The sequence below is a fragment of the Hirundo rustica genome, chromosome 6 (assembly GCF_015227805.2).
Source record: "Hirundo rustica isolate bHirRus1 chromosome 6, bHirRus1.pri.v3, whole genome shotgun sequence".
Lineage (NCBI taxonomy): Eukaryota > Metazoa > Chordata > Aves > Passeriformes > Hirundinidae > Hirundo > Hirundo rustica.
In genome coordinates this window covers 46,806,352-46,933,400 of record NC_053455.1, presented here as the reverse complement: position 1 = coordinate 46,933,400, position 127,049 = coordinate 46,806,352, and the positions used below count along the sequence as shown (strand labels likewise).

At 40.7% G+C, this 127,049-nt stretch overlaps 1 protein-coding gene across 1 annotated transcript; it reads right to left on the bottom strand.

Moving 5' to 3' along the window:
- Positions 1-66,431: 66,431 nt before the first annotated feature.
- Positions 66,432-114,169, bottom strand: LOC120754219 (mucin-5AC-like). Its single transcript, XM_058421056.1, is given in 52 exon segments — positions 66,432-67,260; positions 67,780-67,885; positions 68,482-68,539; positions 69,183-69,311; positions 69,963-70,061; positions 70,173-70,289; positions 70,652-70,686; positions 70,916-71,020; positions 71,699-71,876; positions 72,618-72,649; positions 73,011-73,108; positions 73,386-73,455; positions 73,733-73,911; positions 74,814-75,012; positions 75,378-75,561; positions 76,845-77,095; positions 77,275-77,449; positions 78,299-78,522; positions 78,680-79,178; positions 79,180-82,323; positions 82,325-86,636; positions 86,719-90,664; positions 91,517-91,723; positions 91,818-91,861; positions 93,073-93,214; positions 93,544-93,672; positions 94,296-94,452; positions 95,007-95,246; positions 95,744-95,923; positions 96,205-96,318; positions 96,413-96,551; positions 97,080-97,231; positions 97,359-97,459; positions 98,065-98,114; positions 98,736-98,991; positions 99,540-99,666; positions 100,661-100,755; positions 101,461-101,625; positions 101,710-101,847; positions 102,630-102,699; positions 103,098-103,208; positions 104,569-104,707; positions 105,467-105,584; positions 106,580-106,705; positions 107,055-107,271; positions 107,762-107,874; positions 108,260-108,350; positions 108,818-108,932; positions 109,913-110,174; positions 111,138-111,197; positions 112,105-112,176; positions 114,057-114,169. Coding segments are annotated over 52 exon segments (18,375 nt in total). The 5' UTR covers positions 114,130-114,169; the 3' UTR covers positions 66,432-67,028.
- Positions 114,170-127,049: the final 12,880 nt, after the last annotated feature.

Sequence of the window (127,049 nt, the reverse complement as noted above, 5' to 3'; positions counted from 1 at the left end):
GTGGCTGCTTAAGCATCTATTTAGCATTTTGTATTTTTATTAGCATTTTCATTTCAGTGTTAATCAGTGATGATGTGTGGGAGTATAAAGAGAAATCAGCGTATTTTGAATTATGGAAACACATCAGAACATCAGTATGAGCAAGGCCTCTAGGAGAAATGCAAATATGTGTTTTCTTAGAATAAGAAGGAAAAATGATAACCCAAATTAGCAATCTTCTCTGCAGCTTTGAGTTGTATCCTACTGAAGACAGGCTTTCTCTTCTAGATCCTCAGTAAGCTTAGTCAGAAACCCAAGTTAATCTGTTTTTATACAGCAGTATATTTTAGAAGTATTTGCTTTACTATCTTGCCAAAAAGCATAATTAATTTTGTAAGAACAAATAGACTATACTTGGGTTATACCATAACTTTTGAAGGAAAATTTGCATATAGACAGGAAAAGTGAATTTGTGAGAAGCAAGTAGATTGAAAATTATCTTAGCTACATATGTGTTTCCATGCGTGAGAGAACTACAAAAGTGCTACTGTATAAAGTACTCAGAGTTCACGTAGAACATGTTTTCAAAACATTTCAGTGTACAAAAAATGGTCAACTTTTATAAGTTTAATGCATTTACCATTGAAAGAGAATGAAGAATGTTGTGATTTATTTTAAAATTATCTCCAATTATAAAATAACCCCAGTGAATGAAAAACTACACTTTCCATGTCTCTGCTGTCCATGTTTCTTTATGGATTATCAGGAACTTAACACTCACAGGACAATGTTTTTCTGCTTTAAGTTTGTTACATCTGTTAATAGTTATTGGTTTAATGTGGAGTATTCAAGTTGATTTAAAATGCTTACAGCTATTTTAAAAATTATTCTTTAAGTAGTTACAGAAGAGTACATAATGGGAGAATGGTTACAAATTCCTGCCTGGTACAGCTGGGACACTCCTCTGTGACAACCTCAACTTCTCAGGTGCCCTTGTTTAATAGGTACAAGGCTCTGCAAGTGGAAAATGGACAATGAGGACAATGGTTCATCTATGTTGGAAGACTTACCAAGGTGAAGTTCCCCTATGCGCTGTGTTGAAACTTCTTCCAGAAAGAAAGAAAAATGAGGTATTGTCATAGGAGACCCCCCAGCGAGGGGAACAGAAGGTCCAATTTCCTGGCAAGCCCAGGTTCTAGCGAAGTCATCTGCTTCCCTGGGGGCTGGGTTAGAGATGTGATGAGGAAACTTTCAGCTCTGGTAGAGCCCTTGGATGATTACCCATTTTTGCTTTCTCATTAAGGCAATTATGAAGTTTGCAGTAGGAAGGCCAAGGATGATCAGAAGGGCTTTCAGGCCGTTGGGATGCCTGGTTATTATGGAATCAGGAGCATGAGTAGTGTTCTCTATCCTTCCAGTTGCAGGGGATGGTGAGGGAAGAAACAAGAAGAACCGGCAGATCCAATACTTGGTGGCAACAGCTGGGGTACACTTATCTCAAACAGAGAAAAGGATCTTTGCACAAGGGTGCAGTGCTTGAAAGAGCATTAAACTGGATTGAAGGGGAAAAGGGCTAAACCCAGGCTTGCTGGACATAAGCCTGGTGGCCACACATCAGTGTTGGACAGAGGGAGTGATAGCAAGATCCTTCACACTGCTCTGGATGTGTGAGTATGCTGGAGCACATTTGAAATACATGCAGTACATGCAGCATGAGGAACAACTAAAGGAGCTGGAAGTGCACGAGTAAGAGGAGTTTTTTTATCACAGTGAGAAGAGCTATTTGGACATGGGAAAGGGAATTTTGCCTAGTCCAGGAAGAGGGCTGTATTCCCAAAGACTGCTAGAGAATATACCCCTCTAAGTCAGAAGACTTCCTGATGCCATTCATTGGACTCTGTCATTAAGGTAATGAAGATGGGTATTGGACAGTCACCATAATTGAAAAGTACTGAAAGTTTTATTGATCAAATAAAACACCTTTGTCCCTGTTTTTGAGATGTGTTAGGACCTTTATGACTATAAAAAGAATATGCAATAATTCTTTCAATAAGATTAAGAAGTGCAATGTAGCTGCAATGTTTTCTTGTGGTTTTTTTTTAAGAGACCACTTAATTACCCCAAATATAGGTTTTGTGATAAAGTATGCGTTTGCGTATTTCTGTAAGTTACATGCGGTATTTTGCAGTCATCTGTTTTTACTCAGCAATACTGTAACATCAAAAAAAAAAACCAACCAAACACTACAATTTAATTGACTTTTTTATTATTATTATTTTTTACAAGTAAGACATGAAAAAAGAATGTTAAGGAAGAAGTACAAGTTATTTTGGGCAAGACATGTTCTAGTTTCCTAGGATGTCTGCTTTCTTTTTCCAATGATCATATTCTCAGCTGAGTTGCAGTTGGGAACCAAGTGATACAGCCTGTTGCAATTGGGAGCTGTATTTTGCGGATTGTTGGAATTGGGAATCACGTGCTGCAGTGGTTTGTGGAGAGCAAGCATTCACACACTGGCAGTTTTCCACGAAAAGATAGTTATAATTTATGGTGGTTCCATTTCGGCAAGTCAGAGTCACCTCTCTTGTTTGGGTGCTGAGTTCCTGGCAGCAACCACACTCGTGTTTCAACTGGCTTGCTTCAAGAGAGTACCTATATTCCACCAAGGGAAAAAAATGAATCTCATTAAAAACACACAGAAAACCCTCTCAGTGATTTTTGTTTTGTGACAGTTTGGTTTGCCTTTGGGTTTGTTTTTTTTTACATCCTCTTTTCCTCCTTCTCATGCACACTTACAAATGTGCTTTTTGTTACCTTTTTCTTCAGCAGTGAAACTGTTCTTGCTTCCGTCAAATCCTGTTCAATTCAGTACATATAATGATATCACATTTGTTCCTATTCTGTGATCATAGAATCGCATAGGTTGGAACAGATCATTGAGTCTGAGAATTAACCTAGCACTATCCAGTCCACCACTAAACCACTTAGTGGCACACCTGCATGTCTTTTAAATACTTGCAGGGATGGTGACTCAATGGCTTCCCTGGGCAGCCTCTTCCAGTGCTAGACAACTGTTTTAGTGAAGAAATATTTCCTAATATCCAATCTAGATCCCTCCTGGTGCAACTTGAAGCCATTTCCTCTCATCTTTTCACCTGTTACCTGGGAGAAGAGATCAACCCCCACCTCACTACACCCTCCTTTCAGGTGGTTGTAGAGAGTGTGAACATCTCCCCTGAGCCTCCTTTTCTCCAGGTTAAACACCTCCAACTCCCTCAGCTGCTCTTCAAGACTTGTGCTCCAGGCCCTTCCCCAGCTCTGTTGCCCTTCTGTGAACATGCTGCAGCATGTCTTTTCTCTGGACATGGTCCAATGTCTTTCTTTCAGTGAGAGCCCCAGAACTGGACACAGGACTCAAGGTGTCACCTTATTACAGCTGAGTACATTGTCCTGGTCCTGCTGGCCACACTATTGCTGATCCAGACCAGGATGTTTTTGGTCTTCTTGGCCACATGGGCACATTCTGGCTTATGTTCAGCTGCTGACACCAGCATCCCCAAGTCCTTTTCCACTGAGCAGCTTCCCAGCCCCTCTGCCCCAGCCTCTAGCACTGTCTGGGGTTGTTGTGAGCCAAGGGCAAGATGCAGCACTGAGCCTTATTGAACCTCACACAATTATTGATAAAGATACCAAACAGGACTGGCGACACTGAGTCCCAGGGAACACCACAGCTGCCCGTCCCCCAGCTGGAGGTAACTCCACTCAACACTACTCTCTGGGCCTGGCCATCCAGCCAGTTTTTTACGCAGTGAACAGTTCATCTGTCCCAACTGTGAGCTCCCAGCTTCTCCGGGAGAATGCTGTGGGAAATGCTGTCAAAAGCTTTACAAAAGTCTGGGTAGATAATATCTGCAGCCTTTTCCTCATCCCCTAAGTGGGTCACCCTGTCATAGAAGCAGATCAGGTTGGTCAAGCAACAGCTGCCTTTCCCAAACCCATCCTGGATGGGCCAGATCCCCTGTTCACCGTGTATGTACTCTGTGATCGCACTCAAGATACTCAAGATAATCTGCTCCATGTCCTTCCCTGGCACCAAGGTCAGGCTGATGGGCCTGTAGTTCCCTGTATCCTCTCTCCAAACTTTATTGTAGATGATCATCTAATTTGCTGACCTGCAGTTAACTAGGACCTCCATGGTTAACCAAACTGCTGACAAATGGTTGGAAGTGGCTTTGTGAGCACTTTATCCAACTCCTTCTGTACCCTTGGGTGATAAATTAACTTGACAGACCAGTATAAAGGAAGCCATAAAGATGTTAAATTAATTTTTAGAACTTACATTGAAGAGCTAGGACAAGTTCCTTCACAATATGACAGCTCAACAGGTTCGGAAGACTCGCAGTCAGCGTGGCGGATCACAGTTTCCTTGGTGTGAGGCCTGCACTTTTTAGCTTCATAAAAAGGGAGGAGAGAAAATATACTTCAGTTCTCTAGTTCTGAACTAAAGGAATTGCAAACAAGTTTCAAAGCACTTGATGTCTGATTACTGAGAATCTGCAGTATGTGATGGGGTGGATACTGTGTAATGTATATGGAGTTGTCAGATTATTCTTTGATTTCAGCTGTAAAGAGAATTTGGAAGATAATGCAGAGGCCTGAGCATTGCTGGTTTGATTTGTGGTATTCAGTATCGGGAAAAAAATACTGCATTTTTCTTTTAAATAAACAGTGAAACACAGGGCTATAAATAGGCTATGTGAAAATGGTGAGTGAAGAATCCTTCCATCCACCCAAAGACAGTTACAAGTTGAATTGAGTGCTCTTCAGGCAGAACACATAAACACAGCACTACTTACGTTTACATATTTTGCAGCACCCATCAGATGTAATCTCTGCTTCATCCTTTGTAAAAATAAAGAAGGACCGTTTGTGTTAGTGTACAGATGACAATCATGAGTAAGAATATGAGTTAGCACTACTAATACTGGGCAGAAGGCTTCTCTGTGATGAACCCTGAATGAAAAAATGGATGATTTACTGTCCTCACCATAGGAGTCTTGAATACTTGTAGCCTCATAAGAAAATACTATGCTTTTCTTATTATTAATCATAGAGCAAGCCTAGTTTCATTCTTAAGACATTCCTGCAACTTCAGTGGAAGTGATTTGTTGTATTTTTCATTGTCCCTCCCTCATTAAAACTGAAATCAGTCAATGAAAAATTGATTAAAACTTACAGGATCGCACTCTTCAGGGTCGTACTCAGGGCATACTTTTTTAGTTTGGACTGCAACAAACTGATCTTCAATTTTTTCACATTTGTAATGGCTGCATTGATCGAGTGGCAGGATCTCATTAACCTAAGATTTCATAAGAAAAGCAAAAGTTTTTTTAATTGAGATCAAGTATGTCTGAGCTAATTAAGTTCTCACTCCTCAAAGATTCTCAGATGGTTCTGAATGTCTTTCAAGTGGCAAAAATGAAATTCTGCAAACTGTAGCTAGCTTGAAAGTTTAAATCCTGGCTCTGAACACTTAGACCATAAATTATAAACCATTGCTCCATTAGCCACAAGATATCAAGAATTTGATTCCAGATCATGTTCAACTCAGAAACATGATACATTGTTTTTCGGAGTAATTTCAGTATTTTGTTTTTACCAGTACGGGACATGAGTTGACTCTTAGCTATTCTACCTTGTATGGGCTAACAGAGCGATCTGAAAATGAAAGGAATACTTACATTGAGCACATGTACAGTGTTGTTACTGAGTTTGACTTTGCAAGCTACTTCAATACACTTCCCACAGCACTCTCCTTCCTCAGTCATGTATTGGTAACCCTACTCAGAAAGAGATAAGGAGAAGTATGTTGAATAGATGATGTGGAGAATTCTAGTCTTGCAGTAGCTGAGTGGGCAGCCTAGAGAACCTGAACTCACCAGCGGGCAAGATGTTTCACACTGGACTGTTTCACAATGCATAATGTTTGCATTAGTCTCTGAATCTTTCTCAGAACTGCAGGTACACTTCTTACATGAATCAATTACTACTGACTTTCCAACCTACAAGACAGAAAAAAACCAAAAAACATTCAAATGCCAACAGTTTCTATATAATATAAAGGCAGAGTGGAAAACATTGCTGAGCACCATTAAGGCTGCTGAAGCGCAAGTACAACAGTTCTCAAGTTCTCCTTGAACACAGAATCTTTTTGCTTCATGCCTTGCAGGAAAGCTCATATTAAGAGGAAACTAAATGAAGCAATGTAAAAGCAGTAAATTAATGAAATTAAATTAAGACTAGTTTGTACTGTCTAATTATTTTATCAGCTTTTCAATGCTCCCTTTAAGAATATTTTTCTCTGTAAGTTATGTTCAGTGGTTGTAAAACAATTTTAATTTTTAAAAAGAGATTAAAATAAGCCTTTACATATGCAGATACATAAGCAGAGATCTAAATTTACATATGGATTTTAGTCTTTCTGAAATATATACCCAAAGACTACAGTGCTAATATTTAAATTATGAGTTAAAGTACCAATTTTAGTTGGGTATCAATTAAATCAAAAATGTTAGTGGGTGGTTGGTTTTTTTTTTTTTTTTTTTCCTAAGGTTCTCTGGGTTTATTTCAAAGAGTTACTGAGTTTGGGCTATTCATCAGATTGTCTGGCAAAGTCATTAATTACAGAAGTGGGAGGAAGCTTAAGAAGACGGTACATCATTAAAAATTGTACATTCTTGTTTTATACTATTCATTCTGTGACAAATTTGATTTTGACTTTACCCAAAAAACTTCCAATTAAGAGCTAGAGAGAAAAATCCCATGTACTGGGAAAAGAACTTTCCCAAAGACTTATTTTGGTAGAGAGAATGTACTTTCACTTCCAGCAGTATACTGCTACATCATTCTTACCGTGTACAATGTTCCATTAATCACACAGACATCAGGTATTGGTTCTGAAAAACAAAACAAAAATTGAATTCCAGAATAACTCAAATTGTGGGACTTCCTGAGAAGTCCAGATGTTATCAGGTTTTGTTAGTAACACAGAGACTACAGAAAAACTAGAATTCAATCCAACTATGTGCTTAGACTTCATACATAGTGTAGCTGAATGTTTAAGTAAAGTTTCATCATTAAAATTAGCTGGAAGAGTTGGAGAGGAAAGGCTTCAAACTTGAGCTATGCCTGAAAAATCCCTTTTTTGCCCTTTCAATATCTGTTTCAATTCAAATTAAATTAGTTGTTTCCTCTTTGAACCCTAAGAGTCCAGTGATATATAAAGATGCTTCAGCTATTGATTCTCTGTGACCTCTCAGAATATGGCTTCTATGGAAGACTGACTCTGGAAAAAGGTATTCCTACTGTGGTAATATAGGTTCTGCCATGTTGTCAGATTTATCTGTTTCACAGAACTGCTTCAAACTTGCCTGTTCCTTTGTTTTGACTTTCCTTTCTCAGGCTTAATTTATGGGTACTTTTAAAAATTTTTTGCACAAGTATATATACATAAAATACATGTATATAAAAGTGTATGTTTATAAATAAACTAATATAACTAGGATTTTTTTTATTTTCATGAGCATCTGGCCAAAGTGTAAGAATAATTACTACTTTTCATACACCATCAAATCAGTTACTGATTACAATTAACTTTGTACTATTGCTTCCTGTTACTTGGTCTTGTAGTTAACTGTTAAGTGTTTAGTGACTTATGTTTAGGCATCTTAGTTTAGTTGCATGTAGGCTAATGTTAATGTGCGCCAATGTTCCATTAGTAACATGAAAAAGATTCATTGATAACATTTATAATTACAGGTACAGAGATATTTGAGCTACATACACCAGTGAATTGTCAAAATATTATTCTGCTCTCCCACCCATTCTCTCATCAAAGTTAAATGAAAATAACATTATTTCTATAAAGCAAAGCTTTAATACATATTTATCCAAAAGTTGTTGTGTGTTCACTGTGACAGAACAATTTAAGAAAGATTTTGCTGCTATTTGATACATGAAGAACTTCCTTAAATGTTAATGGAAATGCAAATGTAATTTACTGGAGCATACATTGTGGTATTTATACATGTACTTTTAATACTTACGGCATTCAAATTCAGGACAACATGGGTCTTTTTGTGGTAGTACAGCCATGGAAACAAACCCTAGGTCACAAATTGCTTTCTGAGCTGTTTGGCATGGGAGCGGCTGGCATTGCACAGTAGAGGTGAGGGAGTCACAGACACACTTCTGGCATTCATTTATCCACTCCTCTCCAGGCTGAAAATATGTAAATCATTTATTGTTAAATGCTTCTTCATCCTACTTGTTCAGTTTTTACTTAAGATATACTCTCAAAATTAGTACGAAATTCAGATTGGAGTTGTCTTAGCTTATCATTTAAGAGCAGGTATGCTCAGAACAACCACAGAATTTTCTTTTGCATAAAGAGAATGGTATTTTACATTTCATGGCTGGTGTACTTTTATCTGTGAAATTTAAATTATTTCATTAAAACAAAAAATCTCTGCCATGGTCTTAGTGAGCTTTTCCCCCCTACACATTACTTAAAAGTCTGGTAATGCCAGGTTAAATAATTGTGTGCTATCAGGTCATTTGTTGCATGACAAACTTTGTTATTGAGGTACATAGAGGTTGATTTGAATTGGCTGTTAAAGGAGAGAAATTAGTCTGGTTTTGCAACAGTGGTGTATTAGAAAGTAGGGACAGGAACCACCTTTCGTGCAGGATTGACATCAGTACAGTTTCTTTCTACTGAAGTTGTGAAGGTTGTTGCTGTGGTTGGTGAGGCAGCTTGTGATGTAGTTGAGGAGGCAACTGACGGAACAGGAGTTGCTAGAGGACACGGCCCCTGGAAGGGCTCAATCTCACATTCCTTGCTGCAAAGTGCATAAAAATTACAGCCAGCTCTATCTGTTCTGTTGTATACCACTTCCCCTGTAGATGAAAATTGGAGGAGAAATTACAGGAATGAAAATACAAAGCAAGAAAATATTGTGAAAATATAAAATGTATTAATCTTTTAAAACTTCTATTTTTAGATGGTTTTGAGTGGTTATCTTTAATTGAATAGAGTCTTAAGGGGTTGTATTTTCATTGCTTATGAAGTGTTTTATGATCATAAAATAAGACACTTACCAGGAGAAAATAAAGTTTCAAACACATGACAAAAGCATGGAGTTATTTTGCTGGATGTAACGGACATGCTGGTGGATGAACTGAAGTTTGAAGGACTGCTTGTTGTAACATGACTCGATTGTGATGTACCAGCTGAAGTTACTGTTGAGCACAAGTAATAATTTAGTTAGAGGTACAGGATTTTGATCTAATAATTTTAACATATTCAAGAGGTCTATTCAACATTCTGGCAAACAAACCGAATTTTTGTTGCATTCAAATATTTGACTTATTCAAAAGTGGAGATTGGGAAAATTTTTTCATTATACATTAGTTAACATTTGGACTTTGGCAAATCATATGAGATTTACCTCTAAACTTTTCAAAAGTTTCAACTTTCTCAATTGAAGTAAGAATTAATACAATGAAATGAACCTAGCTGTCAAATATAGATACTTGTAAAAATGGGGCAGATTGATTAAAATTTTGTTTATGTTTTTAAAGGAATATAAATGATCATAGATTTGTACAATCAGAGACTGGTTTAGGAGAAGAAGCCACAGAACACAAAGATATGAATGTTGATGTAAAGAAAAAGCGGGTTGAAAAATTTTAAGATGTAAAAAATTACGTACTGGGGACGACAGTGGTGCCGGAGAAAACGCTTGTAGCAATATTTTCTACAGTAGGAGAAAAGAATGTTGTTAGAGTTTCTGTAACACCTCTGGTACCCCCAGATGGAGGAAGAGTGGTAGTGAGCACAGTTGAGGGGCTAGCAGTGGTTCTTAATTTTATTTCAGGTGAAGTGGGGGGAGTGCTGGTGGTGGTAGCAACGACTGTTGTGCCCTCTCTGGTTGTGGCCATGGTGCTGAGGACAGCCGTGGTGCCAATGGTGCTTCTAATTTTAACTTCAGAGATAGTAGTTGGAGATGTTGGAGCCTGGGTTGCCACAGTGGAGGTTTCTCCTGGAGCTGAGGTTCCTGAGGCTGTTGTGGTGCTTCCTGCAGTGGTTCTGGAGGTACTGGCAGTGCTGGTGGCTGGTGTGGGCACAGTTGTTGTTGGGATGATGGTGGTGGTTCCTTCAGTCTGAGGGGGAGAGGTGCTGGTGGTGGTAGCAACGACTGTTGTGCCCTCTCTGGTTGTGGCCATGGTGCTGGGGACAGCCGTGGTGCCAATGGTGCTTCTAATTTTAACTTCAGAGACGGTAGTTGGAGATGTTGAAGATGCTAAAGCCTGGGTTGTTGTAGTGGAGGTTTCTCCTGGAGCTGTGGTTCCTGAGGCTGTTGTGGGGCCTCCTGCAGTGGTTCTGGAGGTACTGGCAGTGCTGGTGGCTGGCGTGGGCACAGTTGTTGTTGGGGTGATGGTGGTGGTTCCTTCAGTCTGAGGGGGAGAGGTGCTGGTGGTGGTAGCAACGACTGTTGTGCCCTCTCTGGTTGTGGCAGTGGTACTGGGGACAGCCGTGGTGCTGGGGACAGCCGTGGTGCCAATGGTGCTTCTAATTTTAACTTCAGCGATGGTAGTTGGAGATGTTGGAGATGTTGGAGCCTGGGTTGCCGCAGTGGAGGTTTCTCCTGGAGCTGAGGTTCCTGAGGCTGTTGTGGTGCTTCCTGCAGTGGTTCTGGAGGTACTGGCAGTGCTGGTGGCTGGCGTTGGCACAGTTGTTGTTGGGGTGATGGTGGTGGTTCCTTCAGTCTGAGGGGGAGAGGTGCTGGTGGTGGTAGCAACGACTGTTGTGCCCTCTCTGGTTGTGGCCATGGTGCTGGGGACAGCCGTGGTGCTGGGGACAGCCGTGGTGCCAATGGTGCTTCTAATTTTAACTTCAGCGATGGTAGTTGGAGATGTTGGAGCCTGGGTTGCCGCAGTGGAGGTTTCTCCTGGAGCTGAGGTTCCTGAGGCTGTTGTGGTGCTTCCTGCAGTGGTTCTGGAGGTACTGGCAGTGCTGGTGGCTGGCGTGGGCACAGTTGTTGTTGGGATGATGGTGGTGGTTCCTTCAGTCTGAGGGGGTGAGGTGCTGGTGGTGGTAGCAATGACTGTTGTGCCCTCTCTGGTTGTGGCCATGGTGCTGGGGACAGCTGTGGTGCCAATGGTGCTTCTAATTTTAACTTCAGATATGGTAGTTGGAGATGTTGGAGCCTGGGTTGCCGCAGTGGAGGTTTCTGCTGGAGCTGAGGTTCCTGAGGCTGTTGTGGTGCTTCCTGCAGTGGTTCTGGAGGTACTGGCAGTGCTGGTGGCTGGCGTTGGCACAGTTGTTGTTGGGATGATGGTGGTGGTTCCTTCAGTCTGAGGGGGAGAGGTGCTGGTGGTGGTAGCAACGACTGTTGTGCCCTCTCTGGTTGTGGCCGTGGTACTGGGGACAGCCGTGGTGCCAATGGTGCTTCTAATTTTAACTTCAGCGATGGTAGTTGGAGATGTTGGAGATGTTGGAGCCTGGGTTGCCGCAGTGGAGGTTTCTCCTGGAGCTGAGGTTCCTGAGGCTGTTGTGGTGCTTCCTGCAGTGGTTCTGGAGGTACTGCCAGTGCTGGTGGCTGGCGTGGGCACAGTTGTTGTTGGGATGATGGTGGTGGTTCCTTCAGTCTGAGGGGGAGAGGTGCTGGTGGTGGTAGCAACGACTGTTGTGCCCTCTCTGGTTGTGGCCGTGGTGCTGGGGACAGCCGTGGTGCTGGGGACAGCCGTGGTGCCAATGGTGCTTCTAATTTTAACTTCAGCAATGGTAGTTGGAGATGTTGGAGCCTGGGTTGCTGCAGTGGAGGTTTCTCCTGGAGCTGAGGTTCCTGAGGCTGTTGTGGTGCTTCCTGCAGTGGTTCTGGAGGTACTGGCAGTGCTGGTGGCTGGCGTGGGCACAGTTGTTGTTGGGATGATGGTGGTGGTTCCTTCAGTCTGAGGGGGAGAGGTGCTGGTGGTGGTAGCAACGACTGTTGTGCCCTCTCTGGTTGTGGCCGTGGTGCTGGGGACAGCCGTGGTGCCAATGGTGCTTCTAATTTTAACTTCAGCGATGGTAGTTGGAGATGTTGGAGCCTGGGTTGCCGCAGTGGAGGTTTCTCCTGGAGCTGAGGTTCCTGAGGCTGTTGTGGTGCTTCCTGCAGTGGTTCTGGAGGTACTGGCAGTGCTGGTGGCTGGCGTGGGCACAGTTGTTGTTGGGATGATGGTGGTGGTTCCTTCAGTCTGAGGGGGTGAGGTGCTGGTGGTGGTAGCAATGACTGTTGTGCCCTCTCTGGTTGTGGCCATGGTGCTGGGGACAGCTGTGGTGCCAATGGTGCTTCTAATTTTAACTTCAGAGATGGTAGTTGGAGATGTTGGAGCCTGGGTTGCCGCAGTGGAGGTTTCTGCTGGAGCTGAGGTTCCTGAGGCTGTTGTGGTGCTTCCTGCAGTGGTTCTGGAGGTACTGGCAGTGCTGGTGGCTGGCGTTGGCACAGTTGTTGTTGGGATGATGGTGGTGGTTCCTTCAGTCTGAGGGGGAGAGGTGCTGGTGGTGGTAGCAACGACTGTTGTGCCCTCTCTGGTTGTGGCAGTGGTGCTGGGGACAGCCGTGGTGCCAATGGTGCTTCTAATTTTAACTTCAGCGATGGTAGTTGGAGATGTTGGAGCCTGGGTTGCCGCAGTGGAGGTTTCTCCTGGAGCTGAGGTTCCTGAGGCTGTTGTGGTGCTTCCTGCAGTGGTTCTGGAGGTACTGGCAGTGCTGGTGGCTGGTGTGGGTACAGTTGTTGTTGGGATGATGGTGGTGGTTCCTTCAGTCTGAGGGGGAGAGGTGCTGGTGGTGGTAGCAATGATTGTTGTGCCCTCTCTGGTTGTGGCAGTGGTGCTGGGGACAGCCGTGGTGCCAATGGTGCTTCTAATTTTAACTTCAGAGATGGTAGTTGGAGATGTTGGAGCCTGGGTTGCCGCAGTGGAGGTTTCTCCTGGAGCTGAGGTTCCTGAGGCTGTTGTGGTGCTTCCTGCAGTGGTTCTGGAGGTACTGGCAGTGCTGGTGGCTGGCGTGGGCACAGTTGTTGTTGGGATGATGGTGGTGGTTCCTTCAGTCTGAGGGGGAGAGGTGCTGGTGGTGGTAGCAACGACTGTTGTGCCCTCTCTGGTTGTGGCCGTGGTGCTGGGGACAGCCGTGGTGCTGGGGACAGCCGTGGTGCCAATGGTGCTTCTAATTTTAACTTCAGCAATGGTAGTTGGAGATGTTGGAGCCTGGGTTACCGCAGTGGAGGTTTCTCCTGGAGCTGTGGTTCCTGAGGCTGTTGTGGTGCTTCCTGCAGTGGTTCTGGAGGTACTGGCAGTGCTGGTGGCTGGCGTGGGCACAGTTGTTGTTGGGATGATGGTGGTGGTTCCTTCAGTCTGAGGGGGAGAGGTGCTGGTGGTGGTAGCAACGACTGTTGTGCCCTCTCTGGTTGTGGCCGTGGTGCTGGGGACAGCCGTGGTGCCAATGGTGCTTCTAATTTTAACTTCAGCAATGGTAGTTGGAGATGTTGGAGCCTGGGTTGCCGCAGTGGAGGTTTCTCCTGGAGCTGAGGTTCCTGAGGCTGTTGTGGTGCTTCCTGCAGTGGTTCTGGAGGTACTGGCAGTGCTGGTGGCTGGCGTGGGCACAGTTGTTGTTGGGATGATGGTGGTGGTTCCTTCAGTCTGAGGGGGAGAGGTGCTGGTGGTGGTAGCAACGACTGTTGTGCCCTCTCTGGTTGTGGCAGTGGTGCTGGGGACAGCCGTGGTGCCAATGGTGGTTCTAATTTTAACTTCAGCAATGGTAGTTGGAGATGTTGGAGCCTGGGTTGCTGCAGTGGAGGTTTCTCCTGGAGCTGAGGTTCCTGAGGCTGTTGTGGTGCTTCCTGCAGTGGTTCTGGAGGTACTGGCAGTGCTGGTGGCTGGCGTGGGCACAGTTGTTGTTGGGATGATGGTGGTGGTTCCTTCAGTCTGAGGGGGAGAGGTGCTGGTGGTGGTAGCAACGACTGTTGTGCCCTCTCTGGTTGTGGCCGTGGTGCTGGGGACAGCCGTGGTGCCAATGGTGCTTCTAATTTTAACTTCAGCGATGGTAGTTGGAGATGTTGGAGCCTGGGTTGCCGCAGTGGAGGTTTCTCCTGGAGCTGAGGTTCCTGAGGCTGTTGTGGTGCTTCCTGCAGTGGTTCTGGAGGTACTGGCAGTGCTGGTGGCTGGCGTGGGCACAGTTGTTGTTGGGATGATGGTGGTGGTTCCTTCAGTCTGAGGGGGAGAGGTGCTGGTGGTGGTAGCAACGACTGTTGTGCCCTCTCTGGTTGTGGCCATGGTGCTGGGGACAGCTGTGGTGCCAATGGTGCTTCTAATTTTAACTTCAGCGATGGTAGTTGGAGATGTTGGAGCCTGGGTTCCCGCAGTGGAGGTTTCTCCTGGAGCTGAGGTTCCTGAGGCTGTTGTGGTGCTTCCTGCAGCGGTTCTGGAGGTACTGGCAGTGCTGGTGACTGGCGTGGGCACTGTGTATCTTGCTGTGACCATCGTGGTTCCTTGTGTTGAGAGAGTAGTTGTTCCTACACTGGTGGTTTTTTCCTCCTGTGGAAGCGTGCGAACCGTAGTTGGTGTTGCTGCAGGTTGGGTTGCTATCGTGGTTTTTTCTTCTGGGGAGTATGTTGTGGAGGTGCTTACAGTGGTTCCTGTGGGTGACACTGTTGTCTGACATTGTTTTCGGTCACAGCACAGCACTGAGACCTCGTAGTCAAAGCACATGGGGTACTTCAGAGTCTGATCCTTATTTCTGCACACAAGCCCCCTCTCAAGGCTGCATTCAAATTTCTGTCCAATTACTTTAACAATTCTGTCAGGGTAATCTTTTGCTCGGCACTTGATGTCTTGTGGTTTGTCACACAACTCATACCCAGCAGCACGGATGTTTTCAAACGTCTCTAAATCTCCGTTTTCCTTGCCTGGATTAGGGGAGTCCACGTTAAACCACTGTGTCCAGGCACAGCGCTCTACCACGCAGTTGTCTGTGGTATTGGAGGTGCGGATTGTGGTGGTGGACACCATGGGCGCAGTTGTTGTTGTTGGGATGATGGTAGTTGTGCCTTCAGTCTGAGGGGGAGAGGTGCTGGTGGTGGTAGCAACGACTGTTGTGTCCTCTCTGGTTGTGGCAGTGGTGCTGGGGACAGCCGTGGTGCCAATGGTGCTTCTAATTTTAACTTCAGCAATGGTAGTTGGAGATGTTGGAGCCTGGGTTGCCGCAGTGGAGGTTTCTCCTGGAGCTGAGGTTCCTGAGGCTGTTGTGGTGCTTCCTGCAGTGGTTCTGGAGGTACTGGCAGTGCTGGTGGCTGGCGTGGGCACAGTTGTTGTTGGGATGATGGTGGTGGTTCCTTCAGTCTGAGGGGGAGAGGTGCTGGTGGTGGTAGCAACGACTGTTGTGCCCTCTCTGGTTGTGGCCATGGTGCTGGGGACAGCTGTGGTGCCAATGGTGCTTCTAATTTTAACTTCAGCGATGGTAGTTGGAGATGTTGGAGCCTGGGTTCCCGCAGTGGAGGTTTCTCCTGGAGCTGAGGTTCCTGAGGCTGTTGTGGTGCTTCCTGCAGTGGTTCTGGAGGTACTGGCAGTGCTGGTGGCAGGCGTTGGCACAGTTGTTGTTGGGATGATGGTGGTGGTTCCTTCAGTCTGAGGGGGAGAGGTGCTGGTGGTGGTAGCAACGACTGTTGTGCCCTCTCTGGTTGTGGCCGTGGTGCTGGGGACAGCTGTGGTTTCAAAAGTGGTTCTTATTTTGATTTCAGAAATTGTAGTTGGAGATGGTGGAGCCTGTGTTGTTGCTATGGAGGTTTCTCCTGGAGCTGAGGTTCCTGAGGCTTTTGTGGTGCTTCCTGCAGTGGTTCTGGAGGTACTGGCAGTGCTGGTGGCTGGCGTGGGCACAGTTGTTGTTGGGATGATGGCAGTGGTTCCTTCAGTCTGAGGGGGAGAGGTGCTGGTGGTGGTAGCAATGATTGTTGTGCCCTCTCTGGTTGTGGCAGTGGTGCTGGGGACAGCTGTGGTGCCAGTGGTGCTTCTAATTTTAACTTCAGCAATGGTAGTTGGAGATGTTGGAGCCTGGGTTGCCACAGTGGAGGTTTCTGCTGGAGCTGAGGTTCCTGAGGCTGTTGTGGTGCTTCCTGCAGTGGTTCTGGAGGTACTGGCAGTGCTGGTGGCTGGCGTGGGCACAGTTGTTGTTGGGATGATGGTGGTGGTTCCTTCAGTCTGAGGGGGTGAGGTGCTGGTGGTGATAGCAATGACTGTTGTGCCCTCTCTGGTTGTGGCCATGGTGCTGGGGACAGCTGTGGTGCCAATGGTAGTTTTTATTTCAGGGGTGGACGCCATAATTGGGGATGTTGTTTGAATAGCAGCAGTGGATAAGACAGTTGGAAGAGCTTCTTCTGTAGATGTAGTGGTGCTTTTCGTTGTTGTTGTGGAGATGCTGACAGTGGTGGTAGCTTGGGTAGGCACTCTTGGTCTGGTTGTAGTGATAGTCATGCCTTTCGTTGGCAGGGCAGTAGTACTGGAGATTATTGTGGTGCCAGGAGTGGTTTCTAGTGTTGATTCTGGCCGAGTGGAGATGGTATTGGGTGGTGATGGAGCTTGAGTTACCACAGAGGGGGTTTCTGCTGTAGTAGTTGTGATTTGGTATCGTGTTGTTGAGACTCGTGATGTTGTTGCTGTTACTGACGTTTCAGTCAGAGGAGTCGATCTTTCTTTGTCTCTCGGTGGTGTTGTAGTTACTTTACTTTCTTGTTTTTGTGTTGTTGGTATTACCGTTGTCTGTACTGTAAATGGTGTTGATTCTACAGCAGGAGTTGTGAATTCTCTTGTTGTTGCTGGTGTTGTAGTTTGTAGTTCTGAACATGGTATGTATCTGCAGCATGATACTCTGATTTCATAATTATAGCACTGCATAGATTTTTGGTCCTGGTTATTGCATATTAATCCTCTGCTTTGACTACACTCGATTGTTTGGTTAAGTTTGGTAATTTCAGTATCTGGGTATTCTTTGGCTCTGCACTGAACTTCGCTTGGGTTTGTACACACACTGTATCCTTTATCCTTGAGATTTTGAAATGTTTCATAATCTCCACTGTCCTCTTTGTTTTCAGGCTGAGTGGAATCATACCATTCTGACCACACACAGACATTTTTTACACATACAGTTGTCACTGGTGTTGCGGTTGTCATTTCTGTAATTTAAAGAAGAAAACATAAGTCTTGTCTGTTCTTACTAAAGAGAGTTCCAGGAAGAAATTATTAATCTTCCATACTTTTTGTTGTAAATAATTTTTTTAATATTATGTAACATTTTAATTTTAATGAACTTGCTTTGCCAGTCTCAAATTTAATTTCTTAAGTAGGTTTTGACCTTTTGCCTGCATTATTATTGTAGAGGTACTTCTTTGACATCTATTAAAAATTTGTAGCTAAATATAGGTAATCTGATATCCTTTGCACAGTATGTCACTGCTTAGATAATAACCCTCACAAGTGCTATGGTATAAGTTTTATTCTCCTTAGTATTTAAAATAAAATAAAGAAGAACCTTGGAGAGGTTTTATTCTCCTTGGTATTATCTCTGTATTTATTTACACTTAACTGCATAACCATGCAGACTTTAAAATATTTTTACTAATTTATGACTTTTCTACTCAGTTCAATATTAACACATGTAGCATATTTATAAATATAAAATATAAAACATATTCTTAACATGTATGTATTTTATGTACAGTACCTTTTAAGAGAGAATGCACATACTGTATATGAAATATGTAATTTAATAGGTAATTTTTAATGTATTTTAATAGACTTCATATTCCTGGCATTATGAAGATAACCATGTGGAATAGATCTGACTTTCTCAATTTGAATGTTACTTAATAGAAGACTTAAATTTGAATATTTAATTCTTGCTGTAGTATAATTTTGTGGATATATTTCTCACAATTACTTAAAATTTGGCCAGTATAATTAATTAACCGCAGGAATAATATATCAGTGTGCTCCAGGAGTAGAAGGAAACTGTTGATTTGGGTATTAAACACAATTAGGAAAGGTTCCAAAGAATGGTTATAAATAGTTTAAACATACCCTCAAACTGAATTTCTTATCTTCAGTTTGTGCTTACATGCTCAGTAATTTAAGAAATGGCAGCAGTTGTCTTTCATGTTTTCAGAAGCTGGTCTAGAACTGCTGGGTTATTTTGCAATGAAATGAGAAGATTCTCCAGGATGCAATGATTAATAAACTCTATTAATTTTTCCCCTAGGAACACCATGGTGAAACAAAGGAGACTGAGTTTGTAAGAAATGCTGTATTCATTTCTGCATCCTTAACTATGGTATGCTTTTTCAGCTAAAGCTGCCAGGTGAACTGGTAGCTCCAGTAGAAGTCAACAGTTTCAAGTAAAATTATATAGCGTTAACAGATGAAAAGGTCCTGCCTTTCAGGTAATTGTTATTCACTTACAGAGATTTTTGAGTTATTTTAAAGGTTATTCATGCATACCTGTAGCAGTAGTTGTGGGCTGACTTGTGGAAAATGTAAATGGGGTTGTTGTAAAAATGCCACATTTAAAGATGTTTCTGCTTATTGTACCATTGACATCACATGTTGCACTCAAACACCATCCAGTTCCATCTGTGGTGTTGTAGATAAGTTCACCATATTTATAGCTATTCCCTTCATAATCGCAATTGCAGGCTGTAATTCAGAAGAAGTTTATTGTCAGTTCAGGCATCTATGAAAAGATAGTATTCAGTATTTCTTTTTCTAAATAATTTTTCTTAGCTGTCTTACCTTTATCATCAAACTTGCACTGTAAACCTTCTGATGTGCACTCACTGAAACAGAAAGCATAAAACCCCATATATTTTGTGATTGTGATGTCATTTTGTTAGTAATCTTTCTGACAGATACTGGCATCAAAAGGCAAGGCACTTTATGTTTATTACTAGAGTGTTCTGTTCATTTTGGCTCCTTTTTGGACGTTATTTTCCAAAATCTTCCTTTATATTAAACCCAAACTTATAAATAGAAGTAAAGATAAATATTATGCAAAGTTACAGGTAGAAGTCTTAAGGAAGACTTTCCTTTTTTCCTTCATATCACTTTCCTTGCATTTGCAATGTTTTTATACTAAATAGAAGGCATAAAGGATGAGTCTAAATGCTCAGATGATGCAAGTATATAATAAAATCCTTGGAAGCAGGCCACTAATAAATATCTACTCATGGCACAATATTTTTCCTGCCACAGGAATGTGAAATAAAGATAGCCTAGTTATAAAGAACTTCTTGTTCTTGATGTATCTTTATGCTGAGGGTTTACAATATAATCAGGAACTAATTCAATAGAACATAATCACATAAAACCTTATTCATGTAGTAGGAAAACTGCCATTAGATTGTAAGGCACCTTTTTTCACAGGTAGCATGAACTGATCCTGCACATAATGGGAACATACAACTTCCCCCTGGAGTTACAATCTTTTTTCCCTTGTATATGATGAGGTTGGTATGTTAAGTCTTACCATATATTACATTCATCCCGTTTATATATCTTTCCATCTTCATCATCATAACAGTCACAGAGACTAACACACTTCATCTGATCCTCATGAAAATATGGCTTGTCTGGTGGGCAATTAGGGTAGCAGCCTGAAGGTGGAAAAGGTAAGAATGAGATACAGTCAGCAAAGGTTTTATTTGCAACAAATACATTTGCATGTCTTGTTAATAATAATAATAATAATAATGTTTTTACTTTATATTTTGCAATAGCTCTAGGAAGTAATGCAGAGTTAGTAGCATTAGTAGAGCCCATCCATAAGAACTTAGTCCTAGAGATCTTAGTACTCCAGTTTCTATACTCTGCCTCCATTCGTGTAGATGTAATGATATTAGAGAAAATTGAATTGTGCAAATGCAGCTGATGGAGGAAATACACTTCATTAAAAACAATTTAAAATATAATAATATATACCCACTAGGAGGTACTTGCAGCTATTTTTACCTTCTAAACCTGGCAGGTCATTGAGGCATTTTCCACTTGGGTTCTTACAGGTCTTCATACAGGAAGCACCACAAGGCTTATAGTGCCATTCACATTCTCCTTGCTGATTGTAGTAATCACAGAACAGAGCTGAGGAGAAACAGAAAGTTGAACATATTCAGGAAAAAAAAAAAAAGGCAAATAGCTTAAGCATGAAAAATCTACACAGTGAGATACTAATGCCATGTATGTACATTTAGCTACACTTTCAGAATTGTTTATGACATAAAACTTACGACAAATTGTTGGGCTTCTCCAGGCTACACATACACCAACTTCACTGCATGCTTGAGCATAGGCAGCTACTGCTGTACAAAAGCAGTCACAGTCTCCTCCAGTGTCACAGGCACAAGCGTCTGTCACACATGCTTGGTAATATTTTGCTGGTTCAACCTGTTATTAAACAGAAACATAATACTATGCATCCTGCCTTCTTAATTATTTCTTACCTTTGCTAGAGTAGTTTTCTTACAATTGTTGTATCCCAGAGGAAAGGCCTACATTGATAATTTATTTTTCTTTTGTAAGACACCTGAGGTGATGCCAAATGATACATCCAAATCATGTATTGCCAGATTTTTAGAAACCCAGACTTGTATCCTGGTGTAAGATTACATATATATATATATATATATATATATATATATATATATATATATATATATATATAAAAAAGTCTATGCTGATACTTCATTCCTATGTTATTATTTCATTGAGCTTGTCTTCTCTACCTGGTATGCGAGAATTTTTATTCAAGTCAGGCTGCAAGTAAGTACATAGTAATTATGAAATTAATATTCTTTAGTAATTATTTTTCTTTTGTAAATGTCTTTTTATTTCTTACAAGTAGGGACTATAAATCTGTCCTATTGAGGGTGATTCTGACTGGAGTTTTCCTGGCACAATTTGAAGTGAAATGTGTTAAGAAATGAGGCATGCATGTCAAAATCTATGAGAATAGCACCTTCAACAACCCACAGAGTTAGTTTTCACACAGTAAACTTCTGCTCTGGTAATACCTGAGAGTGACAGGCAGCAAAGACATTGCTGTTGATGATGCTACACTGCTTCTCTGACCAGGACTTCCGATAAGGGTTGGTAGAACATGGGTCCTTGACACTGGAAGCATCAGGGCATGTAGAGGATACTTTCCAGCTATTTCCAAACTCTAGGACATTCTCTACTACAGACTGACTCCTTGTAGTGAAGTCATTGATGCTGTTGCCATCATAATTTCCACAGAGACCACAGACTTGGCCCTGCAAAAGGAAGTCAATAAAAGAATAATGGATGTGAGAAAACTTGAAACAAAATTTGAGACTGAAAGAATACTTGAAATTCAGCTCTTAGAATGGTGGCATTCCATTCTATCAGTCCTGAACATCTTCATACACTGGAATAGAGAAACAGAATATGATCTCTGAGGCTAGAAGGATATTGTTCTTAACTTTTTTTCTTTTAAATATGAACAATAAAACCATTTTTGTCATCATAAACTTCCATCTTTGAGGTATATTTTTAACAAGGAAGACTCACAGCTGATTAAGCTTTTCTTTTAAGCCTAGTTTTACACAATATCTATACATATAAAAACCCCACCGTTCTATTAAGTATTACCAGTTCAGCCACCTAATCTATTCATTGAGTCTTTACCATTAAGTCTGCTCGCAGGTATATAAAGAAATTACATTTTCCTTATGCATCCAGAAATAGCCCTTATCCTGAATGTATGGATCTGTACAACTGTGAGAGGCTAAAATACATATTTTTTCTATGAAACTATGGCGCATACTTTCCATATTACTACTATTTTTATAAAATACCAGTGAGTGAGGCAGGAAAAGAACCTATGGTACTGAAAGAAGTTGGTATATCTAGTTCTAAATAATACTTAAATACCCAATTTAAATGTCATTGTGGTATGCAAAAAGATAGCAAATCCCATATTTACTACAGTTTTTAGTGCTTATCTTATGATATATAAGAGAAGGAGTATGAAAATTGGAATTAATTTTCCTTAGTCATCTGTGTAGTTAAATGTTTGACAAATACTTGGTGGCATACAAGAGGCTTTCACTCATAATATTCACTCATAAAACACTTCCTTGTTCTTCAAGTGTGATAATTTGTATGTCAGTGAGAACTGGAAACAATGGACTATTTTCAAGATCAAGCCTATTAAGTTGATTTATACATATGTAGTTATGTAATTTTAATAAGTCTGATAACCTTTAACAAGGTTCAGTTTGTAAATTCAACAAAGTCAAGTCCAAAACAGTGTTTCTCCAACTCGAATTCTGTCAGGCCAAATAGGCACTGGAAGCTGCCTTCTGAGCTCAGAACGGCAGGAGGATAATGACATAGCTTTCTAAGGTACCAGAAGAATGAAAAGCAATGTGGGATGAACTGCAGGAATGCTAGAGACATCACTGTTTGGGATCCTGTCAGGGTCTCAACAAGATTGACAGCCAGTCAAACCTGGACAGTAAATTGCCACTGAACTGCTTGTTCCGCACCTTGAAACCAGGGCTGAGCTTGATGAACATGCTGGTTTTCTTGTCCCACATGAGGATCAGTCCACTTTTGGTCTCAATTACCAAGTACATTCCCATATAGCGGACTGTGTATGGCACCTCGTCATTCTGTCCTCTCTTTACAACACTGACACGTTCTTCACCAAGGATCAGTTCATAGCTCTGAAACAGGAGGAAAAGGTAAGGAGACATAAGCTCAGTAGCTGCACCTGTGCTCTCAAACATGTTTTTCTGCTTTTAAGAGTACTATGAATAGTTTATATCATGAAAACAAATAATCAAAATGCAATAAATCAAAGCAATATTGTTCAAATCTCAGGTTCCTGGAAGTGTGGTAACAGATACTTCAAATGGTGTAGGTCAAAAAAGTGTCCTTTGACTGTCATGGAAGAACTACGTTGCATACAATAAAAGAATCTTCTGACACAATAGGCTAAGTTTCTGCCTTTAGGCCTTTACTTTTCCCAAGGATGATGTAAGATAATGTGGGAATTGGAAAACACAGAAAGGCAGGAAGGTCTACCAAATATTTCACTTGAATCTTATGTAATCCTAATTTAATAGTTGAATTGCTTTTTAAAATATTTTCCAAATTCTTTGAAGCAATAGAAATCTAGGCTCCCCCTAAGCCTTAGCAGGTACAAAACAAAACTGATCTATATGCAAAACCTTCTTACCTCTAAGAAAACTTTGATAGATTTTGAGCAAGTTGTCCCAGTGTTCCCACAGGGAATATTTTCAGTGACAACTCTGAAGGTCCCATTGACTGTGCCACTTTTCCCACAGTGGTCCTGGGTAGAGAATAACATTTAAAAATATATTATTTTTACAGATATGGTCAAGATTACCTCTCATTTGCTACTGCTAACTATCAGTACCTGAACTAGTGTGTATTCACAGTTTCCATTGAAGCTGAACCTTTTGTCATCGAAGGTGTTATAATGACCATCTCCATAAACAGCACAAGTGCCCAAGCATTGATCTTTGGTACATTCCCACCTCCTATTCTTGCATACACTAGGAAAAAAGAATGAAATATTTTAATAATAAAACAACTCACTCTTTTGTGTAGACTTATCTGAACAACCAGTATTTGTTTGGCAACCCATCCCTTCCAAGTGCTATATTGATTCTGGAAATAAAATAGTCTTTTACATTATTCAAGCAAAGAATTAAAGAAAAAGTTCTGTTCTGCTACTTGAATACATTAACTTCAAAACAAGATACTTAATGAACACTGTAGTCTGAAAGGTTTCTTCCCATTCTATGCTTTGACCATCTGACAGATATCAGAAGGCAACTTTCTCATACTGTGTAATCCAAAACTAAAAGATCTAAATTCCATCAACTGATTAAATTTGCAATCCAAATATTTCCTTGCTCTTGTACTATATAAGGTCTTCAGAAAGGCCTTATATAATGGTGGAACCAGGAATGCTACTTCTGCAGATATACTTACCAGGTGTTACAGTCAAAGTTAATCTTTTCCCCAGGCTGATACATGGCTTCATTGTGAATACATGGACATTCCTCTTCAGGAATACAACCACCATTCCCATCTAACACAAGCCCATCTGGGCACACGCAGCCAGATGTACATTGTGAGCTATACTGGAAAAGATAAGAGAAAAACATTAATTTTAGAGTGAAATGATCACATTAGAAAAATTAAGATTAAATTCTCATAAAAGTTGCCTTATATAGTCTTATTGCTGCCCAGCTTAAATAGGAGAGAACTATGAAGTAATTAAAGAATAATGGAACAAAAAAGAAGTTATTAGCCATAGATTTAATAGAATATAAATTTGTTAAAGAAAAATGTTTTATGTATACCAATCCTGATTGTTCTGCTGGAATCTGTGAAATTTAAAACACAGTGGATCTTTCACTTTGTAGTGAGTGATTTGTGATTGAATGGACTTTTAAAAGAAAGACAAGTAATATTTTTTTCAGTTTGGCTGAGTTATATTGAAATCTATTTATCTCATATGGTGCTTATTCATGAAATGGCAAGTAACATAATGGAGTAACATAATTAAATGTGCAAGAAGTTCATAACTGCAGCATGGTATGAGAAAGAGTCATTTCGCTAGCCAATTTTTAGCCTTTCCTACAGAAGTCAAATAAGTGGCAGAGCCCTAGATATTTCACTAGCTGTTACCTGAAGTAGCTGAAGAAAGGTAGGCACTAATCTTAAGAATTAATTTGGATATTACTTATTATATTTTGATCAAAGGGTTCTATTGTTACTTCATAATACCATTTCAGGGTTTTGCTACAAGAATAATGTATTCGTATTGTAGATTTGGGGTAGATCTGGTGGATCAATTACTTTGGCAGCAAGAGCACAGAAAAAACCTGGAAGCACCATTTCATTGGGCCATGACATACTTACACACTGCATATCCAGAGTCTGGCAACTTTTTTGACATTCTGCTCCAGTTGTTCCTGCTGTGTTGTTTTTACAGTCAAAGTAGACCAAGGGAGATTTACAGACTAGAGGAAGGAAAAAAGTGGCACAAGGTTTATTCCACAGCTGAAGCCATTTAAACCATTTATAAGTTCTTTGGAAATTCTCTATTTCAGTTAGTAGAGACTGTTGTCCCTGTTCAATCTGCTGATTAGAATCACTTCAGAGCACTGGATTCTCCCCCCAAAATCCCACAAAATATATTAAAAAAAAAAAAAAAAGTCTTTATGTAAAAAGAGGTTTTATGATTAATCTAGTTCACTCCTGCCTTTTATGATAACTGCAGCACTATGACTAAGTGAGAAATGCTTCTATTGAAAATCCATTAAGAAGAATCAGTTCTATGAACTATTCTGTGCAAGACCTGGTGAGGAGAAAAAAGTAAGTGGAAGATTATTTTTACCTGGAGTTGGATTTGGGGCTCCAATGCAGTTCAGTATTCCCTGGACACAAGTGCTGTAGGAGAAGGAAAAACAATCTATATTTTTCTCTCCTCTCAAACCAAATATTAAGATTGAGAGCTGCTTATCCCTTGTCAAGATTTCGAATTTTCAAAGGAATTCCAAAAACCTGTTTTGCAGTCTCAGGAAAGAATTTCTCTCAATACCACTACATGTGCTGCTTTCATATGATATCCATTGTTGCTTAACAGGAAAATTCATGGGTTGTAATGAATATATGTTATTGCTTGATACTTAGAGTGTCATAAGATCTCTTCCTGCTGGTGTTGTTGTAATTTTATACTTGAAAGATTATGGAATTAAAGAGAAAATGCACCGAAGCACAATTGCTCTATCAATCTAGAAATATTACAGAATCATAGAAACCTTTAGGTTGAAAAAGACCCTTAAGATCCTTGAGTCCAACCATTAACCCAACACTGCCAAGTCCACCACTAAACCCTGTCCATAAATGCCATATCTGCATGACTTTTAAATGCTTGCAGGGATAGTGACTCAACCACTTCCCTGGGCAACCTGTTCCAGTGCTTGACAACCATTTCAGTACAGAAATTTTTCTTAACATCCAATCAAAACATCCCCTGGTGCAACTTGAGGCCATTTCTTCCCACCCTGTCACTTGGTTCTTGGGAGAAGAGGCTGACTCACAACTCTCCACAAACCTCCTCTTAGGCCGATTTAGAGAAAGTGAGTGTCTTCGCTGAACCTCCTTTTCTCCTGGTTAAGCAACCTCAGCTCCCTCAGCTGCTCCTCTTAATACCTGTGCTCCAGACCAGCTCTGCTGCCCTTCTCTGAACATACTCCAGCACCAAAAATGCCTTTCTTGTAGTGAGAAACTCAAAACAACACAGAATTTGAGGTGCAGCCTCACCAGGACCAAGTACAGGGGGACAATCACTTCCCTTATGTCAAAGGCTTTACAAAAGTCCAGGCAGACAACATCCACAGCCTTTCCCTCTTCCACTAAGCAAGCCACCTTGTCATAGAAGGAGATCAGGTTGGTCAAGTAGCAGCTGTGTTTCCCAAACCCATCCTGGCTGGCCCTGATCCCCTGTTTGCCCTGTACATGCCACATGCTGGCATTCAAAACAATCTGCTCCATGTCCTTCCCTGGCACCAATGTCAGGCTGACAGATCTGTAGTTCACCAGTTCCTTCTGGCCCATACTGTAAATGGGCATCGCATTTGCTGACCTCCAGTCAACCACAACCTCCATGGTTAACCAGACTGCTGACAAATGATTGAAAGTGCCTCTGAAAGTCCCACTACCACCGGCTCCCTGAATGCCCTTGGATGGACTCCATCTGGCCCCATAGAATTGTGTGTATTTAAATGGTGTAACAGGTCATTAACCATTTCACTTTTCACTGTAGTGGCTTCATTCTGCTCTCTGTCCCCATCTTGCAGCTCAGGGGAATATGTACCATGTGTAAAAGGTGAAAATAAATTTAAAAGAACCTAAAATTGAGGAATTTGAAGAGAGAGCATGCTTTTGAAGTTCAGGGTGAAACCATCTTACACAAAGCAGATTTTAACGAGAAAATATACATTGTTTGAATGCTTTAAAAATTATTCACTTACCATACACGCCCATTTTCATGGACCACTTCTCCAAATGGTATAGGAGTTCCTCTGTAGTAGCAGGGGCATTCATTAGCAGGCACACATTTGCCACTCTCATCCATGTAGGTTCCATTTACGCAGGTGCAGCCGTCAACTGGGACAAACTTAATGTTGCATGTGACATCAGGCTCACTCAGAGAGCGGCAGGTGGGCTGACAGGAAGAGATCGTATAGCTGTAGCTCAGGGATTTGGGACATGAGGTGGTGTATTTTGCTTGAGAGAGGAAAATAAAATAGATCATTAATTCCAGATGGTAAATTCTCATGTGAAGAAAGAAAAATCATAGGCAATAGAAATAACAGGTAAACAAAACCATACACCTCTGCTTATGTTGCATCTTCATGTAAATGTATTTCTGACTAATTTCAGGGTTCGATCTGAAAAGCTACTGTACATGCGGAGTAAATGATGTATGCAAAGAGGAAAAGATATTTTCAAACAGAAGTTCAGAAGGAAACTTCCATTTGGTACTGCCATTCATTGCCAAGATGTCTAAACTTCTTGGGGAATGAGACAAGGGGGCTCCCTGAATGTTGTCTGGTATGCTGAAAACAGACATACTGCGTGAGCAGAATCCAGCGTGCAGCTTCAAAGACATTTAATTTGCAAGTGCTCTAGTCGGTATTACTAGTACTCTTATTCTAATACAATACATTGTATCTGCAGTAACTTGTAATACTTGTAAAACTGTAGTGAGTAAGTTGCACAGAAACAGATGGAGGCACTTCCAGAATAATGGCCCCTTTCCTAATCAAGCCACATCTTCTGTCTATTCATATTCACTCTTGCCAGCAATGGATTGATTCTAAGGGGACAGCAGAGAATTACTTCCAGGAGTGCACAAAATCTCTTCCTCATCACTTACTGATTTGTCTAGAAGTGAGTAGAAAATAATCTCTGATCAGCAATTTTTATTGATGTGTTTTCTTAGGAAATAGGATAGTGGAGAGTACTTACAGCAGACATCAGTCCTCCATCCCTGCAGCTGGATTCCTTTTGCAGCACAAGCTCTCACATAGGCAGACAGGGCTGCACACAGACAGTCCTCACTATTTTCACAGTTACATGTGTCAAACATGCAGTTCTAAGAACAGAGAGAAAAATAAGGTCTCAGCACTGGTAATATTGACAGTCCTAAAAAACCAGTGAACATTATCTTTCCAATCTTATTCCTTAATCCTTCTTCAGTTATGCTTACTCATAGACAACAGTAACAGCTTTATCACTTTCTAGTCTGTCTAAGGTTGCTGACACAGGAAAACGCAGGTAATGAAAATTCAGTCAATTACTGGAGTTATAATTAGGAAATAGTGATCTTGAAGTCTGTTATACATTTTGCAGCTTCTTGGGCCTCTAAACCTTCTTAGTGGATATGTTGCAAAGCTCTATTCACAATGTGCAGTCCAGACACATCATTTCACCATTGTCAATACCTGGGTGACTCCTAGTGACAAGAGTGATTTGCAACACATTGATAGCAGAGTGATGGTAATTAGGTAATGGGCTTTCTGTTCCAAGTGGTTATTAATGAGATGCCAGGCTGATAAGGTGACAGTTGACTGATATTCAAACAAGCATTTGACATGCCTTTAAATACACTATCTGCCTTATTTTTAAAACCATCTGAGTAAATAGCTGCCTTTCCATTGGCAAATAAGTCAGGATCTTGAAGCCAAGACTGACGATTGAAATCAAGTAATGTTACAACACGAAGAGAAACACGTGTTGAAAGAAGTACTGCAGCACAGCAATGGGGATACAGACATTGCATAAGGCATGTCTGGAACAACTCCTATTTCTAATGTTTCCAAAAGGAAAAGTAATCTGACAAAGTACCGCGTGGTAAACAGCAGGATTCACTGCATAGTGACAAGCAGCAAATGGTCCTGTGCTGTCAGTGAGTAATCCACACCAATGCTGAGCGTATTTTTCTGTGAAAAGAAAAACAACAAAAATGCACCTTATTCTTTGTACTTCATTAGTCACAAATTCATGCTGCCCTGGCGTATGCATACAGTTCTGATATTCCATTAAATATCTTCTTCTCCTGTCTTTTTTTTCTTATTTTTCACTCATCTTGTGGGTCAAGGTTCTCAAAACTAAAGAAGAGGACTTGCTGAAGGAGATGAATTAAAGGTTTCCAAAGATGTTCCTGTAATCCACTTTTCTGACACCAAGTTGTCAGCTTGAACATCTACTCTATTTTCAGTGACCTTGTGGTTTGCTTCACTTGTGCTTCTATCACTCATTTTTTACACATTTTTTACACTCATTTTTTACACTGTTACTTATCTTCAGTGCTTTCGTTTTGAATATTTGTTTCTGATTTCAGATGTATGTTTTTACCGAATATGTAAGTCTTTATTTTTTTATCTTCGCTTTCCAATAGATGTGTTTTCCTTAGAGATGAGAAAAAAGAAAAAAACAAACCAGAAGAAATTCCAAGAAGCACTCACCATTATCAATGCTGAGTGCACAAGGATTCTCAAAACTCTGCTGGATATTAGGGCATGAAGCCTGAGTTTTCCATGTATTAGCAAATGCTGATGCGGTTCCTTCAATTATTCCACTTATGACCTTGAAGTCATCAGTTTGGATGTTATTGAAATTTCCACAGAGACCTGTTGAAAAGCAGTGAAAATTTATACTCTGACTACAAAAAAAGACATTGATCAAGATGTCCTTATATTTCATTCACTCACCGCAAGTCTGGTTTTTGAAAGAAGCATCCAGACGTACAAACACTTGCATCATGGGTGTGAACTGCATTTCAACCTGGACACCAAAGCTTGTGTCCATGATCATGAAGAATGAGGAAGGTCTGAACATGGTGACATTGGCTACACAGGAAAAAAAAAATGGTCACTTTCTGAACAAGGCCGAATGCTGAAAACACAATACTGTTCTTTTTGAATTTCTATTGCAGTCTTTGCAAATTCAGAAGTGAAATAAAAATATGCAGGTCAGAGATATGACATGGAATCCTTAGTTATTGAAACAGGGAACAAAAATAAAATTTCTTTCTAAGCAAGTGTGAGCATAGGGGTAGTAACAAAAAAAGAGGTGAAAGACATAAAGAGATGTCTCCTGCCTTCACTTTTGTGCAATGAGAAGGATGCAAATCTGTGAATAATCAGATCAGGAGACTGTAAATTCTGTTTGCTACTGCTTGAACCCTTGCCTGTTCTTTTCCCGCATTTCTCTGTGACACCCACCTTATTTCAAGAGCACTCAAATCATTCACTGTTAGAGAAAAAAACTACCTGCTGACATGGGCAGCTGGGTGTAGATGGAGTTCACAAATACACCACCATCAGGTCTGACCTCGACGATCTGATTAGGAAGAGGAACAAAAGGCAACTCTGTGAATCATAGAATGGTTTGGCTTGGGAGGGACTTCTAAAGGTCATTCAGTTCCAACCCCCCTGCTATGGGCCGGGACGTCTTTCACTAGACCAGCCTGCTTAGGGCCCCATCCAGCCTGACCCTGAACATTTCCAGGGATGGGGCATCCACAACTTCTTTGGGCAATCTGTTCCAGTGCCTCACCACCCTCATAGTGAATAATTTCTTCCCAATATCTGATCTAAACCTGCCCTCTTTCAGTTTGAAGATATTCCCCCTTGTCATATGATTTTGTGCCCTAGTAAAAGTCCTTCTCCAGCTTTTTTGTAAGCCCATTTTAGGGACTGAAAGGCTTCTTTAAAATATCTCCAGAGATCCCCCTTCTCCAGGCTGAACAACCCGAACTTCCTCCATCTTTCCTGACAGGAGAAGTGCTCCAGCCCTGTGTTCATCTTTGTGGCCTCCTCTGGACCTGTTCCCACAGGTCCATGTTCTTATGATGGGGACCCCAGAGCTGGATGCAGCACTCCAGGGGGGTCTTCCCCAAGCAGAGTAGAGGGGAGGAATCCACTCTCTCACCCTGCTGGCCACACTGCTTTGGATGTAATCCAGCCTGGCCTTCTGGGCTGCCAGCTATGTGTGAAGAATAACTATAATCCAAAGAGTAAAAATGAGGAGGACTACAGTGATATTAATTGAACCAATATTCATTTAAAAGGGTAGATCTTTGTGATTCCACCTCCCCCTTATTTCTACTTTGTATACTTTACTAATTTTCCCTGCCAGAAAAGAATTACTTTTAAAGGGACTTTCTCGACTTTGTAGGGGATTACATCATCTTGTTTTCTTTGAACGCAGCTAAGTGATTAATTACATCCCTTACTGTTGTAATCATAATTACTAACCTTGAAGCTCATGTTTTTTTCGCATCTAATTGGCAGAGAAAATAGGTTTTTTCTGCTTTGTGAGTACAATGTGCTTCTTAATGAAATTGCACAAAGCCAAATTTATGGCTGATCTGATTTTCATAACAAAATCCACTTCTTTTCACTTGATTAAAAATATCATCTACTCATCACATATGCTGAAAACCTGACAAAGAAATGCAGCTCCTTGACTCATTAAGCCTTAGTTTCTTTTCTCCCCGCATTTTTATTGTGCTTCTTTTGCATTCTTACAGTTTGTCCTTTGTTCATGTTGAGGGTCACTGACTTTAAGCAGGTCTCAGTGTCAGTTAGGCCACACTTGCGTAGTTCTGCCAGGATGGTAAATTTTTCATCTTTACAGTCCTGAAAAGAAAGGTCAAGTTATTTCACAGAAGACTAATTACAGAACTTTTCCATATAAATTTTTCTCTCAATTCTGAAGAAGTATTTATTTTTCTGGAAAAGATACAGACTCTAGAAAATTCCATAGCTTATTTGGCTGAAAATTCAATTTTGCCCTGTTGGAATTATTAGGAACAAGAAATGTAGAATCTGGATTTTATTGATTTTATCCATATGGATAGCAAGATGGAGTTCCATATTCATATTTGGTGGTTTTATTCATGACAACTTCTAATGTTTGATTCAATTCTACTGTAACTCTCATCTTTCTGTAGCTGGTATCAATGCTAGATAAAAAAATTCAGATAAAATATGTTTCAGGTGAATAGTAACATACAACATTTTATTTCCCTTTACTGAATTGTTCAGATGGGGAAAAAGGAAAGCAAACAACAGACAGGAAAATCCCCTAAAAGATCAAAATATTTCACTTACATATGTCTGTAATTAAATATTTTGATTATAATTAATTTCCAATTTTTCTATTTCTTTTGAGTTATTTTTAAATGCTTAAAAACATTTAGAAGTTTAGTGAAATGTGTCAATTAACTTCAAGTGATTTTCTGTATTTAAGTTCCACAGAAATTAATTTAAAAATTCTGTTTTATATGTATATATATGTTGTGTTCCTCTGAGGAATGGTTTTTCCCCTCAGAATCCCCCTGAAGCCTGTACTATGTAGTTTAACCCTTTTTCCCTATCATACCTACTCCTGACCCTACTGGCTCAGGGCCAATATCTTTCCTTAGCCCAAAACTAGATCAACCCCCGTCTCTTCCTGTTCGCTCGCTCTCCTCGGCCGCCTGGAACATCACATCGAGAGTAAAGCTTGGACGGAAGCTGGGGGTGAGAACCACTCTTTTGAAATCTCTATTCTGTCTCTCTGAAATATATTTCCCTAAAACCCCTGAATAACTGAGCTAGCGAGAGCCAGAGGGTGGCTAGAGGGAAGTATATTTTCATATATATATATATATATATATATATATATATATATAATTTTTTTTTTTTTTAAGAACAGTTACTGTAATTTTTAGAGTTGTACCATTTGGCCAAACACCATATAACAGAGTAACCTGGCAAAAATTATGCAACCTAGTAAGAAAGCTGGATTAGTTGTACTGAAGGTTGCACACTAAGCAAATGCTTAAAAAAGACAATGCTCCTCAATTACTCTCTCACAGAACTGGAGATTTTCCAGTGAGCACCACACACAGTTGCATGACATCCTAATAATTAACTGATGATTGTCATTGAAATGGCAGCATAGCAAACACCTGGCTAAGTGGCAGGGAATTTAATGTCTGTATGTCACAAGTGTTGATCGATATCATGTTTTCTTTCTATAAATCTATAATGCTTTATGACCTAGAAGTATCCTCTGAGTCCCACCTTAGAGAGGACGTAGGTGCAGTCTCCATGGTGATCGTAGTGCTTCTTATCATATGTGGAAATGTGGGAACCTCCCACTACAGAGCATGTTCCTGGGCATGACTTGTCCTGGCAGCTCCACTGGCCTCCATTACAGGTACTGGAAGAATAAAGTTAGGTGAAATCAGCAACAGTGGTCCAGAGTAAGAGGACATACAGTGCTGTTAGGTGCAGCTGCTTTGCTATTGCTTTTCCCTTCAAGCTGTGGTTTGACACACAGGTTTAAGAGTTTCCAAAATGCAGTGAACTTGTGATGCAACGTATTAAAATCAATGACTCTGGTAATCATTCTCTTTGCTTATCTAATTGTTTTCCTTTTTTGGACAGGTGAACTCTCCAAAATAGGTTTTGCATAAATATGTGGATTTTTTCAGGTAAAGAACAATGACAAGTTAAAATGTCTTCTTGGGTTTTTTTGGGTGTTGTTGTTGTTGTTGTTGTTGGTTGGTGAGTTTTTTTAATTGTTTGTTTGTTTGTGGTTTTTTTGTAATACAAATGTACCATAAACTAATAAATAAGAAAAGGTAACTCTCCATCTGTTCCTGATGCAGACTGTGTCTATTTTCAAAGCTGATGTGGTAGAACAAAGGTACAGGATTAATAATTGTGAAATCAAGCTTGTATTGTGTCATCCCTTGCTTTCTTCCAGAGAACATAAATATTTGCAAATACATTAATGACTACAACTTCATTCCCCTTAGAGAATCCCAAATGCTTGAACAAAATAAACAAAGAGGAAGCATTTTAATTGACTGGTGAGAAATCTAAACATTGCAAATCCTTGCTTTGATCACCATGAGATACAGTGCAAAACTAGTTATGGCTGTTGCTAAATAAAACAAATAATATTCTTTAGGGGTGTTTTGGAAATGTAGCGGTCAGTTGAATACACATATCAATTACCAGTGATGCAATTGCGTATAACGAACTATTAAACCCATTAAATGTATGAGAGGAAATAGTGAATTAGAAAACAAAGGTTACCAGGTCTGGCATGGCTCTGAAAAAGAAGTTCCTGTAGCATAGGTTTTGCCATTGTAAATACAGGAGCACTTCTGCTGGGGAATGCAGCCAGAGTTGTTGATGTCATCAAATACAGTCCCTAGAGTTAAAAAAAAAAAAAAAAAAAAAAAAAAAAAAAAAAAAAAAAGCTTGATCAATTAAAGAGGCGTTTTTTTATTTGTTACAAATACTAAATATTTCCTTAGCAAGAGACCTGCAGTTGTTGTGAGTGGACGCACCAATGCTGAGAACAGCAGGACTTTATCAGTTTGCTGACTGAAGGATTCAACCTTTGTATTCTTAAATTCCACCTTCTCTGAAAGAGGGACTTGTAGCACAGGTGGCTGTTTGAAAGATTGGCCTTCTGTTTGCTGGGGTTTTTTCCCTGCTTTCTGGATATTGCACATGTATTGGCAATTAATTCAGACATCTTTTCTCAGCTGACACATGACAAATGCTTGTCACTTGCAGCTGTGAGAAACACAACTATATGAGGCTTAAATCCCATAGAACCTACCCAAATCCTACAGGTAAGCTCTTGGTTTTTGAGATCAGAGATGTGAGTACTTAAGAACTTGCCTGGGGGGCAGAAACAGCCATCAATACAGTGTTCTTCACAAAACAGAGATCGTTCAGGATTCGTGCATGTATCAGCACAGGGGGAGTTGCACTCCTGGTACTGCATGTTGTAAGGACACTTCTTGGCTGAAATTTAAAAGAAGAGATTTTTTTTTTCCCAGTTAAAAGTATTTCTAGTTCATTATACATGTAAATATTTATATCCACTTAAGTTTTCCAGATAGATTAAAAAAAACCCACACCAAAATGCAAATCGATCTCTAGCTCATAATATTTGCAAGTTTCACCACCTAGATCCCTATTTTACAGTTGAAATGTGCATTCCATGACTCAGGTGCTGAACTGGCTCAATGACTGGATTTCTGGGGACAGCAAGGTAATGACCTCAGAAAGACAGCAAGGTCTGTTTCTACTGAAGGCTGGCTCCCTTCCCTATGAACACCTGTACTGCTAGTGAAATGTAAGACTTAAATTCCTAAAGCTTTAGTATATTTGCGTTTTGAGATACCATCAGAAGGACAAATATCACCTTATGGGCTTTTGTTTTGGGGCAAATGCTGGTGACAGTAACAACAGCTACGCACCATAATCAGGTATATGTTTAAATCAATACAAATTCATCACTATCAAGCAAGAGGAAATAAACAGGTGATTAGCCAGCCATACACTTGTGAAGATCCAATGAGTTAATTGAGAACAACAAATGCTGTAGCCACCGTGAGGAAAGGAAACAAGAATACAAGGAAGCAAGTAAACAAGCATGCCTCATTTTTCCTTCTTGTTTCTCCTTTATTTGCTTCCTCCACTGTACCAGTTCATTAAATTACACTTTCACTCCCATTAGAGTGTCCATGTTAGTGTTTTGGTAGTATTTAATTCAGTTTGCATTAAAATCCTTGGCTCATTTGCTGAAGTCTTCATGTGGAATTTATACATCAGAATTTTCTAAATAATTCAATCTTGAACAGCCTGTAACTCCTCCTGCATCCTCAGTATTCATTTGAGAGCTTGCTGTTTGTTAGTTACTGAGCATGAAGTAAGGCTGTCCCCAGTGATACTCACGGCACAGTTCTGAAGTTCTCCAGTCCAGGGGCTGCCCACCAGCATGAGCACACTGCCGGGAGTACTCAGCAAAGGTGTCACAGATGCAGGAGCTGTTTTTAGAGTCTATAGAGCGGCACAAGTCATCTTGGCAAGCCTTAATGTAATCTTTAACATCAACTAGGTCATTACACTCTACAAATGCAGAGCTAGTCAATGTTTTCTCACATATGTCATCCTTTGGAGAAAAAAAAAAATAGACAAGTCTTAGTAAACAGAAAGAAGGGGGAGAAGGGTTTGGTATTGTTATTTTGTGTAATTATTATGTAATGGAATCTTAAAGCCCTCTTTAAGTTGTTGTGTGAGGGCTTTTCCTATTGACCTGTATGAAGTTGTAGAAGGGAACAGATAAATTTGAAAGAAAAATAAAAGGACAGTCAAAAGATCCTTACAAGATTATCAGGGCAGTTATATGTTGGGATAGAAGTGGAGTCTTCACAGTGTTCTGTTGGCCCATCCATTTTCTGCATATTCCCAAACTGCAAGGCTGTCATCTTAATATCTGTAGAAAGGAAGTTTAATACAGAAGATCAGAGGTTTTTGTTCAAAGCAACTGCCTGTTATCTTTTTTTTCTCTCAGGAATTTGGGTCAAGACTGGCCAAGACAGTCAGCTCCCTTAAGCCTTTAAATGTGATCATCTCTCCTTCCAAAGGAAGCACTACAACACTGCCTCAATTTACTTTGTACAGCACGCTGGAAAAAGTAAACATTAGAAAACAATTCTCAGCTTATTACATCTGGATGCACACTAAGATTTTTCCCAGAAAAATAACAAACTCTTTTCAGAATATATTGAGCCCCTACAGGGCAGAGAAAAAAAAAAAAAAAATGAACAGGAATTTGGACAATGAAGACTGTTACAAGACAAGGTTTAGGAAAATGCTCAAGCTGGGAATAGTTAAAAAGATAAGATCTTACAAAGATTATGCAAATCTGCAGGGAAATGTGGATATACTGATTTTGAGACAAAAATGAAACAAGAAAGGTACTGTCTAGAAAATATAATTGCCTTTTGTTTTATTGAATACATTCTATACTTATTTATTAGAGAAAGTCTGCTCATTTTTATGGAGTTACCCAATTAGTTTTACCATTATGGTGTACAATAGCATGCAAGAGTATGCAATCAGTTGTTAGCACCTGTACTATATTTACACTCAAAGTACTAACTTATATAATCTGAGCTCTCTACTACACAGTTTTGAATAGAGATTGAATCATATCTTATGGGTAAACCATTTATGAGGATGGGAAAGAGGAATGCTGATGATGTCAGAACCTGTTGGAGATCCCATAAACCAATTTTTTTTTTTAAATTTAATTTAAAACACTTACTGTTTGAAACAAACTCATTGTATATGGGAAAGCCATTGAAGTCTCCACAAAGTCCACAAGTCTGATTGGCATATTTCTCATTCAATTCCAGCTAAAATGATGAATAGTAAGTTGAAAAAAGTTAGTATAAATATTCTAAAGTATATTCAAGACAAGAGAAAACACTTGCACCTGCTGTCTCTTAGTATTTCTTGTTAGATCTGTGGAACTGTATTTAGCAATTTAATTCAAACATCAAGGATACAATAAAGAGTCAGCTTAGATTTGATTGCAGAGTTTAAGCTATTGATACTATTGACACTGACTTCAGATTTCATTGTACTGTCTATACTGTTCTCAGCCACTTTCTATTGATTCTTTACCTGATCCTTCAGGAAGAAAATCAAATCCACAGAAAACAATGAAGGCATAGGAGACTGAAATTCTGCTATAATATATATATTTGAAGGGGTAATTAGGCCCTATAGTAATACCAATAGCTAATGATATAATAAAAATGATTTTTCATCCTGTTTTAAGCAGATGCCTGCTATCCACTAGGTATAAATCCATGGAATGTTATTTAGGACTACCTGGATACAAGTCTATCTTTACTAAGAAAGAATTGCTCAACAGTATGAGATAAGAAGGCAGTAGCAACCCCCTAAACAGGTAGGGACGGGCATAATCAAAGATTAGCTCTGTTTTCTGAAGCGGTAGACAGGTCCAGGAGCAGTTCTTACCAGAATGCTGTCCTTTTCATTCCACAATAACACAACACCGATTTTGCTGCCAACTTTCACGTAAATGCTGCTCTTCTCTATCGTAATACCAGACTGACTATATGGCAGTTGAACTCTTGGAAAAGGCAGAAAGAATGCAAGTTAACTTCTGATCCAAACGTTTGATAAGAAGAAAGGAAAGTCTTATGGTATCTGGCATCTGTAGGGTTTCTAAAATAGTGTATTTTTGGGAAAGAAAAGCAATGACAAAATAAGATGGTCCAATGTTATCAAATATGGATTTAAATTTGGATCCATCTTCTCAGAACATTTCATTCAGATTTTATTTTTGAAGAAATTCTTAAGGGAAGGATTTATTTTCTGTGACAGGAATTAATAGCATTTTATTAATTATTTATGTCGGTAAAATTGTCAGATCTGTTGAAGAACACAAAATTATTTCCCCCCAAACACACCGAAGTACTTGGCAAGATTGGAAAAGGAAAAAAAAAAAAAAAAAAAAAAAAAAAAAAAAAAAAAAAAAAAAAAAAAAAAAAAGAAGCCTGTGGATACCAAAGAAATGTTATGAATGAACTTACCTGTTGCCATCGACCATGACAGCACCCTTTGTTAGTTCCGTAACAACACCTTCCAGCTTCATGGTGATGCGGTTGATTGTCGGACTGTTTGCCACCACTTCACGCCTAATCTGGATGTTGAAGTCTTCATAGGGAGCGTTGCAGTGGGAGGCAAAAACGTAATTACAGAGCCCAGGGAAGGTGAATATGTCTCCATCGAAGGTCTTGAAGTGGAAGTTGCCCCATGTGCTGCACACACGGCCATTGTGAGCAGGATTAGCAGCTGTGAATTAAAACTGGCTGTTAAAGAATGACTTAAAATCCCCAGCCTCCCCAGCGGGAAAATAAACTTGTCCAAAGCTTCATTTTCTCACTAAATGTTTTTTGCCTGCCTACCCCCATTTGTTCTTTTCTACCTAACCACTCTACAGCTGTGTATTCTTTCATCACTCATGTTATATCTGTTACTCATATGACCCTACAAATGGTTATAGTTATGTTCAGCTAGAGCTTAATTAGTCACCTTCATTTCAGCTAAGACAAGAGTTTAAGATTATTTCTAATCATCATGTTTCTCCTCTGAATTATCCATTACTTCCTTTATCAGTATTTTCCCCATTTATATTAAAGTCTTCCGTCTATACCCCCTAAAACTGAACACTTACTGAATACATTTTGTTTCCTTTACTTACGTGTTATTGCTAGATTTGTCAGCAGTGGTGGGATGATGTTCAAGTTAGCTGAAATTCTGATAGAAGCTAGAAAAAAATAAGAAAGAAATCAAAAACTTGTATAACAATACCTAAATTTGTATGTAAGATAGACCCGGGAAGGACTAGAGAGTTAATATGCCAGACCCAAGGAAACAATATTAAGCCTGTTTTATTTTATACAGGTTAAAGGTACCTACTAAAATTTGATCTCAGGATATTTAAGTCATGAGAAATTGTTTTCAGCTGTGATGATCTGCATTTTTTTTACATGTTAACCTTGACCCTTTTATGAAACAGTGCTGCATTAGAATACTGGAATTCTTCAGAGACACTGAATAACACAAAGGGCTAAGCTGTACTAAATTAGCCTCTTACTGCTACAAAAGCATAGTTGCCTTCTCAATACACCTCCTCTTTCTAAGGAGGGAATAAAAACCTTAATTATCATCTTTTCTCTTTCATATTTTTCTACTAAGGGGCTGAAAACCCTTCAAAATGGCCATACATTGGTTGTGCAGGACAGAAACAAAACATTACATGGTAAAAGTCAGCGAGGATGGGTTGCCATCTTGATTTCCCAACATCAGCCACTGATTTCACAGTAGGCCAAAGTGGTCTCACTTCCTCTTTTTAAAAGGAACCAAACATCACTTTGATTTTATATGTACATGTTCATGCAGATATGCATACAGCCTCTACATATACATTTCTTTTCTTAGTTAACAATGATTATACAAATATAACATACTGTGTAATGTGTGTGTGTAGTTAGTAACTGGTGTCTAATATATATTACTATTCTTTGAGAGAGAGAGATGTTAATACACATTTCTTTTCATCTGGCACTACTGGCAATATGTTAAGGAGGGTTTTTTTAAGGCATTTTTATAAGTCAGTATGGATGTAGCAAATAAATACAAATATACAGTATAAATAAATGTACCATTTTGTTTCCGTAGAAGACCCCCAGAGAACTGACTTCCTATTTGGATTCCAATTTGACCTCCTGTGAAAAAATAGTGAAAAGCATATTAAGAGCAATATCCTGTACTTGAACTTATAAAGCAAAGCATTTAGCTAGGATCAAAGGACCTAGATACAACTCTGTAAAACAAAGGGGAGAGTCTCCTTTATCACATCAGAGAAAATGGAACAGGCTCCTCAAGAAAGCTAAAATGTAATTATAGAAAGAGATATTCTACTACAAATACACAAAGTTTGTAATTCAAATAGCATATGTATATCTGCTTTCTTTGTTTCTCTCAAAACCCACTGCAAGACATTCTAAGGACTGGATAACAGCCCTTATTTCACTGCTGCACTAGATCTCAGTAATATGTGAAACAATACAGAATAAATTCACAAAATGCAGGTGAACCATTTATTAGAATTCTTGTGTAGAAGCTAGGTTACAAGAAAAAGCATGGAAGTGGTTAAAAGAATCAAGGGACTTCAAGATTGATTGAATAATGGCTGCAGATATTTATGACAGTTTCTTTAGTGTCTAAGTCCCTTTTCTCAGGGGGCAGATGGGAAGCCTCAATCAGGGATCTAGATTTGCTTTACAGCTGGATACAAGAAGGTACCTCTGAGGGACAATACAAGAGCCATAGCCTGAGCAGTAACCCAGAAGTAATCTGAAGAACCAGGTTTCCTGTTCTACCCATCTAGTCACTTAAATGTGTTCAAACTCACATTTTCTCTGAAGAAAACCTTAAGCATCACGCTGTAAAGCTATTTAAGAGTTGTTGCTGCAACTCCTGAAGCAAAGACTTCTGAGAGATGACAAATACTCTCCTAAATGCTTTGACTCCTAGAAAAATACTGACCCTCACCTCCTGGGTTGACGTTCTAAGGTCTTGGATTTTATAAGTAAGTATATCAGGCATTTCCTGTAAAAGTTGAAGGGCTACAACTTTATTTTGTGAAGGACTGAATGCAGTCAGGGTGCAATAACTGGGCTTGTAATATATTGACTAACAGGTACCTTTAATCTGCCAAGTCTAAATCCTCACAGGATTTAAATGATGAAATGACTAATATCTGAATCCTTATCTGGATTATGTGAATGAGCACTGTAGGTGCCTAGAGAACTTGTCAAAGCAGAACTGCCTATGGAGTTTGCCCTAAGTCAGGCTCCCTTTTTCCTTCTACAATAGGTGAGAAGGGTTCACTGAGTCAGAACTGGATCCATAAGACCCAGCTCACTGGCTCTCTCACTGAGAGCCATACTGGGGGAAGAGGTGGAGATGCTCAAGTCAGGGGTGTGCCAGAAGGCCCAGTCCCCTCTGGCACTTCCATTCCCTGCTGAGCCTTTCCTGCACTTAAGAACCTCAGCGCATGTACTGACATGAAAGCTGAACAACTCTCTTTGCCTTTAAAATAATGGGATTTGGAGCACCTTTCTTTAAAAGAATATTTCTAAAATATAACTTCTGGCTGTGCACCATGTAAGCAGATTTATTACTTGATCCCAGAGCTAAAGAGTGCCTGCCTGAAGGAGTTCAAGTTGCTATCTCAATGAAAACTCCAAGAGATTACTGGCTTTGGAGCAGAGGGCTCTGGGCAGGAGCTAGGAGCTGCTGCAGTGTCTGCAGATTCTTTCAGCTCTGAGGTTTTAATTCTTTTCCCATTCAACTTTGTACTTGACTGCTAGCGATGTGCAAAGAAGTAACATGGGACAGAGTTTAACTATTTTCCATTTCCTGCTCATCTTTGAGTATTGCAGATAATAACATTAAGTCAATGTATTCACATCATTATAATTGATACCGATTATAATTGATGAAAATATAATTGATGAAAGAAATTGATATAGATCAGGTAAAAGAAACACCTCTCTACATAATAGGCTGAAGTTTGCTTTCACATTACACATCCATAGGAATCTCGGCAGGCATAGAATCATAGAAGGTCTGTTTATTCTAGTGTGGGAACCTTTGTAACAGAGCAAAATAGATCTATACATGTATTTTGTTCTGTTAATTTTTCTCAAGGAAACAGCAGGAGCTTTTGTTTACTTAGCAAATACATCATTCCCAAGGAAATTCTACCTGCAATTTTGTTTAGCAATTACACAATGCCACCTTGTTTACTATTATAAAAATAAGTGTCTCTCGGTTGTAAGAAATTTACTATTTGATAATTTGGAAAGTAACCTAATTATTAAGAGTATTTGGATGGATCCTGCAAAGTCTATATCCAGCTAGTAATTACTGATGTCATCAGTTTATAAAAGTTAATACTTGACACAAAATATAAAGGCAGGCACATAATGTTTGTGGAGATGGCATGGGATAGGACCATTATTCTTTAGTCCGGATATTGGAAAATATTTTCCACAGGGTGTGATTCAAATAAAGAGGTGTTTGCTGGACACTGTCTAATCACAACTCATTTTTCAAAGCAGTTTATCAGATTAGCACTGCACAGGAGAAATAGCTTTCTTGTTTCATGAATGGCTGGAAACACTTCAGACTGACATTGCGTAACTCCAAACAGAAGTTTATACTCTATGAAACCGTTGTGTTTTCAAGTGCGATACGGACCAACTGGCCAGTGTTTTAGTGTTTATTTCACAAACTATAAAGCCACCTTAAATTATATTTGCACTTCTCAATGTTTTGAAAATTATATGCAAGATAAATTTACCTAGGAAATCTGCAGATTCTAAAATGTCAGTTAACAGGCCAGAAATTACTGTACACGAACAGGACTGACTTATCAAGCTGGTACTCCTGAAAGTAGTTCCAATTTGATTGGTTCCATCAACTTAATAGGGATACTCATAGTAATAAAAACTGCCAAGACCAGCCCTGATGTATATAATATTGACGGGTGAAAAAAACCCCAAAACTATAAAAAATAATGGATTGTAGTGTCACATAAATCTCCCTGTTGTGCTCATACTCCATATCTGTAATTTATACAAATGTTTTGCATAAGGTATTAGAAATTAGTTACTGCACAATTAGTTACTGAAAATCCTTGCCGTAAGAATATTCCTTCCCGGTTTCTTTTGCAAAAGAAGTTGCAAGAAATGTTAAGAAATCTGATATTAGCCCCTGGTAGGTGATAAAATATTGAAAAAGACTGACCAGTGGGCTGATCTATCAACTTGAAAATGTAGTGATTTAGATTTCATAAGCACCTTAACACTCATAATGAATTCTAATGCAAAATGCAAGAGGAATAAAATGTTTTTTGTAAGGCGTATGGGATACTGAAAATCTGACATTTTAAGACATGAATAAGAGTTTTTTTGGATTTGATCTTCAAGGCTGCTTTCCATATGTAGTTATATACAGAAGTTTGAGGCAATATTAAATTAAATTGGTCCAGTTAAGAGACAGACATCTAATATTCAATGAAAATATATAAAGAAATCTTGTCAACCACCTCTCATATGAATCAATTAGTATAGTTGTTTAAAATATATTACTAGGTCTAAACAGAGTATTTTTTCTTTTTCCAATAAAAAAGAAAATTTCTTACCTATTTGATGGATACAGCAAACTGCTAACAGGAAAGCCCATTCTGGTAGCAAGATCCCCCTGCCAAACCCCATCTTGAGTGGAGTTTGGCACAAGGATGTTGGGTCTAAACTTGATCAGGACTGTAGTTCATCCGTGCTTTGTCACTCTTATATAGTAGGTGACTTTGGCTCCAGTCCCAGATTGATTCTGAGAGTGTAGAAAGGTGAGGTTTGGGGGATTTTAGCTAATGAACAGGTAAACAGAGGATGCTCTTCCTTCCTCACAAACTGGCCAATGGTATTTGCATTTTGGGAGGAGTAAATACACTTACGTATGTACATTTTAAAGTTCAGCCTAGTAAAAAAACGTAGCATGATTGCAAATAAAATGCAACTCCTCCACAAATAACAGGTCCTGGAACAAATTTAATTTGGTGTTGCTTTACAATTATGCAGATGGATGGGAAGTAACTGTTCTAAGATTTTCAGTACTATAATTGAGGCCAGGCAACTCCTTGGCAAAAAAAACCCCACTAATTTCTGAAGTTTGTGGAATATTTCATATGTGGGGACCCAGCATTAAGAAGTCCATCCATGCTTATTGGGGCAGCTAATCTTCTTGTAAAAAGAAGAGAATAATAACCTTGAAGGGTCCTGCAGTCTCACATGGCCACTCCGAGTGCATGCCATAGAAACACCTCTGTGGCACCGACAGGCATTAGGCACCCATCCGAGATAAATTCAGTCAGCTTCACCTACACCTACCCTGTATTTGTTAGAGATGGCCTTGAACCTCTAAATCTGCTTTTCAATTCTCTGGTTTTACCTTCTTATAAAAAATACCAGGAGTGATTTCAGCCAGCCAGCCAGTCTTGTTGCCAGCTTTCTAGGATTAAAAAGATTGATCATAGTCTGTGATCATTATGACATTGTTTCAGAATAATTCTTGTTTAATTCTGCTCACATCCACAGAGTTATGAGAACTACAAATTAGAGAAACGGGCAATGAATCAAGGGTATAAGGCTTGCCAGTAAAAGTTTAACAGACCTTTTTTTCCCTGAACATTGGCTTTTTGCAGTTTTACTGGATAATCATTCCAAAAGCAGGAACCAATGCATACTACAATAAGCACAGACAGTACTTCTACTTCTTGTCACTTTGTCTTCTTTAGCTTGACACTGGAGGTAGGATGAGTTGCTCTGGGCAGATTTCTGTCAATTTCCTAGATCAATAGATCTTACTTTAATATAGTAAAAGATGGACAAAACTATTCAAAGTTAGTGAAACAATTCTTTTAAAAACTGCTATGTTTGGCAAAAACAATTTCCACCCCAGCGCTTGGTATATAAATCATTTTCCCTCAGTTCACCAGCTTTAACTTCCTTACAGTTTACCAGAGTGGAGGTAGCTGATGGATTAAAAAAAATCTCGAACATAAAGAATGGAATGAAGGCTGCTGCTCAGTGGGGGACTTAGCCAGAAGGACCTGGGAAATATAATTTGGGGTGAGGGAGCCTCAGGAGTAAGACCAAAAAGCCCACAAAAATTAGGATGTGTGGAGAGGCAGAAAGGACTTTCTTTGGGTAAAATGGGACAATTTCACCTTTTACACGTTTGTAAGATTAAGTTCAGCAGCCTCTGCTTTTGTTTATAATTTCTGCTGAAGAAGGGGAAGGACACAAATCCGGGAAGGTGTTCTAATTGTAAAATGGGATCACAGCCATATCCTAACTCCCTTGGGTTCTTACCAAAGTCCTACCCTGCAATTATACATTTTAAAATATTTCCGTAAAAGAATAGGAGAGTAAAATACAATATTCTATTCAGGCGTTACTGAATTGAATGGTGTAATTTTCTTTCAATTTTTTCCAGTTCAGCCCCTACTTCCACTTCTGTTTTCCTCTAAAGAGATCAGAGCCTCACATATTTAGTACTATAAAATATATTTTAAAATCGTTTATTTATGGAGTGTTATCTGGATTTGATTTCTGGACTGAAATCAGTGGAAGCTTGCTATGGCAACGCCGGGGTACTTCAGTTAACATTTTGGCATGCTGTAGCATGAAACGTTCTCTGTCAAAATGTCCAGGATGTTTAATAAAGTTACATCTTCCTAATCAGTAGTAAGCTGTTTACACACTCTAAATCTGTATCTTTATGCTTCAGCAAACCAGGAGAAAAGAAAATACTGCATTTCCTGCCCATAGAACATTGTTTTATTCTGTGCCAGTAGTCATAATGAATATAAATTCATCTGTACATAGAGAAGGCAAATGATTTCTTGTTTACGTGACCAGTTAGCTGTATTAAACAAATATACTCTAGTCTCACTTAAACAATTAGACAAGCCACCCAACAGACTTGGCTTTCAGCAACCAACATGCATATGCCTTTAGCAAGAGGCTGTTTGTGATGGTTAGATGGAGCAGAGCTTGCCTCCCTTCTCAGTGACACCCTCCTCTGCATGAGGGGCGTAACAGACAGTCAGGATCTTCTTGTGCTGCTTTGAAACATTCAGAGAGAGTTTCTTACTTTCCACTGGGTGTATAAGAGCAAGGGAATATTGATAAAGGGATGAGCCTTCTGAGGGGGCAATCAATGCTTTTTGTACTTATCCGGTAAAGGTGAAGAAGGTGTCCATACCTAGGATGGTTAGGGGTGTCACTGGGGTCAAGGCCACTTTCTCCTTTGTCCTGTTTCTTTTACTGGAACTGTTGCCAAGCAGAGTGCTAATATCAAACACTTCCTTTTTCTTCTAAAACAGTTTTTAATTTTCACTCTCTCATAACTCTGTGACCAAAGCAATGTATGTCAGACTTGAATATGTTATTCCACTAAGCATTTAGCAGTGCATAGTGGTTCTTCAGAAGGCTGTCCCAGTTGTACTCAAAGGCGTTCTTCAAAACATATTGCCCAAGAATTTTGCTCAAACCTTTCCATGTTCTGGAGTTGTTATGATTGCCAGTGCTCAGACCGAGATTTTGATCTCCAGGGATGGTCAGACATGTTCCAGTATTCAGCTTATTCAACCTTACAGCCTCTCTCTTCCTCCGTCTCCACCCCAAGGAGGGGATGAAATTGTTAATAACATAAACAGGTGCAGAAGAAATTCAGGTCACTCTGTTAGGTGGCTTACGAAATTTTGAAAGCTATCAGGGTTTTTGGGGTTTTTTTTACTGATTGCTGGGAGAATCATGCCTGTAGATGAAAGTATCACAAAAAATACAAGGGTTTAAGCAAACATGTTCATTCGTCACAAGAATTGCTTCAAGTGGTTTACGTAGATTAAAAAAAAAAAACTATTCAAGTATTTTCAGCTTCCCAGATAATACAGTGAAAAGAGCTTAAATATGTAGGGAGGAGCAGGCTCTCACCTACAGTTGTATGAAGGGAAAGAAACCCCAGAAGCAAGTTTTGAAGTGTTTTAATAACAAAAACTTAGCAGCTGTTTTTACTATTAATTTGTATCAGAAATATGCCAAGGAACCACAGTTTTTTGTGTTGGCTGGCACTAAACCAAAGCACTTTCATTTCCACGAGCAAATTTTCAGGGAAATGTCAAAGGTATTATCTATTTATTTATTGCATTTTTGTCTGTTTTTCTCAGTTTTAATGTGTGTTAAAACCAGAAGCTTGCCTTGACATCTCAGTATTAATTCCCACAGCTATTAATTCAGGATAGATCTGTAGAGACAACAGACACCAGTTACTGGTAAGTTATTGGAAGTTATTGGAAGTTAATTGCAACAGCCAAGGATATGGCTGACAAATAGTCTTCTCTAATTTTGATCTTGTATGAAAAATCTGTACCCATGGGTTGATCACTAAACAGTAAATCAAATAATTCTGAGGATGGATATAGTATCTCCAGTTTTTATAGTTTTTTTCTTGGTTTCTTGCATAGAAGTAGGGGCAAAACTTGAGATATTGATTATACTGGTTTAATCTAAAATTTCAAATGCCAGAGAGAATGTCAATATAGTATGAATACCATAATTATAACCTGAAATCTTATCATATAATATGAGGGCGGCAAAGGTAAGCATTCAGAATTTAGGTAGTGCTTAGTAAAAACCAAAATCATGAGGCTTCTGTGTTCAAATTACAGCTCCTGTAGAGTCAAGAACTTTTACCTGCTCACGAGTGTGATAAACCAGAGGCAGCTGGGACCCGGGTTTTGTGCCCGGTTTGGGTTTGTGCCCAGGCATTGTGCCTCAGATCTGTGAAGGCACTGCTTGTCATGTCAACTGGCAAAATGAAAGAGTTGGATTGGTCAGAGAAGAGGCTATTGTGGTATGGAAAGTATCGTAACGTAATGACAGCCTGCAATTAACGTCAATGCAGTTGGTATTAACTTAAGCAGAGGATCCGGCACACCCCTTCCCCAAGCTGGGTAGAGGTTTAGTTGCTCTCCTCAGCTTGTCCCGCTCAAGCTTTTCTCACCTGTCTCTGATAGCCTCAGTTACTCTTTCCTTCCATCAGTCTACAGGTTACTCCCCAGGGTTTTACTTTCCAGCCCTACCCAGGGATTCACTCTCCACCCTTTCTTTCAATGGCCTGTTAACTTCCCCACAATAAATATGTGCATTGTCACTGTAGAAGAAAAGGGTGGATGCTCTCTGGCCATGGGCTCCTTTCCCTGGTTCTTAGAACAAGTTATCCAATCTGGGTTTTTTTAGTATAACATGTCACATCACTTGAGAAACCTCACGGAGGTTTCTCCAGAGAAAACAAGGCTGAAAATATGTGGAGAGAGAGAGTTAAAGTCTAGCAGTGAATGGCAGATGAGCTCCATGTTATTTACTGTTTTATACTGTTATCACTTTTTATTTTGTTACAGTAATTTTAAAAGAGGTTATGCAAGGTACTGTGGAATGTGGAAGAAAACCTTCTATGGAGATTAGATTGTCTAAATGGGAAAAAAAAAGTGAGAGCTAAAAGCATTGAATGTTAGAAGTAATGAAGTAACTTGCCTCATTTGTCAGCATTATTAGTCAATGTTCCTTAATTACAGAGTGACACCTTAAGTGTGTGCTTATATTAAAGATTGTATAGTTCCAATTGCTGTGGGACACCTTCCACTAGGCCAGGTTGCTCAAAGCCCCATCCAATCTGGTCTGAACACTTACAGGGATGTCACATCCACAGATTCGCTCAGCAGCCAGTTCCATTGCTTCATTAGCCTCATGGTAAAGAATTTCTTCTTTATATCTAATCTAAATTTATCCTGTTTCAGTTTGGAGCTATTCCCCCTTCTCCTATCTCTTTCTGCCCTAGAGTCCCCCTCCAGATTTCTTGCAGGCCCATTTGAGGGACTGAAAGGCTTCTCCAAGGTCTCTCCAGAGCCTTCTCTTTTCCAGGCTGAACAATCCTCTCAGTCTTTCCTGACAGGAGAGGTACTCCAGCTCTCTGATCATCTTTGTAGGCCTTCTCTTGACTCATTCCAACAGGTCCATGCTCCTCTTATGCTCCAGAGCCAGATGCTGTGCTCCAGGTGAATCCCCTCCCTTGACTTGCTGGCCATACTGCTTTTGACACAGACCAGGATGACATTGGTTTGACATCTGAAATGTCAAGCTTCTCATCTGCCATCACACCAAGTCTTCCTCCTCCAGGCTACTCTTGATGCATTCTCTGCCCAGAGATGTGGTGAATCACTTTTACCATGTTGAATGTCCTTAAATTCATCATTGTATTGGTTTTGTGTGTCAAGGTTTTTACAGCAGGGGGAATACACAGTTGACTTCCCCCACACTCCATAGGGCCAATGCCCACCAGTTCCAAGAGGGACATGCTGCTGGCCAAAACTGAGCCCATCAGAGATGGTGGTAATGACTCTGCGACAATGCGTTCAGGAAGTGGAAATAAATTACTCTACAGAAGCACTGCAGCCAGAGAAGTGAGGATATTTGAGAATATGGTGCCTGCAGGCACCAAGGTCAGTGCAGAAGGAGAGGGAGAAAGTGCTCCAGGTGTCAGAGCAGAGATTCACCTGCAGGCCATGGTACAGCCCTGAGTGTGCCCCTGTAGCCCATGGAAGTCCATGGAGGAGCAGAGATCCACCTGCAACCCATGGAGGACCCCACACCAGAGCAGGTGGATGTCCAAAGAAGGCTGTGGCCCTGTGGGAAACCTGTGCTGGAGGACCTGTGGAAGCATCTAGAGAGGAGCCCACACAGGGGGAGAGATGAGCACGTGGCATACAGCCACGGTCAACCCAGCACAACAGGGCACTCAATTCAGGTTTCTATTGTGTATCTTGTATATCCATTGCATGAAAGCTGCTGGGTTTTTCACCTTCAGTATTTGCTTGGTTCTCACAGTGTTAAGATTATGTTTATAGCTCTCATTTGGTTCACCTGGCTGGATTTCAGTTTTGTTCTCCTCCTCTGCATAGTGCTGAGTACACCTTTCTGGACTAATATCACCACCAATGCTTTGTTATCTGTTTGGCACTTTGTAATCTGTTTGGCACTATTGTGGATTTGCCTTGCCTGTGCATATTTTCTTTATTTCATAAAATGCTTATTCTGTTGTATACTAATAACACACATGAGCCAAATCTGACCTTTTCAATCCTTGGTGGGAGACGTAAATACAGTTCATTATTTTCTTTTGTTTTAATTCTCCACAAACTTGGCATAATTATTTCTTCTGTGCCGGTAATTGCATGAATCCCCTTATTTTAATGACTTTTTATTTTCCCAAACCAATCTTGAGGTTTTATTTGCCTTTCTTTGCCTATTTCAGATTCTACTGTTGAACACATTTTAGTGTACTTTTCCTTGTGAGGCTTTCTCAGTGACACTTGATGAGTCATCTCTGCACACGTTCTTTGTAAAATTGTTCAGATTTGAGCATGCTCATCAGTGCTGCACATATGCTCAAAGCTTGACAGACTAAGATTGTGCCTGTATTGGCAGGTAACTTTCAATTCAGTCTGAAGATTGCACGGGAGATTCAGGCTCTAAATTTTATTCCTACCTGCAGTGCTGACTGAGTTTAGAGACTCAGCTGAACTTCTGTCTGAGGAGCCAAGCTTATCATTCTGTATCTCCTTGTCAGTGGATGTCCTGGCTCCAAAATTTCATTGCCCTTTTGTGCAAGATCATCCAATGTGAGTTTAATTATTTTCTACAGTTTTGCAAAAAACATCATATGTGGTTTATGATTTATTGTTCCTCCAAATTCTTGGGTACATGAACTGAAGTCATACGTTTCACAGATGACGTATTTGTGGCTTGAAATTTTTTGGAGGGAGCTTCTAGGTCTTCATACAACTACTCATCTCGTAACACATCTAAATGCTTCAGTACTCAGCCTTTTATTGCTATTTCTTTTTCTAGCTTTCTTTTCCTAACTCATTCCTATTTAAATTTCAGAGATCCTCTTTAGCTGTTAAAAATCACCATGAGATTGTTAAATGTTCTTCTACCTGTTCAGGAACAGGGAATCAGTGTTCTAGTTTAATTCCTTTTCTTATATATTGTCACCTTTCATCAAATGCTTCCTAAAAGTAGGATTTTCCAAATCCCTAGGACCTGTCATGTACATAAGGCATCACAAGAGCTGCCACTTCCACGAAGGAGAGGGACTGTGACCCTTGTGGCTGTGACTGTATTGCTCTGTTAAAATGCTCTCCTTATTTGATCTGTCAAAACACTGGTAACTACCAGACATTGAGTAGAGAGCCTGGCCTGGTGCTGAGTACACCACCTGCCCTCTGAGGGTGTTCTGCAGTCAGCAAACAGAGTAAGAGGGGCAAAGCAGGAATAGGGGTAAAAAAGCTTCTGCTTTCCACAGATCATGGCATCACCCTTTATTTTAAGACCAAGCAAGACTTGCAGGACAGCAAACTGCTGCCTGCCACTGCTGGGGTAAATGAAGCAGTTGAAATGATTTTCAAACCACTTACAACTCATTTAAAATACTTAGTAAACAAAATCTGGTTATTTCTGCCTATGTCTGTGTATGAACATGGATAGGACACAATTCAAATTAAGAACCTTGGTGTTTCTTTGACTGCACTGTTTGACTAATTTCAGTTGTAACAAGAGGTTTCCAGAGCAAATAGATCTGTACTGATTGCTGTTATTTTACTGCTGAGGTGATTTGCAATTTTAAGTACTGCTCTTTAGAAACAAAAAGAACATGCAAAACAACTCACACTTGGCTTAAATTAATTGCCATTCTGCATACGGTATTTAGGGGCCAGTCAAAGCAGAATGTTGATGGATCTCAGGCAGTCAGTTTATTGTAGCTGAAATAAGTATTTAAACCTGTTAACTATTCTTCTGAGTATCGAAATCAATACTAATATCAAGGTAGCTTATTAAATTGCATTGCATATAGAATTGCTTGAAATTTCTATCATTTCATATCATGGAAAAAGGAGGGTAGAAATCTTTTCGTTACATTTTTCATAGGGTGTCCCTATACCCATACTGCATACTATCTATAGCTGCAATGAGATAGTGTAGCTCATTGTCTATGTAGAGCATAATATTTAAATTCATATACCCTGTGCCTTGTGCTAAGATAAAGTGTTTTAAGCAACTTGTCATCCTCTACAACTCACCTCTTGATGGGGTAGGTAAAGCAGTTGAATTGTTTCAAACCACTTGCAGCTCATTTGAAACACTTAGGAAACAAAAATTGGGCATTTCTGTGTAAGTCTGAGTCTGAAGGTGGATAGGACACAATTTACAGTAAGAATCTTGATGTATAATGCAAGAAATGTCTACAGAAAAAGTATCAAAATAAATTTGCTCTAACTCAGAACCAAAGTGTGATCTCTAGCAGGAATCTGGTAGGACTTCTGTCTCTCACAGAGGTGGATATGGCAATCTGCTGAGAGTCAGGAGTCCTTGGATTTGCTATCACCTTCATGATGTAGAATGCCAATGTGCAAAATCTCTCTGTGTGACTGATTTCCATCTCTATCCCAAAATATTTTTATTATAAATGTCTCAAGAAGAAACTAACAAATTCTATATTTACATGCGATTCTGACAGGAAATCAATGCTGGTTGCTCCTAGAGTAAAAAACCTAATTATTGAAAATTGATAATTTTAAATGCAAACCCTTTTCTTTTCCCCATATTCTGGTGTGCTGAGGGTAGGAATGGGCTCTTCTGCATGCAATGACTTTGTTATACTTTGCCACCATAAGGAAATTAAAGTACCTTTAATATTGTCCTAATCTGAGCAAAGTAACTGATGCGATCTTGTTTCACATGTAACAGAACATATTGTTGGATTAAAATAAACCCACCTTAATTGCAAAGGGTATGGTGGTCTCAACCACAGACCTTGCTGTACACACACCTGGACAATCCAGTGGGTTTTTCCATTTAGTGCTACTTATTTTCTAACAAAATCCTGTACATATCAAGATCAAAGACAATTAAGAGTTTGAGAAAGAATTTCCAGTTTGACCAGTCATGAAAGAACTGAATGAGCTCATTCTGTACATAAGAGACATTAGCTGTACCCAAAAAGACATCTGGCTCTAGAATTATTTACTAGGGTATTTGTGGATCAAATCCATATGAAAGTTCTGAATGGAGCAAAACCTTTGGCATTTTGAAATGAAGGAGAATTGAATAGAATGTCAAGAAACTCTCATGGTTGTTCTTTTGGGCGTACCCCCTAATTAGTCACTATTCTAGCTAATATTTGCTCATAAAGTGAAAGGAACATAAGTATATTTATGCATGTGAATTAGTCAGTTCTACAACAAAATTTATTTTTAAAATAATTTTCCTCAGATCATTTTTTTATTCAAAGGCCCTTGAAAGTTCATGTGGGAAAGTTATTCCTATGGGCTTACAGGCAGGAAGATTATCTGAATTGTTTTAATGAAGAATGCCTTGGGAGAAGAACTATCTTTGGATTTTTTTTTTTTCTGTGGTCCTGAAATTCAGATATTGAAAGTCATGACAAAGTTCTATGCAAATTATATTTTTTCTTAAATTATGCTAACTTGCTCAAACATAAGAATTTGCAGTAGTATTTTAGTGATTAACCTCCTAGCTCTCTTCTACCCTCTGTTTTTCTGAGTTGGATAAGAATTTAATATATGTAAAACATTATTCACCTCCCACTGAAATCAGCGATGAGACTTCTATGGAAGTTCAGATAAGTTTTATTAATCCTTTAATAATGCCTGCTTTGAAAATTACTGTATTTCCCATGCTGCTTTACTAAGTGAGCAAAGTGCTTCCTATCCCAAGGCAATGCATACTGCAATATACAATCACAGCAGCTGAATGACTGCCTATCTACTGCTATGAGTTAATATCTTGGAGAAGCTTGGAGAAGTTATACATTGGCTTGAACATAACTGACTCCATTTCTGATTTGCTCCTGAGTGCTTCTTATATCTTTACTTCACAGCATTGCCGGATGAGATTACACAACATTTTCTATGCAAAGACCCTCTTTCCAACTGCCATGACTTTGTCAAAATTTTAATTTCTTAAAACTTCTTTTCTAAAAACTTTATTTCTTAAGTTGACACTTTATAGACTTTTGATCCACTTCTGCCAAGCCTTTTATGAAGGAGGAGATGGAAATACTTCAGTGAGAATGTAGAAAGAGTATAAATTGCTTGATATATCATTTAACAAATCAATACATTGCATCATCGTGAAATTTGGTGAGGACTTGCTTATGTTTGAAAATCATGCCTTGTCAACTACACTTGAAAAACTCTTCTCCATTAGAACTGACCAGAAATCAAGTTGTTCATACAACTGCTGATGCCATCCTAGGGTGTTACATTTAGCTCAGAGAGATCCTGGTATTTCTATTGTGTAGAAAAGCATTTAATGGATGCCAAATCAAACTCTTAACTTTTCTGTAATTCAGCAGGAAAGTAAACTAGGCACTGGGAAACAGAATCAAATGCTTCTGATAAACATGTTTGCTTTGCTAGTAAGTTTGAAAGTTTCTTTTTACCCCAACACTAATGTAAGACAAGAACAGTAAGTAAGCTGATGTTGGTTTTAACCAGATGAGAACTCCTTTCTCCCCGATCATTTAGTATAAGTATGACCACAAGTTCACGAGAGAAAATGTCCATCCAAACCAATAGCCCATCTGTGGCCAAGAGAATGTCAAGGAAAGAGCTGAGCAGGCACAAAGTGGTAATTCTGATGGATACCCGTGAATACTGCACAAAGGTGGCTCAGGGGAGCTGGATGTGATTCCTTTGAGACTGCTGTCTCTATGGATTTCTTGCTGTTGTTATTGTTTTGTTTGTTGTTATAAAGGGTATATGGATCATAGTTGCAGTCAGTAGAGAAGAAGCAAACACAATGGAACTTACAAGACCTTTTACTTGCTTTAAAAGTTCTTTAAGACTGACCAATTTCATGCTCTTCATGACTTTCTGTTGCAGCTCAGCTGTTGCTAGCACGTGAGTTTTCACTGCACCTTTTTGTTTTGGCCTTTGCTGTTGCTGTTACTGCATTATGAGCATGTCAGCTTCTTCTTAGAGAAGCAAAGGTGGGGTGGAAAGTGAAGCACTGCCTGGGAGAGAGGGGAGAAGAAGAATGTGGGCCTTGGGGATCATGCGGGGAGAATAACTGGAATGAATGAGTGAGGAGGCAGAATGGATAAAGGGGTCCGAGGGAAGTGGGTACATATGGACGAGTGAGAAAGCTGAGATTGTGCGTGAGGTAGCAAATGAAAAAACAAATGAGATATATCACTATTTGGACCTCCAGACCCCGGAGACAAAGTAAATCAAACACAATTAAAGATACTGGCTGGCCTATGTGACTAAAAGAGTTAAACAACTTGGTATAAAGAATTCCTTTCTGTGCTGTTCTGGGCAAGCCATGAAAAGGACGTCATGCTTCTGAATTTTGTTTGTCTTGGAGGCGGTGCACGGACATCCTTGTGTCTCAGAGTCTCCTTTAGATGACATTGCTTGCTGGAGTTTTAAGAAAAGTTTCTGTCACTAGTCAGCTTTGATCCCTCCCTCTGTTTGATGACTGCTGTTCATTCCATGAAAACTGACTACTGTCTGAAAACTAGCAGAACAGGGAACACACTCCAGAAATAACTAGCAAAATCCTGGTTTCAAGCAGTTGTCTGTTTCCTTTAAGCTTCATAAACAGCACAGGTAACATTAGATGCTTATTACTGTTCCCTCTCTCCTCTCTTCCGTGTCTTTATGTTACCTTTTATCTCTAAGAATTCTCACGTTTCTTGTTTGTACAGCACAGCAGAGAGTAATTCTATGCTCTTCTTCTACAAGCACCACCATGGCTTAATAAATATCTGAATAAATAAAAATAGGACAATGCACAGAGATGTAAACAAAATTAAACTCTAATCTAGACTGGCAAAGCATGCAGGTGCATATTTCAAAGAATTGATCCAGAGCTTAGGATATTATGCTGCCTAGCACAGGAAAATCCCTGTCCATGTGAGGGGAGGTCTCAGCTGTTAGGGTAAAGATAATGCCAAAGCATGCAGTTATTTTATTCTGAAAAGCCTATGTTCCTAAATTACCTTTCTGAACAAATATGTGAAATGGAAATGGGTTTTAAATAGATTCTGACTTTACAGACATCAGTAATCCCAGTTGTTCCAACACAGCTATTCACGAGTTTAGGGTTCTATAAATTCTCAAGAATGTTGCTGAGTTGACACCTAAGAACTAGTACCCCACAGCCATGAAATGGAAATGTTCTTAATGAAATGCAATCAGAAAACTACAAAACAAAAACAAAAACCACAAACAAACAACACAAAAAAACCACCTACACCAGAGAAGGGAGGGGGGAAAAAAAAAGAAAAACGAAGAGGGAGAGAGAGTATACAGAATAGGATCACCATTTCCTTGTTACTCATTCCTTCCTCTAAAGAAACGTTACTTATGCTGCCGCATGATTTTTGCAGAAATACTTCAGCTAAAACTCCCAATCCTTGTTCTGTTTCTACAGCCTTTGCATGGCTCCCAAAGAGATTGTCTTGATTACTTCTACTGATCTTTTCATCAGAGGGTACATTTTGGACAAGGATTTACTTTATCTACCAACAATTATTTTACAAGGCTCTGATCTGTCAGCATATGCATTGTGTTGGGGTAGAGTCAAGACCACGCTTCAAGGACACTTTTAGGCACCAGGCTGAAGGTAATACAACTCATCCACAATGGCAGGCTCTGTCTGACTGTTTGCTCTGTATAGGTTCAGTTTGTGTGACGCTGTTAAATACCCAGGCCTTTGTCACAATGAATAGGAGATTTATTATCCAAGATAAAATGACAACTACTCTCAACCTTTGCAGAACTCAAAGGCAAAGCAGTTTTTCCAGTTAGAAGAACTTTGTCCACTACCAGCAGCTAATGACATTACATGCTTGGATAGAAGTGGAGGACCCTGAAAATACCTGCCATGAAACCTGATTCAGTAAAACAAGCAACCAGCACAGCCCCAAACACACCAATGTTAACAGCAGAGGGACCAATCTTTTCTGCTGGGAACAATCCCTTGAGACCCAGGCCCCTTGCTGTTGCAGGTGAAATGCTGACTGCTTGTTTAGAGTTTTACGGGGTTGTTGGCATATGAGCCTTATATGCAGTGTAGTGAAATGTACATGTCACAGTACGGAAGGCAAAAAAATAGCAACATATATATCTTACTGTAGTAATACTGGTTGTCTGGAGTGTTTATAGTGGAACAGAAGTCCAGGGAGAAAGCCAGACCTTAAACATATTTCTAAAATAATGCAGGATTTTTCTTCAAGTGTCAATGATGCTAATGTTTTTTCTGGAGTTGACTGCGGGCCAAATTGTGTCCCAGCTGTGCAAATCCAGTGTTCTGGCTTCAGCTGAACGGGCTAGGAGAGTAGGATTTGGCTGGATTAAACCATTTCCTAAGGTAGATGTACCTAAGAAATAACTCTCTAAGCTTACTGGACGTCTGCTGTGCCAAAAAATTTGCCTAATTTTTCTAATTATGCCAGCTGAGCCAATGAAACATTTTGTCTTGGTTTATTGCCACTTCCCACAAACCTTATATTACATCTGACTCATTTGAAGAGGCTGGATAGACTTCAGAGCAGTAAGGGTACAAGAAGCTCCACTGATAATAAGAGGAAAAAACCTGTTTGAAATAAAAACAACAGCAGACAACAAATCTGCACTTTCTCAGCAGATCCCTTCCCTTTGGGGACCCTTGGGCACAAACTGCAGAAAATACTCTCAGTGTGAGAATTTATATACATATCAATGCAGATTGCCTAACAGCTGAAGTATCTGAGTCACATCCTAGATGACACAGAACCTTTTGGGAGAAAGGAACAAAATAACCTCTTGCCTCAAGCAAAACACTCTGTTTGCTACTGGTTTTATAGAAGCTTAAGGCTGATGAGGTAGACTAATGTTCCTCTACGCAACTGCTGATCGGGGAATAAATCAAATGCACAGCTATGAAACTTCCTATGTGATTCTGAAAGCAGATCTTTGTATTTCCTGGAGACGAATAACGAAATTTCGTCAGAAAAGTGAAAGCATATGAATTTAATTTAAAATATAAACACACACTCTGATTTAAAAAAAAAAAAAAGTTTAAAATATGTATTTCACAACTTTAAAAAGTTGTATGTCAATAATCAGAATTAAAGTCAGTAGCCTATATCATGTAACAGAAGCAAGGCAACTTAATCATAAGTACAAATATGCATTAAGATACATGAGACAATGGATATTAAGAATGAAACAAAGAATAAATAACAAGACAGACATAGCCTCAAGGAATACAAGCAGGGATAGAATTGCTCTTTCAGTAAGGTGGAAATCAGGCTGTCCTTGTGTACGTTTTGTTGTTTCCTTGTAAGCTACGTGTTTGATCTTGACAGTCATTACTTTTGCAGTCAGGATACCTGAGTTCATTGGCATGACACATCAGATTCTCACCAGTGCCAGAACAGCTTGGCACACTCTGTGGAGAGGAATACGTACAGCTTTAAGCCTTCCCTGTATTGTCCTGACCCAGCCCATCATCTAAACCAACAGAATCCTCAGGTTTGCCTGAAGGTCCTGTGAACAGAGCAGGGATGTGCTCCCAGCAGATGCCGGGAGAGCATCTGCTAGGACACAAACGGCTGTAAAACGCAGTACCAATGCAACCAGGCAACCAGGGCACGCCAGCAACACTTGCTGATAAAACCAAAGGGGGTGGGAGAAGGACGCGCTTTCAAAAACTAGCTGGATATATTTCTCTTTTAACCTTTTAAGAAGATAAATCCAAAATCCCAGTGACGTTAGAAACTTGACTTCATGGAGAATGGTGGAGCAGTTTGCTTTGTTCACCTGTGTATAACTACTATGTGTATACCAGCTGTATAAATACTGCGTGGGGTGTGCTTTGCCACAGGGGATATAGGATGGAACAAGGGCATTGCCGTGCCCTGTCTGCAGGGCTGAGAGGGGCTGACCCCAGCTGTCAGCAGGGCCAGGGCACCCCTCCTGGGGCCTCGGGGGTGTTGGGGACCAGTCTGCCAGCAGCACTTTTCAACCCTTTACATGTAATCTTGGGCAGGAGTCAACAGGTTACCTCGCTGAGACAGAATAACCTGTGCTCCACCGAGTTATTTTGAGGTGGAAAACTTGTGATTGCATTTGCAGTGCCTGTTTGCAGTAGGGGATGGGCTTGTTCTGATCAAAATTCCCGGGAAAACAAACAAACAAATAAACAAACAAACAAACACACACCCCAAAACCAAAAAACCAAAAAACCCCAGAACAAAACAAAAGAAAACAAAACAAACAACAACAATTTAAACAAAAAACAAAACACAAAACAAAAACCAACCAAACAAGCAAACAAAAAACCAAACCAACAAACAAAAAAAAAACAAAAAACCCCACCCACTAAGGAACTATTAAATGAAAGGTGAAAACAAAGTCCCAGCCCTTTCAGGCACAATCTTGGTTGCTGCCCCAGCACCAGAAATGCAGCAGGGCTGCCAAGTCCTCTCAGAAGGGGTTTCCAAAGAGGCAGAAATAACGTGCTGCGGGTACATACCTTGCTGTCTTTCCCCTGGAGAAGCGGGGATGCTGGTGATTTACCACCCCTGGAGCATCAGGTGCTGTGTGTTGTGGCACAGAGTGATGACAGTCCCTCTCTGCACGGGGGTGCACTGGCAGAAATCCCACTTGGCAGACCCCTTCTCTGGGAGTCAGACAACACCTCTCATCGGGGTGGACATTATCCTGAGGGGCTTTACCAGGAGCAAGGCTTTTCCTGCTACTGGTGCCCATATCCAGAAGGTCCCCTGGTGAAGAGAGTCCTCTTCCTTCTGCATTTCTCAACATTTCTTGGGAAGACACTCCTGCTGCTTGGTCAGAGTTTTGGGGTTAGGCCCTGGGAACGACATGATCTCCTTCCTCCTGACCTCTCACAGCTCCTGTACTGCCAATGTTTTGCAGCATCTTCAACAGTTTGTGATAGCCATGGGGGTGCTTTGCATGGGAAAAGCTCTCAGAAGGGTGGTTGTTCTCTTTCTTCCCTCCCAACGAGCTCTTACAGCGTGGATTAACTGGTTGTGGCACATTCAGATAAATTTGTTCCATCCCGTACTGATTATTCTGAGTCCTTGTAAAAGGAGCTTTCTAAGAGCTGTGTGGGGCACAATGTGGTTAGATTCTTTATTATCTAATGGTATTTGTGACTGAATTGTGTATGAGAGATTATTTGCAATGTGCTACATTAATTATATCTTTGATACAAGTTTTAAAAAACCATAGTTGCCAGGATTGAACCAATTTGCTACTGGGTGACTTTATTATGGACATATTATTTCTGAATCCCTAGCCTGGCCACATCAACAGGTCAGATTAACCCTCTCAGTTAGCCTAAAGTGAATTGACAACTAAGAGAAATAAACCTGACTTTAGAAAAATGGCTCCCTCCTTATCTTCACTTGTGATTCTCATGTTTGTGTGTAATTTCCAGCATATGAAGGCATGGTGATCTTATCACATTGTGCTGGGAAAAATAATGTAATAACACCAGCGTGGTCATACCAGAATGAATGAACCAAGGTAGGGTAATTTCTCTGTGTCTCTGCTAATTTTTAACCATTGTATGTTCCTCAGATGTGCTTTCTCAGTTGGGTAAGTGAGGTGTCCTTACTGAGGCATCTGGGATGCTCAGGGATCTTTTCAGCTGTGTAGATGAACCGTAGACAAGAGTCTCTAAGCCATTTTTGTAGTTTCCTGAAAGTCTTGGAGATTAGTCACAGTGCATATTTGTATTCTCCTGTGAGGTAAATTGAGACCCTGCTAGTACCATGTCCACTGTAGTTACATCAGTGTGATGCTGACAAGTTTTTCCATATCAAGTCTTAGAGCTCAGGCTGGCCTTGGTGGCCTTGTGGCTCAGGATCATTGTTTCATGTGAAATTCTGCTTCAGGAGTGTTTCTTTGGTTCTGGAAAATGCTTCTTTGGTACTCAGGCAGAAGAGCTCACGAGCTTTGTGAAGTTTGCAGGAGTTGAGTGGACTTGAACTGTACTTTGGCCTATCTCTGCAGTTTACTCTGAGCCTGGAGAGCTAAGAAGTGGCAGAGGAGAGTAGATCACACAACTTTTTAATCAGCTGAAGATCCCCTTGTGCCAAATAAGTGACTGGTGATTTAAATCTATTTTATAGTGCAGTTGTGTCACAGGAGAATATAGCCCATACTGGTTACTAGGAAAAAAAATAACTCTATCCCAGCAAAAACCAGCACACAGTGAAAAACAAACTTAATTTTATTTTGGGAAAACCCCGATAATATTGGAAATCTAAAATTTGTTTAGGTTGAAAATTTACTTATGATGGAATCTCAGCTGGGATTGAAATGCTGTTTATTGAAATACTGTTCACTAAAATCCTGTACAGTATTACTGAGGGACGGAAAACATCGCTGCCATAGCTTCCTTGCTATGTAATGTAAAAGTTAGATCAAGTGTACTGTGGCAACTTCGGTATTATGAATGCTGTAAAACTACTCCTTGCCACGAAGTATGTGAGGTAACGTTTTGCATTATCTTTAGTTGACCAAATTCAGTGTAATTGCAATTCTAATTTCCTGTAAAATAGCAGATATCTGAATAATGGACCTTAATTACCAGTAGAATGAAGTCATAAAGCACAAAAGCATTCATAGTAGGGCAAATGATAAAACTACATCTGGTAAAATAATCTCATTCTCCAGAATACAGAGCAACCAGCAATTAATGTGAGTAAGAAATTCAGTTCTGTTGTGGCAGGAGGTCATTTCACAAAGGTGTTTATTATGCCTTTTCTGCAGATTTTCATGTTGTAGCTGTGTTGCAGTTAGCAGCTTCAGTAGCTATGATATTGAGTAATGAGAGAAAGCTCAGTTTTGGCCCCACACCTGCACAGAGTTAACTGGAATGAGAGGTTTTGACTGTCTCCTTGCTGAGTGAGGGAATGGCTGCAGAGTCCACATCTGATATTCTCTGAAACAAAACCCAGTTTCAAATTTGTCTTGGAATCATGCTCCCCTCAAATATTTCTGGATTTTTTTTTTTTTTTTTTTTTCTTTTTGAAAGTCAGTGAATCCCAGTGAATCCTTGTTGCTAGTCTGGTGCAAATGCAGAACCAATGGTTTAGTTTCAGGACTGGTTACTAAGACTTTACTCATCTTCATTTTGTGAGGCTAAGTGTGTGACATATCCACAATTACAGTATTTACGAGTTCCATTTTTGACTGCCTGGACAGCCTTTGCTTTCTTAAGACAGAAGGGGGCAAAAGTGGGTTTTATTTGTATGCAAGGTTGTAACAGGAGGAGAGTAGTTAGAGACAGACAGAATAGTTTCTGTCAATTTAAGAAAACCCAAACCCAATTATTTTAATAGTGGAAACATTTGCTGGTTGCTCATTATCAAATTGTAGTTATAAATAGGAGTTAGAATGAATGCCAAAAGAAATATGAGGCTCAAGAAGGAAGATAATTTTTGAAGCTATAAGGAGCAAAGGAAAATTTGACAGTCATGACCACTGCATCCTCTGCAAAAATGTACTTCCTGTGCATTTGTAATTGTTTTATTATTACATTAACAATGTTCAAATACAGCCAGTCTCCTTTGCTGTTATAAAACGCTGTCTTAATCTGGCTTGTTGCCAGAGAGTGGCTTTTGTTTTGCAATGGTTAGAACAAAACCTACTGAAGAGGTAAAAATCTTCCTTGTTTGAGCTGGTTTTTTACTATTATAAAATGTGGCTTCCATTCTTGAGTTGTCTGTTATCAGCCTGGATCCTGTGCTATGCGACAAACAACCCGAAGTCCTTCCATAGCTGTTTTCAGAACATGATGTGGTTTAAACACTGTCTTGCTTTAGAAGGCAAGTGGAAGTGCAGTCAAAGCTGGAATCTGAATAGACATCTAATTTCAGGTTATGGCTTATATGTTGCTGATAATTACAAAGCAAAATTGAAAAGTGATTAGTCATTTGTTATTTACACTGCAGAGTTTTAATATGTTGTGTGAAGATGGAATAAAAATAAGCTGGCCATGAAAAAATTGAGCTACACAACAAGAGATCTGAGTTGAGAACAAAGGTAGGAATGCCCATTAATTCAGTGTTGAATTATTATTGAAATTAGACATTAAAACTTTGAATGCTAGTGGGTTTTTTTCAGCTGGAATAACTTTAAAGTGAATGATTTCTCTGCTTCAACTTATTTGCATTCCAACAATGATCAGATACGAAGAAAAAATAATTAAGTGATGTACAAACAAATCTTGTTATGTGAAATGGATGCTTGTAGATTCAGGAGTAAGTTAAAGGCAAAGTTCATCCTCAGGATCTGAAAGTAAGGAATAGTTGTGTGGCTCACCTTGAAGTGCCTGGAAAGAAACCCTTTTTTGACAGCAAACCTTTTCATCCAGGTGTGTAAACTGTGAGGCCAGAGCCCTCTGGTGTTGCTGTCGGTGTTACAAACATTAACCACCTACACCAGCACAGTTCAGGGTGACCTGCAGCTACTCTGACCCATCATGAAAGATCTGCCAAGCCAAACACACTCGCCCACCCAATCATTTACTGACTCTATTATTTTTCTATAGCTTAAGAAAATCATAATTTGTTTTTGACAAAGATAAACGGTATCATTTATCCTAGTTTTTAGGAAGGTTTGCTTTGGAGCTATTACCCAATCTGTGTCAGCAACAACTCAGAGCAAAGACAGGTCCTGTGTAAAGGAAAATTCAGGAAGAATCTAAGTTTGCTCTACTGCATCCATTGCAGTGCTCTGGTTTATGTTTACTCCATGTCTTGTTTCAAGATCTTTAATTTTGTCTTTAATGCCCAAAGCATGTTGTTTCCTGTCCTCTTTTTGAACTGAGGTTCCCACTTGCTCTTTCCCAGCACTGGGATTGCATTTGTGATAGAGACCCTTCCTTCTCCAAGGCAGGATCTCCAGTACTTCCTCAGCCACAGGTTTGGTGTGCCTCCATGATTTACCTTGGGTTATGCGTCCCTTGCTTCCTGTCTCCCCATGCTAGGACTGAAGCCTGTCAGTGCCCTTGCTTCTATTTCTGCTTTTTTCTTTTCTTCTCATGCCACCAAACTCTGCTGTCCCTGACATTATCACCTCTCAGTCTTCCCATGCGCCACATCTCCCCTTCTCTTCTTCCTCATTGTATTAGTTTTTTCTCTTTCAGTGTATGAAGTGGCTGGTGGTACAGATTTATTACACACAGAGATCTCCAGGAAAGAGGATATCTTCTGGGACACTGGAATACAGGCTTTGTATGGGGAAATAAGTAATGATCTTGAAGCAACATGCAGGAAACCTGACTTTCCAGTAGGTCAATGGTGGGCTGTTGTGGAGCAGCAAAGCGCATAATAATTGATTTTGTATTATAGACATTCTTCCTTTCTGCAGAATGAATAGGAGAATAATAATTTCCTAGCCTGCCTGGTAAATCTAGAAGATCTGTTACACACCGGACTGGTCACAAATTCAGTAGTATTGGGAAGGCCGGTGGATTTGCTGGGGAGGGAGGAACAGAGCAGTGTCCCACCGGGGGGGCCTCACGGGGAAGCAACAGAGCCCAAGGCATGGAAAAAACCAATTTGTCAACGGGAAGCTGGGACGGAGGTCGGGATTTCTGCCAGCAGGAAGTATGGTGCTGTTAGTGATTCTCAAGGAAAACTCAGTGCTCGCCTCTGAAGGGGGAAGTATAGGGGTGGTTATTGTTCTGTGACAGAAAAACAGGTGTGCGAGCAGCCTAAGCTGCTGCAGGACACTCCCAGGAAGCCTGTGTTGATATCCTGTTACTTCCTCTGCTGAGCCATCCAAACAGGGAGGGTAGGAGAAAGGTTTAATAAAAAAACTTCAGCTTTTTACCGTTCCCCTTACAAATCCTGGAGCAGTTAATCGTAAGATGGTGCTTGGCACTGTACAATGTACAGTGAGAGCTGTAGCGGCTGGTTCAAAGTACCCCGCTACTAAAGCTGAGTAGTGTCAGGAAAATTCCACAAATGCCAGAGGTTTGCACCCAAAAAGGAGACAGAGGAGCCGTGCAACTCAAATAAAGGGAGAGAGCCCACCAGGGCACACAGCTTGCAGGGTTCTCCCTCCCCAGGCTCCAGCGGGGGCACCCTCCTTTTATCCTGAACTCCCGGCCCCACGTAGCCCTCTTCCTCTCCCCCTTGGCCGAGGCAGGAGCAAGGCACCGCCTTCCCGAACTGCCCAGCACATCTTCCCCCCTTGGCCCTGCCCTTTCACCCCAGAGCTCCGAAACTCGGGCCCTGGAGCCCCGTGTCTGTGTCAGGAGCCGAGCTGTCCGGGCTCTGCAGCAAAGCCGCTGCCCAAAGGCACCGGAGACACGGGACCCGTGGCAAAGACGTCAACGCGCAGCGCTTCACCCGTCCAATTGTTTTAAAGACGTGAGCTTTCCTCGCAGCATAGATGTACAACAGTGCGGTTTCGGATATTTATATATGTCGCAGTGGGCTCTAAAACGTGAGACTGACCGATTTGAAATACTTTGGATAGTTCATGCCAGTCAGGTAAAAAACTTTCAGAGCTCCAAAGCATGTGCAGACTCAGAGAGGTGCTTGCTTTCTGAGAGTTCACTAATCGATAGCATCTGAAGTGATGTGCTTGGGACAATTCCAAATGTTTCGGGGTTTTTCATTCGAAGCAGTAGCAAAGCTCTACGGGGGGTTAAAGTACCACAGCTTACATTGACTTTTGACCTGGAACTATGTTTTATGGAGCCAGCAACTCACACAAGGGATTCACTGAAAAGTCAAAGCAGATGTGCTGTAAAATGCTCAAAATTTATTAATCATAATTTCTTTTTTGTGTCTTAAGGAACAAAAATAAAATAATATTCAAAAACAAAAGAAAATATACCATACCCAGACAACATGACAGAGTAAGAAATGGGACAACATTAATTCTGAAAGAAATGACCCAATAAATCAGTTTTCAAAAAAAAAAAAAAAATAATAATAAATAGTAGTGGTTCAGCTTTTTAAAGCTTCCTAGGAAAGAATTTACAATTATTATTATTATTATACTTCTGTTTATAAAAAATCCTTCATATGCCTCTGTTGGCAAATATATATATTTCTTCTGTAAACAGTTAACCACATAACAAAACAAAATAAAAAAATCCATATTTTCATACAGCTACTATGCTGATGGTATTATGTAAACAAAAAGTAGTGTGCAGCAGCTTCTCACAATAGGATTTTTTCCTTTTCCTCACAAAAACACGTAGGGAAATACGTCCATCATAAATTGTTCAAATATTGAAGTTTATAGGTTTGAAACTATATGATTTTCTGCACTCTGAGTTTTCCTCAACAAAAAAAGAAACATATAGAAGCAGAGGGGTACAGTTTTCCTTGGGTTTGGTTTGTTTTCTGGATTTGTCTTTTGATTTTTTCTCAGTGAACTGGAATGAAAATGTTTTTAAATGTCCAGCACTTCTCAGAAGACAAATGAACAGAAAATGTTAAGATGAACTTGTGTTGTACCCCTCAAGGTGTAAAAGAAAAAACATAAAAAACAACGGGAGATATACTGATAATGAAAACTGAAATTCTGTAGACAGACATACTGGGGGTCTATGCAGAAAACATCATCTGTTCATCCAAAATTTTAGCTGCTCTTGACACTTTTGTATTTTTTGAAGTTTCTTTATTTAGTCTTATGCTCAGCCCTTGTTTGAGGACTTCTCTCTAGTTCTAATTTTTGACATTCGCTTGCTCCTGAGAGGTCTTTATCTGCTGTGTCTGCTGTTGGGTGTTGTCTTGGGTAACGCACTCAGCACCCACACAGCTGCATTTCTCTACATAGGTGTAGGAGTGATCAAGGAAGGTTCCGTCACTGCATGTCAGAGTCACCTTTCTTTTGCTGGTCTTGATTTCCTGACAACACGAGCATTTGTGCACCATTGTGTTTGTCGTTTGAGAATATCTGATTGAAAAACCAATGAAAGGGAGAAATTCAGAATTTATGTGAGAAATAACACTGCCCCTCCCACCCACTGCAAAACATAACCAGAAGTTGTGTGCTTGCACGTGGGACTATTGCTCAATATTACCATTCTTACAGTATTGTGATGAAATACAGGTAAATTGCTCCTCATTGTAAAAATTCATGATTCTAAGTCTTCATTAAGACACAGAAAAGTAAAGAATTATTCCAGATCACATAGTGAGCCAGTCCAGTGAGAGAACAATGAGAAACAAATAACTTCAGATTTAAATGGGCAATATTAAAATTCAGGTCTATTCACTATGACACTGAACAGGCTTTTAAACATTGAATCTCGAGGTAATCAAGCTAGTACAATGTCATGTTAATTAGCACAATGGAAACAGTTGATAAATGGGCAGATGTTGGGCACATCAGAAAAACACTTGTGATTTGCTTGATGTAACTGCTGTAGAGAGTAGAAGACAAGAGGCCAGAATTATCTCTTCTGCCACTTACCGTGAGTAAGCATCACAGCTGCCTTCACAGTATGTTATCTCAACAGGTGCAGGAGATACACAGCCATTATAGTTGATGACAGTAGTCATATTGTGCTTCATACAAACTGAGGTCATCACAAAGCAAAGAAAAATAGGTTAAAATACATGTGCATATAAATAGATCGCAGTGTATGATAGCTTATAACTGAAAACTAAGGTGGATGGAGCTGAAATAGGAAAGTAAGTCACAATGCGTTTTTCTTTTAATTGCTGAGGGCCAAATGAAAACTGGCTTGTTTGTGTAATCAGTGGAAGAAACTTCCTCTTTTTTTTATGCAGCTTGGTGCAGGATGCAGAAATTAAGAGCAGTACTCTGGCAACTGCTGGATGCACACCCATGTCTCAGAACTGGCTTCACTTTCCACCGTAAAGAGAATGTATCTACGGAAATTGGAGAACAATCATAGTCCTCACCCTCCCACAAAAAAAGCCAGTGTTTAACAGTAGGGGATGAGAAAGTTCACCATCTGTTTCACAAGGACCTAAAATGCATAGTGGAAATGTCCTCTTCCTTTCTTTTTCCTTTCTCACCCCAGTGAAGGAGTGAACCTAAACCTAGTCAGTTCATCTCTTCTGCCTATGCACCCATTATGCAAAACGGGCTAATATACCTAATAAGGCACATATAATCAGTACTTTTAACAGTATTATTATTACTTACGTTTAGGTAGTCTTCTGCACACTAGACAGCAGCCATCATCAGATAACTTGACATCATCCTTAAGTGGGAAAATATGAAAAGATAACTCAGGCTTCATATCTGCATACCAAAGCAGACTTTCCCCTGCTTCCTAATTTTCTCTGGCAGCAGAGACTGTGTGTATTTTTGTATTTACATAGAATCTAACTTCAAGCAAGGCTAAATGTTAAGGGCACATTATTACTTTAATATTAATAAGAGTTATTTGAAAGTTGAAATAGAGGAAAACTCTCAGTTTAGTAGTATAATTCAAGCAATCAATAAAGCTCATAGCACATGTGAATCAAAATATTGTGACCAAAGCCAGCAGAGGTGAAGGATTATAACAGACAGGGTAACACAATGAATGAAATAGCTGACTTGCCAGAGGCTGATTTTTTGCTTATAGGTCACTTGACACTTTTAAGAATCCAAAATATTATTTTGTATGCTTTTCACTAATGTCTGATCCTCAGTGAGGATTGATATATCACTCATTTTAATTTTGAGTTGCTTTTCTGAGATAAAATTTGACTGGGACCAGGTTCAGAGAAGATAAAAGGGGAGTTACTTCCTGAATGATGCTTCTGCTAGTTATTTTCTTTGGACATAATGATCCTTCCATCAATGGTGTTAGGCACTGCAACCTTTCCAAAAGTGAGAACAGGTGGAACAGGACTTACTGGATCACACTCTTCAGGGCTAAAGGCAGGACAGCTTGCCTCTTTGATGACTTGAATGAACTGGTCAGCATGTTTTTCACATGTGTAAACAGTACAGTTATCACCAGGTGGATTCCAGTATTCTCCTTCCTGAAAGCAGTCAAAATTAAAGCAAATTAAAATCTTCTTATATAAAAATGAAACAAAAGCCCTCCAATGTCTTACTGCTGCTGTGTATAGTAGTTTGATTATTCCAAACAACTTCCTTGAATTTCAGCTGATAATTATTTGCCGTATTATCATACTGCTATTAAGTGTTTTTCATTAACCAAGTGAAGAGGCTCTGTTTTTATCTGGATATAGAAGTGCTTTTTGTGTGAGTAGGGTAAGTCTGTGGACTCACTTGGAAAGAATAATTTGCATTTCAATGGTTTTGTCATTAGAATTTATGGATGTGTCAAAGTGCCTCCAGAGATAAAATTATCCTTTGATCAAAATGGGTGCTACAGTTTCAGAACTGGAGGCTAACAAAAGCCCTGTATGTTCTTTCACCTGTATGTTTTCCTTTGTTGATTTCTGAAACCCAGTGTTCAGTATCATATCACAGTTGCTTCCAGAAGTCTTAGAACTGGCACTTTGTGATGTAAGGTATTGTTTAAGCTGTGCGGAGACTGTCTAGTCCCTGCCTGAGTAAGCATTTGTTTCATGTGAGAAAAGACGGAGGAAATAAATGTGACAAATACAAAGAGAGGAAAGAATGGAAAGAGTTCTCCAAAAATGACTTAAACCAGAGGTAATTACATGAAGCACGTGTGTAATGTTGTCTCCCACGGTCAGTACACAAGCTGCTGCCTTGCACGTGCCGCAGCACTGTCCAGGTTCCACTGTGTATTTATAGCCCTGTTTTGAAAGAAATAGAGAGACAGTGGCATTAAGTCAGGTCACTGACCTCAGCTGGTGGTTATTCGAACTGAGAGGGGTAGGAATTTCTGACAGCAGAAGAGCACTCACCAGTGGGCAGTATGTGTCGCAGATAACAGGCTGGCACGTCACCCTAGGGTGGTGAGGCCGAGAGGATTCCGAGCAGGTACATTCTTCACAGGGGCCTGATGGAATGGCAGCTCCAGGCTAGGGGAAGTTGGAAAACCCCATTATTAGTGAGTTAAAACAAGTTGTTCTGTGTATACACGTCACAGAAAATACAAAGATCAGCTATGTATAGGCTAAGCTACCCATAAATACAATTTTGGTTGTTTTATTTAAGTAGAGTTTCTGGTTTGGTAATATCAGTTTTGAAATCAAATTCTGCTGTTGTAGAAAGGAGAGTAGAAAATGCTTTTGCTTGTACAGAGGGTGTTAACCTCAGTGAAATAATGAATAAAATTTTATCTCAGGCCTTCCTACAAAATATGGACCATGGTGTCTCAAAAACACTGCACTGTGAACTATGTCAAGGTGTATTTTTATAGTGAGTAATTCTGCGTACTTACTGCATAATAGGTTTCGTTGACTACACAGCCCTGTCCTGTAAAGAAGGAAGAAGCAGGTGTAAGTTTTAAGAGGCAGAAATGCATGAAAAAACTTCTGTTTCATAGCTTTGTAGGCCCGTTTCACAGGCCTGTCCAGCAGCCTTAAAACACTCATTCACAGCAAGGCCCCATATGATAAGAGAAAATTTGCATCCCTCGTAAGGTTTTTGTGACTTGGAAAAATACAGCAATGAATAGCACATGAAGAGGGTGCACAATACTTACTGCATTCAAAGATAGGACAGCAGTTTCCAGGTGGCATTACTGTGATTATTTCCTGTCCCTCTAAACACTGGGGTGTGATGTCAGGGCAGAGGCTTGTGTTGCAGTCTGTTTCATGTAAGAGATCGTGGAGAATAAGCTCAGAATTTTTGAATTAAAGCAATTTTGTTTTACATGAACTTCTGAAGTTTTCCTATGGGGTAGATACAGTGTTTACACGGGATAGCCCAATGACTAATTCAGTCTACGTGCCAAGGTGTTTTCAATGTGGTGGGGCTTTCCCATAAGCTTTTTAAAACAAAACACTGAGAAGAATAGAGTGGTAATTGCTGGATTGAGATAATTTCAAAGAGAAATTTGTATCAATGGGGAAATTTGTTGACGCTGGTCTGATAACTGGTCCTGGAACTTTCTTGAGCCATTTTTAAATAGTCGGGACTATTTTTTAAGTTAATTTTCCTAATAGTGATCTTTGAAATAGAAAATGTTTTGAATGTTTTTTGAATATTATTTCAGATAGTGGCAGTATTAAAGGCTATCAATGTTAAATTATAGAAGATTTTCATTACTTTTCTATGTCTAATGATATAAAATTTTTTAATCTTTACATTTTTTGTCTTCAGGCATTTACTGTATGCTCTACAAGAAGGCTCTTAAACACCAGATGAGGGAGAAAAGCCTTCTGATATCAATACAAAGCATTAAAAAAAATGAGAAATTATTGCTGTAGTTTCCTAAAATTAATATAGAGTATTCCCCATGATAAAGAACTAAGACCGTACTTACAGCACTCAGTCCTAGTACAGCATGGATCTTCTGGCATCTGTATCTGAACAGGCATGTAACCTGGTTCTTCACAAAATACTTGCTGTGTCAGAGAACATTCATGTTTTGTACACTTCACCTTAAGAGTATTTTTGTCACAGACACATTCCCGGCAATCTTTTGTCCATTTTTCTCCTGGCTAAATAAAAAAGAAAAACACAGACAAAGAAAAGAAAAAAAAAAAAAAATATATATATATATATATAAAAATAAACCAAAATCATTTTATTTGCTTCTAGTTGACATATTCACACATATAGTGATAACTGATTATATCAGTTTTTTCATATTTTAGATTCTATAGGAAACCCTCAAACTGCTTATTAGGGGAAGGTATTGGAGGCCACTAAAAGTTCTGAGTTCACAAAGCTATTACATTCTTTTTGTTAATAGTGATAGTATGAGGGTTACAGGAGATCTAAAGGAGAAGTGATTGAGCCTTGCCTCCATTTTTGAAAAAGAAATGATCATATGACATACTCATTTTCACATTAGGTTGCTGATTTCTGTACAGCTGAGGAACTTAGAATGCAGGCTATGAACATGATAAGCAACAGGTAAACTTTGTTATCCATCTCTCCCTTCATTTCTAGTAATTTCAGTGAGCCAGATTTGTGGGAATAAAATAATCACATATGCCTGACTTCCACTACTACCATATCTCTTTCTCCAAGTTTTTTTGTTTGTTTGTTTGTTTTTCTGTATGTGAGGTTATTGAAAGAATATTTTGTCACTTACTGTTAAATTCCTTAGGGGTGCTCTAGCACTCATTACTTTGAAAGTGAACAAACATTTGTGACAAATCTTTGGCTTAGTGGAACACTAAATACCTTGTTTCACTTGTCTGTGCTCATTAAGTCACACTCGCTGTGATACTCACCCGTCTGGATATTCCATTTGATTCTCTACAGACTGGAAAGAAAAAGAAAAAAACAGACAAATAAATGAATGGGTATTTACACCACTGAAAACTGGCAGAGGAGTACATATATGCAGTTTCAAATAAAAATACTGTGAAGATAAAGCTAACAAGAAAATGAATATGCAGACTAATTTTGCTGAACTGTATAGTTCTACCATCTTGTTGGGTCTCACGTAGGGAAGGAGGATGGGGAAAAAAAAATGTAATATTGACTATTATTTTATTTGTGATTGGAGAGATTTGGGCAGGCTGATTTACAATGACCACGCAGAAGATGACTATAGAACTCAGGCCACCTGACTAACAATCCTGATCTCTATTTATTCCCCAAACTAGCTACAGATGACTTACAACATTCAGAGACACAGATGTTGCTCTCTGCACGCAGGAGTGTCATTCCTTCAGGACAGAAACAGCCTTCAGTTACTCCATAGCCAGGACGCTCATAGCTGGAATGGGAAGAATATATGTGCTTGGGTACAATACTTTTGTGGTGAGGCAGAACAGCATATCATGTCAGATACAAGAGAAACAAAAGTATACAGTTTCTGAAGGGCAACAGGAAGCACATGTTCCTAGAGCTGATTGGTATTTATAAATCTTGAATAAATTAGTGAAATTTGCAACACATTTCATTACAAAATAACTCAAATTTCTGAGGAAAATAGATGGACAAGGAAAATATAAGCAGGTGTTTCAGGCTGGTTTGTTTTTGTTTTTCCGTACCTTTCGTCACAGGTGACTGGATTAATGGGCCCACAAGGCTTGTATATCAAGTTTGATGGACAGCTGAATGCTGTATGGAAAAAGACCAAAAAAAAAAAAAAAAGTAATTAAAATTTTTTTTTAAAAATAATTTGACAGTAGATACATTTTTTCCAGGAAAATTTACTACAGTTTTGCCTTCTTAATTGGCAGCTTCTGTGAGAAAGGACCTCACTGGATTTTTGTAGACAGTAACCCTCACTGGATTTTTGTAGACAGTAACCAAGTGTCAGATATAAGATGTGTTAATTAATAAAACATTAATTTCTACCATTTATCACCCACATTTTAAGTCCTGCAATACTTACAGCATGTATTGTTGGTCATTCCTCTCCAGTCAATGCAGACACCTCTAGCAGCACACTCTGTAGCATATATCTCCAAACTGGAGCACTGCATGGATTCATCGTCTATGCGACATCCATCAAAGACACAGCCTTTGAAAAATGGTTCCGGTGGTATCACGGTATGACATTCTGCAAAAACCCTGCAGGCAGTAAAGAAAGCAATCCCCTTCTATGTTAATGAGCCATTAGACAAAGTCTGTTCCTGTCAGGCAACACTTTCCAGTTAATAGGATGTGACTCTGCTTCTGAAAGAAAGATATTATGAGAAACAAAACCCTAGGAATGGCAAAGAAGCTGGGAGATAGATTCAGGAAAGATTAAAAAATCTGAAGTGCCTTTCTAAAGTTGTTAATACTTATAGTATTTCTGTATGTGTACACAGCCTTTTAGCCGTTTGACACCAGAAATTTAGTGTAAAAAGCAACTGCACTAGATTGAGAAAAAAGGAATAAAAAAAATGTAGAAAATGTAGAAAATTCACACACTAAATAGCTCCAAACGTACTGGATACTATAGAAAGCATGTATAAGAGGGCCTTTGTAAGTAACTCATCAGAGAAAAGATTTTGTCAGCCTACACAGGAATAGGAAGTACTTCAGGAAACAAGCCTTTGCACTTTTGGAGCTCCATGTTTTAGGTGAAATGTACAAAGAATGAAGGACATTTCTCAGCTGTTTGCATCTACTCTCTTCATCTGTTTGGTAACTGGGTTATCTATGATTTGTACTGAAGACCCACTGGAAATTTAGAGTTCAGTCTTTGCTTAATAGTTAATGAGCATACTCTGGAAGTATTGCATCCAGGGAGTATTGATTTTAGTACTTGCTGTGTCCCTGATTTTCTGACTTTACCTCTCCTTGCTCAGTTACCTTTGGCATGCAAGTCATTAAGGCAGATCAGTTTCTTTTGCAAAGGTCTTTTACTATAAATATTCTGTGATTAAGCTGACATTTTCAGGTATTATCACATGCTAAAACTATAGCTATTATTCTTGTAAGATATGAGGCAGTTTTGTCTAGAAAAAATGAATTTGTTTTCTTACTCGCTCAAGATAAGCTTGCAGAGTGGAGGTGTTTGACACTGCGGCTTTGGTGGAGGTGTGGTTATAGTTGGTGGTACTGGTACTCCATGACATGACTTGTTGTTGTCAACAATCCAGTGATGAGCCATTTGGGGACAGGAGGAAATGATCTTACCACTTGGTAAACGACATTCATCTGCTTTATTGTTTGTACATGTTCCTGGAAGAGACAAGTCGGGTAAGTCTCGTAAGCCATGTCAGAGATACACAATACATTCCTGGGCTGATATGTTTAGGTGTGATGTGCTCATGAAATGCATTTTTTGCCTTGCTTCATTGGGAGTGCTTTCTCTGGTTACATGAACTTCAGGTTATGGAAAAACAAGCAGATGTAAAACCCCAGCCCCAAAGAAATACTGAGCTTTTGACACCCTACAGAAGTTGAAGAGCAGAACTGTACTCATTTGCATTTACTGCTGTTTAAAAATTTCTGCCAGTTGTAAGATTGCACAGCCAGAGTGGGTGAGCATAACTAAGGTAGGGGTGGGGAAAGGGGACTGCCTCCAATCTGTGCATCCTTCTTACCACATTGTCCTTCGGTGTTGTTGCCAAATTTGCTATATGGAAGCTTCACAGAGAAAATTAGACCACTAAAGGTGATGACAGCACCAATTTCTTCTATTTCAACAATCATATTAATGCCAAGAGTGGAGAAAGAAATGCCATCTTTTTTGAAGCCTGGTTCGACAATCTTTTTGTTGAAGTACATCTGAATGCAGGGTTAATAAAACCAAAAACACATGTTAGAATAAGCAATGCTTCTGCCTGATTGTTTTAAATAATATATTTTCTAATCTTCATAATTATGCATAACTCCATATTGTTGTTTATCACATCCAGTGCCCATTGGCATCCTAATGACGGCATATATTTGCATTGATATCTTGGCTTGTAATGCTATATTGCTAAAATGTGACAATAATCTAAGTGGCCTCTGCGTACTGTGTTCATGCTGATTGTATGCTAATACACAGTATTCTATGCACATAAATCCAAGTATTTTCATTGTATCCCTCATGATTATGTGTATTGGAAACATACTTCATATGAAAATGAGTGGTAGTTTTCTTTAGCTGTAGAAACATCCCTGCCATTATTATGTAGTAACTTCGTCAGATAATCACACCATCTCTATATTACATAGTAATTGACATTGGAAGAGTTGTCTGAATTCAAAATAAAGTCAGATGCCCTTAGTGACAGTTTTATGTAGTAGTGATCATATTTATTCATTAAACTTTTCAATTTGTAGCCTGTATCTTATATGAGCTAATGAAGGTAAACATACTTGCCTAAAAGTTTTTTGTCAGAAGTTTTTCTGCAACTCTCTTCTCACTGAATTGGGCTAATGCATGAGTTAAAATTGTCTGTTACTGTTTTCTTTCACAGGGAATAACTGGAACCAACATGTGTTTCTGACTGAGAATTTGGCAGGGCACTCTAAGGCAAGAGTGCCTATTCAAACAAATTTTCTCCCTCTATAGATTCTCTAATCAACTAATAGATTCCCCGGTGTAAGAGTAGGACAATCTTTTCATTTGTTTGCCAACACTACTTTGGATCATGAAGGTGAGGGAACAGTCTAAGTCACCCCTTTTCCTCAGCTATACCTTCCTTCACAGTAGGAAATTGAGGGGGGAATCATTTTAGGGCTGTTTGGTCCCCAGTCATCCAGCAAATAAAGGATGCATATCCATCTTCCGCCCGAGAAGAGACTCCTGCTTGCAATTCGCATTTGTGTTTCTTCAAAATGTGTTTGTTTACATAAGTGTATGACACAATCTACCAGTTTTCATGAAATAATAATTTTGTTCTTCAAACATTGTTTGCATCCAGTGTAATCCTTTTTTTCCCCCCTAGTGATACCCGCTGCCCGGATCACCTCCATGATGTGATATTGAAACAGACTCTATCTCAGAATAGCATCAGTAAGGTTTATGGAAACTTTTTTTTTTTTTTTTTTTTTTCCCAAAAAGAGAAAAAATTATTTACCACATTGGTCATCACACCATTCATGAGTTCACGAGTCAGCACCACTTCTGCAGATTTGTAGAAAATAATAATGGATTTAGGGCAGGACAGTCCATCTTTTGAATCACAGTAATAATTGTCAATATAAACACGGAAGTTGTCATATCTAGGGACAATCTGTTTCACCAGGACGTAAGTACAGTTTTCAAGGAAGGTATAATAGGTTCCATCAAAAGTAATGTAGTGAGGATCACCCCATCCACTACACACACCTGTCACAGAGAAAATATGTACAAGATTAAGATGAGAATTTATGTAGAAAAAAATTTAAAAACTGAAGAGAGTGCAATTTATAGAGCAAGCTTACGACATGAAAATGCCCATATATTCTGTGTAAAGATTAGCTTTTTTTTTTCCAAAAAATATTATTCCTGAATTTATTGGTGCTTACATTGACACTCATATCGGTAACAGCATCCATTTTCATCAGGTACCAGCAATGGAGGATATTTGTTTGCACAGGTAATTTCCTTTACAGGTGGACAGTACGTTGGAAGTACATCTATGTCATTGTCTCCATTACAGATGACTTCTGTACAGTTGGATAATTTGAATCTTTCTCCAGGCTGCAAAATGAAGAAAAAGTTTTTGTAACAAAACTCTGCAAACAGGTATGACCTTTACCCCTCTTTTTAGATTTATGCTAGAATGTTTCCAGTAATGGTGGTGTTGGAAAGGAAATTAGTATGTCTTACTTACCTTCAGTTTGGGATATTAGTGATTTTTTCATAGCAACTAGAGGTATTCAAAATTCTGATCATGATATGGGGGATATAAAATGCTTACTTGTCTAAATCTAAAAGACTAAAATGAAAATCTTGACTGATATAAAAAGTTGTCAATATTCCACATGATTAATTTTTTTTAATGCTAAAAGGAGGAGAGAACCTTAACTACACTTGTTTCTTCTGCATGAGGAGCTCTTCTGGGGATTGGGGGACGCGTATTAGGTTACAGGAACTGATGTAGTCTATTGTATGTGTAGCGTTCTTCAAGGTCAACAGAGAATATAACAAAAAAAAAAAAGTTTAAAGGACTACAGATAAAAGGGCAGGAGAACAGAAACAGATGCACGCCCCTACTGCATTTTAAATATTTCCTTCAGTGGAAAAAAAAAATCCAATAGAAAATTCCTTCTATTATGCCAGAGAGAAGATAGATAAAATATGCAATGCACGAAAGAGTTTTACTAAGAGAAAAGTAACAAAACAAAATTAAAACTTGCTTTAGCAGTACACAAACCTGAAGATCAGAAAAAGGAAAACTCAAATGTAATGTCCTATATAATGCTCATCATAAGGAAATAATAAGACAATCAGCACCTGTAACATTTAAAGACTACAAACTGTACCAATCTGGTAGCACAAAAAAATATATTATTTCAATAGTCAAAGATTAACAGAAAAATTACGTACTTTTAACGGAGGGTAAATAGGGGAAACACAACCATGAAAACCAATACTTTGAGATGTGGGAGGCAGAGGAGCTGATGTTGTTATTGTAGACCACTCTGAGGAAGTAGTGGCAGGTGAAGTACTGACATTACAGTGCACAGCATGTCGTTCAATATTACATGTCGGGCTACAGATGGCATAAAATCTACAACCTTCACTATCCATTTCGTTGTAAATCAAGTCACCTTAAATAAAAAACAATGAAGAAATATTAAATTAAAAAAAGTAAAGAAAGTAGGAAGGAAAAAGAAAAAAAAAACTTTTAAGAAAAAGAAACATGATCAAGAAAAACCACAAACGGAAAAACAGGAAATAAGACAATCAAAAATGACATAAACTAACCAGGTGAAAAAATAGCATCGCCAATCTTGCAGAAACAAGGCGTAGTTGAAATGTGAGGCAGAGGACTGGTAAAGATAGGTTCACTTCGGGTAATAAAAGGGAACGTAGTGGTGGTGGTCGAGGGGATGGGGATTGAGCAGTTGTAGTTGGGGGTGCAGCAAAGCACGCGGATCTTGTAGTTGAGGCACATCTTGAATTTGCCCGTCTGGTCCTCGTTCTTGCACACCAGTCCAAAGCGGACGTCGCACTGCACAACCTGTCCCACCTGCTGGATGGCTACGTCGGGGTAGTCCTCTGCCTGGCACTCGATCTCCTTTGGCTGCCGGCAGATTCGCTTGCCAGCGGCGCGGATGTGCTGGTAGGTTTCAAAGTCTCCCTGGTTGGGCCCCGAGGAGGGGAAGTCAACGTCAAACCATTCGCTCCAAGTGCACACTTCGGGTTCACAGGTGGTGGTGGACATGGTGGAGGAGGATGTGGTAGACGTCGTTGGCGTGGGGCGGGTGGGTGGTGGTGGAGGTGCTGATTTCTGTGGAGGTGGGACTGGTGGTGCTGGAGATGTAGGGCGTGGAGGTGGAGGTGGTGACTGGGGTGGAGGACACGATGGTTATGACCGGGGTGCTGGTGGTGGGGCTGGTGGTGGTCGAGGGGATGGGGATCGAGCAGTTGTAGTTGGGGGTGCAGCAAAGCACGCGGATCTTGTAGTTGAGGCACATCTTGAATTTGCCCGTCTGGTCCTCGTTCTTGCACACCAGTCCAAAGTGGACGTCGCACTGCACGACCTGTCCCACCTGCTGGATGGCTACGTCGGGGTAGTCCTCTGCCTGGCACTCGATCTCCTTTGGCTGCCGGCAGATTCGCTTGCCGGCGGCGCGGATGTGCTGGTAGGTTTCAAAGTCTCCCTGGTTGGGCCCCGAGGAGGGGAAGTCAACGTCAAACCATTCGCTCCAAGTGCACACTTCGGGTTCACAGGTGGTGGTGGACATGGTGGAGGAGGATGTGGTAGACGTCGTTGGCGTGGGGCGGGTGGTGGTGGTGGAGGTGCTGATTTCTGTGGAGGTGGGACTGGTGGTGCTGGAGATGTAGGGCGTGGAGGTGGAGGTAGAGGTGGTGACTGGGGTGGAGGACACGATGGTTATGACCGGGGTGCTGGTGGTGGGGCTGGTGGTGGTCGAGGGGATGGGGATCGAGCAGTTGTAGTTGGGGGTGCAGCAAAGCACGCGGATCTTGTAGTTGAGGCACATCTTGAATTTGCCCGTCTGGTCCTCGTTCTTGCACACCAGTCCAAAGTGGACGTCGCACTGCACGACCTGTCCCACCTGCTGGATGGCTACGTCGGGGTAGTCCTCTGCCTGGCACTCGATCTCCTTTGGCTGCCGGCAGATTCGCTTGCCGGCGGCGCGGATGTGCTGGTAGGTTTCAAAGTCTCCCTGGTTGGGCCCCGAGGAGGGGAAGTCAACGTCAAACCATTCGCTCCAAGTGCACACTTCGGGTTCACAGGTGGTGGTGGACATGGTGGAGGAGGATGTGGTAGACGTCGTTGGCGTGGGGCGGGTGGTGGTGGTGGAGGTGCTGATTTCTGTGGAGGTGGGACTGGTGGTGCTGGAGATGTAGGGCGTGGAGGTGGAGGTGGTGACTGGGGTGGAGGACACGATGGTTATGCCCGTGGTGCTGGTGGTGGGGCTGGTGGTGGTCGAGGGGATGGGGATCGAGCAGTTGTAGTTGGGGGTGCAGCAGAGCACGCGGATCTTGTAGTTGAGGCACATCTTGAATTTGCCCGTCTGGTCCTCGTTCTTGCACACCAGTCCAAAGTGGACGTCGCACTGCACGACCTGTCCCACCTGCTGGATGGCTACGTCGGGGTAGTCCTCTGCCTGGCACTCGATCTCCTTTGGCTGCCGGCAGATTCGCTTGCCGGCGGCGCGGATGTGCTGGTAGGTTTCAAAGTCTCCCTGGTTGGGCCCCGAGGAGGGGAAGTCAACGTCAAACCATTCGCTCCAAGTGCACACTTCGGGTTCACAGGTGGTGGTGGACATGGTGGAGGAGGATGTGGTAGACGTCGTTGGCGTGGGGCGGGTGGTGGTGGTGGAGGTGCTGATTTCTGTGGAGGTGGGACTGGTGGTGCTGGAGATGTAGGGCGTGGAGGTGGAGGTAGAGGGGGTGACTGGGGTGGAGGACACGATGGTTATGACCGGGGTGCTGGTGGTGGGGCTGGTGGTGGTCGAGGGGATGGGGATCGAGCAGTTGTAGTTGGGGGTGCAGCAGAGCACGCGGATCTTGTAGTTGAGGCACATCTTGAATTTGCCCGTCTGGTCCTCGTTCTTGCACACCAGTCCAAAGTGGACGTCGCACTGCACGACCTGTCCCACCTGCTGGATGGCTACGTCGGGGTAGTCCTCTGCCTGGCACTCGATCTCCTTTGGCTGCCGGCAGATTCGCTTGCCGGCGGCGCGGATGTGCTGGTAGGTTTCAAAGTCTCCCTGGTTGGGCCCCGAGGAGGGGAAGTCAACGTCAAACCATTCGCTCCAAGTGCACACTTCGGGTTCACAGGTGGTGGTGGACATGGTGGAGGAGGATGTGGTAGACGTCGTTGGCGTGGGGCGGGTGGTGGTGGTGGAGGTGCTGATTTCTGTGGAGGTGGGACTGGTGGTGCTGGAGATGTAGGGCGTGGAGGTGGAGGTGGTGACTGGGGTGGAGGACACGATGGTTATGCCCGTGGTGCTGGTGGTGGGGCTGGTGGTGGTCGAGGGGATGGGGATCGAGCAGTTGTAGTTGGGGGTGCAGCAGAGCACGCGGATCTTGTAGTTGAGGCACATCTTGAATTTGCCCGTCTGGTCCTCGTTCTTGCACACCAGTCCAAAGTGGACGTCGCACTGCACGACCTGTCCCACCTGCTGGATGGCTACGTCGGGGTAGTCCTCTGCCTGGCACTCGATCTCCTTTGGCTGCCGGCAGATTCGCTTGCCGGCGGCGCGGATGTGCTGGTAGGTTTCAAAGTCTCCCTGGTTGGGCCCCGAGGAGGGGAAGTCAACGTCAAACCATTCGCTCCAAGTGCACACTTCGGGTTCACAGGTGGTGGTGGACATGGTGGGGGAGGATGTGGTAGACGTCGTTGGCGTGGGGCGGGTGGTGGTGGTGGAGGTGCTGATTTCTGTGGAGGTGGGACTGGTGGTGCTGGAGATGTAGGGCGTGGAGGTGGAGGTGGTGACTGGGGTGGAGGACACGATGGTTATGACCGTGGTGCTGGTGGTGGGGCTGGTGGTGGTCGAGGGGATGGGGATCGAGCAGTTGTAGTTGGGGGTGCAGCAAAGCACGCGGATCTTGTAGTTGAGGCACATCTTGAATTTGCCCGTCTGGTCCTCGTTCTTGCACACCAGTCCAAAGTGGACGTCGCACTGCACGACCTGTCCCACCTGCTGGATGGCTACGTCGGGGTAGTCCTCTGCCTGGCACTCGATCTCCTTTGGCTGCCGGCAGATTCGCTTGCCGGCGGCGCGGATGTGCTGGTAGGTTTCAAAGTCTCCCTGGTTGGGCCCCGAGGAGGGGAAGTCAACGTCAAACCATTCGCTCCAAGTGCACACTTCGGGTTCACAGGTGGTGGTGGACATGGTGGAGGAGGATGTGGTAGACGTCGTTGGCGTGGGGGCGGGTGGTGGTGGTGGAGGTGCTGATTTCTGTGGAGGTGGGACTGGTGGTGCTGGAGATGTAGGGCGTGGAGGTGGAGGTGGGGACTGGGGTGGAGGACACGATGGTTATGACCGGGGTGCTGGTGGTGGGGCTGGTGGTGGTCGAGGGGATGGGGATCGAGCAGTTGTAGTTGGGGGTGCAGCAAAGCACGCGGATCTTGTAGTTGAGGCACATCTTGAATTTGCCCGTCTGGTCCTCGTTCTTGCACACCAGTCCAAAGTGGACGTCGCACTGCACGACCTGTCCCACCTGCTGGATGGCTACGTCGGGGTAGTCCTCTGCCTGGCACTCGATCTCCTTTGGCTGCCGGCAGATTCGCTTGCCGGCGGCGCGGATGTGCTGGTAGGTTTCAAAGTCTCCCTGGTTGGGCCCCGAGGAGGGGAAGTCAACGTCAAACCATTCGCTCCAAGTGCACACTTCGGGTTCACAGGTGGTGGTGGACATGGTGGAGGAGGATGTGGTAGACGTCGTTGGCGTGGGGCGGGTGGTGGTGGTGGAGGTGCTGATTTCTGTGGAGGTGGGACTGGTGGTGCTGGAGATGTAGGGCGTGGAGGTGGAGGTGGTGACTGGGGTGGAGGACACGATGGTTATGCCCGTGGTGCTGGTGGTGGGGCTGGTGGTGGTCGAGGGGATGGGGATTGAGCAGTTGTAGTTGGGGGTGCAGCAGAGCACGCGGATCTTGTAGTTGAGGCACATCTTGAATTTGCCCGTCTGGTCCTCGTTCTTGCACACCAGTCCAAAGTGGACGTCGCACTGCACGACCTGTCCCACCTGCTGGATGGCTACGTCGGGGTAGTCCTCTGCCTGGCACTCGATCTCCTTTGGCTGCCGGCAGATTCGCTTGCCGGCGGCGCGGATGTGCTGGTAGGTTTCAAAGTCTCCCTGGTTGGGCCCCGAGGAGGGGAAGTCAACGTCAAACCATTCGCTCCAAGTGCACACTTCGGGTTCACAGGTGGTGGTGGACATGGTGGGGGAGGATGTGGTAGACGTCGTTGGCGTGGGGCGGGTGGTGGTGGTGGAGGTGCTGATTTCTGTGGAGGTGGGACTGGTGGTGCTGGAGATGTAGGGCGTGGAGGTGGAGGTAGAGGGGGTGACTGGGGTGGAGGACACGATGGTTATGACCGGGGTGCTGGTGGTGGGGCTGGTGGTGGTCGAGGGGATGGGGATCGAGCAGTTGTAGTTGGGGGTGCAGCAGAGCACGCGGATCTTGTAGTTGAGGCACATCTTGAATTTGCCCGTCTGGTCCTCGTTCTTGCACACCAGTCCAAAGTGGACGTCGCACTGCACGACCTGTCCCACCTGCTGGATGGCTACGTCAGGGTAGTCCTCTGCCTGGCACTCGATCTCCTTTGGCTGCCGGCAGATTCGCTTGCCGGCGGCGCGGATGTGCTGGTAGGTTTCAAAGTCTCCCTGGTTGGGCCCCGAGGAGGGGAAGTCAACGTCAAACCATTCGCTCCAAGTGCACACTTCGGGTTCACAGGTGGTGGTGGACATGGTGGAGGAGGATGTGGTAGACGTCGTTGGCGTGGGGCGGGTGGTGGTGGTGGAGGTGCTGATTTCTGTGGAGGTGGGACTGGTGGTGCTGGAGATGTAGGGCGTGGAGGTGGAGGTGGTGACTGGGGTGGAGGACACGATGGTTATGCCCGTGGTGCTGGTGGTGGGGCTGGTGGTGGTCGAGGGGATGGGGATCGAGCAGTTGTAGTTGGGGGTGCAGCAGAGCACGCGGATCTTGTAGTTGAGGCACATCTTGAATTTGCCCGTCTGGTCCTCGTTCTTGCACACCAGTCCAAAGTGGACGTCGCACTGCACGACCTGTCCCACCTGCTGGATGGCTACGTCGGGGTAGTCCTCTGCCTGGCACTCGATCTCCTTTGGCTGCCGGCAGATTCGCTTGCCGGCGGCGCGGATGTGCTGGTAGGTTTCAAAGTCTCCCTGGTTGGGCCCCGAGGAGGGGAAGTCAACGTCAAACCATTCGCTCCAAGTGCACACTTCGGGTTCACAGGTGGTGGTGGACATGGTGGAGGAGGATGTGGTAGACGTCGTTGGCGTGGGGCGGGTGGTGGTGGTGGAGGTGCTGATTTCTGTGGAGGTGGGACTGGTGGTGCTGGAGATGTAGGGCGTGGAGGTGGAGGTGGTGACTGGGGTGGAGGACACGATGGTTATGCCCGTGGTGCTGGTGGTGGGGCTGGTGGTGGTCGAGGGGATGGGGATCGAGCAGTTGTAGTTGGGGGTGCAGCAGAGCACGCGGATCTTGTAGTTGAGGCACATCTTGAATTTGCCCGTCTGGTCCTCGTTCTTGCACACCAGTCCAAAGTGGACGTCGCACTGCACGACCTGTCCCACCTGCTGGATGGCTACGTCAGGGTAGTCCTCTGCCTGGCACTCGATCTCCTTTGGCTGCCGGCAGATTCGCTTGCCGGCGGCGCGGATGTGCTGGTAGGTTTCAAAGTCTCCCTGGTTGGGCCCCGAGGAGGGGAAGTCAACGTCAAACCATTCGCTCCAAGTGCACACTTCGGGTTCACAGGTGGTGGTGGACATGGTGGGGGAGGATGTGGTAGACGTCGTTGGCGTGGGGCGGGTGGTGGTGGTGGAGGTGCTGATTTCTGTGGAGGTGGGACTGGTGGTGCTGGAGATGTAGGGCGTGGAGGTGGAGGTGGTGACTGGGGTGGAGGACACGATGGTTATGCCCGTGGTGCTGGTGGTGGGGCTGGTGGTGGTCGAGGGGATGGGGATCGAGCAGTTGTAGTTGGGGGTGCAGCAAAGCACGCGGATCTTGTAGTTGAGGCACATCTTGAATTTGCCCGTCTGGTCCTCGTTCTTGCACACCAGTCCAAAGTGGACGTCGCACTGCACGACCTGTCCCACCTGCTGGATGGCTACGTCGGGGTAGTCCTCTGCCTGGCACTCGATCTCCTTTGGCTGCCGGCAGATTCGCTTGCCGGCGGCGCGGATGTGCTGGTAGGTTTCAAAGTCTCCCTGGTTGGGCCCCGAGGAGGGGAAGTCAACGTCAAACCATTCGCTCCAAGTGCACACTTCGGGTTCACAGGTGGTGGTGGACATGGTGGAGGAGGATGTGGTAGACGTCGTTGGCGTGGGGCGGGTGGTGGTGGTGGAGGTGCTGATTTCTGTGGAGGTGGGACTGGTGGTGCTGGAGATGTAGGGCGTGGAGGTGGAGGTGGTGACTGGGGTGGAGGACACGATGGTTATGCCCGTGGTGCTGGTGGTGGGGCTGGTGGTGGTCGAGGGGATGGGGATCGAGCAGTTGTAGTTGGGGGTGCAGCAAAGCACGCGGATCTTGTAGTTGAGGCACATCTTGAATTTGCCCGTCTGGTCCTCGTTCTTGCACACCAGTCCAAAGTGGACGTCGCACTGCACGACCTGTCCCACCTGCTGGATGGCTACGTCGGGGTAGTCCTCTGCCTGGCACTCGATCTCCTTTGGCTGCCGGCAGATTCGCTTGCCGGCGGCGCGGATGTGCTGGTAGGTTTCAAAGTCTCCCTGGTTGGGCCCCGAGGAGGGGAAGTCAACGTCAAACCATTCGCTCCAAGTGCACACTTCGGGTTCACAGGTGGTGGTGGACATGGTGGAGGAGGATGTGGTAGACGTCGTTGGCGTGGGGCGGGTGGTGGTGGTGGAGGTGCTGATTTCTGTGGAGGTGGGACTGGTGGTGCTGGAGATGTAGGGCGTGGAGGTGGAGGTGGTGACTGGGGTGGAGGACACGATGGTTATGACCGGGGTGCTGGTGGTGGGGCTGGTGGTGGTCGAGGGGATGGGGATCGAGCAGTTGTAGTTGGGGGTGCAGCAAAGCACGCGGATCTTGTAGTTGAGGCACATCTTGAATTTGCCCGTCTGGTCCTCGTTCTTGCACACCAGTCCAAAGTGGACGTCGCACTGCACGACCTGTCCCACCTGCTGGATGGCTACGTCGGGGTAGTCCTCTGCCTGGCACTCGATCTCCTTTGGCTGCCGGCAGATTCGCTTGCCGGCGGCGCGGATGTGCTGGTAGGTTTCAAAGTCTCCCTGGTTGGGCCCCGAGGAGGGGAAGTCAACGTCAAACCATTCGCTCCAAGTGCACACTTCGGGTTCACAGGTGGTGGTGGACATGGTGGAGGAGGATGTGGTAGACGTCGTTGGCGTGGGGCGGGTGGTGGTGGTGGAGGTGCTGATTTCTGTGGAGGTGGGACTGGTGGTGCTGGAGATGTAGGGCGTGGAGGTGGAGGTGGTGACGGGGGTGGAGGACACGATGGTTATGACCGGGGTGCTGGTGGTGGGGCTGGTGGTGGTCGAGGGGATGGGGATCGAGCAGTTGTAGTTGGGGGGTGCAGCAAAGCACGCGGATCTTGTAGTTGAGGCACATCTTGAATTTGCCCGTCTGGTCCTCGTTCTTGCACACCAGTCCAAAGTGGACGTCGCACTGCACGACCTGTCCCACCTGCTGGATGGCTACGTCGGGGTAGTCCTCTGCCTGGCACTCGATCTCCTTTGGCTGCCGGCAGATTCGCTTGCCGGCGGCGCGGATGTGCTGGTAGGTTTCAAAGTCTCCCTGGTTGGGCCCCGAGGAGGGGAAGTCAACGTCAAACCATTCGCTCCAAGTGCACACTTCGGGTTCACAGGTGGTGGTGGACATGGTGGAGGAGGATGTGGTAGACGTCGTTGGCGTGGGGCGGGTGGTGGTGGTGGAGGTGCTGATTTCTGTGGAGGTGGGACTGGTGGTGCTGGAGATGTAGGGCGTGGAGGTGGAGGTGGTGACTGGGGTGGAGGACACGATGGTTATGCCCGTGGTGCTGGTGGTGGGGCTGGTGGTGGTCGAGGGGATGGGGATCGAGCAGTTGTAGTTGGGGGTGCAGCAAAGCACGCGGATCTTGTAGTTGAGGCACATCTTGAATTTGCCCGTCTGGTCCTCGTTCTTGCACACCAGTCCAAAGTGGACGTCGCACTGCACGACCTGTCCCACCTGCTGGATGGCTACGTCGGGGTAGTCCTCTGCCTGGCACTCGATCTCCTTTGGCTGCCGGCAGATTCGCTTGCCGGCGGCGCGGATGTGCTGGTAGGTTTCAAAGTCTCCCTGGTTGGGCCCCGAGGAGGGGAAGTCAACGTCAAACCATTCGCTCCAAGTGCACACTTCGGGTTCACAGGTGGTGGTGGACATGGTGGAGGAGGATGTGGTAGACGTCGTTGGCGTGGGGCGGGTGGTGGTGGTGGAGGTGCTGATTTCTGTGGAGGTGGGACTGGTGGTGCTGGAGATGTAGGGCGTGGAGGTGGAGGTGGTGACTGGGGTGGAGGACACGATGGTTATGACCGGGGTGCTGGTGGTGGGGCTGGTGGTGGTCGAGGGGATGGGGATCGAGCAGTTGTAGTTGGGGGTGCAGCAAAGCACGCGGATCTTGTAGTTGAGGCACATCTTGAATTTGCCCGTCTGGTCCTCGTTCTTGCACACCAGTCCAAAGTGGACGTCGCACTGCACGACCTGTCCCACCTGCTGGATGGCTACGTCGGGGTAGTCCTCTGCCTGGCACTCGATCTCCTTTGGCTGCCGGCAGATTCGCTTGCCGGCGGCGCGGATGTGCTGGTAGGTTTCAAAGTCTCCCTGGTTGGGCCCCGAGGAGGGGAAGTCAACGTCAAACCATTCGCTCCAAGTGCACACTTCGGGTTCACAGGTGGTGGTGGACATGGTGGAGGAGGATGTGGTAGACGTCGTTGGCGTGGGGCGGGTGGTGGTGGTGGAGGTGCTGATTTCTGTGGAGGTGGGACTGGTGGTGCTGGAGATGTAGGGCGTGGAGGTGGAGGTGGTGACTGGGGTGGAGGACACGATGGTTATGCCCGGGGTGCTGGTGGTGGGGCTGGTGGTGGTCGAGGGGATGGGGATCGAGCAGTTGTAGTTGGGGGTGCAGCAAAGCACGCGGATCTTGTAGTTGAGGCACATCTTGAATTTGCCCGTCTGGTCCTCGTTCTTGCACACCAGTCCAAAGTGGACGTCGCACTGCACGACCTGTCCCACCTGCTGGATGGCTACGTCGGGGTAGTCCTCTGCCTGGCACTCGATCTCCTTTGGCTGCCGGCAGATTCGCTTGCCGGCGGCGCGGATGTGCTGGTAGGTTTCAAAGTCTCCCTGGTTGGGCCCCGAGGAGGGGAAGTCAACGTCAAACCATTCGCTCCAAGTGCACACTTCGGGTTCACAGGTGGTGGTGGACATGGTGGAGGAGGATGTGGTAGACGTCGTTGGCGTGGGGCGGGTGGTGGTGGTGGAGGTGCTGATTTCTGTGGAGGTGGGACTGGTGGTGCTGGAGATGTAGGGCGTGGAGGTGGAGGTGGAGGTGGTGACTGGGGTGGAGGACACGATGGTTATGCCCGTGGTGCTGGTGGTGGGGCTGGTGGTGGTCGAGGGGATGGGGATTGAGCAGTTGTAGTTGGGGGTGCAGCAGAGCACGCGGATCTTGTAGTTGAGGCACATCTTGAATTTGCCCGTCTGGTCCTCGTTCTTGCACACCAGTCCAAAGCGGACGTCGCACTGCACGACCTGTCCCACCTGCTGGATGGCTACGTCGGGGTAGTCCTCTGCCTGGCACTCGATCTCCTTTGGCTGCCGGCAGATTCGCTTGCCGGCGGCGCGGATGTGCTGGTAGGTTTCAAAGTCTCCCTGGTTGGGCCCCGAGGAGGGGAAGTCAACGTCAAACCATTCGCTCCAAGTGCACACTTCGGGTTCACAGGTGGTGGTGGACATGGTGGAGGAGGATGTGGTAGACGTCGTTGGCGTGGGGCGGGTGGTGGTGGTGGAGGTGCTGATTTCTGTGGAGGTGGGACTGGTGGTGCTGGAGATGTAGGGCGTGGAGGTGGAGGTGGTGACTGGGGTGGAGGACACGATGGTTATGCCCGTGGTGCTGGTGGTGGGGCTGGTGGTGGTCGAGGGGATGGGGATTGAGCAGTTGTAGTTGGGGGTGCAGCAGAGCACGCGGATCTTGTAGTTGAGGCACATCTTGAATTTGCCCGTCTGGTCCTCGTTCTTGCACACCAGTCCAAAGCGGACGTCGCACTGCACGACCTGTCCCACCTGCTGGATGGCTACGTCGGGGTAGTCCTCTGCCTGGCACTCGATCTCCTTTGGCTGCCGGCAGATTCGCTTGCCGGCGGCGCGGATGTGCTGGTAGGTTTCAAAGTCTCCCTGGTTGGGCCCCGAGGAGGGGAAGTCAACGTCAAACCATTCGCTCCAAGTGCACACTTCGGGTTCACAGGTGGTGGTAGTCGAATATTTTGTAGATTTTTCTGTTGTGCTGCTTATCGATGTTTTATAGGTTCTTTGTGTTTGTGTAGTTGGTTTTAATGTTATTCTGGTATGTATGAAATCTGTTTTTGGTGGTACTGTGTATTCAGTTGTTGTCTTGTGTTTTGTTTGCAAGCTTAGAGTCGTTGGTCCTATTTTTGATGTTATGCTTGAAAAATGTGTCGTTGGTTGTGTTGTTGTACTCAGGCTTTCAGGGGTTGTTTCGCACTCTACTGGTATGTTTATGCAGCATTTAAATCTTAATTCATAATTATAGCAGATTGGTGGCAGTTGATCTTTATTGTAACATATCAGCCCTTCGTCTGTGTTACACGTAATGTGTTGCTCTAGTAGAGGATATGGTGTATCAGGAAACCGTACTGCTCTACATTCCACATCCTTTCTGTTGTCGCAGACTTTGTATCCTTTATTTTTTATGTTCTGAATGGTATCAAAATCTCCATCATTGTATCCTGACCCTGGATAACTGACATCATACCATCTTGACCAGTAACATTTTTCTTTGAAACAAAGAGGAATCGTTGAAGGGGATGTGGTGATAGGTGTTGTCATCTTAGTTGTGGTTGCTGTTTCTTCAGTAGTTGAAGGTATGAATGTTGTACTTTCAGAAGTTGTAGTAACTGAATACGTTGTTTCAGTAGATGTTTCTGTCAAAGTCGTAGTTGTGACTGGGGTTGATGTGCTGAAAGGTGTTGTGGAAGAGCATGGTACAAATACACAGCAGAAGATTCTGATCTCATAGTTGTTGCACATTGTTGAAATTTGATCCTTGTTGTAACAGATAAGCCCTTGTGTTGTACTGCATTCTACTTTTTGGCCAAGGTCTTTCAGTGGTATATCAGGGAATTTTTCTGCCCTGCATTCAACAGCCTTTGGGGCTTTACAGACTGCATAACCTTTCGCTCGTAAATCATCAAAAGTTTCAAAATCTCCCCCATCATAGCCAGGGGTTTGTAGACTCCCATCATACCATTCTGACCACTCACAGACTTCATGAACACATACTGATGTAGTTGGTGACACTGTAAAGGAGAAAAGGAAGAGACCATCAAATTAAGAACGAGTTCCTGTAGATATTATCTTTTTTTGTTATTTTAAATGGGCTGACAATTTTCCTATTGTCATTTTTCTTGCGTTACACTCCTATAGTGCATCAGTTTATTATATGTATAATATGTTGTAGAACAGAAAGTCCATTACACAGCAATTTAATGTAGTGACGTGCTTGGAACTGTCACTTCCCAGGAGAATACTAAATGCACGTTACAAGGTGCTGAAATAAGGCTCAGGCTTAATTTATACACTCTGGAAAAAGGAAAAAAAATTAAGTCTCACGTGTTTTGCATTTGGTTGAGTCTATTTGCTTGAGTCTATTTGCTTTGGTTTTATCTTGCTTCACTATATACTCATCTCTCTGGAACGTATTGAAATTCAGTGGAAGAGAGTAAGGTTTAGTGTACGCATTGAGATCCATAGCTAGTTCTTTCTTCCAAATCATTTGACTCCTCACTGCCTTGTCTTTGCACCTCCATTTCAAGCATCCCTACACTTCGTGTTTTAGCTCTGATCTTAAGAAACCATTTAGTGGTTTGGAGAACTTTTGTAGATGAACTCTCATTATGAAATAGATGGAAAACAGCTGCTGAATTCCAACAATGCTGATATTTTCTGTAATTTCAAAACACATTTTATACTGAATACCTATATGCCTAGAGTAACTAGAGATTCCCAACCTCAAGTATGCTGTACTAGAATTCTAAAAACCAAAACTTCATCATCTCAATACCAATATCTGAGCAATCCACTTAGTACTGTAAAATATCTTTTTCTCACTAAACAAGAGAATACCCTCTTATGCACTACAAAGGATGTACCTGTGGAAGTAGTGGTAGGTGGTGTAGAGCTGAAGTGAAATGTTGTTGCTGTTGTGGGTGATGTTGACATTAGACAGTAATGGATAAACCTTTGAAGCGTTCCATTGGGACCACAGGTTGCAACAATACACCATCCTGTGCCATCTGTAGTGTTGTAGACCACGTCCTTGTAGTTGTATTTCTGCCCCTCATAAATGCAGACACATTCTGTAAATTAAAACAGGATGTTATTCCTTGCTCTCTGAAATGGAGGGTACCCTAAATGTGTTGTATTAATATAAAAATGACTTCATCAACTTACCATGTTCATCATATCTGCATTTTTTGCCATGAATTGTGCATTCGCTGAAAAAGAAAAGAACAGATTAAGAATGTGGACATACTGGTTCATTACATCATTTTTTTGTTTTAATTTTTCTTCTATCAATCCTTTGTTATTCATTGTGTGTTTAAATGTAAAGTGGCCCTGTCTCTTCTCTATGTTAGATAGTCAATTCTGCTGCACAAATTCAGGCTAGGTATCTTCACAAGTTCTCTGGCAAGAAAGGTAGCTCCTCTTTGAGCCAGCATACAGAACGTGCAGCATCCCTACCAGTGCTCTTGGGAACAGGACAAAAGATGTGAGATGGATGATTTGAAATATTGTTATCTCCCCAATAGGTCTATTTATTTTTTGGAAGGGAAAAAGCACAGTAAACGTATCATTTACATTTAAAAGGATATATACAAAGGATCACTACCACAGACATTGAGGTAGCAAAGTTCATTAGGTTTTCAAAAAATATGCAAAAAGAATTCTGGTTTTAAGGGCAATTTATCTGTTAAGAACTGAATCTTGATGTACTTATTTACAGGGACTAAGGACATCTATTAACTGGATAAACTGAGATTTATATACATATTTAATGTATCTAGGCTGTTAACGGCCTAGATGATATAGGCAAAGGCATCTGTGAAGTGGAAAACCTGCCAAGGAAGTTGGTTTAGCTCCAAGGGGCTTTGGCTTAAGATTTTTGCAATTCAGATTGTACTACTTACCATGTTGAAGCATAGCTACTTTAAAGGTATCTTAACACAACTGCCCTGCAACTGGTTTTGCTCTGTACTTAAGCCTTACAGAAGGCTTAGCAGCACCTGTCACCAGTAATGCTGAAGAACATGTGCTGACTCTTGCAAATATGCAAGTAGCAGTGCAATAACAGAAACAAGCACAAAACACTGTAGATGGAGTTGGCTGCTAACTTCTAATGAATTTCACATGATGAGTTGAGTATGTATTTTTAAAAGTTATCAGACTCTCCCCTAACTAAAACTATTTTAGCTTGTTTTCTCTTCATTTAATAATTATAATAATAATTTAAAAGGACTTTAATAAATCTATCAACGGTAAAATGCTTCACTTTGTTATCATTTCATTTCCTGGGAAGGGAAGAAAATTAAACATTGTTCATCAGCCTCTGACTGGCCTAGTTCTCATGGTACATAGTAAATTTAATGTATGGTGAATTATGTTCCACAATTTCAAACTCTATTTTTAGAATTTTTTCTAATCCTACCATGATTCGCAATTCTGCTTTGAAGGCATCTCCATTCCTGGTTTGTAATTTTTTCCATCTTCATAACAACCACAACTAGAAACACAGGTCATGGTTTCCTCATCAAAATAGGGCTTATTCTTTGGACATTGTGGATAGCAGCCTGCAATGAAACAAGAGTCAAGTTGACAGTAGGCCTTTCATAAGTATAAGTAACTCTACACTCATATCCGCTTTTCCAAAAATGTTCCATATGGTAAGTGGTATTTCAGACCCTCTTACTGCTATTCCTTTGATTTCACATTATACTTTGGAGTATTTTGTCCTCATCTTCACTCCAAACAAGTACATAATCCATTAGGGACTACAATACTAATTAGAAAATCTCTTATTTCTAGTGCAAACATGTCATATACTGAATAATATGAGTTTTGTTCACCATACTGCATTTTAACTTTTCAAATGGAATGAGATATGCATAATCATGTTTACCTTCCAAACCCCTCATCTCATGAAGGCATTTTCCACTTGGATTATTGCAGGTCTTCATACACGGTGCTCCACATGGCTTGTAGTGCCACTCACATTCCCCTTGTGGATTATAGTAATCACAGAACAGAGCTAGAAGAAGAAATGTCAAAAAATATCATTGTTTTAGTTCTATACTGTTTCAGTTTTTCTAGGTAAAAATCCAATGAGATCAGCATAATCACACAGGTGGTGAACAATATATTGTCTTATTGCTAACACAGTACTATTGTTATATTTCTAAAACATTTTAACACAAATAAATATATATATCATAGAACAGAATTACACATTAAATGTGAAAAATCAGTTGACAGAAACACTGATCCTAGCTAGCATGCACTACTATTTATTTACACGGAGCCTAATGTAGATAGGTGGCTGTGTAAAAAAATATCATATTTCATCAGTGGTGTATCATGATTACTTAATTAACTTGACACTAATCACACTGCTTGTTAAATTATTACCTGTGGTTTCATTTTACTACTATCTTTTACTAAGATAGATTGTCTTCTATTGAGTTACCCAACTGCTTTGCTGGGGGGTTTTAGGTGGTTTTTTTTTGGTTTTGTTTGTTTTTTATAAGAATACAGCTGTGCCTCTTAGAAATACAATTTTATTCTTCCTTTCTTGTTCTACTTTGTTTCCTTTTTTTCCTCCTTCTGTTTTCTTTCCCTCTGAACCCCTTAAAAAAGTAGTGGGTTGAAACTCACGACAAATGGACGGGGTTCTCCATGATATGCAGATGTCCAGCTCATTACATGCTTGAGCGTAGGCAGCTACTGCTGTGCAGAAACATTCACAGTCTCCTCCAGTGTCGCAGGCACAAGCATCATCCACACATGCTTGGTAATATTCATTTGGTTCAACCTGATGGAGAAAACATTCAGGTTTTCATGCCTTTGTCCTCTTTGCACTGTCCTAAAATAGCTGAATAGATATCTGAAACTCACAGCTCCATATGTGAGAAAGCTAAGAAAGGAAGAAATCACGAGAATGCTTTGAAAAAATCAAGAGGAAAATGTAGAATTTTCTCTTGAAAAAGCTAGTGCTAGTAAGCTGCAATATTAAGAACTGTTGGATGTTGAAGACAGTTGCAAAATACCGGTAATTCCTACAAGCTAGCACAGAGTCGTACACACCAGGTGGCTGATATTTATATTAGTAGAAAATAAACACATTTTGAGAATTCTCTATTGTTTTTCTTTCTATGGAAAACAAACAAACCAACCAAAACAATTTCTTTACTGTTCTTGCTCAACACAAAAGCAGAGAAAAGTGAAAATATTTCTGTGCAGTCTCTTGGTCTAACTTGACTTTGTCAAGCACAACAAAATGTACTTTAGAGTACTTTTTAATCTATTTCACATAAAAATGGATGTAATAATTTTATCAAGAATTTAAGGCTAAGCTTTTTGTCATACCTGTGAGTGACACTTTCCAAATACTTCACTGGTAATGATGCTGCATTGCTTCTGTGCCCAGGCTTTCCTGTATGGGTTTGCAGTACATGGATCCTGTGTACGATTGGCATTTGGGCAGCTAGAAGACACTTTCCAGCTATTGGCAAACTCCAGCACATTTCCTACCACAGACTGACTGCGAGTAGTGAAGTCATTATTTCCATTGCCATCATAGTTTCCACAAAGTCCACAGACATGGCCCTGCATCAGGATAAACAAACAAAATGACAAGGATCAGTAAAGTACAATTTTTTAGTATCTGTGAGTAATGGACATTAGGATGAGTCTTATGTAACCATCTTATTTAAGATTATTAATGCATATTTAGTAACAGCATTGGACATTTTCATAAAACACTTGTCATAAAGAGATTTCTCTAACCCGTTGTTAGGAAGAAGGAGGATTTTGTTCTAGAGCACTGAGCTATTTAGTTCCTTAAATATGTCTCTTCAGTGAGGGTTTTTCATTAAGAAATCTACCAATAAAGTTGCTGTTATGCCATTGCTGAATAATGTAATTTAAGCATAATGCATAGTACACAATCAAAGTCAACACAACAAGGATAATATGATGTGATTTCTGCTCTTTTGATTACAGTCTTCTGACTTACAGCCTAAATTTCCACCCTCTTTCTTTGAGAGGTAATATGAATATGTTACAGAATTAATTTTATTCATGTCTTCAGTTTTAAAGTATACCTGAAAGCTGGGACTGAGTTTGATGAATATACTGGTTTTCTTGTCCCACATGAGGATCAGACCAACACTAGTATCAACCACCAGGTAGATGCCCATGGAACGGATTTGGAATGGCATTTTTCCTCCAGGTGTCCTCTGGATGACATCAGAGTGTCCATCGCTGAGTACCAGCTCATAGTTCTAACACAGGAGAAGAAAAAGTTAGAGGCCAATTTAAAAGTCCGCTATTTTGTAGCTTTATATATTGATAGTAACTTCTTGAAATAATAGTGTCAGAGGGACAACAAATTCAACAACCTCATGTTGAGAAATTTCTCTGTAGATTTCCTTCTTTTGCTTTCTACAGCAGAGAGCAAAAAAGTCTAGTGTCATTTTCATTATCTTGGAGGCCACCTCTCCTATGCAGTCCATCTGGGACAGCTTGTTCCATCCTTCTGGCACAACTTAAAGAAAATACTTACACCCAGGAAAACTTTAATAGACTTAGAGCAGGTAGTTCCTGTAGTGCCGCATGGAATGTTCTCAGTGATGACTCTGAAGGTTCCCTGATTCATAGCTTGTTGACCACAGTAGTTCTGAAACAGGAGAATTAGATTCACTGTTAACTATGCTACATGTTCAAGGCTCTGAACAAGGTACTTAGACCAAAAATCTAGGCAGGACTCTTACCTGGACCAGAACATATTCACAGTCTCCTTCAAAATCAAAGCGTTTGCCATCAAAGGTGGTATAATGCCCATCTCCATAAACAGAACATGTTTCCAGGCAGGGTTCCTCAGAGCATTGCCATTTTCTGTTTCTACATGTGCTACACAGGACAAAAAGCATTCCAAATGTAAAAAAACTAGATGAACACACAATATAAATATAGGTACATTTCTGTATTTAAAAATGTGTTAAGATTCTAACAAAAAAATAAGGTTTGCTTATTCTCAAAAATGCAGCATAGCTCAAGAGCTAATGGAATTTTTCCAAAAACTGTGTTACTTAATAATGTAACGAGTCATCTGCATTAGAAAACCCCAATTCTTTCACATTCCCAGATCCTGCTGGATCTATTGAAATGGAAGGGTTCCTTGGAAGAAAAAAAATTTTTTTGACTTGAATGAATATGACAGCATCAAAACCATGGCATTTTTCCAACCACTTGCAGTTTCTGGGCTGTGCCACTGAGAAATATAGACATAGTTTGCTTTTTATGTACTAAGTGGATTGTTTTATGCAGGATTCCTTTTTAGAAATCTTGATACTGCTAGAGTGAAATGATGTTATTTGTTCAGAGCTTAAACTGTTGTACTTTTTATGTCCAAAATTTTGGTTTTAAATATGCTCTTACCAGTTGTTACAGCCAACTCTGATTGATTCTCCTGGACTGTAGGAGTTCCCATTGTGAATACATGGGCAGTCTTCTGGAGCTATACAGCCACCTTTGCCATCCAACACTTGATCATGAGGACATATGCAGCCAGAGACACAGTGAGTTTTGTACTGTAAGGACCATAAAGAAAATGTGTCTTGAATCATTTCCCTGCTGGAAGAGTCCAGCTGTAGCTGCTAATTGTAAAAGAGACCATGATTAATATGCTTTCAACTAGGTATAACAGTCTGTACTTACACATTCCATATCTAGAGTCTGACAGCTCTTCTGGCATCCTGCTCCTACCACATTTGCAGTGACATTGTCACAGTCAACATAAACCATGGGAGGCACACAGACTGAAAGAGAGAAAAGCCATCAGAAATGTGAGACCAACAATGCATTTGTATCTTTGTGTTTCCAAGAAAAAAACAGAAATAACTAATTTTTGAATTATGTGTACCTTAATATGATGCACGTAGCAAGAAAGAGCAACCAAATGTTGTTTTGATCTCATTCACCTGGGGTTTTTGATTATGTTTGCACTAGTCAATAAAATTAATTTTTAGTCACCTTCATGAAACACTTCCTTTCAGGAAAAAGAACAAAACAGGATAACAAATATCCTGGTTTACTTAGTTGAGGGGTTTTTTGTTTGGTTGCTTTGGGGTTTTTCGCTTTTACATTTTAATGTGAATAGTTTTCCCCTCACACTGAGTTAGGAGACCAGGTATCCTTTTACGCTGGGTAACTCAAGGGGTTCTAACTTGTTTCAGCCACCTGAAAGGTAAGACAGTGTTTCTTTATATTTTGAGAATGTCCTCTATGTTACAGAAGTCCTCAATTCATTTTCTTGATTGATTTCAGACTTGTACAATTTGCATCATTATGACAAGTGAAGAAAGAAATTAAAAGAGTTAAGATGGAAAGGGAGAATTAAAGAAAATCTTAAGTGATGTATTACCTGGTTCAGGCTTCTCCCCAATGCAGCTTAGCTTTCCATAGGCGCAAGTGCTATAAAAACAAGGGAATGGATATTTTTAAACTTTTTCTTGTTAAGTTTCAGCCTATTTCCCAATGAACTTGAAATAATGAAAAATTACTGTGTGATAAAACAAATAAAGTGTGTCCTTTATCAAATATTTTGCACATTCCAAAAATATTAATGTTCTATATTAGAGCAGAACAAAACACCAATAGATTCTGTATAAATAAATGTTTGTTCTGTCTGTATGCCTGGTTTAAAACAGTCCTTCAGAATAGTTCAGATTCCCATCATAATGGGAATAATCTGTAATGGGGTTAGCAGGCGTCTTTCACCATAGAACAAGCCTTTTACAGTCATGGGTAAGAAAAGAATGCATGGAGGCGAGGGAGGAAGGAAGGCAGAGAGAAAGGGACAGGGTGGGAATTTGGCTGCTAGCAAAGGCTGACCCCAGGACTGTTAGTTGAATTCCTGTAGTTGTTTGTATACAAATCCTCCAAACATGGGAAGTCCTAAGAATTTTTTGAGGAGCTGTGATTTTTTAAAATGAAAATTTTAGGTACAGAAATTGATTTGATTCCATAACACTTATATGGTTTCATGATTGGTTATAGGCAATTCCTTTTTTTTTTTTTTAACAAATCTCTTACCAGACAACACCATTGTCATGAACAACTTCTCCAGAAGACAGAGGCATTCCTTTGTAGTAGCAAGGACAGCTAGAAGCAGGCACACATTTGCCACTGTCATCCATGTAGGTTCCATTTACGCAGGTGCAGCCGTCAACAGGGACAAACTTGATGCTGCATGTGACATCAGGCTCACTCAGAGAGCGGCAGGTGGGCTGACAGGAATTGACATTGTAGGTGTACTTCAGGGACTTCGGACACAAGGTGGTGTATTTTGCTTGAGAGCAAGAAGGTGAGTTACATTTGTTGTTCATTCAAGAATCAATATAGGTATAAAATATTTTAGATAAAGTAGATATTATAAACATGGCATTGTGTGTACACATGCTTCACTGATACCCCCAGTAGTGTAATTTTTTGTAGTACTAGAGCAAAATTTTCCCTTGTAAGTGTGTCAAATATTTTGCCCAAGTCAAAAAAAGAACAAAGTTCAATCATATGAAGACACAGTGTTACTTCCTATATGCCATTTTTTCTAATTTTTGTCAAAGGAAGTTGAGAAACACCCTACTTATTTTATTCCTATTGCAAGGATATTGCTCTTCAGGTTTTTTCTTATGGTTCTGAGCAAGTAATCTAAAAAAGCCTCTTTTTAGTATTTCTCCCTGTTTGCCTTTTACGGCATTAATTTCCTCCGAGGCCTCTTGAAAGTGAATGCTATACTTAAACCCCGGTTTAACACAATTTACTGTGGAGTCCCTGAGAGCTGCTGTGTGGGGCCTTCTGGGTGATCATTTCCAAAAGGGAAAGTGATGTAAAACTTACTGCAAGCTTTGCTCCGCCATCCAGTGAGAAGAACTCCTTTAGCAGCACAGGCTCTGACATAGCTGGAAAGGGCAGCACACATGCAGTCCTCACTCTTCTCGCAGTTGCACGTGTCAAACATACAGGTCTAGGAACAGCGGATATGTGATCATCAGAATGTCATGTCAAAGCCATGGCACTCTGCAGTTTTTTAAGAGTGTTATGTTCAAAAGAGGTTAAAGTGAGTATAATCTACATGTACAAGTAAATATATAATCCGTAATAATAATCCATATCTAAGTAAATATATGCCTGATTTTCATTGAGCACTTTCAAAAGAAGTTATTTATGTGAAAAAAAGAGTAATTAGGAGGTCCACTATTTTGAATTTTTTTTTTTCCCCTGTGTGGGCAGTTTTCCAACTACTTCAAATTTGTTGCCACTGTACCATATCTGTTTAGAATAAATGGAGATTATTTGATTCTATCCAGCTTTTGGAGCTTATGCTTAAGAGTCTGGGCTCCCTGCAGCAGAGGAACAAATAATACAGGAAGCTATTTGATGTGTTTCTATGCTGGGCAGGGATAATATGATATTGTTAATTCCAGATTATGTTAATTGAACATAATCTTACAAGTTTCCAATAGCAGGAAGGTTTTCTGAAGTACCCAGGGACTCTGTTATAGGGTTTAATCACCTTGAATTCCTGGAACAATTTAGTTCACATCTTGTCTAATTACCATTGCTGCATTTTACACATACTGCTTGCCTTTTCTTTGCATATATGCAAAAGCCTTCTGAGAGCAGTTCAGAGGAAATAAAGTGCCATTTAAGATTCTGGCTAAAGCCTTCGTTATATCTCTCAGAAGGCACAATTTCTGTCCTTTGACAGCAAACTCAAGCTCCTAACTTAAGTCTTTAGGTTTGCAGGAGGAATACACCTGTAAGTTTATCCTCCGGGGAATGAAGGGAAAGTTCTTTACAAGCCAAGGGGTCATTCTTATCTACACAGTAAAAAATATTCTCCTTTGTGAAGCTGTCATGAATGCTCCTCCTCAGAACTGGCAAGTTATTCTCTCAGGTGTTACTATCAGAAATCTGGGACTTTTTCTGCTGTATTGGATGGAGTTAGAGCCAAATACCTTCTGGTAAACTTCTGGATTCACTGTTGAGTGACATTCAGCAAAAGGTCCCATGGTATCAGAGAGCAGTCCACACCAGTGCTGAGCATACTGGTCTGTGAATTGAACACATGGTAAGGATTTCTATGGCACTTCATTTGCAAAACTCTTCTCTCTGTGTAACTAGACTTCCTTGAGAGAAATTGCAAAAGCTTAACAATATAATTAAGCTCTGCATTTGCTGAAGCACACAGTCTTTTACTTCCTCTAGGCAGAAATATGAACTCTTCATAAACTCCGTGTTCTATAATTCATGATAATTGTCATGGAATAAACTAAAGATACCTCTAGCTGAATTTCAAAAAGGAAGGTTCACACTTCAAATTAAAACTATGCTAAACTATCTTAGAAGAATAGCTTGTGAATAGTCAAGAGTTATATTTTTGTTGGCTGAAGTGAAGCCAACTTGAACTGTCTGATTCTTAGTTTAACAGTGGAAGGGCCACAACCTTCAGAGGGGCTAGGCACAGCTTTTTATCCTATGTGACAATCAGTTCATTCCAGGGGTGAATGACTAATATGCTGTATGGTTCCAGTTCCCCTTAAGTCAGCTGACTTGCTGTCTTGATCCAAAGGGAAGTATCTGAAGATCCAAAATATTTTGCTAGTTATTATTTATTAATTGAAGGCTTCTAGTATCAACTGAGGGAAATTGTGTGCATGTGCAAATAGCTTTTCTATTTTAGCTAAATTCTTGGTGGTTGATCAGTTTATTCCTGCTTTTCATCTTAAAGGAGAATAGAAGAGGTTGTTGAGCTTACCATTTTGTATGCTGACAGTGCAGGGGTCCTCAAAGGTATTCTTGGCATCAGGACAATCAGCCCGAGTTTTCCAAGTATTGCCAAAGGCAGCTGAAGTGCCCTCAATCACACCACTGGTGGTTTTGAAATCATCTGTCTGGACATCATTGAAGTTTCCACAGAGACCTAGAAGGAAGCAGATGGTCTGTGCAAGTCCCCTACAGGATGACAGGTACTGGTGGAGGCAGTTGTTAGGACAAGGTCACTCACCGCAGGTCTGCCCTTTATGTGACGGGTCTAGGTCTATAAAAACTTGCATTAAAGGCACAAGTTGAACCTGTAGCTGAAGACCAAAATTTGTTTGCAGTATTATGAAGAAAGATGAAGGCCTGAAGATGGTGACGTTTGCTAGGGATATAAGAACAAAATTGTTATCATTTCATTCGAGATGAGCATTTGAATTAATTGTTCATTATAGGAACAATATAGTAGAGGAGTAGTAGAGGAATTCTACAGATGTGTTTGATATGATCCTAATTTCTGAAGAACTGGCAGGAAAATGTCCTTACAGGATTTCAAATCCAGCACCAAAACAGTCTAACCTAAACACCTAAGCAACAAATATATACAAAACCTCCACTTTCTGCCAGGTGTTTTGAGACGAGGGAAGACCACACACTACTGTTATTTAAAACGTTGCTTTTGTTTGATGAAAATGCTATAGCACTATTTAATTGAAGACTCCAGCATGGACCTATTCGGTCCTTTCATGGTTTGCTTTGTGTTCAGGCGCTGTAGTGTTTGAGAGGAATTGGCATGTGAGAAACTTCAGTGATGAATGTGCTTGAGAACAAGGACAGGGAGGAACACAGGGAACTAAATGACTTGAGAAATTGGAGTCCAGTTGCACATCAGAATTTTTCTTTCCTCTCTTATGAACATATCTGAAAGTGTGCAATAACACTGTTTGCTTGAACTAATTAGATATTGCTAAATTTAAACCATGATTTTGCTAAAATTACAAGTGCTGAATAGGCAAATCCTATTACATAAAAATGGGAGACAGTGCTCTATGGCAGTGCTCTAGGTTTGCTGCAGTGTAACTGGAAGTAGAATTTGGCTTTAGTTTAACTCATGCAATGTCATTTTAAAGTAAAAATGAGAAATGGAAGTTTTTCAAAGGAACTTACCTGCTGAGAATGGTAACTGTGTGTAGATCATATTCACAAATACACTCCCAGAAGGCTGGATCACAATGTTCTGTCCACAAGAAAAGACAATTATTATCAAGCAGATAAGTTAAATACTTTCCAAATGTTTCCTATCCAATACTATTCAAGATAAAGGGGGAGAAAAAAAGGAGGGAGACTATGATGATGTTCTGATTGCTGTATTATTTCTTTAATCTTTATTACTGTGTTTTGCTGACTGTCTAAGAAAGCAAAAACCAGAAATTATCTAAATAACAGAAAGCTACTAAGATCTTCTCTTCTAATATGCTCACTTTGTTCTTAATTTTTCTTTTAATAACATTCAAATGAGATAAAACAAAAAGGCAGTGCAGATTTCTTGTCTGTGCTGTTATGTGACATTTGCCTTAACTGTTAATCTTAGAGAGCATCCCTGCAGAATGTCAGGTGTGTACATTTGCTGCTTACCGTTTGTCCCCCGTTTAGGCTGATGGCTACACCCTTGAGACATGTCTCAGTGTCAGATAGGCCACACTTGTGGATATCCCCCAACACCGTGAATTCATTGCTGTCACAGAGCTTGAAGAAGAAAACAAGAGATATTATTAAAAGGATTTGCTATATTGAAATTTTGTTATCTCAAAAAGGTTCACACCAAATGGAATTCTTAGCAAAGTGAGTCTTTCAATATATTGTTTATTTCATTCCCTCTTGCTCATATGGTCTAACATACACATCTAGAGTCACCACATAAGTTGGCATTCATGCAATCTGCACACTGGAAGCTATACCTTGCTTCTGGCATTCAGGGTTGAGTTAGACATATTAATCTGAACATTAAAACTTCCTCATGCATTAGTAATGCTACTTCCTAATGTGCAGGTAATACCTCTTTAACATGCTAAAGCAGAAGGAGGTGTGCCTTTCTTGCCCACTGGTTATGAAGTTTACCAGGGAGAGGAAAGATTGTTCCCAATGTCTTCTGCCCTGAATAGATTATTCAAGACCCTGGTGATTTGGACATTCTTTTAATAGGTAGGAAATATGGATTGAAATATCCTCTCATAGGAGAAAATGAAACTAAAATTATTATTCAGGAAGTTACAGTATAAAAGTTCAGATTTTGACTCAGTTCTGATTTTCATAGGGCCGTGTTCTGTGAGCCACCTTCAAAGTGTGCCTAATGGCCAAAACAACATGGAAAGACTCAGAAAAGGCTGTAATTCTGAATGCATCTTACCAATTTTTGGCATATTGAAGACTAAATTGAGGACAGCTGAGATGCAGAATTATAGCCATCTAGAAATTCAGTATTAAATTCTGGGGCTTTTTTTAACACTGGTGTACAAATTTAGGGGTTTTCCTCTGCCTCCAGAGACCCTGAGAATCTAATTTTACATGTAGGTGCCAAAAGGAGGAGTTTAACGTGTAAGTCTGACCTGCGCTGCCTTTGCGCCCCAAGGCAATGCTTGTGAATCTTATCCAAAAGTTTCTTTGATTTAGGCTAATCCATTTCTAAATCATCTCATTCTAGCTCATTTCTAAGATTTTATGATTCTTTTTCTTGGTAACATTCAGATTGATCATGTCAAGAACAGATTTTATATCATATGAAGTCCTTACGAAAATAGTTTATCTTAGTCATCCAGTAAAAATAAACAATGAATACACTTAGGGTTATGAAATCTAACAAAAACTCAGTGAAAATCCTAAACAATTATCAAAGAACACAAAAATACTACAATATTATTTAGTATAACCCTAACAGAAAAGCCCCTGAAATCCATTTAGAGATGTTATCCCTCTAACCATTAACCCTCAATCCATGTTAACCCTCTGAGATTCAGAAAACTGATGTGATTGCCAGTAGTTTTCATCAAACAACATTATATATAAAAAAACCTTTTTTTCTTTAGCAAGGATTGTGACTCATTTTTACCTTTGTTAGGACATAACTACAGTCTCCAAAGAAGGAATAGTATTTCTCATCAAATGTTGAAATGTGGGAGCCTCCTTCAATACTGCAAGTCCCAGGGCACGACTGAGTGACACAAGACCATTCACCTCCAACACAGGTACTGAAATGAAGGAGGCATTCAGTAACATTGGATAATGCAAGTGTAAATGAAATAAAAGGACAATAAGGGCAGATGATGCCTTAAGTTTCCTCTTGAAACACTGATTACACTGCCAAAGAAACCAGTATTGCTTTGAAATCTCAGACAGGTATGGGGCAGGCATGTTTATATTAAGGTGATAATTTTCTATAGGTATTGTTGTTAATTTCCAGTCTCTGGACAGAATTCAGTCCTGGTGAACTTGTAACCTATGTCAAGTATTTCTTGGAAAATAAATAAATAAATAGATAGGTACAGTAGCATACACTTATGCAGTAATACTTCACTAATTATAGGGATATTAAAATATATATATTATATATTTGTCAAACATGCCTCTCAAATGTGATATCCCACTCTAAATGCAACATGCCTCCAAATGTCATGTCCTCCATAGTATTTATATGAACATCTTGGCATGACACTGTAGTGCTGCAAAGGTGTAACAGTAATTCACTTTTTAAAACGTCTCTGATATTTGACTTTGCTTATCTTCCTTCAGTGGCATTTCTTGAAATTGAAGCACATGTTCAAATACTCAAATTTTTGTTCCAAGTGTGAAGGGAAAACAGGGATGAAAGTAACCTCTGAAGCAGTGTAATCATAGAACTTCAAATGGTAAGTAGTTGCTCATTTGTTTTCTAAGGGGGAATCAGTAAATATTCAGCTAATGCACAAAAAAACCCCAACCCAAACCCAAAAAGTGAGAAAATATGTTACCATGATCTGCATTTAGATGAGAAGGAGGCACCAGGAGCATAAGTTTCACCTTCATAGGTACAGTGGCATTCTCTGCGGGGAATGCAGCCAGCACCATTAACATCATCAAATACCATTCCTAGGAAAAGAAAAGGTCTATTACTTATTCTGTGCACTGCAGACCCTGCCTTTGAACACACATCTAGCAGATATCTGATCTTCTGTACTTTAAAATAATAGGATGCAAGCTATGTAGAGAGTGAAGAGTTATATTCCATTGAAGTCTATGAAGTCTTTGATCATCTTAGCATGATCAAAAGGGACCTCTAGGAAAACACTTTTCTGTTATGGACTTCATTAGAATGGAATTAAGGTTAAAACTATTAGGTAATGAGCTGGAATAGATGAACCATTTGTAAGACTGCCCAGGGATATATCTGTACAGTAAATATTTCTATGCCCAGAGACAGAGGATTGCCTTAGAGAAGTCAGTGCTACTACACAAACATGGTGAATTCTGTGAGACATTATGGGGAGGGCAGAACAGCTGCAAGGGGTGAAGCTCCTGTAATACACAGTCACAACAGCAACAAAAATTTAGACCCAGAAGGATGCTCACGGAGAACACATCTTGTACTAATACACACTTCCTATGCGTAATTCTCTGAAGTACCAGATCTAACACACTGCCTAGTGCTGTGTCAGCTCCTAGTTGTTTAGACACACAACATCTGACAAGAAGAATTTGGTCATTTGTGGAACCACATGCGGCTTTGCTATCAGCAGGAGTTATGATTGCATGCAAAATCTGCTTAAATGCTTCATACTTTCTCTGAACTGAATTTGAATGCTGAGAAGACTGTTATTAGGAGCAAATTATCTTTCTGTCAGTTCAGTTATTTTATATATATATATATGTAATAGATATAATATAAAGCACATTTGTTGTTTTAAAGGGCATATTTAGTAATTTGAATAGAAACAGGGCATCCAGGGGAGAAATGTAGCTATTACTTCAGTGGTAACTCTGATGTGAGAAGAATGATTCAGAGTGTGGAAGTTGTTAAATGTGTACAGGTGAGTATTCTAAGGGCTGTAGTTTGGCTATGAGAAAAAGGCAGGAAATGAGCTTACCTGGAGGACAGACACAGCCATCTGTACAGTGATCTTCACAAAGTGCAGATCGTTCTGGGTTACTGCATGTGTCAGAGCAGGGAGAGCCACACTCATGGTATTGCATGTTGAATGGACATGATTTGGCTGAAAGTAGAAAGATTATTATAAAGCTGACTTTTCATTTAAAAGTTCGAGAAAACAGTATTTGCAATTTTGTTTGGTTTGTGCCAAAGTATGACAGGGCATCCTGATCCAAGCAGAAGCTGAAACACTTTAGATTTCTTTTATTTATAATTAAAATCCCCTAGGCAAAATCCCCTTGACTTGCATATTCCCAAAGTCATGCATATGACCAGGTTAAAACTGATTTCATGATAATTGTGTGCACTTCTAAATGACTGTCTTCTTCATGAAAAAACTTTACATATTTGAAGTTTGCTAGATGTGTGTAGGAAGCACACACTTATGGGAAGTCCCTTCCTGAGATACTCACGGCACAGGTCTGAGGTTCTCCAGTTCAGGGGCTGTCCACCTGCATGAGCACACTGCCGGGAGTACTCAGCAAAGGTGTTGCACATGCAGAAGTCAGCCATAGAGCTGTCACAGTGGCACAGGTCTTGTATGCAAGTTTCAATGTAGTCCTGGACATTCACGAGCATGTTACAACTTGTAAATGCTTTGCTGGTTAATACTGTCTCACAGATAGAAGCCTAGGAAGGAAAAGAGAGAAGGTAAACAAAGCGTTAAGAAAACATGAAACTAATTATTTAAGGCATGGAGCAGAACAAATCAAAGATTGATCTGGTCCAGAAGCCCATCCAACAGTAGCCATAAGCTGAGATTTTTAAAAAAATATAGTAATAGGGCAAAACCACATGGAACTCCTTTGCATAACTCTAGTAGCATCCATATCCTTAGTTACTGTCACCTCAGGTCACTTCCCAAGCATTATACTATTTATTTTTATTAAGAAATACTCAGTAATTTTCTCTTTCAGGAAAATACAGAGCCGTCTTGGAGAAGAGGAATGCAAATTTTTGGCATTCACTTTAGCAAAGAATACAGCATGGAATTTAGAAAAAAATTTTTGAGACCTACAATTGAGTCATTCATGCTCTATTTTTCCCCCTTCTAAAATTTTTCTCCAAAGACAGAGAATGTATTCACACAGAAAACAAACTTTGAGGGAGAGGTTCTTACAAATTCTCTAGAGCAGTTCATCGGAGAAGAAGGAGGAATAGGATCATCACACTGCTCTGTAGGTCCATCCATCTTCTGCCTATTACCAAACTGTATGGGGGTCAGTTTTGTCTCTGTAAAAAATGGTTCAAATATTAGAATAATGCTTACTGAATTTTGCATGGAGTTTTCTTTTGTGACACTACCTGCTAAGACATGAACAGTGATTACCAAATAGTATCACTATAATATGAAAGGGAAAAGATGAGCAGGATAGCTGAAGAACTGGATCCTGACTATTGAAAACAAGTAGAAATTTTTATATGGCAAGTCTTAAAATATCTAACAGTGATGGAAGTAGTCTAATACATCTCAAAGGCCTAACTTTGCACAATTGACATCACAGGAATACATGAAGAACTATCCCCAGTTTTCTAGTTAATACAATCCACAACCTATATTAAAGTATACTGTAAGAAGGAAAAAAACCACCAGTACTTAATGGTTTTTATTACTTACTCCCTGAAATAAATTCATTGCTGACTGGAATTCCATTGAAGTCCCCACAAAGTCCACAAGTTTGATTGGCATATTTCTTATCTAGTTCCACCTAAAATAAAAGGAGGTGGGAGGTTTATAGAAATGGCAGTCTTGATGGTTCGGAGCACAGCCTATAGCAGTATCGCTCATGTACTCAAAATTTGAGATATGTTTGTTGTAGAGACTGTGCTGTGTGATAACAAGGTAGGCACCATTGGAATGGTCAGTGATGACCGAGAAAATCTCACTCTTATCCTAGCTCTGGATTGTGAACATCAATATTTTGCCAAGTCTAGAATCTGAGGAGTACTTCACTGTGAGGTAGGAACATTAAAATTCAGCATTTATTGATTCTGAGCTGAGCTTAGTGGGGAAAGAAAAAGGGAAATTGAGGTAAGAGTGGAAGACAGAACAATACACTAAAAATGGACGCAAATCCAAAAGTAACTAATGCCTGCCTGGCTGTAATACTGCAAAGGTGTAAACAGACTGTTTTCAAAATACAGACTTTCTGCTGTGTTTTGGATGTTTTCTTACCAGGAGGGCATCGTGTCCATTCCAAAGGAAGGTCAGTCCCAGCTTGGCAGAAACTTTCAAATAGTTGTTACTTCTCTCTATCAAGACTCCCATATGGCTGTAGGGCATCTGGACCCTGGGGAAAGATCATCATAAGTCTGCAGGGATTGGGACAGAATATCCATCGAATGCCCACAATGATATCCTTTCTCATTCTCTTTAAGAATTTTCAACATGGATCTGAGAAGAAATTAGAGCAATAACTACTACAGACACTGCAGGTTTGTAATATTTGGTCCATTTCCTACGCAATTGCCTCTCATCATGCAAATGGATCAGCCTTGCTTTTCCTGTTGGATAATTCCTTTTGGCTTTCGCCCTTAAGGGTGTTTTGTTGGGTAAAATGTTACCACATATCTGTGATTGTATTGTTCAAGAAAGAGTTGGGAGGCTGTTTTGTAGCCAGTGTGCTTCAGAATATTACTATTTACTCCTTGAAGCATTTGATAATAAAGGGATAGACTCCAGGCTTTCTGTGATATGAGTGCAATTCAGGAAGCTGTACCGGAGATAACCTTTAAGCTAGTTCACTGTACATAGCTGCCACAACAGACAGCTCACTGTGGTATAGCTGGTCAAATATTTACCTGGCCTTTTGGGTGGTTTTCGCACCCTATGCCAAAGTCATACATCGATAGCAAGTTTCCAGAACAGATAATTTTAAATTAATTCAGGTACTAGCTGAAGAGCAGTCACAGCTTTACTGCACACCGTTCGGTGCCAGGACAAAAGCTGTCAAAAATTCCTCTCAAGGAGTCTGCTATAGTAAAATTAATGGAAAATACTAACTTCAAAGTTGTAAAGAATGCCGCTTATAGACTTAATTGCATATATACACTATTGTAGCAGTGGGACAGCATATTGGATATAGCTCATCTGAAAAAAACAGCTACAGGGATAGTCTGCAGAAGTGACACAGCTTGCTGTCAAGCCCTCCGTGTTCATGTTACTACTTCAGGAAGGACCTGAGCCCTCCCACGGCTTGGAAGAAATGTGAGATCAGACGAGAGAAAGGGGTATTCACTCAGAGCCCGCAGGAACAAGGTAGGAACATACAATTTGTTGTCAAGCAGGACAGAGCTGGGGGTCAGTTCGATCACTACTCCTTCCAACTTCATGATGACATGAGTGATCACAGTAGCATTTTCCACCATTGCACGCCTAATCTGGATGTTGAAGTCCTCGTAGGAAGACTTGCAGTTGGATGCAAAGATGTAATTGCAGACCCCAGGGAAGTAAAAGATGTCCCCGTCAAAGGTCTTGAAGTGGAAGTTACCCCATGTACTGCATACACGGCCATTGTGAGAGGGGTTGCCAGCTGTGGATTCAAAATAAGCAGTAAGAATTTTCTGTCATTTTTTGTAATACCCTCCCCTTGTAGATGTTTTAACCTTCCTGATTCTTTCACCAGTCTCTGTCCAAAAAGCTCATTATTTTCTGTTTCGCCAAGCTATTTGTCATAAGTTATTTATTTACTTAAGTTGCTTTTTGTGCTTAATCAGTTTTCATAAGGATGTAGGCCCCAGGAACAAGAGAGACCTCTTGGGTCACTAGATCCAGTGCTCTAGTTCTGATGACTTCCCTATCCTATAAATCCTTTTCTAAACGTAAATGTATGGAGGCCTAAAGTTTTACCATAAAACCATTTTTAAGCTACTTTTAAACTAGCTGATACTCCTCCTTGGGAAGGCCACTCATAACCACAACCTATGAATGGCCGGAAGACTTTAGTCAACATCTTCCAAAACATATTCCCATCCCTTGTGTGCCTGGTTGCTCTTGTGCCAAAATTACGCTTCACCTTGAAGGGGTTCTACCCCCCTGCCCATTATAGAAATCTCTTCTTTCTTTTCAGTCTTCCTTTCTTTGCAAGCATTCTCTCCAATACCCCTCATTATCTTCCCAATCCTTTTCCACATTTACACTCAGCCTGCTTGAATTGTACTCTATTCCCTAGATAAGGTGTCTTGGCAGTTTTCAGCACACTACTATTTTCCTCTCTTTACTGGAAATATATATAATACTAGGGAAAAACATTTACAACATGTATGCAGATATATATATATATATATATATATTTTTTTTTTTACAGCTGCATTTAAAAAATGAGGCAAAGCACCAGATTCACAGATTATCCACATTACCTAATGAATTAATTTTCCATTATTTTTTTATGATGCTAAAGAACCTTACACAATTCATTGATTTTTTTCAGTCACTCCATGCTCTTTGTCATTAACAAGAGCACAGATATCTGAGCCATGGCATTTGCTCAACTCACCCTTTACTTTCAGTGTGTTTTGCAAAGGTGGAATGATTGTCAGTCCTTGGGATTTCAAAGCTGGTCGAAAAGAGAAAGGAGAAAAATCTTTAATCTTTTTTGAAATCCTAAAACATGGGTTGAGATCACCTAGTCTTTAGTGATTAATATTTCCTACAACTATTTACGCTCTAGGGGAAAGTTTCCAAAAGGTTTTATTGGTGGTTTTTACACAATGCTTGGTGTTCTGTCTTCCTATAAATTTCAATGACAGCTAAACTGCACAGACTATAGTACTTTCTTCCATCATTTGTTCAAGACTCCCATCTGATGCTAACCCTGATACTCTGAACTCAAAAACAGCAAAATGATCCTCAGAGCACTCTATTATAATAGTGATTAAAACAGCTATTTTTAAATAATCTGTGGCACACATTTTGCAGGGCAGACTTAATGATCAATTATTTCAGCCAGTCATCACTAATACACCCAATCAGCTTTGGATCCTTCCACACTTATTTTGCGCTGTCTAGTTATGTGTCAAGCATAATCTTGTAGTACTTAATTATTCTAATGTTTAAAGTAGTTACAGTTTTCTTATTCTCTTGTGAGTGATGCAGTCATCTTGACAGTGTAAAAAAATGTGCCTTTTATTGCCTACTATCAAGTGCCTTGGTGATATATATGTAAACACACACCTCTTCTGAAAATATACTTTTAGATATAAGTTATGTACCTTTCGTGAAGTTAAAGATTAGATAACTGTATCATATCAGTAGAGCAAATCCACTGGGCAAGATCTCAGAGGAAGTTCCCAAGCTTAGAGCAGTCAGGCATGGGCTGAAAACTGGATATATTGTACAGAGGACTTCTCTTTTAATGTGTGTGGTATATTTTAGATAGGAATCAAAATATTCTAGTAATCTTACTATTTATCCCCTTTATTTAGAAAAAAGCCTTAGAAAGAGATCAGCATAAAAATACCTACAATTTTGTCGCTGCAGGAGAGATGGAGAGACATACTCTGACTTTGTTGGTTGTTCACCACCCTGGGCTTGAACTGCATCAAGAACAGCAAAGGAAATGTGAATGTCTAATTTTCTTGAGTTCCCTCATAATGTCTCAATTATATCTGTTTAAACATGCAACACTCAGTATATCAAAAATCATCAAAGATATGTTTATGTACAGGAGGTCAGAAATGCATCAGGGCCCATGCTACATGCATATGTGATGACCAACACCACTCCTTCAACCTTTTCCTTTTTTTTTTTTTTTTTTTTTTTTTTGGCTAATAAATTACTATAGGGAAGCCCTCAAAAACATGCCTGTGGTGATTTGAGCAGGCCTTATTCTGTCACAGTATACCCCTGGATTCCCTTGTCAGCTTTTCAGATAAAGGACCTAAATTTCTTAGATTTTTTTATCACTCTGTGCTTTCAGCATCAGTTAAACATTTTTTTTCCTAGCTAGATGGCTTTAAAATAAGTCCCTTTTGTACAGGAAGAATTCACTTTAGGGTTAGAGTATTGATCTTTGTCAAAGCCAAAGTTACTCTGTATTTTACAGTTTGAACACTCTTTATAATAAGCCACAGAAGGAAAATAAATGCAAAAGCCACACCACACAGAAGGAATAGGTCTTTCCAGTAGATACATTCGTGCCTGTTGATTTTGTCCCAAAGCAAAGAACCCATTTTTCATTCCATTCCACCACAGCACCAGAATAGGAACACATATATTATCCACAGGGGCCAGAAGGGCTTTCAATGCACAGTTTAATGAGAGCTCATCAGAGGGCAGGTTGAGGTGAAGACTGTTGTGGCCAGAGGAAACTGCAAGGGCAGGTTCACCCCCTGCTGCACTTCACAAGGGAAGTCTGGAGCTAGGACCACTAGAGGGGCTAAGGCTGAAAGCAGAGCTGTAGGGAGCCTGGAAGTGCCCTCCTGGGGAAAGAGCTGGGGGTGAAGATGTGGGTCCCCCATTCAGTGCTTCTGGGCTTCTTCAGTGCCCAGCCTCAGAGGGCTTTTTGCTTTGCTCCCCATGCACTGTGTGGCTCTGTCGCGTGCCACACGCGCTGCAGATCCCTGCTGCCGCTGCATGTTGTGCTCATGCTACAGCTAGTCCTGTCATGGGCTGTTCTTTAACACTACCACTTCTTAACATAAGTTACCATGGAACTACCTAGGAGTTGGAAAAATATGAAATCAAACAATAGGATTTGCACTTGAGATCAAAATGCATTTAAAACTAACACTGTTGTTACTTTAAACTTAAAGGAAAATTATCAAGTGAAAAAAGAAAGAAAAAAAATATATCCATCCATCTGTGACTATTAAGTGCCCTCAGAGTATAAGAGTCCCATTTGTTTTCAGCCTATTGCAAACCAACCCTGTGTGCTAAGCTTTTAAGCAACCTCATAAGTAGGACTAAACTAATTTTTAAAATCTATTGCCTGATGATTTTCAAGCAAAATCCTCCTTTTTTTCAATGCTCTATCATCACTTGATAAACAGAGTCTTTAACAATTCATGCAGATATATTCCTCAACTGATTTGTTCCTTTCCAGAGGTAAGGCACCTTTTGGTTTGTACCTTTAGAAATGCTATACCACCTTGAAGTGGATATTGAAAGCTAAATGCAAATCTTGAGGCATTTTTGTAGAAATGTAAGTTCTGAGGGAGTTCCACTCAATGCAGTGGAACTGTTCCAGATTTCAACTGGAGAATAAAAGGACAAGAGTTTCAAAAGAGTTACTTTTCTCTTCATAGGAAGGGAAGTATTTTAAGCAGAAAATACAATCTTGCATGAAGGTAACAGGTTCATTAACTTCACAAAGCCAAGGGGAAAAAAAAAAAAAACAACCCAACAACTTCAAACTCCAAAGCAAGTTATAAATTCTTTAAAACAGTAAAAATTCCAAGCAAGTGAACCTTCCTACCTTTGATCTGTGTGAAGACCAGGGCTAGTATTGATATCCATAGTGGTATTCGTGTCCCACCACCTTTACCCATCTTCTGGAAGCCCGGTAGAAACTACCGAACTACCTGCCTCTGAGGAAATACCTGTCTGTTCCCAAGTCTTATATAGTGAGAGAGTAGAATTTGGCTCAGTTCCCAGACTGTTTCACAAGGCTCCTAAAAGGTGGGGCTTCAGACATTTTCGTTTTCCTTTGCAGGTGCAGAGGTAAATAGAGGATGCTCTGACTTTCCCTCAGCTATTTACACTCTAGGAGGAGTCTTCTTTCCATAGGTATTTTTGATGAAATGTCAAGAAGTGAGCAAGAAGAATTTTTGCTTAGGCTTAGCCTTCCCAAATTTTTATTGTGAGATAAAGACTATTTAAGAGACTTCTGGGTGACTTCTGAGCAGGAAGTTTGAGTGAATTATTTCACTTTTTTGTTTTTTATTTTTCTCCTTAGGGCAAGTGATGATAATTAGCTTCTCAAAAAAACCCAAAGAAGTTCCACCTGATACAATTTTTTTAAATGAGTTTGCACCTGTCTATGTAGCTACTTTGCTTGTGAAAATGAAGAAATCAAATGCCATTTAAAGTCAGAAGTTATCCTGCTGGCCAGGCACAACACAGCTGCTCACAACAAGAATCCTTCTGTATTGGCAAGTCAGTAATATGGCCCTTTCCTTAAGGGACTCCTCACATGGGCAATTTTAGGGTTATTTCTGCTGCTTCCCTTCTAAGTAATCATGATTTCTTAAACATTAGTTGGATTCTACCAATGATTTAAAAAAAAAAAAGAAATCCATGTGATTTCTAACCCTAGAGACATTAAAAGACAGATATGCAAGAATATATTTTGGAATATTCCTTATTTTAGGAGCAATAATAGAGTGGAGAATGCTTTCTGAGTATGTTAAAATAGTGATTTACTATTTTTTTTTTACTAGCTATTTTTGTATTTTACTAGGTATATTACTTTGGGAAATTAACCTTTTGTAGTGTTTTACCCTGGGGCATGGAAAAACACAGTCTTTCATTAAGAGAGCAGATCCCATAATCCCACATAATCCACAGTTCCTGCAAAGCAAAAAGTACCGGGATTGTGTCCATATTCTTTGGAGTCATAACTATGTCTAAAAGGGAATGAAGTTTAGCCATTAGGGAGGGACATTAGAGGAGCATTGAAAAGGTAGTGAAATGCTCATTTAGGTTGCCTAGGTATACTGTCCAATTTCCATTACTAGGTTAGTAAAACACCTACATGAGAATGGTCTAAATGCTGTTGGTACTGCTCTGGGGCAAGGGAACGAACTAAATGTCCATTTGAAATTCTCTCAAATATTATTTTCTATCATGTTTTATGAAAAATTATCATGGAATCATAGAATCCTACAATGGTTTGAGTTGGAAGGGACCTTAAAGATCATCCAGTTCCAACCCCCTGCCGTGGACAGGGACAACTTCCACTAGACCAGGTTGCTCAGAGCTCCATCAAACCTGGTCTTTGACACTTCCAGGGAATGGATCATCCATTACTTCTTTGGGCAACCTGTTCCAGTGTTTCTCTTACCTCACAGAAATTAATTTCTTCCTAATATCTAATAAAAATCTACTTTCTGTTAGATTTGAGGAAGTAACTTCAACACTAACAGAGAAATAAAAGGTGCAATTTTTTACCTAAGCAGCAAACAAAAGCAAGAAAATATACTAGCTGTCGTGAACATTTTAGGAGTACAACTCTTTAAATAAAGGTGATACAACAAAATTTAATTGGAAGAGGAAAAGAATTGTTCAGTCATGAGTTATACCTTTGGCAACTTCATTGATGTGTAAGTCTGTAGAATTTACCTTAGCATTATTTAACAAGGAAAGGAAGATGTCTACAAGATATTTGTATATACAAATATATGTGCAGTGAAAATTTAAGGAAGTATCATTATCTCTAACGGTCATTATCAGAGCTCCAGGATGAAGAGCTAGAAAAAATTTTAAAAAATTAATGGATTAAAATGATACATAATTAAAGTAATGATAAAATAGTATGATAAACTCAGGTGGGTGACACACATAAACTTATTAAGCGATTATGTTGGCTTGAAGAAAAATATACTTTATGAATCATTGTGTTACTTACCACTAGAAATCAATTCATAATCAACAGTTGCTATGCTGTGGTTTCCTATACATTTCCTGCATGTTCAGGGAAGCACTGTGGTCTCTGAGACATCCCAGTCTGATCATCATAAATTAGGCTGAAACTGGTTTATTGTTCAGTTTAACCCCTTTAACTGAGCATTAAGGCACCATCAGAAGTGATTCCTTATAAATTTGCAAATCTCATATATGTCATGAATCAACTATCCTGACACTGCTAAGTGGTTAATTCATTGACTATGGCATATGATAATGTGTGAGACTTAAAAAAAAAAATCTCAAATATTTATGATAAATTGATTTAGTAGCATTATTAATTATTCAAAGAAATAATTCCTCTTCAAATTGTGTTTCATCTCCATCCACTCAATAGACATACACGTGACATGGGAATGTATATTTTAAAAATTAGTTGGGAGTAACATGTCTGATTTTTGTACCTCATGATCAAATCCATACAATTGACTGCATAAATGTAAATATTCATGTTAGAAGAATTTATTGATGTACCTATTTTTAGGGGTTTTGACAGAAAACATAAGATTTTGCCATTGCATTTGATCTGAAACCCCTGACATTTCTTTCTATAGTTTCTCTTCTTTTTTGATGGGATCATATTCCTGCTCTCTGCATCTGCAATATTAAATTGAATTAAATATTTCAGTAAAAGGCCTATTAGCATTTTCAGATCCATTCTTTTTAACCCTATGTGATCAAATGCTACATGGTGGTGATGTTATTTACACATCTTACTCATGATTTCTGAGTCTCCTTCTTCATAAAATAAAATGAGACTATCATATCTTATCTTCAAGATACTCACTGCAGAATGCAAATAAAATGTGATAGTGAACTTGGTTAACTTTTGGGTGCAATAATGACTGAAACCAGTGTCTCCATTTGTAGTTAAAGAAGGATGAATTCATAGAGACATGCAAAACATTGTCTAGTCCACCTAGTGCCGTATTGGGCATTTCAAGGGAAGGAGGAAAACGAATACAATTGACAGAAATTACAGCACTTCCTCTGTGTGAGTGCTAAAATGCAAGTTAACAAGAAGCTGCCTGCTGGACTTTTCTCTGGCTGGTCATTTGGCCACTTCTGAAGCCATGTTTAAGCTCCAGAGTGATGCTGGGACACTTAGCATTGAATTCAGCTGAAGTACCATTCTTATTACCCCTGAATTTTGACCTGTGAAAATTCAAATGCATGATTTTTATCTGAAAGCTCCTATGGAAAAGTGAGGTAACTGATCAATTTCAGCTTAAAAGTTGTTTGTTAACATTATAGTTGTTCTCTTACTTATGTGAAGATGAATCACATTTCCAAAAGCTGCAATAAGTATGTCATAGCATGATACAATATAGTCTATCTAAAGTAAAGCTATAGTTAAAAACAAGAATAGTGATACAACTCATTTTATGTTTTTTACTAGATCTTAGTCAAACACAGAGCCGTTAGCCAAAACTCATTAATTGAAAATCAAATCACATTATAACTGATATTTTAAGCCATTTCATTAATGTGAGTAGTTCTCCTTCTGTCTTTTAGTGTGTGCATTGTAGAGGAGCAATACGTAATGCTTTAACCTCCATTGCAATCTTTGTGTTTTACTACAAAACAAGTAATACATAACTTGATTAGGATCTTTTTCTGGTCTGTTCATTTCAAAGTTTGAACTGCCATTTAGAAGAACCCAAGCAAAGCATAACTTTTTAAATCAGGAACTGGAGACTGACTAGCTGCAACATGGGAGGCTGGTTAACACCAATATGACTAGGAAGTCAAATACATTGAGTATAATATCTCTCATTTAACAGTTAGCCTCTGGGAAGCAAATCCATCAGAGAACACCTAAGAGTACTGTATTAAGACATTCCCTCTATGGGAAGTTAGTAAAGATCCTGTGCAGAGTTAATAAAGGAGAAACAGCGTGCACACAGTACCATGAGAAGTACGAACATGGGGGCCAGAGCAGGGTTTCCATGTTGTCTGAACATGTCCAGGATATCTCTGTGTATAAAGGGGATAAACACTTAAGCCTCTTTACAGTTTGTAAACACAGACACCACAACCGTGCATGCCAGTATTTGCAATTGGTGTTATAGACTAAAAAATTGATGTACACACACATACTGGAAGGCATATTTACCTTGTGCAGTGGTGCGTGTTGCAGAGATCCCTCTGCTAGCAGCCGCCAAGGTAAATTCATAATAGGAAATACTGTCACTGCATCGACATGAAGTTGCACCTGAGAGAATTTGCTTTCCTCTGAGGTACTGACACTGCAGCATTGTGTTTGGGATCAACACTCTGCCTAGAGCTATGCAATGCCATGGGGCCATTGCAGCACTGTGTAAAGCCAGCTGATACCTGGGGTCTGTCATGCAGTGTCTTACTGACCCAAATCAAAAATCAGTCTTTAGAAGCAATTGGTGTTTGCAGGCGCAGAGGGATAAATGGTACAACTAGTCAAAAAGTGGGTGAAATGGAGGGTTATGCTGAGCAGTATCTATAAACCCTCAAAAGAACCTGTTGGTGATGCACAAGTTGAAAAAAATCTGCGTTAATATACTCTGGTGGACACAATTCTGCTGAATGACACTTTGTTTGTTTGTAATAATACGAACCACAGACTGTGTATCAGTGGACATAGATATGTATCTATACTATTACCACTAGCAAGTTTTGTCAGAAGTTCTGTTGTTGGTGATTCTTGAGTATACTCCCTTATCTTAAACCAGTAGCAGACTTTTTTATTAAAAAAAAAAAAAAAAAAAAAAAAAGCCAAAACAAACAAACAAACACTAAACAGCATCATGGAGGATATAATTAAAATATAATTAAATGCATACAAGCAAGGACAAACATGGAAAAAGAAACAAAATCCTTTGGTCCATGTATTATTTAAGATTCAGAGCAATTAACTAAATTATAGAAGTGATACAAAAGTTAGCAGAGGTCTCTTTAGTATTTCAGTTCAAATATTGCCATACACATTATTAATTTAAGCTTCTGTCATCCTTCTTGAAGGGAGAACATATTGCATGGGGGTATCTGTGTATGTGTGTTCAATCTCTATTGTAAAGCTATTATAAAGTAACTTTTAAAAGTCCTTTTCTATATTCAGCATTTCAGTTAACAAACCTTGATTCACAAACCAAAAATTGTACAGCATAAAGACTTAAACTAATGGAAGCTGTTGAAAAAAATGCAGCGAGGTACAAATTGGCCACAAATTAATTTCATTTGGAAATTTAGCTAAGGTTTATAAGCATCAAAGGACTGCTATAATTTCGTTAAGACCTTATTGCAGTAGCAGGGATAAGAATCATAATCACTTTGGAGACAAACCCAATGCTCACTTATGTAGTTATTAATATGAGGGTTTACTGTATTCATATTTTTTATCTATTGTTTTATTGTTATTTTAGTATTTTTTAATGAGAGCTTGTATTTTTTTTCATAATGTATTATTAAGTTTGCCATGTCAAAACACTAGGTGGTATTGATGTTAAGATATCAGTGCAGTTCCATGAGATTTTAAATTACATGGGTGAAATGCTATGTTTCTTAGAGCATTCTTGCTTTTTTAGACAGAGCTTAGATAATGAATGTCTTTTCTTGTTCAATTATTGTTACTGTGTGTTATTCAATCCTCACTGAATACAATCAGCAGTTTCCTCAGTTACTTTTCTGTGTTGCCCATCACTGGAGTCCCTGAGAAGTTCATCAATAGTAGTGTGTTTTGAAAATATATTTTTAAGTACATGGGATGTATTATCTTTTTTTTAACGTATTGCTAAATACGTTAAATACATAGTAATTTTGGGGGGCAAATGGTCTAAAACCCCTAAGATTAATTTTCAAATTACTGAACTTTGTTTTGGTAGTTGCATGTTTAGTATGTCATCTTCAGATAGAACTGTGAAGGTCCTACAGTTGCAGCTGAGATGTTGAAGTGTCCAGCACAGAATCTAGAAGAAAAAAAAAATCAAGTGTGAAAATTCCAGTTTAAATTAATATGCGCAGCATCAAAACTATTCAAAATAAGGGAGTATTTTAATCCATTTCGACATGGTGACATCTGTGTGTCATTTTCACTCTGCAATGGCCAAATTGTCCAGTGAGAGAGGACGGTGGACAACCATCATGCTCAGAGTGTGCCCTCACTGAACCTCGAATCCGGGTTCAGCTCCCTGCAGCAGGTGTCTGATGTGCACACAGTCCAGTGGAGAGCAGCAGGATCCAATCACAGACTCAGGGTTGTGCAATCCTGCCTACGCACAAAGATGGCACATTGCGACTTCTGATAGCCTGCACTCCCTGCTCACGTAAGTAACCCTTCCTTGGTGAGTCTGAGGAGGGAGAGGAGAGCTACTCATGAGAATTCTCATGGGCTCTCTGTTGTAAGTTATCACAGATCATGGGGTTTAGATATATTCTCTAAATATGCATCATGGAGGTGACTAATTGGTCTTGCATGGTTTGCTAAGCTGAGCTGTCAGACTCCTTATCATTTTGCAGTGCTGAAGAATGATATAAAACAAGAATGCTGTCAAACTTGAGCAGCTAGATTTGTACTGTATTGAACATCCAACACGTCAGTGGATGAATTGTCTGTTGACCTTTTTATAGGCAGTTTTTGGTTTTATTGATCTGAAAACTATGAAAATCCTTATCTGCTTTGGTAGGTTGCTCTAAATGGCAGAAAACTGATGCTGCATGTTCATGTTTTGAAAGTAAGAATTCTATGGAACTTTCTTAGCATGACCTGAAATGACTTGCAGAGTTAGGGATGAACAGATCATTCTGCTCTTTTCTGTTGCCATCATCAAGCAAATTTTATCCATGGCAGTTTGACTGTCAGTCTTCAGTAGGAGATTGATGTTGTAAGCTAGTAGTAATTGTTGCAGATGGTGTCTAATTTTGAATGTGCATCTCTAACTCTTCACCTCCTATGAGTGCTAACAATATTTCTGATGAAATGAAGGTAGTCTGAATTATTAGTAATAAATTGAACAGAGAGAATCATACGAAGATTTCAGATCTGAAACCAATTTTTGTGAGCTGCTGATTAGGAAAGTAAGCAAGCACACTGCCTATAGTCATGCTAGATGTGACATTCTGTGTATGGTTAGTTCTAATGTATGCTTATGAGCTGATGCCTTTATAAAAATAGGGAGTAGAAGAGCTATGATTCCTCTTATACAACACAATAAAGCACATATATATCTTGTTTATATTGCTCTTAATAATTTAGGAATGTTGTTAAAATTTCTGGAAAGAATTGTGGACACTGTAGGTAGAAAATACTGCACGAGATCAATTAAAATAGGCAGTAATGAATGCATCAAATGCAGATCTGAACTGAGCAGCTTACAATCTCTATGCAGTGGATGCTGAAGAGATTTGAAGAAAGCTTGTCCATTGTTGAACTAATTACATGATCATGGAAATGCAAAAAATAAAATATTTCTGTAAAAAGCTGACTCTTTTGGAAATTGGAGGTCAAGCAGGGGTTCTTATTGAAATTTATCTTAGATTAATATTGACACAAAGGGCTGTCTTCCATTATTAGCCTTATCAATGCAATAACTTTTTTGATAGAGAAAATATTGCCATGAACGAGGAGATTTTTTTTCCTGTCTTCACAAGAATAAACAAATAAATTATTCTCTACAATCTAAGAAGAAATAGAAAAGTTTGACATGTTTCATAGCAGGCAGTGGGCTCTTAAGCCTTCTGAAACAAACACAATCCAGAAGGCCGTTCATCTCCATTTTGTGTTTCTGTCCAACAAGAAGAGAAACAGGAAAAGTAAGTTTGCTTTTATGGTGTGGATCCTGCAGTTTTGGAACTCCTTTGTATACTCATTTGTTCTCTCTGAATCATTCTTGCAAACAGGTGGGGAGCGCTTTCTTTCCTTGCAGGTTTTGGATTGAATTCAAGGCTCCAGGAAACCCAAGTCTCTTACGCTGGTGAATTTCAAAGCAGTTCAGCATAACTCAGTTGGGCTGCACAGAAGGAAACCAGCAAGTCCCATGCTTTGGCAAGAGTATTCCAAATACAACATTTCTTGACTCAAAGACTGTAAATCGTCAGGCGATCACTTTTGTTGAATCAGACTCCCTTATATCCCAGACTGTACTCTCATACACATTTTATCCAGTACTTTTTTTCAGGTAACCTGCCAATTTACATTTAGGACAAATCATTTAGGCAAACATCCCTTCTTGGCTCAGAGATTCCCAGTGATAGAGAATTGCCTGCATCTGTTGAAAAGCTGTTTTTGTTGTTATATACTCAACATTGCTAGATGACAGTCTTCCTTTTCTAAGGGAATAATCAAGGGGGGAAAGCCTACACTGCATACATCAGCAGCTGGAGGCTTTCCCAGCTGAACACTAAGTTGGTTTGCTGAAATATTTATGTCAAAATTTGGTTAAAATCAGTTTGACAGCCTTATTTTTTCATGCTTAGTTTCATTTCCAAGGAAATCAGTCCACTTTTATCCCACACAAGCGAAGGTGGATCAGATCAAGAAAGAATATTGATTGCAGGTGAAGAAAGCAAGAGAGACCTTTCACTGTGTTAGGAATTGTTTGGGTTTTATGTAGCCACATTGGAGATGTACAAGAGTCACTTCAGCCTGTTCTCTGGGTTCTGTGGTGTACTTAAGTTTTGCTGCATATCAAAAGGTTTAAATGACTTACTTCTTTTATGATTTGTATAACACTTAGTAAGTACTGAGCGGTTTGTGCACGTTATGGCTTGAAGCTCCATCAAGCTAGACTCTCATTTGAACCAACTTGTCATGGGTCCCATTAATTCATTACACTTACACTGATTAGGGTGGCTGAGTAAATACAACATGCAATGTTGTAATCAATAATGTGAAATCACTTTCCCCTCTAGCGGTTCCAAGCCGAATTGATAAGTATCATAAGAGTTTGTAAAAAAAATTTTTGTACATTTTCTCTCATGTAACATTATAATAACCTAGATTCTTCAGTAGTAAAAAGAGGTTCCAGTTTATCTGACCTATAAAATCTTGATATTCAATTGAACTTTTTCTACTGAAGGATTCCTTTGCAGACAATCACAAAACTTACTATGTTGTTTTCAAAGCGGAGGCTTTTCTCAGTGTACTCTCAACTCTTATGGAAGTAATGATTATCTCTGTGTTGTGCAATCCACTAAATTCAGTGGTCCCAGGAGATGATCCGCCTTGACACCTTGATAAGCAATGTACAGTTTGACAATCTGCTCTAACAGAAGCTAGGGAGAGATTCCTTGGGTTTAGAATTTGCATTGTTTTAACTTCTAAAGAGATAAAAGCAGGCTTGTGGGTCAGTTTCTTTTTCTTTCTTTATTTTCTATTTAGGTATATGTGTGTTTTAAGTAAAAATGAGTATGTCTTAGGGTCCGACTTTAGAAGTTTAAAAATCAGAAAAATTGAAGGGATGATGGTTTGTGCTGGTTCCCACATTGGTAAATAAAGGGATAGGGTAGAAATGCCTGAAAAAGCAGGTCAGAGCCAGAACTATACATGAATAGGTAAATAAAATGGGTCTAAAGACACGTTCCCTGTATAAAGAGCAAAGACTGTTTTACACTATGCAGTTACAACATGTAAGATTAGCCAGGACAAATCCTATTAAAATCTTAAATACACAACAAGCCTAGCCACTTTCTAGAGCAGTGTATAACAAAGCTCAGTATTTAATAACAATGTCAGGTTAAGTGCTAAGAAAGGGTGGAGTCCAGGGCTATGGTGTTGGTGAGGATTTTAAGTGCCCGCAGACTATGCACAAGTTCAATCGCTCCTGCCTTTGCCATTCCCTGAAAACAAGGCATTTAAAACTCAGAGCCACATTTCATAGTGTGAAAACTATTTGTTGAAACACTGAAAGTCAGAAACAATGCTTTTGTTGGCAGCCTTCTTGACATATGCTTATTCAATGCAGGGAAAAAACAGTGAGATACAGAGCACTGGAGAAATGGCTCCAGACAGATCTCCTTTGTATTACTACTTCTCTTTATTCCAGTAACTACAAAGAATAAAATTACTCATAATGGAAGTGCCACCACACTGTGCCCTGGTGGGTGTGCAGAGAATCTTCTCGTCCCCCTCTCATGGGAATGTTGGGAGATTAAGAAGGAAAAGTGGAAGGAATGGTAACTGTAGGTAGTGTGCTGTACAGTGGTAATGCTGCATCTTAAAATCTGGTCACAAATCCCAAACCACATTTGCTTACAGCTCACCGTTTCTTGAAGGCATTGCAACTCTGGTTAAAGTGAGCTAAAAGAAAAATGAAATTGAGAGGGGCTGGGCTGAGCAGGACAGACTGCTTCCTTCATGTGTCACTACTATCCTCTGCAAGATCACTGACCTTAAAGAGAAGGTTTACCCTCTACAGTGAATAATGTCTTTCGAGAGTTTTGCAGCTATCCTGATTATTGCCAATTGGTCCTTACATTCTCAACACCTGGAGTCTGACTAGCATATCCCTGACTGTGTTATTTGAGAATAGCCTTAAGTCTTTTTGTATTGCTAGCAGGAAATGTAATCATCATAAGGACCACTGGTAGTTACATATTGAAGTCTGATTTGAAAATCTCTCGAATCAGGATGAAACTGCAGTAAAAATTCCCGGCAGCTGACATACATAAGGATGTGCAACAATGCTCTGGAAGCATAAGGCTTGTGAGCCTACCTCACGTTAAACAGGAAGTAAAAGGATGCTATTTTACAGACCTGCTAACTGGATATTATAGCAAACTGTATGCACTTGCCAGGCTGGTTTCTGGTGTCTATTTTCCTCTGAAATTTCTGAATACTTGTTGCCCATCCAAAGTTGATACCTTCAAGAAGTGGTGTAATCAAAATCATGAATGAAACATTGAATGGCTTTATGTGCAGAACAGATATCGATTTATATGTTCATACAAAAAACTAGAATGATTTGCGATATCAGTACAATATATAATAAAAACTTGCTAAATTAATTTAATAAACTATTAATTTATAGAATTCCTAGCTTAGAAATTTCCTATTCTTTTAGGTATTAGTGCAAAATCTGTGCTGTTTGAATATATCAGTATTTTTTTTTTTTTTGAGTGTAGAGCAGATTTTATCATGACAGTATTTTTAAACAAAATATTGAGCAAGTACACAGTCACAGAGATTGCCAAAAGGTTGTTCTGTTTAGTGCCAAAACACTAAATGAACAATTTCAAGTCAAGCATCATCGAAAACAAAGACTAGCTTGTTCAGCCATTATCTAAGAGAACAAGAACTACAGCAAAGAATACAATTTTGTAGTTGGTTTCCACCCAGAAGTGCCAGAAGTGCATGCTTAATACTAAGCTGTGCTCTGCAGATAGGTGTCTGAAAGAAAATTTCTCATGTTCGGTAAGAACAAAGTAGAGAACTCTCACTTTATTTTATCTGATGTTAATTTGAAGCTTTCTCTTGATAGTATCGATACCACCCATAACCACACAGGTCCCAAATTTGGAATTCTTGTTCAGCCAAAATGTCTTGTATGAAGGCCTACAAGGTTAAATCCTTTTGTTTCCACAATGACTGTAAAAAACAAAGTTGCACTTTCACCCAGAGAGGTCTCCTGGTTCATCTAGTGTGGATAGAAAAGTCATTTATTCCTGGTGGGTGGTGTATGCTAAGGAGTTTATATATGCTGAGCTGAGCACCAGCCTGCACGTATGAGGAGCCTGCCAGTTTACACAGGGCTTCTGCAGGTGTCAGACAGCACCTTCTCCGCAATTGAAGTGACAAATATTACTCTATCTGTCACAGGTCCTTGGAAACAACCCTGAATACCAAGAGCTTCACTCTTGGCTGACTAAACAGGGAGCAACACACCTGAAAAGGCACTTTCTTATTGAGAGCTATGGTGCAGCAACAGCAGGAAATAAGCAGAATCCTCAGAAATCTGTGTTGCCAATGTGCATGTCACAGGTTCTTTCCATAATTATATTCTCTAAGATCAACACATTTCAGCCAGGAAATTTAACTCTATTTTGAACAAAAACACTCTGGTCAGGTTAAAACCTGGGTTCTGAAGTATATTCTGTCTTTGTCTGTAGAACCTTCAATTGAACTAATGAAATATATTGACCCTATAGTCCCTGTAATTAATTATATCAAACTTCTGTGCAATTATCCTGTGGTTTGTGTTTGTTTGCTTGGCTGTTTGAGACCATGGATACCTGCAATGCATAACATCCTGTTGACAAGACCACACATTTTCACATCTCAGAAATGTAGTACTTTAAATTCTGAAAATACTAAGATGCTGTCCCAGTGACATTCGGTCCAAATCAAGCCTTGGTTCCAAGTCCCATTTCCCACTTGTTAGGAAGGGATTTGGCTGATGACTTCTGACTATGCCTCCTAGCAGGGCTCCATCGAGCCAACAAGACTTTGCAGCTGAAGAAAGGCAGAGTCTCCCTTTAGCTCCTTTTCTGTGTTGAACAAGTAGTGAAGTAGGAATTTAAAGCGCAAAGCTAATGTGACAACGGACTGAGGATGCCGAGGCAGTTTGGATTAAAGACTCCTTTGTTGCGCAGAGGGGGAAAGGGCCATTTTTTGAATTAGTTGAGTCAGAAAATAAGGGAGGAAAATTTTGACCCTTCTCACTGTTAATCATAATTAATTATTATGATACAAGTTAATATGAGCAAATACAAGTTAAAGATGAAATTCTGCATTTGCATGAACTTAATGACTGATGGTTGTGGTTAGAGGTACTTATTCTGACAAGTATTTCTTTCAACAACCAGCTTCTAGATCACT